General features: G+C 43.6%; 10 protein-coding genes and 6 non-coding genes across 22 annotated transcripts; 12 read left to right on the top strand and 4 right to left on the bottom strand.

Moving 5' to 3' along the window:
* The first annotated feature begins 1,108 nt into the window (after window positions 1-1,108).
* Window positions 1,109-10,358, top strand: LOC112234086 (17-beta-hydroxysteroid dehydrogenase 14-like). The gene is made up of 9 exons (XM_024402075.2): window positions 1,109-1,486; window positions 1,591-1,629; window positions 2,148-2,245; window positions 7,659-7,725; window positions 9,047-9,138; window positions 9,282-9,386; window positions 9,491-9,558; window positions 9,724-9,820; window positions 10,003-10,358. Exons 1-9 carry the CDS (start codon window positions 1,396-1,398, stop codon window positions 10,144-10,146), a joined length of 801 nt encoding a protein of 266 aa, XP_024257843.1. The 5' UTR covers window positions 1,109-1,395; the 3' UTR covers window positions 10,147-10,358.
* A 23,894-nt stretch (window positions 10,359-34,252) lies between these two features.
* LOC112234087 (branched-chain-amino-acid aminotransferase, cytosolic-like) lies at window positions 34,253-44,391 on the top strand. Of its 2 annotated transcripts, XM_024402076.2 has the most exons (12): window positions 34,267-34,386; window positions 34,542-34,636; window positions 37,629-37,700; window positions 38,368-38,568; window positions 38,724-38,834; window positions 38,947-39,066; window positions 39,440-39,603; window positions 40,111-40,253; window positions 41,940-42,025; window positions 42,202-42,342; window positions 42,438-42,512; window positions 42,674-44,391. In XM_024402076.2, the coding sequence occupies exons 1-12, from the start codon at window positions 34,350-34,352 to the stop codon at window positions 42,713-42,715; spliced, it is 1,287 nt and encodes a 428-aa protein (XP_024257844.2). In that variant the 5' UTR covers window positions 34,267-34,349; the 3' UTR covers window positions 42,716-44,391. The 2 variants fall into 2 exon arrangements, with proteins under 2 accessions (XP_024257845.2, XP_024257844.2); XM_024402077.2 differs by lacking the exon at window positions 34,542-34,636 and having other exon boundaries at window positions 34,253-34,386.
* A 109-nt stretch (window positions 44,392-44,500) lies between these two features.
* On the bottom strand, window positions 44,501-50,163 carry LOC112234088 (interferon-induced 35 kDa protein homolog). Its single transcript, XM_024402078.2, has 10 exons — window positions 50,054-50,163; window positions 49,628-49,664; window positions 49,464-49,541; window positions 47,079-47,237; window positions 46,782-46,898; window positions 46,518-46,665; window positions 46,335-46,444; window positions 45,925-46,111; window positions 45,644-45,753; window positions 44,501-45,271 (listed from the first exon to the last, which is right to left on the bottom strand). Exons 2-10 carry the CDS (start codon window positions 49,637-49,639, stop codon window positions 45,062-45,064), a joined length of 1,131 nt encoding a protein of 376 aa, XP_024257846.2. The 5' UTR covers window positions 49,640-49,664; window positions 50,054-50,163; the 3' UTR covers window positions 44,501-45,061.
* Window positions 50,164-51,865: 1,702 nt separating this feature from the next.
* LOC112234090 (60S ribosomal protein L27) lies at window positions 51,866-53,988 on the bottom strand. The gene is made up of 5 exons (XM_024402080.2): window positions 53,898-53,988; window positions 53,089-53,171; window positions 52,773-52,942; window positions 52,175-52,285; window positions 51,866-52,003 (listed from the first exon to the last, which is right to left on the bottom strand). The coding sequence occupies exons 2-5, from the start codon at window positions 53,167-53,169 to the stop codon at window positions 51,955-51,957; spliced, it is 411 nt and encodes a 136-aa protein (XP_024257848.1). The 5' UTR covers window positions 53,170-53,171; window positions 53,898-53,988; the 3' UTR covers window positions 51,866-51,954.
* Window positions 53,989-57,982: 3,994 nt separating this feature from the next.
* On the bottom strand, window positions 57,983-63,476 carry LOC112234089 (RUN domain-containing protein 1-like). Of its 2 annotated transcripts, XM_042307348.1 has the most exons (6): window positions 62,523-63,476; window positions 61,690-61,698; window positions 61,359-61,517; window positions 61,043-61,241; window positions 60,814-60,909; window positions 57,983-60,725 (listed from the first exon to the last, which is right to left on the bottom strand). In XM_042307348.1, the coding sequence occupies exons 1-6, from the start codon at window positions 62,913-62,915 to the stop codon at window positions 59,863-59,865; spliced, it is 1,719 nt and encodes a 572-aa protein (XP_042163282.1). In that variant the 5' UTR covers window positions 62,916-63,476; the 3' UTR covers window positions 57,983-59,862. The 2 variants fall into 2 exon arrangements, with proteins under 2 accessions (XP_042163282.1, XP_042163283.1); XM_042307349.1 differs by lacking the exon at window positions 61,690-61,698 and having other exon boundaries at window positions 62,523-63,475.
* Window positions 63,477-66,339: 2,863 nt separating this feature from the next.
* On the bottom strand, window positions 66,340-76,596 carry LOC112234091. Its single transcript, XM_042307346.1, is given in 21 exon segments — window positions 66,340-66,874; window positions 67,088-67,333; window positions 67,603-67,845; window positions 69,039-69,368; window positions 69,731-69,973; window positions 70,113-70,204; window positions 70,326-70,536; window positions 70,948-71,100; window positions 71,103-71,189; window positions 71,329-71,420; window positions 71,541-71,751; window positions 72,168-72,410; window positions 72,550-72,641; window positions 72,744-72,848; window positions 72,958-73,108; window positions 73,334-73,440; window positions 73,527-73,611; window positions 73,781-73,909; window positions 74,909-75,046; window positions 75,318-75,458; window positions 76,467-76,596. Coding segments are annotated over 20 exon segments (3,243 nt in total). The 5' UTR covers window positions 76,467-76,596; the 3' UTR covers window positions 66,340-66,730.
* Window positions 76,597-76,748: 152 nt separating this feature from the next.
* On the top strand, window positions 76,749-96,605 carry LOC112258895 (solute carrier family 25 member 39-like). 5 transcript variants are annotated; one of them, XM_024433540.2, is made up of 13 exons: window positions 76,749-76,969; window positions 77,764-77,834; window positions 80,944-81,046; window positions 85,459-85,518; window positions 88,451-88,501; window positions 93,447-93,556; window positions 93,735-93,802; window positions 93,998-94,122; window positions 94,318-94,491; window positions 94,686-94,795; window positions 95,549-95,630; window positions 95,752-95,832; window positions 95,948-96,605. In XM_024433540.2, the coding sequence occupies exons 3-13, from the start codon at window positions 80,953-80,955 to the stop codon at window positions 96,064-96,066; spliced, it is 1,074 nt and encodes a 357-aa protein (XP_024289308.1). In that variant the 5' UTR covers window positions 76,749-76,969; window positions 77,764-77,834; window positions 80,944-80,952; the 3' UTR covers window positions 96,067-96,605. The 5 variants fall into 5 exon arrangements, with proteins under 5 accessions (XP_024289308.1, XP_024289307.1, XP_042163281.1 ...); XM_024433539.2 differs by lacking the exon at window positions 77,764-77,834; XM_042307347.1 differs by lacking the exon at window positions 76,749-76,969 and having other exon boundaries at window positions 77,665-77,834.
* A 706-nt stretch (window positions 96,606-97,311) lies between these two features.
* LOC112258894 (60S ribosomal protein L3) lies at window positions 97,312-101,909 on the top strand. The gene is made up of 8 exons (XM_042307407.1): window positions 97,312-97,357; window positions 97,997-98,189; window positions 98,468-98,636; window positions 99,049-99,184; window positions 99,449-99,635; window positions 100,658-101,016; window positions 101,316-101,435; window positions 101,782-101,909. Exons 1-8 carry the CDS (start codon window positions 97,355-97,357, stop codon window positions 101,824-101,826), a joined length of 1,212 nt encoding a protein of 403 aa, XP_042163341.1. The 5' UTR covers window positions 97,312-97,354; the 3' UTR covers window positions 101,827-101,909.
* LOC112259502 lies at window positions 99,248-99,341 on the top strand. The gene has a single exon (XR_002954854.1). It is a non-coding gene; the product is annotated as a small nucleolar RNA U83B (small nucleolar RNA).
* LOC112259503 lies at window positions 100,494-100,577 on the top strand. The gene has a single exon (XR_002954855.1). It is a non-coding gene; the product is annotated as a small nucleolar RNA U83B (small nucleolar RNA).
* On the top strand, window positions 101,565-101,695 carry LOC112259499. Its single transcript, XR_006080155.1, has one exon. It is a non-coding gene; the product is annotated as a small nucleolar RNA SNORA54 (small nucleolar RNA).
* A 32,338-nt stretch (window positions 101,910-134,247) lies between the features above and the next one.
* LOC121841093 (solute carrier family 25 member 39-like) lies at window positions 134,248-135,538 on the top strand. Its single transcript, XM_042307361.1, has 3 exons — window positions 134,248-134,334; window positions 134,456-134,536; window positions 134,652-135,538. The coding sequence occupies exons 1-3, from the start codon at window positions 134,265-134,267 to the stop codon at window positions 134,768-134,770; spliced, it is 270 nt and encodes an 89-aa protein (XP_042163295.1). The 5' UTR covers window positions 134,248-134,264; the 3' UTR covers window positions 134,771-135,538.
* Window positions 135,539-135,906: 368 nt separating this feature from the next.
* Window positions 135,907-140,602, top strand: LOC112234092 (60S ribosomal protein L3). The gene is given in 9 exon segments (XM_024402081.2): window positions 135,907-136,056; window positions 136,696-136,888; window positions 137,167-137,335; window positions 137,748-137,883; window positions 138,148-138,334; window positions 139,356-139,383; window positions 139,385-139,712; window positions 140,012-140,131; window positions 140,475-140,602. Coding segments are annotated over 9 exon segments (1,209 nt in total). The 5' UTR covers window positions 135,907-136,053; the 3' UTR covers window positions 140,520-140,602.
* Window positions 137,947-138,040, top strand: LOC112234131. The gene has a single exon (XR_002950855.1). It is a non-coding gene; the product is annotated as a small nucleolar RNA U83B (small nucleolar RNA).
* On the top strand, window positions 139,192-139,275 carry LOC121841143. Its single transcript, XR_006080156.1, has one exon. It is a non-coding gene; the product is annotated as a small nucleolar RNA U83B (small nucleolar RNA).
* Window positions 140,261-140,388, top strand: LOC112234130. The gene has a single exon (XR_006080154.1). It is a non-coding gene; the product is annotated as a small nucleolar RNA SNORA54 (small nucleolar RNA).
* Window positions 140,603-141,270: the final 668 nt, after the last annotated feature.

Here is a 141,270-nt window from a genome sequence, read left to right as displayed (position 1 = left end):
CCCCCACCCCTAATGTCAGCCCCCTGCCTCTCTCTTAAAGTCTTCAATTTCCCCTCTCTCCCTGTCATAAACAAACACACAAACACACAGACACCATCCTCAACACATGTACTGATGTCCTCACAAGACCCAAATGAACACCCATAAACTCCCAGTGAGAATGTATTTTGGAGTTTCATCCTGGCTTCAGTATTTATAATGCTCCTGACTAGGGCCCTGTGTTTTTCTGACCATGTCACCTTACCAGGACTCAGTGCCCTAAATGAGTTATGTAGCAGAGCCAATGCATTTCCTGGTGAGGTGTGGTCAGGACAAATGTAGGGCCCAAGTCACATTTACAAACATGTTAACACATGTTATGAGACCAAACAGTAAAACTGAAAGCCTACAACAAAAAGCCATGACACTCCTTTTCTGATCCTTTCGTAAGCCTTTATTCAGTTGGCTTAGTGTATGGTATAGTATAGGGTATGGTGCACACGTGTCAGGCAGGTAATGACTCACAGGTGTTGTGTCAACAAAAACGTAAGTGACATATAAGACCACTGTAAGATCAACAGCATTATTTCTGGGCCAGAAAAAGGTTACATGGGGCGGCACGTAGCCTAGCAGTTAAGAACGTTGAGCCAGTAACCGAGAGTTGGCTGGTTTGAATCCCGAGCCGACTAGGTAAAAAAAACTGTTGATGTGCCCTTGAGCAAGGCACTTAACCCTAATTGCTCTGTTAAATCGCTATGGATACGATTAAATGACTCAAATGTAAATGTAAAATAAGAATTGATGGTTGAGTTAACTATTTAGAGATGTGTGTCAGTTGGAAGGTGGGGAAAAAACATGTCAAATGTATAACAGTTATAACACTGATATGAGGTGGATTTTACAGGAAACTGAGCATTAAAGCATTTAAATATTTTTTTTTTAAATTATGCATTAGACAATTGCAAAAACCATCCCATGGGCTTCTTGGTTAATTGATGACTGTAATGGCTTATTTTTTCCATTTCAGAATATGCCTCATACATAGACTGAGAAACCGGTATGCATGTTGACACAGCAGGTTGCAGCACCAGGATGTGCGTTAGAACTCGCATGGAGTTTAAACTACAAGTTCCGCAAAGCCGCTCACCTGTCTTCACAGACGACAACAAACCCGTGATTTTTAAGGAACTTGGAAGAGAAAGTTGACGTAGAAATGTAAAAGACAAAAAGACAACGGGAGGGATGCAATTATATATTTTGCTGCATGGAAAGAAATAGAATAAAAAGTGTAGATTGGAAAGAGGGCAAGTCACTTTGTTTGCGGCATTCGACCAACACAGTCAACAGGTAGTGGCGGTTCTTTGCGAACGTATCATCACTGAAATCATCACCCGTGACGGGTTGGCTCTAGTGAACATGTCAGGCAGTACATTGCGTTACGGAGACAAAGTTGTCATTGTGACCGGCGGGTCCAAAGGGATTGGTAGAGGGATTGTCAAAGTATTCGGTAAGAATCAAAGTTGCTGATTTGAAGTAAGTTTGTTGAGATTTGAGCAGAGTGAGGTACTGGGGAAACAATAATAATGTGCTATTCTGTTGTTCTTTCCCCAGTGGAGAATGGAGCCAAAGTTGTATTCTGTGCAAGAGGGGGTGAGTGCAAGAGGGGGTGCTCAGATTAAAGTATACCATTGCAGGTGTGGGGGAACTGGTGGCTTCTACGGTTGTGGCTAGATGGAGTACAGCTACGTACCAAAGGTTGCATGTTCGAGTTGCGTCGGTGACAACTGTAGGATTGTAGCTAAGCCTAACCTTAAACCTTTTCGCCTAACTTGCTACATTAATTATCCTAACTTGCTACTTTAATTATTCTAACCTGCTACGTTAATTATTCTAACCTGCTACATTAATTCTCCTAACCTGCTGCATTAATTCTCCTAACCTGCTGCATTAGTTATCCTATCCATGTAGCCACAACCGTAGAAGCCATCAGTTACAAGAAAACATCAGAATCACCACACAAAAATGTGTCTCGGAATCTTCATTCATCAGTAATCCATTGTTGAAGACTTTATGAATCATTTAAAAAATCCCTCTCGACATCATCTTTACATTGCATATTCATAAGTTTACTGTATTCTTATTTTATATATTCTTATTATTTTTGACAGTGGCAGCAGGACAGGCTCTAGAGGCCGAGCTGAACAGGGCAGGGCCAGGGTCATGCAAATTTGTACCTTGTGACATCTCCAAAGAGGAGGACATCAAGGTAGGGCTTCTGGGCAATGACTTATTTTATAGCACAGTGAAATGAGAGTCAAATGATCACTCATATGCACAACATTTCAACAGAGTTTATATCCTCATTCCTCAATGGATCACATGACCTGTGGTTTATCAGAATGCTTACTATAACATTTTGTATTGTAATCTACACTCCACCTATCTTTAGTCTTTGTTGGATTTTCCCTGTCTGTGAAAGGACTCTTCTCGTCTGAGTTAGTTTACTCACAGCTCTAGCAAGCCCCTTGCTCCTCATTTGAAGGTCTGCTTATAAACTGCTTAGAAATCAGTGTTAAAGGCCCAGTCGGTCATTATTTGAAGCTCTCTGTGTTTCCTGTGCCCTGGTTTCCTGTTTTCTTCCCTTGTTTTTTTGTGCTTGCCTCCCAGACTGAGAGTTCGCTCAGGCATTGAGGTCCGTGCTGACATACATTTATTAATTTGTCAAATATATATATATATTAAACAGTTGAAGTTGAAAGTTTACATACACCTTAGCCAAATACATTTAAACTCAGTTTTTCCCAATTCCTGACATTTAGTCCTAGTAAATATTGGCTTTAAATTGTTTAACTTGGGTCAAATGTTTCGGGTAGCCTTCCACAAGCTTCCCACAGTAAGTTAGGTGAATTTAGCCCATTCCTCTTGACAGAGCTGGTGTAACTGAGTCAGGTTTGTAGGCCTCCTTACTCGCACACGCTTTTTCAGTTCTGCCCAAAAATGTTCGATAGGAGTGAGGTCAGGGCTTTGTGATGGCCACTCCAATACCTTGACTTTGTTGTCCTTAAGCCATTTTGCCACAACTTTGGAAGTATGCATGGGGTCATTGTCCATTTGGAAGACCCATTTGCGTCCAAGCTTTAACTTCCTGACTGATGTCTTGAGATGTTGCTTAAATATATCCACATAGTTTTCCATCCTCATGATGCCATTTATTTTGTGAAGTGCACCAGTCCCTCCTGCAGCAAAGCACCCCCACAACATGATGCTGCCATCCCTGTGCTTCGCGGTTGGGATGGTGTTCTTCGGCTTGCAGGCCTCCCCTTTTTCCTCCAAACAAAACAATGGTCATTATGGCCAAACAGTTATATTTTTGTTTCATCAGACCAGAGGACATTTATCCAAAATTCCGATCTTTGTCCCCATGTGCAGTTGCAAACCGTAGTCTGTCTTTTTTATGGTGGTTTTGGAGCAGTGGCTTCTTCCTTGCTGAGCAGTCTTTTAGGTTATGTTGATATAGGACTTGTTTTACTGTGGATATAAATACTTTTGTACCTGTTTCCTCCAGCGTCTTCACAAGGTCCATTGCTGTTGTTCTGGGATTGATTTGTACTTTTCACACCAACGTACATTCATCTCTAGGAGACAGAACGCTTCTCCTTCCTGAGCGGATTGACAGCTGCGTGGTCCCATGGTGTTTATACTTGCGTACTGTTGTTTGTACAGATGAACGTGGTACCTTCAGGCGTTTGGAAAATGCTCCCAAGGATGAACCAGACTTGTGGACGTCTACAATTTATTTTCTGAGGTCTTGGCTGATTTCTTTTGATTTTCCCATGATGTCAAGCAAAGAGGCACTGAATTTGAAAGTAGGCCTTGAAATACATCCACAGGTACACCTCCAATAGGCTAATTGACATCATTTGAGTCAATCAGAATCTTCTAAAGCCATAACATAATTTCCGGGAATTTTCCAAGTTGTTTAAATGTACAATCAACTTAGTGTATCTAAACTTCTGACCCACTGGAATTGTGATACAGTGAATTATAAGTGAAATAATCTGTCTGTAAACAATTGTTGTAAAAATGACTTGTGTCATGCACAAAGTAGATATACTTGCCAAAACTATAGTTTGTTAACAAGAAATGTGTGGAGTGGTTGAAAAACAAGTTTTAATGACCCCAACCTAAGTGTATGTAAACTAGTTTTAATGACCCCAACCTAAGTGTATGTAAACTAGTTTTAATGACCCCAACCTAAGTGTATGTAAACTAGTTTTAATGACCCCAACCTAAGTGTATGTAAACTAGTTTTAATGACTCCAACCTAAGTGGATGTAAACTAGTTTTAATGACTCCAACCTAAGTGTATGTAAACTAGTTTTAATGACTCCAACCTAAGTGGATGTAAACTAGTTTTAATGACTCCAACCTAAGTGGATGTAAACTAGTTTTAATGTGTATGTAAACTAGTTTTAATGACCCCAACCTAAGTGTATGTAAACTAGTTTTAATGACCCCAACCTAAGTGTATGTAAACTAGTTTTAATGACCCCAACCTAGTTTTAAGTGTATGTAAACTAGTTTTAATGACTCCAACCTAAGTGGATGTAAACTAGTTTTAATGACTCCAACCTAGTGTATGTAAACTGTTTTAATGACTCCAAAAGTGTATGTAAACTAGTTTTAATGACTCCAACCTAAGTGTATGTAAACTAGTTTTAATGACTCCAACCTAAGTGGATGTAAACTAGTTTTAATGACTCCAACCTAAGTGGATGTAAACTAGTTTTAATGACTCCAACCTAAGTGGATGTAAACTAGTTTTAATGACTCCAACCTAAGTGGATGTAAACTAGTTTTAATGACTCCAACCTAAGTGTATGTAAACTAGTTTTAATGACTCCAACCTAAGTGGATGTAAACTAGTTTTAATGACTCCAACCTAAGTGTATGTAAACTAGTTTTAATGACTCCAACCTAAGTGTATGTAAACTAGTTTTAATGACTCCAACCTAAGTGGATGTAAACTAGTTTTAATGACTCCAACCTAAGTGTATGTAAACTAGTTTTAATGACTCCAACCTAAGTGTATGTAAACTAGTTTTAATGACTCCAACCTAAGTGTATGTAAACTAGTTTTAATGACTCCAACCTAAGTGTATGTTAACTAGTTTTAATGACTCCAACCTAAGTGGATGTAAACTAGTTTTAATGACTCCAACCTAAGTGTATGTAAACTAGTTTTAATGACTCCAACCTAAGTGTATGTAAACTAGTTTTAATGACTCCAACCTAAGTGGATGTAAACTAGTTTTAATGACTCCAACCTAAGTGGATGTAAACTAGTTTTAATGACTCCAACCTAGTTTTAATGAGTGGATGTAAACTAGTTTTAATGACTCCAACCTAAGTGGATGTAAACTAGTTTAATGACTCCAACCTAAGTGGATGTAAACTAGTTTTAATGACTCCAACCTAAGTGTATGAAAACCTCCAACCTAAGTGGATGTAAACTAGTTTTAATGACTCCAACCTAAGTGTATGTAAACTAGTTTTAATGACTCCAACCTAAGTGGATGTAAACTAGTTTTAATGACTCCAACCTAAGTGGATGTAAACTAGTTTTAATGACTCCAACCTAAGTGGATGTAAACTAGTTTTAATGACTCCAACCTAAGTGTATGTAAACTAGTTTTAATGACTCCAACCTAAGTGTATGTAAACTAGTTTTTTAATGATGTAAACCAATGACTCCAAGTGTATGTAAACTAGTTTTAATGACTCCAACCTAAGTGTATGTAAACTAGTTTTAATGACTCCAACCTAAGTGGATGTAAACTAGTTTTAATGACTCCAACCTAAGTGGATGTAAACTAGTTTTAATGACTCCAACCTAAGTGGATGTAAACTAGTTTTAATGACTCCAACCTAAGTGTATGTAAACTAGTTTTAATGACTCCAACCTAAGTGTATGTAAACTAGTTTTAATGACTCCAACCTAAGTGGATGTAAACTAGTTTTAATGACTCCAACCTAAGTGGATGTAAACTAGTTTTAATGACTCCAACCTAAGTGGATGTAAACTAGTTTTAATGACTCCAACCTAAGTGGATGTAAACTAGTTTTAATGACTCCAACCTAAGTGTATGTAAACTAGTTTTAATGACTCCAACCTAAGTGTATGTAAACTAGTTTTAATGACTCCAACCTAAGTGGATGTAAACTAGTTTTAATGACTCCAACCTAAGTGGATGTAAACTAGTTTTAATGACTCCAACCTAAGTGTATGTAAACTAGTTTTAATGACTCCAACCTAAGTGTATGTAAACTAGTTTTAATGACTCCAACCTTTGTAAAAGTTTTAATGACTCCAACCTAAGTGGATGTAAACTAGTTTTAATGACTCCAACCTAAGTGTATGTAAACTAGTTTTAATGACTCCAACCTAATGTGTATGTAAACTAGTTTTAATGACTCCAACCTAAGGATGTAAACTAGTTTTAATGACTCCAATGTAAACTAGTTTTAATGACTCCAACCTAAGTGGATGTAAACTAGTTTTAATGACTCCAACCTAAGTGGATGTAAACTAGTTTTAATGACTCCAACCTAAGTGGATGTAAACTAGTTTTAATGACTCCAACCTAAGTGGATGTAAACTAGTTTTAATGACTCCAACCTAAGTGGATGTAAACTAGTTTTAATGACTCCAACCTAAAAGTTTTAATGTGGATGTAAACTAGTTTTAATGACTCCAACCTAAGTGGATGTAAACTAGTTTTAATGACTCCAACCTAAGTGGATGTAAACTAGTTTTAATGACTCCAACCTAAGTGGATGTAAACTAGTTTTAATGACTCCAACCTAAGTGGATGTAAACTAGTTTTAATGACTCCAACCTAAGTGGATGTAAACTAGTTTTAATGACTCCAACCTAAGTGGATGTAAACTAGTTTTAATGACTCCAACCTAAGTGTATGTAAACTAGTTTTAATGACTCCAACCTAAGTGTATGTAAACTAGTTTTAATGACTCCAACCTAAGTGTATGTAAACTAGTTTTAATGACTCCAACCTAAGTGTATGTAAACTAGTTTTAATGACTCCAACCTAAGTGTATGTAAACTAGTTTTAATGACTCCAACCTAAGTGGATGTAAACTAGTTTTAATGACTCCAACCTAAGTGTATGTAAACTAGTTTTAATGACTCCAACCTAAGTGGATGTAAACTTCTGACTTCAACTGTAGTGGACAGATAGATGAAGCCTCATCAGACAATTCAAATGTATTAGTGGTCAGACTAACACTGCAAGACGGAAGCTTTCCATAATGTTTTACATTTAGGTCATTTAGCAGATGTTCTCATCCAGAGCGGCTTCTTTTTTTTCTACACATCCAATCATCATTCAGTGTCCAGACCCTGGTGCTTGTGAACAGTAGTGACATTGCTATAACCTGTTTTGTGTGTTTGACTGAGGGATGTGTGTATGTTTCTATGTTATTTTAGTGGTGCGTCTAGCTGGTTTTTCAGCTTAGGCTCTATGTAGCAAGTTAGGTAGGTACATAGGTAATGGGATCATAGGTCCACATACCTGGAGAGAGTAATTATACACATCTAACACAGTGTGGTGGTCAATGACAGAGTGCAGTCAACTCAACGTATGGTATTCTCTCTGCAGAGGTTGATTTCAGTGACAGTGGAGCATTATGGTCAAATAGACTGTCTGGTCAACAATGCTGGGTGGCGTGAGTATCTGTTATCATTTTGTATGAGAATTGATGTTGTTAAGGAAAGAAAGAAAGGAAATGATATATCCACAAATCAGCTAGTTGGTATACCAATCCACGTCCAGGCACTTATTTTTATTATTATATATATATACTTTTTTTTACCCTCTTTTTCTCCCCAATTTTGTCATATCCAATTTGGTAGTTACAGTCTTGTCCCATTGTCCCGAAACACAACCCCGCCAAGCTGTACTGCTTCTTGACACAATGCGCGCTTAACCCGGAAGCCAGCTGCACCAATGTGTCGGAGGAAGCACCGAACAACTGTCAGTGTGCATGCACCGACAAGGACATCCCGGGCCGGCCAAACCCTCCCCTAACCCAGACGACGCTGGGCCAATTGTGCGTCGCCTCATGGGTCTCCCAGGCGCGACCGGCTGCGACACAGCCCGGTATATAACCAGGATCTGTAGTAACACAGCGATGCAGTGCCTTAGACCGCTGTGCTACTTGGGAGGCCCTGGCAAGCCATTATTTAAACAGGCATATTCAAGCATTAAAAACACATACACTGAGTGTACAAAACATTAAGAGCACCTTCCTAATATTGAGTTGCACCCCTCCTTTTGCCCCCAGAACAGCCTGGACTCTACAAGGTGTCGAAAGCGTTCCACAGGGATGCTGGCCCATGTTGACTCTAATGCTTCCCAGAGTTGGCTGGATGTCATTTGGGTGGTGGACCATACTTGATACAAACAGGAAACTATTTATGGTGAAAAACACAGCAGTGTTGCAGTTCTTGACAAACCGGTGCGCCTGGCACCTACTACCATACTCTGTTTAAAGGAAGTTAAATATGTTGTCTTGCCCATTCACCCTCTGCATGACACACAGACACAATCCATGTCTCAATTGTCTCAAGGCTTAAAAAGACTTCTTTAACCTGACTCCTCCCCTTCATCTACACTGATTGAAGTGACATCAATAAGGGATCATAGCTTTCACCTGTATTCACCCAGTCTGTCTAATGTGGAAAGAGCAGGTGTTCCTAATGTTTTGTACTTCGTGTACACGCTTTGCAGCTTGCACCATCAAACCGATCACCTGATCGTCACACCCTGACAAAGGTGCAAGTCGTAACGCGGATGTATTTTTAATGCTATACTGGTTTTCATCGTTTTTTAAAGATCTGCACACGTTTTTGTACCACTTAACACTTTTTTTTTGTGGATATGAAATGCATGTTTTTCCCCCTCTTCTACAATTCACATACTCCATAGACATTTGGTTAGTGTTTATGCTGTATTCATTGAGTTCCCTCACTTTCATCCCCTTTCAGACCCACCTCATAAACCCACAGATGAGACTACTGCAGATGAGTTCAGAGATCTTTTGAATCTTAACCTCATCAGTTACTTCCTGGCCTCCAAAGTAAATAATTCACTCATTATATTTACTTTACTGAAAGCCTTCAGGTATGATGCTTTATTACTTGTTATAAGCATGTATGAGCCTTAATAATGGGTTATTATATACCTTATGTGTTACGTCATCACGGGATCTCCCCTCCTCAGTATGCCCTGCCCCACCTGCGACAGCGCCAGGGGAACATCATTAACTTGTCCAGTCTGGTGGGCTCCATTGGTCAGAAAAATGCAGCACCATATGTAGCCACTAAGGTGAACTAAAAATCTAGATAACAGTATGCATCAGTACTTTATTCCACTGTTTGAGGCTTGGAGAAGTAGGCCTAACAGGGGTGATGTCTCTTTTCCTCCACAAGGGGGCGATCATTGCCATGACAAAAGCCATGGCTGTAGATGAGAGTCGATACCAAGTGAGAGTCAACTGGTGAGTATAACTGGCATCTGTCTCCATTTACAAACTTTTAGGATTTTCTACTTTTTTCTCTTGCCCTTTTGTCTGTCCTGTTTTAAAAATACTTTTGTATTTTTCCACTTTTTCCTCTTATCTCTAGCTCTGTTTGCTGCAGTCTAAATGTGTATTATCTTGTAGCATCTCCCCTGGTAATGTGATGACACCTCTGTGGGAGGAGCTGGCTGGACAGACTGCAGATACCTTAGCTACCATTAAAGAAGGAGAGAACGCTCAGGCAAGTGCTCACTGGACAGGAGCCCATACAAGATATACGATGAAATATAAGATCTGTTACAATGACATATTTCAGAATGCATTGAAAAGGGAGGGTTGGTAGAGACTTCCTAATTTCACTTGCATCTCTCGTCTTGATGAACCTGATGCCTCATCTTTAACATTCTTCCTCATTTCCAACAGCTGCTTGGTCGAATGGGGACAGAAGCTGAGAGTGGGTTGGCTGCTCTGTACCTGGCTGCTGATGCTACGTTCTGCACTGGGATAGACCTGCTGCTTAGTGGAGGGGCAGAACTCAACTACGGCTACAAGAGCCAGGTCCCATGAGCAGGCCTGTCACTCCGGGCCTTGTGCCTACCTGACCAATAACAGGACCTGTTATGTTCTATTGCTATCCTGCTTGTGATTATTGAACCAATCACCCTGTCTTATCCATTGCCACGGGATGTAGAGGTGCTGGAGATGGTACAGCACCCCTGGTGGTGAGATGGTAAAGCTGCAATAATTTGTGTTGTTGCAATAAAAACGATTAAACTATTTTTTCCGTTGCATTGTTGATATAAATGATAATGGGATTGGGGTAGGGGAGAGAGGAAAAAACATGGGATATGTATATATGGGACCTATTTTGCATGGAGAGCACTCAGCTCTGTTTTGTAAACTGCACTCATGATATGCTCCTATCTATTCAGTGTGGTTGGTTTGGAGTTGGACACGCTCTGCTGTACGATAGACCGTTTAAGTTAAATCGGGTCTGACCCTCTCCACCCTCCATATTCTATTCTTTCCCCTTTGTGGTGGATATCAAGTGATCTGGAGCAGTTTTCGCAATAGTTTTCCACTTACATTTTCTATTAGTTTACAATTCTAAACTTGGCGTAAAGGGAATGGGAACAAAATCAAATTGCGTTCTCTCGCACTTGTCTCGCAGACCTGCTGCTGCCCATGTCAAACACGTAGCGGTACTAGTCAACTAGTCTAGCAAGCAACACAGTGCTGGGTGTTTTATTTAACCTTTGTACACCTTCAAGTTTGTGAAATTAAAGTTTGGAGAAGCTTACAATTTATCCTACCATTTCTACCGATCTTCATACCAGTTATGATATGCACATTCTCGTGGAACAGTTTCATTTCAAGTGTAACGTTTTCGTTTCTCAAAATCATTGGCACGTGGCTAATAATACAAATCAGGATTCAAATGATTAAAACCCAAAAAGTTCCAATTCCACTAATGGGAGAGCACCAGCCTCTGCCATGTGAACACACTGATTCACACTGGCGGCTAAATAAATGAGCACATGGAACTATGAGATAGCCTATAGGACAATGTAGCAGTAGGACTATATTTTACACTGTCACAAGTCAATTACATAAAGCTGACAAATAAAAACTGAAAATGTCCTGATTAAAATGCAAGATTCTTTCAATTTCATCTATCTTCCCACCGCCTGTCTGCCTCCCTTTCTATCTGTCTTGATTTGAGCTACCACTAGTGAAGCAAACATTGCATCAAATCAATAAACTAGGTCTGGCCCAATGAAGGTCTGGCCCAATGCTGTCACTGGCTACAGTGAATCAACTAGCCTTTTCTGGGCCATCACAGTTTCCGCTCCAGTGAGCTCAGGACAGACACAGTTGTTTTTGGGAAAAGGTCTTCAGGTATTTTATGGCGTTTCCACTGGGTATATGGGATGCTCAGAGCATGACATTTTGCTCTTTCACACCAAGGTGATTATCTAGGGGGAGAGTGTTGGAAAGCTTTTTCAAATACTGTGAGGAACTATTATCATTCACAATGGATGTAAAACAATATATATATAGACTTAATTGACTTGCTGAAGAAAGAAATTGCTGAGAAACTGTCACAAGAATTTTCAATCCCAATGATAATAATAATCAATAGCTCTGACCAATCCGAGGTTTATAAGACCATGGGTATAATAATAATTAGTCAAAGACTCAGTTTATGCAAAAGGTTAGTACAGTTTATTCAGAGAACGTTCTAAAGTCAAGAATACAAAGACATCCATTTTATAGCTGCGCACATACTTCCACACAAACAGTAAGTATCCTACGCACATACTGTCCTGCTACCCAGCCGACAAAGATTAGGGGAGGCCGTGAGAATCACCCCGTCCTCTCTCAAGATAGGGAGACCCTGGGAAGTATTCTCAGTGGCCCCTAGCCAAGGTCGGCACTGAATCTTGCTCAGACAGTCTGTTTTTAAGATACTATAATAGAAATATTGTACAGATATACAGTATTGTTATACCCTAATTCTGACTAAAAACTACACTCACAGATATATAATTCTACTGACTAAAACCACACACAATATTAGAATAATCTCATGATTCTAATCAATTTCATACAATCATATGGTTTCAGGGTGGAATATTCTAATCATTAATTTAAACATATAAATCCCATTAACAGAAACTCAGCTTATTAGTGGTGGTGAGTTAAGACAATCAGAAAAAACAGACATCCCAAAACAGGCAACCAGACACATTAGTCCATTGATGACATAGTCCCAAAGTGTCTGACCCAAGATGGCGTAGCAGTAGGACGTGTGTGTTTGTCTTTGTCTTATCCAGTGTCTTATCCAGTGTAAATAGCCAGTCTTTTTCGTATATATATATATATATATATAATATATATATATATATATATATATATATATATATATATATATATATATATATATATATATATATTAATCTCACTTTCTATCTACGAACTAAATATACTTTCCTGCAACCTGCCTCACCCATTGTGGTACGGATCTTCTATTTTTATTCCTTATAACTGGAACTCCATCAGGAGCTAGCCAGCTAACTAGCTACTAGTCTTTGTTAGCCACGGCTAGCGGTCTTCACCTTTTTCTCGGTCACCAGCCAGCCTTAGCTCGGACAATACCTGCCAGTCTCCACAGCACGATATCGACCCAGAGCATATCGGACTGCTTCTCTCTACCACATCACCGGATTCCTGCCGCTCTGAATCATTACACCGGACCATCGCAGCTAGCTAGCTGCAAACGAGTGGCTACTGTTAGCTAACGCCTCTGCCCCGAAGAAAGCACCAGCTAGCGTTGAGCTAGCCTCGAGGTAGGCCCATATACCAGCTAATTTTAGGTCTATAATACCTTCTTTGCCAATTGGCCTGGAACCATTATTGTCGGGACGGAGCCCCACCGATCCATCACGACTGGACTGCAGACGTGATCGCCTGATGTGGTCCGACAAAACAATAAACAATACAAAACAAACCGTGAAGCTTAAGGCTATGTGCCATCAAACAAAGTTAACTTCCCACAAACACAGGTGGGAAAAAGGGTACCTAATTATGGTTCCCAATCAGAGACAACAATAGACAGCTGTCCCTTATTGAGAACCATACCCGGCCAAAACATAGAAATAGAAAATCATAGAAACACAAAACATAGAATGCCCACCCAAACTCACGCCCTGGCCAAACCAAAATACAGACATAAAAAGGATCTCTAAGGTCAGGGCGTGACAGTACCTAAACCTATAGGGGTGGATCTGGGTGGGCATCTATCCGCTGGGTCGGCGGCGAGGGTCCCCGCACCAAGTGGGGTGAGCCAGCAGAGCCTCCTGCGGTGGTGAGCCAGCCAGCGGAGCCAGCGGTGGAGCGGGGTCTGGGGGGGGTACTGTCACGCCCTGACCTTAGAGATCCTTTTTATGTCAGTATTTTGGTTTGGCCAGGGCGGGCCCCAGACTGGGGGCCGTCGTCGCAGGAGGCTCCGGACTGGCGGCCATCGTCGCTGGAGGCTCCGGACTGGAGGCCGGCATCTCTGGAAGCTCCAGGCTGGGAGCCGGCACAGTACTCACCAGGTTGGGGAGACATACAGTAGGCCTTTTCCTTAGCCGAGGCACCGGATACACTGTTGTCTTAGCTCTCCTGATCAACACCTGTGATTTCTTTATGCCTCTCTCTAATGTCAATATGCCTTGTCTACTCCTGTCTTGGCTAGTTCTTATTGTTTTATTTCACTGTAGAGCCCTCAGTCCCGCTCAACATGCCTTAGATCAGTGGTTCTTAACCTGGGTTCGATCGAACCCCAGGGGTTCGGTGAGTCAGTCTCAGGGGTTCGGCGGAGGTCAAGACACACATCGGACTCATATGATTCGTGATGACACGCCCCGCTTGGCCATCATTGGCTGCAGGTGATCACGCTACATCGCTTGGCCTATCTGTGCTGCAGGGAATTTGGTGCTCTCAGTAGTCGACTTATGACTGTCGTGATGGTACGTCTTGTGATTTCTTTATTAATATTTGAATCCCTTCATACTTACTATGTCGAGCAAAAAAAGAAAGTGGTTAAGTTATCCCAAATTCCTCTTTCAAATGACACCATCAGCGACAGAATAGAGGACATGAGCTAAGACATCTTGGCTCAAGTAGTTGCAGATCTGATTTCAAGCCCGGCAAAATTCAGCCTTCAACTCGATGAGACCACAGACGTTTCCAATCTAAGCCAGCTTGCTGTATTCGTGCGCTATGTGAAAGACAACGTGATAAAGGAAGATTTTTTATTTTGTAAGCCTCTTACAACAACAACTAAGGCAGCCGATGTGAAGAAACTTGTGGATGACTTCTTCAAAGACAACAATCTTTCGTGGGATATGGTTTCTGCAGTTTGTTCGGACGGAGCTCCAGTCATGCTGGGCAGAAAGTTTGGTTTTGGTGCGCTAGTGAAAGCCGATGCACCACACATCATTGTTACGCATTGTATTCTGCACAGGCATGCGTTGGCAACAAAAACCTTGCCTCCAAAACTGGCAGAAGTATTAAAAATTGTAGTAGAATGCGTGAACTATGTGCGAACTAGTGCTCTGAGGCACCGCATCTTCAGTGAGCTGTGTAAAGAAATGGGCTCTGAATTCGAGGTACTTCTGTACCATTCTAACGTCCGGTGGTTATCCCGGGGACAGGTGCTGAATCGTGTTTTTGCCGTGCGTGTGTAATTAGCCCTGTTTCTGCAAGAGCACCAACATTGTCATGCAGATTGCTACAAAAATTCTGAGTTCATTCTCATTTTAGCGTACATGGCTGATATCTTCGCAGCTCTCAATCAAAAGATGCAGGGCGGTGGAGTCAACATCATCGAAGCGGAGGAAAACCTGAAGGCTTTTCAAAAAAAGCTACTGTTATGGAAACGACGAACAGAGAACGATAACTTCGCAAACTTTCCCCTGCTGGACGACTGTGTAAGTAAGATCGAAGATGTATCTGGAATCGGAGACATTTCTGTACCCGCGGAACTGAAGCAAGCAATTGCCACGCACTTAGATGAGCTTGCAAAGTCTCTCGACGGATACTTCCCTACAAGAGAGTCATATCCAGCATGGGTGAGACAGCCGTTCACGTTTAGTGTTGAGACAACAGATGTCAATGATGAATACCTCGATGAAATCATTGAAATTCAGCAGAGCCAGGTTCAACAGCAGGTCTTCAGAACAACAACTCTTTCAACGTTTTGGTGTCAACAAATGGTAACGTACCCTGTTATTGCTAAGAAAGCTCTGGAGATTTTTATACCGTTTGTTACAACATATCTTTGCGAGCAAATCCTTTTGGAGGCTGGACATAAAAACCAAGAAAAGTAACAGACTTTGTTGCGAAAATGACATGAGAGGCATGACATCATGAGACATGAGAGTGGCACTTGGCAAGGTGAAGCCGCACATTTCTGAACTGGTCTCTGAAAGGCAACAGCAGAAGTCACACTGATTTGCAGTAAATATTCATTATTATGTTTTTGTGTGAAAATCATGTTTTGATTATTTTGTTCTTTGAACACAGTGATGTTGATGCACGGTTCATTTTGTGCACCAGTAAAATATATACCTATGTTTTGAATTTGAAAAAATCATATTTTATTTTTCCAATTAAGAAGGGTTCGGTGAATGCGCATATCAAATCAAATCAAATCAAATCAAATTTTATTTGTCACATACACATGGTTAGCAGATGTTAATGCGAGTGTAGCGAAATGCTTGTGCTTCTAGTTCCGACAATGCAGTAATAACGAACAAGTAATCTAACTAACAATTCCACAAAAAAAAAACTGCTGTCTTATACACAGTGTAAGGGGATAAAGAATATGTACATAAGGATATATGAATGAGTGATGGTACAGAGCAGCATAGGCAAGATACAGTAGATGATATCGAGTACAGTATATACATATGAGATGAGTATGTAAACCAAGTGGCATAGTTAAAGTGGCTAGTGATACATGTATTACATAAGGATGCAGTCGATGATATAGAGTACAGTATCTACGTATGCATATGAGATGAATAATGTAGGGTAAGTAACATTATATAAGGTGGCATTGTTTAAAGTGGCTAGTGATATATTTACATCATTTCCCATCAATTCCCATTATTAAAGTGGCTGGAGTAGAGTCAGTGTCATTGACAGTGTGTTGGCAGTAGCCACTCAATGTTAGTGGTGGCTGTTTAACAGTCTGATGGCCTTGAGATAGAAGCTGTTTTTCAGTCTCTCGGTCCCAGCTTTGATGCACCTGTACTGACCTCGCCTTCTGGATGACAGCGGGGTGAACAGGCAGTGGCTCGGGTGGTTGATGTCCTTGATGATCTTTATGGCCTTCCTGTAGCATCGGGTGGTGTAGGTGTCCTGGAGGGCAGGTAGCTTGCCCCCGGTGATGCGTTGTGCAGACCCCACCACCCTCTGGAGAGCCTTACGGTTGAGGGCGGTGCAGTTGCCATACCAGGCGATGATACAGCCCGCCAGGATGCTCTCGATTGTGCATCTGTAGAAGTTTGTGAGTGCTTTTGGTGACAAGCCGAATTTCTTCAGCCTCCTGAGGTTGAAGAGGCGCTGCTGCGCCTTCCTCACGATGCTGTCTGTGTGAGTGGACCAATTCAGTTTGTCTGTGATGTGTATGCCGAGGAACTTAAAACTTGCTACCCTCTCCACTACTGTTCCATCGATGTGGATGGGGGTGTTCCCTCTGCTGTTTCCTGAAGTCCACAATCATCTCCTTAGTTTTGTTGACGTTGAGTGTGAGGTTATTTTCCTGACACCACACTCCGAGGGCCCTCACCTCCTCCCTGTAGGCCGTCTCGTCGTTGTTGGTAATCAAGCCTACCACTGTTGTGTCGTCCGCAAACTTGATGATTGAGTTGGAGGCGTGCATGGCCACGCAGTCGTGGGTGAACAGGGAGTACAGGAGAGGGCTCAGAACGCACCCTTGTGGGGCCCCAGTGTTGAGGATCAGCGGGGAGGAGATGTTGTTGCCTACCCTCACCACCTGGGGGCGGCCCGTCAGGAAGTCCAGAACCCAGTTGCACAGGGCGGGGTCGAGACCCAGGGTCTCGAGCTTGTTGACGAGCTTGGAGGGTACTATGGTGTTGAATGCCGAGCTGTAGTCGATGAACAGCATTCTCACATAGGTATTCCTCTTGTCCAGATGGGTTAGGGCAGTGTGCAGTGTGGTTGAGATTGCATCGTCTGTGGACCTATTTGGGCGGTAAGCAAATTGGAGTGGGTCTAGGGTGTCAGGTAGGGTGGAGGTGATATGGTCCTTGACTAGTCTCTCAAAGCACTTCATGATGACGGATGTGAGTGCTACGGGCGGTAGTCGTTTAGCTCAGTTACCTTAGCTTTCTTGGGAACAGGAACAATGGTGGCCCTCTTGAAGCACGTGGGAACAGCAGACTGGTATAGGGATTGATTGAATATGTCCGTAAACACACCGGCCAGCTGGTCTGCACATGCTCTGAGGGCGCGGCTGGGGATGCCGTCTGGGCCTGCAGCCTTGCGAGGGTTAACACGTTTAAATGTCTTACTCACTTCGGCTGCAGTGAAGGAGAGACCGCATGTTTTCGTTGCAGGCCGTGTCAGTGGCACTGTATTGTCCTCAAAGCGGGCAAAAAAGTTATTTAGTCTGCCTGGGAGCAAGACATCCTGGTCCGTGACTGGGCTGGGTTTCTTCCTGTAGTCCGTGATTGACTGTAGACCCTGCCACATGCCTCTTGTGTCTGAGCCGTTGAATTGAGATTCTACTTTGTCTCTGTACTGGCGCTTAGCTTGTTTGATAGCCTTGCGGAGGGAATAGCTGCACTGTTTGTATTCAGCCATGTTACCAGACACCTTGCCCTGATTAAAAGCAGTGGTTCGTGCCTTCAGTTTCACACGAATGCTGCCATCAATCCAAGGTTTCTGGTTAGGGAATGTTTTAATCGTTGCTATGGGAACGACATCTTCAACGCACGTTCTAATGAACTCGCACACCGAATCAGCGTATTCGTCAATGTTGTTGTCTGACGCAATACGAAACATCTCCCAGTCCACGTGATGGAAGCAGTCTTGGAGTGTGGAGTCAGCTTGGTCGGACCAGCGTTGGACAGACCTCAGCGTGGGAGCTTCTTGTTTTAGTTTCTGTCTGTAGGCAGGGATCAACAAAATGGAGTCGTGGTCAGCTTTTCCGAAAGGGGGCGGGGCAGGGCCTTATATGCGTCGCGGAAGTTAGAGTAACAATGATCCAGGGTCTTTCCACCCCTGGTTGCGCAATCGATATGCTGATAAAATTTAGGGAGTCTTGTTTTCAGATTAGCCTTGTTAAAATCCCCAGCTACAATGAATGCAGCCTCCGGATAAATCGTTTCCAGTTTGCAGAGAGTTAAATAAAGTTCGTTCAGAGCCATCGATGTGTCTGCTTGGGGGATATATACGGCTGTGATTATAATCGAAGAGAATTCTCTTGGTAGATAATGCGGTCTACATTTGATTGTGAGGAATTCTAAATCAGGTGAACAGAAGGATTTGAGTTCCTGTATGTTTCTGTCATCACACCATGTCACGTTAGTCATAAGGCATACGCCCCCGCCCCTCTTCTTACCAGAAAGATGTTTGTTTCTGTCGGCGCGATGCGTGGAGAAACCCGCTGGCTGCACCGCTTCGGATAGCGTCTCTCCAGTTAGCCATGTTTCCGTGAAGCAGAGAACGTTGCAGTCTCTGATGTCCCTCTGGAATGCTACCCTTGCTCGGATTTCATCAACCTTGTTGTCAAGAGACTGGACATTGGCGAGAAGAATGCTAGGGAGTGGTGCACGATGTGCCCGTCTCCGGAGTCTGACCAGAAGACCGCTTCGTTTCCCTCTTTTTCTGAGTCGTTTTTCCGGGTCGCTGCATGTAATCCACTCCGTTACACTGGTTGTAAGGCAGAACACAGGATCCGCATCGCGAAAAACATATTCTTGGTCGTACTGATGGTGAGTTGACGCTGATCTTATATTCAGTAGTTCCTCTCGGCTGTATGTAATGAAACCTAAGATGACCTGGGGTACTAGTGTAAGAAATAACACGTAAAAAAAACAAAAAACTGCATAGTTTCCTAGGAACGCGAAGCGAGGCGGCCATCTCTGTCGGCGCCGGAAGCATATGAAACTGGTGGGGTTCAGTACCTCCAACAAGGTTAAGAACCACTGCCTTAGATAGCTCTTTTGTCCCCTCTGGTGCCTCCAGAGACGAAACCTCTCTCATCGTCACTCAATGCCTAGGTTTACCTCCACTATACTCACATCCTACCATACCATTGTCTGTACATTGTGACGACCCTCCCACTCTGTCTGCCGAATTCTTTCTCTTTGCTCTTGTTTTCCTTAGTAGGATGTCGGTGGGCGGAGCCGGGAGGATCGTCAGAGAAATGGGACACACCTGGACTCCCAGGATAAATACCTGGTGTGTCCCAGGATAAATACACCACTTCCCCATTCATGGAATAAATACACCACTTCCCCATTCATGGAGGAGACTCTCTCCATGCAGACACCTTTATAGAGTTTGTTGTGGTATTTCTGTGACCTTTGGTTGTTTGCTTTGGCACCTTTCAACACCCCTCATTATCACATTAATGCATGCAAAACACTCACTTACTGTCACGTATTACTAAGGTGGGTGGAATCAGGCGCAGAGAGCAGGTTTCAGTTATTAGACAGTTTATTCTCCGGTGCACAAAACAACGTCAACCCAACACACAGGGTGAATAATCCAACACAGGACCAAAATAGTCCGGAGAATAAAACCACCAAATAACAGGAATACAAAAACAATCCCGCACAAAACAAGGGCGGGACAACCTACTAAATATAAGGACGCTAATTAAACTAAAGTACACACAGGTGAAACTAATAAGACAAAACCAACAGACAAATGAAAAAGGGATCGGTAGTGGCTAGTAGGACGGTGACGACGACCGCCAAGCACCGCCCGAACAGGCAGGGGAGCCAACTTCGGCGGAAGTCGTGACACTTACACTACTGATTACACACACCATTGTTAATTGTACTTATTTTACTTTATTTAATAAATATATTTTGTTATTCCTTGTCTCCACGTTGTCTCCCTTTTGTTACGAACTTTGAGCTGGGTTTCGTGACAAGTGGGAGCTCATCTGGGATCTTGAAGGTATTGTGTTTGGGAGTAAACGTGGAGTTAATGTTAAACTTTGTAGATGCTTTGTTTGCATTTTTTGTTACAGCTTTTTTGATTTTTGTCATGTTTGGTGCCCAGTATTGGTTGCCTTTTGGTTGGGAAACTTGCCACTGCGGTGGATAGTTGTGTGCTGCGTTGAAGAGACTACATTGGTTATTTTCCAGGCCTCTTGCTCTACTCACTGTTGGGACATCGGCCTGAAGTGAGTACAATCGGCTGTGTACCTCAGTGGGAGATTTAGATAGGGTAGTGTTACTTGCTACCTGGAGCTATAGCCTTTTTCCCCTGTTAGGCTTAGCAACGTGTTTCATTTTGGAATACGTTGGACATGGTTATTTTTGTGGTGTCTGTGGATTGAGCAGTTGTCTTGGGGACACATCCGTGGCTTGGGGGAATCTGCCAGCGTGCTGGGTGGTTTATTTGCTTGCCAGCGGGTTAGTGCGTAATTACTCACCGCAAATCTGCACGAAGACTAGGGTTGAGTTACTGTAGGTTTTGGAAGCTCCATATATATCCCATCTCTCTTCTGTGGTGCCCAGTGTGATTGTCATTTCTCTGGTTGTGGTCTGGTGTGCTCAGCAGAGGGGAAGAGCGAGATTTTTTTTTCTTGTGACTATGGTGCCTTATGTAGACAAGTTCATTCGCTTTCCATCAGAGGAACTGTTAGAATGATGTACTGAAGAACAGCTGAAGGTTGCTGAACACTACAAGGTTGAAATTTGTGATAAATGTCTAAAATTATATTAGTTTAATGTTGAAGGCCAATCTGATGGGGAGTGATATTCTTGAAGTTACCACTGGGTAACTTATTCGGAGTGAGTGGGGGCTTTCAGAGAGATTTGGGCCTTGCTCACTTTGGCTGACTTTGGTCAAGAGGATCACTACTGTCAAGGTTCAGGTCATTGGAAAAACTAATGTCCGGTTCTCAGGGCAAAGGGTAAATTCAGTACGTGGGCTTACGTTAAATCTAAGCCTACAGCGTTAGCGGCACCTGTTCCACATCAGTTCACTCCTGACACATTGTCTCAGGCCCAGGGGCATGTGAAAGTCCATATTGACCCAGACTATTTACCTTTCATTACAGAGGGTTTTGTGTCTGTTGGGAAGTAAGGACCTAGTGCCAGTGAAGATCCTGAGACACTGGTGCCTCTGAATTGTTTGTGTTGGAGTCTGTTACCCTTCTCTGTTGAGGCTGCTTCGGGGAATAGTGTTCTAATTAGGGGAATAGGTTTGAACACTCTGTCAGTCCCATTGCATAAACTGATGTTGGATTGTGGACTGGTGCAAGGTGGGGGTGCGCCCTTCGTTGCCCATTGAGTGTATCAATGTTATCCTTGGGAATAACTTGGCTGGTGAGCGTATATGGCCTGTCGTGTTTCCATCTCTAGTGGTTTCCACTAAGCCGTTATTTGCAGGGATTCCTGATGAGTGTGCAGAGTTTCCCAGAGGTGTTCTCTACATGTGCAGTGATGCGTTCTATGAGCCGTGGTGAACTGGTCACTGTGCCAACTAGCGAGAATACCACAAAGAAGTCTGTCACTGCTTTCCCTGTTATCCCGTTATCTGTAACCCGCTCAGATCTAATCAATGCGCAACGGACTGACCCCACATTGGAAGAGTTGCGGGACCAAATTGTGCCCGTGGAACAGTTGGTAGACATCTCCCATGGTTATTTTCTCCTAGAGGATGTCCTGATGAGAAAGTGGGTGTCTCATGGTAGTTTTCTGGGGGAGGTGATTAGTCAGGTTGTTGTACCAGTTAAGCTTCGTGAGTTGGTTTTGACAACTTCCCACAACGACGTTGCTGGACATATGGCTGTGAGGAAAACCTACAATCGCATATTAAGACATTTCTTTTGGCCTAGGTTAAAGAGGGATGTTTCTGAGTTCATCAAAACTTGTCACGCCTGTCAATTAACTGGTAAACCTAATTAAGCTGGTACCACTGTTTCCTATTCCTGTACTCAGCCAACCTTTTGAGTATCTGATTATTGACTGTTGGTCCTCTGCCTCGTTATAAAAAGGGTAGTAGTTACCTGTTCACTGTGTCAGACCACTAGGTTTACTGCTGCCTATCCTCTCCGGTCTAAGATGACTAAGTCTGTGTTAAAAGCTTAGACTCAGTTTCTCACTGTTTGGAATCCCTAAGGTCATTCAGAGTGATCAGGGATCTAATTTCACCACTAATCTATTTGGTCAGGTTCTCCAACAGCTCCATATTAAACACAATTTGTTGAGCGCCTATCACGCGCAAAGTTAAGGAGCACTGGAATGTTTCCATCAAACAGTTAAGTCTTTGTTGAGAGCTTATTGTACTGAGCTGGATAAGGATTGGGAGGAGGGGTTGCCTTGGTTACATTTAGCCGCTAGGGAGGTTTCACAGGAGAGCACGGGTTTCAGTCCAAATGACCTTGTTTGGACATAAGGTGCGTAGACTTCTCTGTTCTCCAGGATGACTGGAAGTCTTCCGAGCCCCCTCAGTCCCTGTTATGGTACGTGTGATTTCCGGCGACGCCTGTTTGCCTCTGGTGATCTGGCTAAATGTGAGTTTGCTCAAGCGACCGTTACATACCTTCGAAAGGTGGTTGGGCAGGGTGAAGTGCGTCCTGTTCAGGCTAAGGTAGAAGCTATTGATACTTTTCCACCACCAACAACTAAAAAGGAACTAATGTGTTTCTTGAATGTTATTTTGTGTTTGGTATTGTCCTGTTCTGTCGCTCCTGTCAGTTCCCTTCTGGTCTTGTCTTCTTCTTCCTCTTAAAGGTTGCTTCCTCTTCACTGAGGTCTGGGGAGGATGAGGTTGGCTAGGGCAAATGGACGCAAAGACTGGGTCAACTTGTATTTGTGACTGGTATGGTGTTTCGGGGTCCTTGTTGGTATCCGGTTTTATGGTGGGGGGGGGGCGGGGGACGACCCTCCCACTCTGCCTGACAAATTATTTCGCTTTGCTCTTGTTTTCCTAAATAGAATGTCGGTGGGCGGAGCCGGGAGGGTTGTCAGAGAAATGGGACACACGTGGACTCTCCCCATTCATGGAGGAGACTCTCTCCATGCAGACACCTTTATAGATTTTGTTGTGGTATTTTTGTGGCCTTTGGTTGTTTTGCTTTGGCACCTTTCAACACCCCGCATTATCACATTAATGCATGCAAAACACTCACTTGCACTACTGATTACACACACCATTGTTAATTGTACTTGTTTTACTTTATTTAATAAATATATTTTGTTATTCCTGGTCTCCACGTTGTCTCCTTTTTGTTACGAACTTTGAGCCGGTTCGTGACAACATTATGCCCTGAATCCATTCTACTACGCCTAGAAATCTGCTCCTTTTATTCTGTCCCCAACGCACTAGACGACCAGTTCTTATAGCCTTTAGCCATACCCTTATTTTGATACTGTCGCAAAGCTAACTAAAAAGCAGCATTCCCCAAGAGAGGATGGTTTCCACTTCAGCAGTGATAAATTCATGAACTTCTTTGAGGAAAAGATCATGATTATTAGAAAGCAAATCACGGACTCCTCTTTAAATCTGAAAACAAGACTCCCTAAATTGTATCAGCATGTCGATTGCGCAACCAGGTCTGGTAAAACTTGGATCATTGCTATTCTAACTTCTGCGATGCATATAAGGCCCTGCCTACAGACAGAAGCTAAAACAAGAAGCTCCCACGCTGAGGTCTGTTCAACGCTGGTCCGACCAATCTAATTCCACGCTCCAAGACTGCTTCCATCACGTGGACTGGGATATGTTTCGTATTGCGTCAAACAACAACATTGACGAATACGCTGATTCGGTGAGCGAGTTCATTAGAACGTGCGTTGAAGATGTCGTTCCCATAGCAACGATTAAAACATTCCCGAACCAGAAACCGTGGATTGATGGCAGCATTCGCGTGAAACTGAAAGTGCGAACCACTGCTTTTAATCAGGGCAAGGTGACCGGAAACATGACCGAATACAAACAGTGTAGCTATTCCCTCCGCAAGGCAATCAAACAAGCTAAGCGTCAGTATAGAGACAAAGTAGAATCGCAATTCAACGGCTCAGACACAAGAGCTTTGTGGCAGCGTCTACAGTCAATCACGGATTACAAAAAGAAAACCAGCCCAGTCACGGACCAGGATGCCTTGCTCCCAGGCAGACTAAATAACGTTTTTGCCCGCTTTGAGGACAATACAGTGCCACTGACACGGCCCGCAACCAAAACATGCGGACTCTCCTTCACTGCAGCCGAGGTGAGTAAAACATTTAAACGTGTTAACCCTCGCAAGGCTGCAGGCCCAGACGGCATCCCCAGCCGCGCCCTCAGAGCATGCGCAGACCAGCTGGCTGGTGTGTTTACGGACATATTCAATCAATCCCTATCCCAGTCTGCTGTTCCCACATGCTTCAAGAGGGCCACCATTGTTCCTGTTCCCAAGAAAGCTAAGGTAACTGAGCTAAACGACTACCGCCCGTAGCACTCACATCCGTCATCATGAAGTGCTTTGAGAGACTAGTCAAGGACCATATCACCTCCACCCTACCTGACACCCTAGACCCACTCCAATTTGCTTACCGCCCAAATAGGTCCACAGACGATGCAATCTCAACCACACTGCACACTGCCCTAACCCATCTGGACAAGAGGAATACCTATGTGAGACTGCTGTTCATCGACTACAGCTCAGCATTTAACACAATAGTACCCTCCAAACTCGTCATCAAGCTCGAGACCCTGGGTCTCGACCCCGCCCTGTGAAACTGGGTACTGGACTTCCTGACGGGCCGCCCCCAGGTGGTGAGGGTAGGTAACAACATCTCCACCCCGCTGATCCTCAACACTGGGGCTCCACAAGGGTGCGTTCTGAGCCCTCTCCTGTACTCCCTGTTCACCCACGACTGCATGGCCACGCACGCCTCCAACTCAATCATCAAGTTTGCGGACGACACTACAGTGGTAGGCTTGATTACCAACAACGACGAGACGGCCTACAGGGAGGAGGTGAGGGCCCTCGGTGTGTGGTGTCAGGAAAATAACCTCACACTCAACGTCAACAAAACTAAGGAGATGATTGTGGACTTCAGGAAACAGCAGAGGGAACACCCCCTATCCACATCGATGGAACAGTAGTGGAGAGGGTAGTAAGTTTTAAGTTCCTCTGCGTACACATCACAGACAAACTGAATTGGTCCACCCACACAGACAGCATCGTGAAGAAGGCGCAGCAGCGCCTCTTCAACCCCCGGATGGCTGAAGAAATTCGGCTTGTCACCAAAAGCACTCACAAACTTCTACAGATGCACAATCGAGAGCATCCTGTCGGGCAGTATCACCGCCTGGTACAGCAACTGCTCCGCCCACAACCGTAAGGCTCTCCAGAGGGTAGTGAGGTCTGCACAACGCATCACCGGGGGCAAACTACCTGCCCTCCAGGACACCTACACCACCCGATGTCACAGGAAGGCCATAAAGATCATCAAGGGCAACAACCACCCGAGCCACTGCCTGTTCACCCCGCTATCATCCAGAAGGCGAGGTCAGTACAGGTGCATCAAAGCTGGGACCGAGAGACTGAAAAACAGCTTCTATCTCAAGGCCATCAGACTGTTAAACAGCCACCACTAACATTGAGTGGCTGCTGCCAACACACTGACTCAACTCCAGCCACTTTAATAATGGGAATTGATGGGAATTGATGTAAAATATATCACTAGCCACTTTAAACAATATTACTTCATGTAATGTTTACATACCCTACATTATTTATCTCATATGTAAACGTATATACTGTACTCTATATCATCTACTGCATCTTTATGTAATACATGTATCACTAGCCACTTTAAACTATGCCACATTGTTTACATACTCATCTCATATGTATATACTGTACTCGATACCATCTACTGCATCTTGCCTATGCCGCTCTGTACCATCACTCATTCATATATCTTTATGTACATATTCTTTATCCCTTTACACTTGTATGTATAAGGTAGTAGTTTTGGAATTGTTAGCTAGATTACTCGTTGGTTATTACTGCATTGTCGGAACTAGAAGCACAAGCATTTCGCTACACTCGCATTAACATCTGCTAACCATGTGTATGTGACAAATAAAATTTGATTTGATTTGATCTGCGTATTCTTTCAATGTTCAGTTGTCCTGAGTCTGCACAACTCTGCCAGGACCTAGGATCAAGAGAGACGCTCAAGTGTGTTAGTACTATATCTCTTGACACAATGATGAAAATAATCATGGCCTCTAAACCTTCAAGCTGCATACTGGACCCTATTCCAACTAAACTACTGAAAGAGCTGCTTCCTGTGCTTGGCCCTCCTATGTTGGACATAATAAACGGCTCTCTATCCACCGGATGTGTACCAAACTCACTAAAAGTGGCAGTAATAAAGCCTCTCTTGAAAAAGCCAAACCTTGACCCAGAAAATATAAAAAACTATCGGCCTATATCGAATCTTCCATTCCTCTCAACATTTTTAGAAAAGGCTGTTGCGCAGCAACTCACTGCCTTCCTGAAGACAAACCATGTATACGAAATGCTTCAGTCTGGTTTTAGACCCCATCATAGCACTGAGACTGCGCTTGTGAAGGTGGTAAATGACCTTTTAATGGCATCAGACAGAGGCTCTGCATCTGTCCTTGTGCTGCTAGACCTTAGTGCTGCTTTTGATACCATCGACCACCACATTCTTGTGGAGAGATTGGAAACCCAAATTGGTCTACACGGACAAGTTCTGGCCTGGTTTAGATCGTATCTGTTGGAAAGATATCAGTTTGTCTCTGTGAATGGTTTGTCCTCTGACAAATCAACTGTAAATTTCCGTGTTCCTCAAGGTTCCGTTTTAGGACCACTATTGTTTTCACTATATATTTTACCTCTTGGGGATGTCATTCGAAAACATAATGTTAACTTTCACTACTATGTGGATGACACACAGCTGTACATTTCAATGAAACATGGTGAAGCCCCAAAATTGCCCTCGCTAGAAGCATGTGTTTCAGACATAAGGAAGTGGATGGCTGCAAACTTTCTACTTTTAAACTCGGACAAAACAGAGATGCTTGTTCTAGGTCCCAAGAAACAAAGACATCTTCTGTTGAATCTGACAATTAATCTTAATGGTTGTACAGTCGTCTCAAATAAAACTGTGAAGGACCTCGGTGTTACTCTGGACCCTGATCTCTCTTTTGAAGAACATATCAAGACCATTTCAAGGACAGCTTTTTTCCATCTACGTAACATTGCAAAAATCAGACACTTTCTGTCCAAAAATGATGCAGAAAAATGAATCCATGCTTTTGTCACTTCTAGGTTAGACTACTGCAATGCTCTACTTTCCGGCTACCTGGATAAAGCACTAAATAAACTTCAGTTAGTGCTAAATACGGCTGCTAGAATCCTGATTAGAGCCAAAAAAATTGATCATATCACTCCAGTGCTAGCCTCCCTACACTGGCTTCCTGTCAAGGCAAGGGCTGATTTCAAGGTTTTACTGCTAACCTACAAAGCATTACATGGGCTTGCTCCTACCTATCTCTCTGATTTGGTCCTGCCGTACATACCTACACGTACGCTACGGTCACAAGACGCAGGCCTCCTAATTGTCCCTAGAATTTCTAAGCAAACAGCTGGAGGCAGGGCTTTCTCCTATAGAGCTCCATTTTTATGGAATGGCCTGCCTACCCATGTAAGAGACGCAAACTCGGTCTCAACCTTTAAGTCTTTACTGAAGACTCATCTCTTCAGTGGGTCATATGATTGAGTGTAGTCTGGCCCAGGAGTGGGAAGATGAACGGAAAGGCTCTGGAGCAACGAACCGCCCTTGCTGTCTCTGCTTGTCCGGTTCCCCTCTTTCCACTGGGATTCTCTGCCTCTAACCCTATTACAGGGGCTGAGTCACTGGCTTACTGGGGCTCTTTCATACCGTCCCTAGGAGGGGTGCGTCACTTGAGTGGGTTGAGTCACTGATGTGATCTTCCTGTCTGGGTTGGCGCCCCCCCCCCTTGGGTTGTGCCGTGGCGGAGATCTTTGTGGGCTATACTCGGCCTTGTCTCAGGATGGTAAGTTGGTGGTTAAAGATATCCTTCTAGTGGTGTGGGGGCTGTGCTTTGACAAAGTGGGTGGGGTTATATCCTTCCTGTTTGGCCCTGTCCGGGGGTGTCCTCGGATGGGGCCACAGTGTCTCCTGACCCCTCCTGTCTCAGCCTCCAGTATTTATGCTGCAGTAGTTTATGTGTCGGAGGGCTAGGGTCAGTTTGTTATATCTGGAGTACTTCTCCTGGTTTCCGAGCTGGTCATAGTTGCACCTCAGCCACGCTCAAGGTCTTAAATGACATAACTGCCATCGAACTAATTGCAAAAATCACTGAAGCTGGAGTCTTAAATCTCCCTCACTAACTTTAACCATCAGCTGTCAGAGCAGCTTACCAATCATTGCACCTGTACACAGCCCATCTGTAAATAGCAGAGGTGTGGACTCGAGTCACATGACTTGGACTCGAGTTAGACTCGAGTCACAAATATGACTTGCAACTCGACTTTGACTAACAAGCTGTTATGGCTGCAACCCTTTGTTCTAAATTTCCGCCTGAAGACATACCCAAATCTAACTGCCTGTAGCTCAGCCCCAGAGGCAAGGATGTGCATATTCTTGGTATCATTTGAATGGAAACATTCTGAAGTTTGTGGAAATGTTAATTGAATGTAGGAGAATATAACACAGATCTGGTAGAAGAAAAGAGAAAGAGCATACGTTTTCTGTTTTTTATTGTTGTAGCATCATCTTTCACATGTACTAGAACAGCCACACAGTCAGATAGGATGCTGGAGATAATTTTGATGGATAACACAAGAGGGCAACTGTAGGTGTGCAAAGTTTGAGACTGATAACTTCAGGAATGGGTGAGCTACATGACATTTAGCAAGAAGTCACCCAGGTGTCCCACACAAGTTGCCCAAATGTACCCAAGTGGCCGAATTGGTGAAATGACCTATAACTATATACAGCAGTGCAAATAACTATATACAACATATAAAAAAGCAATTCTAACACACACACACACAAATCTTTTTTTTTAAATATTAGAAAATAAATATTTTTAAAAAACAAAACAGTACACACCCCTTGGAAGTCCTCGTCATAATATTTTGCTACCTGTGCCATGTCCCATTGCCTCTGCTTTACATCAGAAAGAGACTGCTAACTCAACAAGTGGTGCATTTCATGCGACACAGAACACAACGACGCCTCCATGCTGTGCCCTTTTGGCTCTGAGGCACAGTCATGCCTGCAGTAATGAACTGTGGCATATGAACACCACTGGGGGCACAGGTAGAGCGGGCAGCTTGGCACCGGGGCCTCCCAGTCAGAGTCGCTATCACTGTGAAAGAAAACATTTAAAAAATATTTGTATTGTATGAGCCTTTTATCATCACATAAAATAAACAGATATGTATTGATTGTATAGAGCAGAGGGAACAGTCACTAAGGTGTTCCATTCAACTCCGGCCATTGTTATATATATATATATATATATATATATATACATACATACATACATACATACATACATACATACATACATACATACACACACACCCAAACAAACCAACACACACACACACACAAAAACAAACTACACAATTTCATTGCAAAAAAAAAAATATATATATATTTTTTTATATTTCATAAAACTGCATTAGCACTTACCCGTCCAGAAGTATGTCCTGTCCTTGCAGAAACAGCTCCTCAGTTCGTTTGAATCATAACACTCCAAGATTCCTCAAACTAAAAATCTGTCTCACTTTCACTTTTACTTTAGAGTTTGACTTCGCTTTACATGAAGTATTCGCCAGGATATCTTCAATGAAATCGTTGAAACTACAACTTTCCGAAATACAGCTGTGTATAAAAAGCCTTACAGCAACCCCTCTGATCGTCAAGGCGAGAATGGAGTTCCCTGCGCGTGCGATTACAACCAAGGAATTGTGGTCCAACCCCAAACCATTACATACTGGCGTTTACCTCAGCTCATTGGCTATCTACCCAGCTAGATTTCAAGAAGAACAGTGGTCATTGGGCAGAAACATAGTCAATCAATGAAGCTTCGCTAAAATTATTGGTGCGTCAGGTAGTCATTTATCGTTGTCTTCAAATCAGCTCACTTTGGTCAATTCTCCCCGCAAAAAAAGCAATGATGTTTGACTGTGTTGCCAACATCCAGAGGAATGCACTGAAACCCACCATGACTATATAAGCGATTGTTTACATGGGCGAATCACGCCGAATGCTCCTGGAATTCCCGGCACAAATAGTTTACAAAATGTTTAGATTTAGGCTATTAAAAATGGATTTTATCAATGAAAACGGCACTTCATTTGATCAATGGGATACTCAGGAAGAGAAATAAGAACAAGATATCAGAATGTAAAGTCATAATTTTTACCTTCAGTTGTGAAAGTCTAAAAACTGTCATGGCGGAAAATGTTTCTGTTCTTGATTGCTCTTCTCAAACAAAAGCATGGGATTTGTTCTCTGTAATAGCTATTTTAAATTGGAAAATGTAGTTTGATTACCAAGATTCTAATCTTTTGAAGGGTGTAAGACACTTGCATTTTCAAGAATGTTTAATGTTACGAAATTGTATTTTTAGTTGTCACTCTGAAATTTCCCCTGATGTTGGTCCCTGTACGGGGACAGCAGCCATAATGACTGGTGACTTGACTTGGACTTGAGCCTTATAACTCGACCTGATACCCTCCCCAAGCCCAAATATTAAAAATGATGCTATTAAAAAACGTGTGCAGTGCATCAACTCTTCATTTACCTGCTTACAGTTTGAATTGGACAGCAGCCAAGCAAATTGTGCCAGCTGAGAAAAAGTTGTGCGTGGCAGTGCAGAGGAAGGTCGGCGGGTGAATTCAGATGGAGCCCTTGGAAAGATGATACCCCAAATTATTATTTTCAGATATAAAGACGACGCTGTGTCAACAAAAAAACGGATTGCAACTTGCAAAACATGCGGGAAGAAAATTACAAACGGAGGCGCAAAAATGTCCAACTTTGTTTGACATTTGAAGCTGCACATAGAATGTTAAGTCATGGCTAATATAGCCGACAGCTATATATTTTATTACTTTACTGGTGCATCATGTAGGCTAACGTAACGTTAAATCAATGAGCCTCCACACAGTCAGTCAGTGCGGGAACGTGATCATCGCACCCAAGATAGCCTAAATCCTGCCTGATGTTACTGCTGTTCCTAAAACCATTGACATACGTTAGTCTACTGTAACCACACAGAGAGAGAGTGTGTGTGTGTGTGTTAAGTTTGGGCGATTGTGTACAAGCCTACATAGCCCGATTTCGCCCCATAGCAATCCTCGATAGTCGATCACTATTGGGTGGGTGTGTCTTTCTCATGGCTACTCATGTATTTCTATGGAAATATAACGGTTTATTTGGAAAGTAATAAATATATAGATATTTTTTAAAAGCATTCATGATTTGCGTAAATATCATATACTATTAATCTTGTTAAACATATGAAATGGTATTACATTTGGTGAAGAGCACATTATGACTTGTTTAGGACTCGAAACTCAAAGTTTAGGACTTGATACTTGACTCGGACTTGCCTGTCTTGACTTGGGACTTGAGTGCTAAGACTTGAGACTTACTCTGGCAAATAGCCCACCCAACTAGCTCATATTGTTTTTTGTTTTTTTTGCTATTTTGCACCCCAGTATCTCTATTTGCACATTCATCTTCTGCACATCTACCATTCCAGTGTTAATTGCTAAATTGTAATTATTTTGCCACTATGGCCTATTTATTGCCTTACTTTCCTAATCTTACTACATTTGCACACACTGTATATAGATTTTTCTATTGTGTTATTGACTGTATGTTTGTTTATCCCACGTGTAACTCTGTGTTGTTGGTATCGCACTGATTAGATTTATCTTGGCCAGGTCGCAGTTATAAATGAGAACTTGTTCTCAACTGGCCTACCTGGTTAAATAAAGGTGAAATAAAAAAATACATTTAAAAAATGTTTTGCATGTCAGAAATCAAGTTTTCATGATATGTTACTTTCCAAATACAGAAATCATCCCCACATGATGCACTTTGCTGTAAAATTACATGTCTTGAAAACTTGAGTGCTGACAAGCAAAACATTTGGGGATTATGTAATCAATGGACTAATTAAACAAATACCAAAATATTGTTTTGGGGTGGAATTGTCCTTTAATCCATGCATTAACCGAATTGAATGTAACCAAATGATGCAGATTAACAGTAAATGTACTACTGGTGACATACGTAAAGATGAGTTTATAAAAAAGAACACTCAACAGTCAAACAACTAATACAAACAAGGAATGTGCAAGAACTGGCGGGAGACAGCTAATCACATTCTGGAGAGCTGAGCGCATTCTGCACATTATCTTCACACATATTTTAGATGCATTGCTTTTCACTGACAGGCGCATCTCAATAATTAGCTAGGCCTATTGCTACATGCGCTGCCCAAATTGAAATGCTTCCCAACTAGACATATAGGCCTACATGCTTGTGATTTTAAACAATCCACTGCTATTTTTTTAAAATAAGCTAATGATCCTCTGTGGCTAAGTCATGCTTTCTGGTGAAGTATTTTGAATGATTTTAATGTTCTTCACAATGCTCCAAACTCCAGAGCAAAAATCTCAGGGACATGGATTTGTCATTTGTTTTGCTACAGGGTAGAACAAATCCCCAGAGTAGGCCTAATTCAACATGAAATGAAACTAGACCAACAAGTGATGCAGGCTCCACAAAACACAGATGCCCACATTGATTAAACTTAGGTTACTTGGAATAGATTATGCAACCTCACTTATGCCAATATTTTTTATTTACAATACACACATTTTGAATACAGTAAAATACATTTGATTAGACATATATTAGACTAAATATTTTGCAACCCTCCCATAGGATAGCATCCACTTGCATGTAAGGTAAATTCATTATTTTCAGTCAGTAGGCTTAGCTACATAGGTTATGTGAGTGTGATAGCCAGAGTGCCTAGTATTTAATATACTGTATATCTCAGTGGTGCACTAGAAGAAGTTGTGAAACCCAAAGATCATAAAATGTGTGCAACCGGGAAATGCTTCCTGAGAGTTGCATCAGCTTTCAATATGCACACCAGAGAGGAAAATGTGAAGCAAGATGTTTTACTCAGCTGTAAAACATTTTGAGGATCTGGGGACCCATGCCAAATCTTTTCATTCTCCTGAGGGGGAAAAGGTGTTGTCGTGCCCTCATGACAACTGTTTTGATGTGTTTGAACTATGATAGTTTGTTAGTGATGTGGACACCATGGAACTTGAAACTCTTGACCCGCTTCACTTCAGTCCTGTCGATATTAATGGGGGCCTGTTCGGCCCTCCTTTTCCTCATTGGCTAGAATGGTCCCACCTGATCTCGCCTCCTCCCGTCTATCTTCCATCTTTGGGGACATGCATTTCTATTTTTAGAGCTGCCACTTGACTATCTTGTTAATATAATAGACAATCTTTGTGGACACGGTATTGGACAATGCAAGTGTGCTGAATGCTGATGGACAACATTGGCATGTAAAGAAAACGACAGGGTTCAACATATTATTATTACAAAGATTTATACAATATTACAGGAGAAATTATGCATTATATAACAAATACACATCCAAATGATGGTTACGTTGTAGTATTTAAATGCCCATCCCACCGAAAGCACGACGTCCAATCAAATAACAAGATTGCTACAACTCCCCGTTCGTAGACCAATCGTGGCCATCTCCACTCTTGGTCGTTTGAACTGGATTAACCTCGTTTATTCGAACCAATCTAACCGTGTCTGTTTTGTCCAATCAGATGGCAGGGATTCGTCACGCCCATGTCATCTTCAACAACACACTGCTGTGCTGACTATTATCATCTTCCATTATAATTTGCTGTATATTTTATTAACAATGAATTCAGTATTCATACCAGCATGTCTTCAGATGACGTCTTTATTATTTCGTGTAAAGGTAAAATAGCCTACTTGAAATTCAATGGAATTTGCAAACCTATTCTTGCACAATTTACAAATGACATATATAAGAAATATATATCAGATACGAATTTGGACATGGTTGGTGTTCTATTATTTTAATCTCAAGAACATTGTTGTCATTATGCCAAGGTCCAATACGGAACGCACTGCTTATAGAATTTGCTCCCACACGGACACATATACCATTCATTAGCTACGTAGCGGCGATGGCAGCTCTGAGGACGGTGAGTCCAAAGATCACTCTCTTATATCGCTATTGTCTGTTTATCTCGATCGTCTCTGTAAATAGTTAACAATGCGGGGCTAATGTGTTGAACAAGTAAGAGTTAATGGACCTCTACTATTTACTTGTTTAACTGATGTGCTACTTGTCCCGCGCTGCTTTACCTTCAGTCTATCAGCTACACAGGCGCAGCTACTGCTTTTGGTGACGTTATTCATGTTGGTAGTGTGGACATAAAGCGTGCAGTCACATATGAATAGGCCTAGGGGTGTCTTTGCGCCAGCATTCGGAGCGGGGGTGATAAATAAATGTGTGGCGTAAAAATAGCATCTTTAAACAGATTTTCATTGTTATGCAAAATAACAATGCAGTAATGAATATTTAGGGTGGATTACATTATTCTGAATCTTTAACCAGTCAGAATCTACAAATGTAAGCTTTAAAATGTGAAGGGTGTTTTTTTTACGATAAAAGCGAAATCTCAATGCATGGAAATAGTGTCAAATTACATTTCATTGTAAAAGAGGTGGTTTTCCCTAGAAATGGCATGCCTGCTATGAGGTGTTGGCTATGTCTCCAACACACAGACACGCTCTCTCTCTCTCCGCATACCTTCACAAGACAGGCCAAAACATACAGTACCAGTCAAAAGTTTGGACACCTACTCATTCAAAGGTTTTAATTTATTTGTACTATTGTAGATTGTCTACATTGTAGATTACTAGTGAAGACGTCAACTATGAAATAACACACGTTATGGAATCATGTCGTAACCTAAATAGTGTTAAACAGATCAAAATATATTTGAGATTTTTCAAAGTAGCCTCCCTTTGCCATGATGACAGCTTTGCAAATTCTTGGCATTCTCTCAACCAGCTTCATGAGGTAGTTACCTGGAATGCATTTCAACTAACAGATGTGCCTTGTTAAAAGTGAATTTGTGGAATTTCTTTCCTTAATGTGTTTGAGCCAATCAGTTGTTGTGACAAGGTAGGGGTGGTATACAGAAGATAGCCCTATTTGGTAAAAGACGAAGTCCATATTATGGCAAGAACAGCTCAAATAAGAAAAGAGAAACAACAGTCCATCATTACTTCAGGACATGAAGGTCAGTCAATGCGGAAAATTTAAAGAACTTTGAAAGTTTCTTCAAGTGCAGTCGCAAAAACCATCAAGCGCTATGATGAAACTGGTTCTCATGAGGACCGCCACAGGAAAGAAAGACCCAGTGTTACCTCTGCTGCAGAGGATAAGTTCATTAGACTTAACTGCACCTCCGATTGCAGCCCAAATAGATGCTTCAGAGTTCAAGCAACAGACACATCTCAACATCAACTGTTGTTCATGGTGGAATCAACTGGCGTTCATGGTGGAATTGCTGCAATAAACCAACTACTAAAGGACATCAATAATAAGAAGATACCAAATTTTCGATTTTTGGTTCCAACCGCTGTGTATTTGTGAGACGCAGAGTAGGTGAATGGATGATCTCTGCGTGTGTGGTTCCCACCGTGAAGCATGTAGGAGTTGTGGGGGTGCTTTGCTGGTGACACTGTCTGTGATTTATTTAGAATTCAAGGCATACTTAACCAGCATGGCTACCACAGCATTATGCAGCGATACGCCATCCCATCTGGTTTGGGCTTAGTCCCACTATCATTTGTTTTTCAACAGGACAATAACCCAAAACAAACCTCCAGGTTGTGTAAGGACTTCCAATTAATCCCAAAGTTGTATGATGGGGTTGAGTTCAGGGCTCTGTGCAGGCCAGTCAAGTTCTTCCACACCCATCTCAACAAACCAGTTCTGTATGGATCACATTTTGTCATGCTGAAACAGGAAAAGGCCTTCCCCAAACTGTTGCCACAAAGTTGGAAGCACATAATCGTCTACAATGTCATTGTAGGCTGTAGCATTAAGATTTCCCTTCACTGGAACCATGAAAAAAGCCCCAGACCATTATTTCTCCTCCGCCGAACTTTACAGTTGTTACTATGTATTGGGGCAGGTAGCGTTCTCCTGGCATTGGCCAAACACAGATTTGTCCGTCGGACTGCCAGATGGTGAAGCGTGATTCATCACACCAGAGAACGCGTTTCCACTGCTCCAGAGTCCAATGGCGGCGAGCTTTACACCACTCCAGCCGACGCTTGGCATTGCGCATGGTGATTTTAGGCTTGTGTGCGGCTGCTCGGCCATGGAAACCCATTTCATGAAGCTCCCGACGAACAGTTATTGTGCTGTCGTTGCTTCCAATGGCAGGTTGGAACTCGGTAGTGAGTTTTGCAATTGAGGACAGACGATTTTTACGCGCTTCAGCACTCAGCGGTCCCGTTCTGTGAGCTTGTGTGGTCTACCACTTCGCAGCTGAGACGTTGTTGCTCTTAGATGTTTCTACTTCACAATAAGAGCACTTACAGTTGACCGGGGAAGCTCTAGCAGGGCAGGAATTTGACGAACTGACTTGTTGGGAAGGGTGCATCCTATGACGGAGCCACGTTGAAAGTCACTGAGTCCTTCAGTAAGTCCATTCTACTACCAATGTTTGTCTATGGAGGTTGCATGGCTGTGTGCTCGATTTTATACACGTGTCAGCAACGGGTGTGGCTGAAATAGCCAAATCCACTAGTTTTGAAGGGGTGTCCACATACCTTTTTGTGTGTGTGTGTATATATAATATATATATATTAGTGTATTTACAGCCTACTGCTTTGCTCCAGCTGTCCCTTACACAGACACAGTGCAGGTACTGAACACAATATATATATATATATATAAAATGTCATGCCAGACACGTGGTGCTTTACTGGTTTACATCTATCTAGAAGAGGGACAACATTGTCACCTTGGTTGAGAAGGCAAGTTTCCAATGTGGGAGTAGATTGTATTACAAGGTTCTTAGTAGGTTATTTGTCATAATGTGAATTATGATAGCCTATGTTCTTTTAACTTTACCGAGATTATTAAATGTAATGTTTTCTCTTGTTTATTAGGCACTTCATGGACGGTTCATTCAAGCCATCCCCTACTCTTTGGGGTCGTTGCGGTTTGCCAGCTCATTCAAGGTAATATATAAAGGAGAAGTAATGACCAGACACCGGAGACAGTTTCCTGAGTCATTGTATTACTCTCTATTGTCTGAGTCATCACAACCCCCAACACAGGAGGTTTTTAGGAGCTTGGCATGACTCTGAGGCACGGCTGTTTATTAACAGAGGCCGGCTGAAGCTTGTTTACAGGTAGAAGTGTCATTTGGCACGTGTTCAGTAGGTAGAAGTGTCATTTGGCACGTGTTCAGTAGGTAGAAGTGTCATTTGGCACGTGTTCAGTAGGTAGAAGTGTCATTTGGCACGTGTTCAGTAGGTAGAAGTGTCATTTGGCACGTGTTCAGTAGGTAGAAGTGTCATTTGGCACGTGTTCAGTAGGTAGAAGTGTCATTTGGCACGTGTTCAGTAGCCTACCAGTCAGCCCGGGGGTCTATTGATCAAATGTTTTCTTAGTCCACCACGTGACTCTGTACCCTTTCTTCCTTCTCTCACTTCCTTGTGCTTTGATTATTTAATTCAGTTTAATTGAAGTGCTTAATTGGCTCCCAAGCCACCATTAATTTCCACTCCAAGCCCTTTCATTACAATAAAGAAAATCACTGGGTTCGGCCCTCGTTCTGTTCCTTTCCCCTCCTCGTCTGTCTGTCCGTCTGTCTCTTCTGCTCCGCCCCGCTTCCTCTCTCAGGCCGCAGACCTCACAATCGAGCGCAACACTGCGGGGAAGCCCAAGCCAGACCCCGCCTCACTGGTGTTTGGCAAGCAGTTTTCAGACCACATGCTGACCATCTATTGGTCAGAGAAAGAGGGCTGGAAGGTTCCCCAGATCAAGCCCTTTCAGAACCTGTCGCTGCACCCTGCCACCTCTGCCCTGCACTACTCCATAGAGGTGAGAGAAGGAGCCATAGTGCAGACATAGTGCCTGACGAGGCTAGCCCTGTCTTACTGAGACCTCGGTCCTTGATACAAGTCACCTAGCTTATTCTTTCAGAGATGGTTCATTCTGCCAGATGTATGAACAGTATGTCTGTGTCTGTCTCTCAGCTGTTTGAGGGCATGAAGGCGTTCAGAGGGGTGGACAACCACATCCGTCTGTTCAGACCCAACCTGAACATGGAGAGGATGCACCGCACTGCTGACCGCAGCTGTCTCCCTGTGAGTCTCTCTCAGACCTGGTCCTGAAGAACCCCATGGAAGCGCTGGTTTTCCACTCAATTGAACTGAACCAAGTAGTTACAGGTCCTCTGTCCCTCCCATCTCTGTGTAGTTGTTTGATAAGGTGGAGCTGTTGGAGTGCATCAGGAAGCTGGTGGAGGTGGACCAGGACTGGGTCCCCTACTCCCTAGACGCCAGCCTCTACATCAGACCCACCTACATTGGGATTGAGGTGAGCACTGCTCCCCCTCTCACAGACACAGGAGACAGTCTCCATGGTTTCACATTTCACATTGGGGGTGGGGGCAGGTAGCCTAGTGGTTAGAGCGTTGGGCCAGTAACTGAAAGGTTGCTAGATCGAATCCCTGAGCTGACAAGGTAAAAATCTATCGTTCTGCCCCTGAGCAAGGCAGTTAACCCACTGTTCCTTGGCCATCATTGTAAATAAGAACTGGTTCTTAACTGACTTGCCTAGTTAAAGAAAAATAATGATCACATCTATTTTTTAACCATCTACACTTAGCCCTAGGTAGTGACATAGCGCTGTCACTGTTTCCTCCAGTAACACCCCTCTCCTTCCTCCCCTCTCCCCCTCCTGGCCTTAGCCTTCCCTGGGTGTGTCGAGGGCCAGCCAAGCCCTACTATTTTGCATCGTGGGTCCTGTAGGGCCCTACTTTACCACAGGGGCCTTCAGCCCAGTCTCTCTGCTGGCAGACCCAAGCTATGTCAGAGCCTGGAGAGGGGGGGTCGGAGCCTACAAGATGGGGGGGTGAGTATCACACTAACACACACACTTCCAAGTAGAAGTGACTCAACAATTTGCGACAGCAACAATGGGTTGCTTTGTTGCGTTGGAATTTTTGAAAAATAAGTGGTTTCTTAATAGCTTATTAGCTATATAACAACTCTTGTATAACGTCATGGAATTATGAAGATATGGTCTGACTCTGGGGCCCCAAGTTTACTTCTGAATAGAGACAGTTTGAGGCTTATAATGTAATTGTTTAGCTATTTTAACCATGCACATTCCTCTAGACAACATGTTGGCTGCATGTTAGCTGAACATGAACTTAATGTCCTGTCTGTCCTCTGGTAGCCATGTTGTTTGACCTCTCTCACAAGGTCAGCCCCCCCAGCAGGAGGAGCTGTTTATGAGGGTTGTGTGTTTCCAAGGGAGCTGCCTTCTGAAATGAAATATTCCATCACCCCTCCTCTCTCCCATGTCTGTTCCTCCCTTTCACTCTCATACTTTCTGTCTCTCTCCCCTCTCTGTCAGTAACTATGGGCCTACTATAGCAGTGCAGAATGAGGCTATAAAGCAGGGCTGTCAGCAGGTCCTGTGGCTTTATGGAGAGCAGGAGGAGATCACAGAGGTCGGCACCATGAACCTCTTCATCTACTGGATGAATGAGGGAGGAGGTCTGTTTCACTGTCTATCGTCTGTACGGCGCCTTCAGAATGTATTCACAACCCTTGACTTTTTCCAAATGTTGTTACAACCTGAATTTAAAATGGATTAAATTTAGATTTTATCACTGGCCTACACACAATAGGCCAGAGATAATGTCAAATTAAAATCCAAAATGTCTTGAGTCAATAAGTATTCAATCCCTGGCAAGCCTAAATAAGTTCAAGTCACATATGTTGCATGGACTCACTCTGTGTGCAATAATAGTAACATGATTTATTAATGATTACCTCATACACCACACATACAATTATCTGTAAGGTCCTTCAGTTGAGCAGTGAATTTCAAACACAGAATCAACCACAAAGACCAGGGAGGTTTTCCAATGCCTCACAAAGAAGGGCACCTATTGGTAAATGTGTTAAAAAAAATAAAAAAATTAAAGGCAGACACTGAATATCCCTTTGCGCATGGTAAAGTTAGTAATTACACTTTGGATGGTGTATCAATACACCCAGTCAAACAATGATGCAGGCGTCCCTTCTAACTCAGTTGCCGGAGAGGAAGGAAACCGCTTCGGGATTTCAACACAAGGCCAATGGTGACTTTTAAACAGTTACAGAGTTTAATGACTGTAATTAGGAGACCACTGAGGATGAATCTACAACTATGTAGTTACTCCACAATACTAACCTAAATGACAGAGTGGGGAAAAAGGAAGCCTGTACGAATAAAAATATTCTAAAACATTCATCCTGTTTGCAACAAGGCACTTAAGTAATACAGCAAAATATGTGGCAAAGCAATTACCTTTTTGTCCTGAATACAAAGTGTTGTGTTTAGGGCAAATCCAATACAACACATTACTGAGTACCACTCCATATTTTCAAGCATAGTGATGGCTGTATCATGTTATGGGTATGCTTGTAATTGTTAAGGACTGGGGAGGTTTTCAGGATAGAAAATAAATGGAGCTAAGCGCAGGTAAAATCCTAGAGGAAAACCTGGTTGTCTGCTTTCCACCAGACACTGGGAGATGAATTCACCTTACAGCGGGACAATAACCTACAACACAAGGCCAACTCTACTTCAAAATAAGAATCAATGTTTCTGAGTAGCCGAGTTACAGTTTTGACTTACATCTACTTGAAAATCTATGGCAGGACCTGAAAGTGGTTGTCTAGCAATGATCAATTTGACAGAGCTTGAAGAATTTTGGAAATAATAATGGGCAAATGTTGTACAATCCAGGTGGGGAAAGCTCATAGAGATTTACACAGACTCACAGGTGTAATAACTGCCGAAGGTGCTTCGACAAAGTGTTGACTCGGGTATGTACACGTAAATGAGATTTCTGTATTTCATTTTCAATAAATGTGCAAAAATGTGCTTTTCACTTTGTCATTGTGGGGTATTGTGTGTAGATTGAGAGATTTTAGAAAAATATTTAATCAATTTTGAATTCAGGCTGTAACACAGAAATGCAGACTAGGTGAAGGGGTATGAATACTTTCTGAAGGTACCGTATGTCTGTTTGACTGTCTCTAGTCTGTATGTCTGTTTGTTTGCTTAGTGTCTGCCTGGACTGTCAAAATAGGCTGTGTCAGTGCTTCCCCCTGTTGGATGTGAATTCTGTTCAACTCCAAACAACGGTGTACAGCTTATGTATGTGAGTAAGAGTACCTGTTTGTATGCAGAGAGAGAGTTGCTGACTCCTCCTCTAGATGGCATCATTCTCCCAGGAGTCACCAGACAGTCTCTGCTAGACCTGGCCAGAGAATGGGTAAGTAGGGGAGGAAGAGGGAGGTTATAATGGGAAAAGATCAAAGTTATTTGAGAACAGAGAGGATTTAAGACCAGTGTAATCCATTGACATAGAAGACAGAAGATGGTTAGCAGAATTATTTTATTGGAATTCTAGTGATGCACAGTCATAAGGACTTGTTTTGTTTCCTTCAGGGAGAGTTCAAAGTGACAGAGCGCACCATGGGCATGAAGGAGCTGCTCGGTGCTCTGGACTCAGGCAGGATTACGGAGGTGTTTGGTGCCGGGACGGCGTGTGTGGTCTGTCCCGTCGGCAGCCTGCTCTACAAAGGGAAGGTAACCACAAGCCTTGGTGTATTTACATTTTTCTGAAACCCTTTTGTTTTGCCCTCAAACAAAATGCAGATTATATTCTCTCTCCCCTCCCTCAGACCTACCAAATTCCTACAATGCAGAATGGTCCAGACCTGGCCAAGCGATTCCACAAAGAGCTGACAGACATGCAGGTAAGCAGGTCTGCCCTAATGCTTGCTTTGACCCTTTAAACAGAGTACTTCCCTCTGATATTAATTAGAACTAAATACATTTTGCTCTAAGCAACAAAGTAAAGATGATTCTCTTTTTTTGTTTCCACTCTTCACTTCTCCTGGCGCCATCCACTCCTCAGTATGGCCGGAAACAGAGTGAATGGGCACCACTGGTCGTTTAATTGGCAGTTTGCACATGTCAATCATATCGCGACCAGTCCCCCGCTCCATCTTCAAGACCAGCAGCTTCAGCACAACCCATAATGCACTCCTTCTGATAGGCCGGCAGAGATGAACAGGTCACGTCTGTTACTCTTGGTGTTTCTGCGGGGACTTGTAAAGGGATAGGGTTATTCTGTCATTCAAATGTTGCAACTTGCATGGAATACCGACAGTTACACAATACTGTATAAGTAATGCTGTGAAATGGCTGCAGCCTCGGTTCAACCAACCTAGTCTAGTCTGTATTAGGAACAAAGTCAGTCTTCTTCCTATTCAGTCCTTTATCATACTGTAGCACAGGTTACAGAAGAAATCGTCCTCCAAGCTTTTTAATAAACACTACCTGAGATGGTCTATAGGGTTGTCCATGCTATTGGACACAAACTGATATATTGTTGTAATAGTTTAAATATGCAATACGCACAACTATTGTAGGGGATTACTGGTAAGTTATTGGTCATTTGCAATATGGGAATAACTTTTTACAGGTACTTAATAGGAACAATTGAGTCTGTTAGACATTTTCACTGGCTGACATAAGGAATGTGTTGACTGTAGGAACGGATCAGATCAAAACCACGTCACAGGATTTGTTACTTTCTAAACTTTCTATCACTATATAACCTGAGGAAGTAGAATATGATTTAAAATACTTTTTGTTGTTGTAGAACCTATGTATATCAGGCCAGGAATACAAATGGTTATACATACCATATTGACACCAGAGGTGCTTTTCAACAATCTCCTAGAAATGAGTTTACACTGACCTTAGTTTGATTTAAGTTAAGTGTGCATGTGTGTGACTGAGCAGAAGAAAGTCAGTCAAGTGATCGCGTGTCTTTCTGGATTGGAAAGATGCCACTAAGAAAGTGATGTTGAAAAGATTGAGATTAAAATGGAGAGGTCAAAGTGAACTCAAGCATACACAGAGGTTAGCTATAGCTACATGATATACTTAAGCAATAAGGCCCGAGGTATATGGCCAATATACCATGGCTAAGGGCTGTTCATATGCGCAACGCGGAGTGTCTGGACTCAACCCTAAGCCGTGGTATAATGGCCATAAACCACAAACCTGAGGTGCCGTATTGCTATTATAAACTGGTTACCAACTTAATTAGAGCAGTAAAAATACATGTTTTGTCATATCCGTGGTATACGGTCTGATAAACCACGGCTGTCAGCCAACCAGTTTATAATGTAGACTTCAGAGTACGAGAGAGACCATGTTCAATAGATGCTATAGACTGTCTGACTTCTGCACTAGGTTGTGTGTAATCATTATGTAAACTTAAGGTAACAATGAGTAGTTATTTTTTGTCTGTGGGTTTTTCTTGTCAATTGGAACAACCGTCTTCCCAATGATTAACTGTATATCCAGGTTTATGTCCTCACCCTGCTGCTTTCCTTTCTATTAATGTATGCCTCTTTCATATCGCTTGGTTTTCTTCATTCCTCCCTAAGTGCCTGACTGGGTGTGTGGACTGTCGTTGTCCTGTGGATCTAACTTGTTTTTAGTTGTTGCACTAGGCTATCCTGCTGGATCTTTGTGGTTTTGTTGTGGGACATTGTTACTAGATTTTTACAATAAACTCCATCTGTGTTCCATTGTCTGACTGGACATGGTTTTGCTAAACTATTTGTACTGCTTTGATGCTTATGCACTTTACGCGATTAAAACTTAAATCTCACATTGTCAGTGTAGTCCCTTCTCAGTAATAATGAACGAACCACACACACCATCATAATGTCTGACTTGGTCCATTGGACAGACTTTATTACAATCACTGATTCTACCGTACAGGATTGCTCATTCAATTCTAATGACAGAAAACAATAGAATGCCACGATTATAGAACACTAAATATTGACATCTTTAGAGAGCTGTAGAATACACATTCCTTCTAAATGTTAACTTGAAGATATCTAAATTAGTCTTGTCAAGCATAATTTACATTTCTTTGGCAACTTTTGTTCTGAATATTTTTTCTTCACTAAAAACGTTTCACCCAAAATGATCTGCATACATAATCAGAAATTCTATATAAATAGATGGTTCTACCAAATTATGTTTTGAAACAGGAAAAGACAACCTCAGACAAAAGCTTTGGCACAGTGCCAACCCCTAACATTAGCATTTGATTGAAAGATGAGATCATACCTCTATCAGAACATGCTGATAGCAGGCCAGGATTAGATCCCCAGGCTGGATTTAACTGACCCTGTACTGAGATGGGATAGATGAGCAGCAATAGAAAGGTGTCTGTTGAGCTCACTGGGGGGAGGACTATCAGTGCCTGGCCCTCTCACTGGCTCTGGTCTTCAGTGGGACAGTCCTCCTCGAACAGGGCCAGGGTGTGCTGCCCCAGGGGGTTGTAGAGGAAGGCGTCCACCTCTCCCCCACCGTTATTGGTCTTCTGGAAGTGGATCTCCAGCAGGTCCTGCAGGTTCTCCTGCTCCATGACTGCAGGGATGCCAGTCAGCAGCACAGTACGCCCACACGCTGACAGCCGTGTCTGGTAGAGGGGTCAGATTGGAGGATATTGCTTTACTGCAGACAGCTTCTAGACACTAATGGTTAGACTAGCTTGTCTGTAAGTCCCAAACAATGAGTTGAGCACCTATTATCTTGTGTATAGGGCCTTGAGTTTCCTAATGGAATAACAATCCCATTGTAGTTGTAACTTGTAACCAAATTTTAATGGGCGCAGAACCACAGGCTGATACTGTGTATGGTTTATAACATTACTCTCAGAATTGATTTCACTAGGCATAAAGGTATTTCTGCTGATAGTGTAGTTGGCCTATGATAAATTGCTTATTTTATAGTCTGGTTGTCATGGAGTTAAAGGGATAAACTCATGGCCATGAACATGAAATCTGCTTACCTGGAAACTTGTGATCTCTCCGTTCAGAAATGGAGTCACCTTCACACTGTGCTTCCTCCCTTTGTCAAACTCCACATCGTGGTACAGCTTGCCAGTCAGGCCTTTGGCAACTGTGGTAAACAATGCACAGTACGCTCAGATAATCAAAAGTTGTACATTTCTCATTATATAAAGTCAGAAGGAATGGACAGAAACAACAGTATGATGAAAATTCATTTAGTCTGAGCTTTTTCCCTTTATGAAGAAAACTACATTTTCTGACAGGAACTTGACTTGCGTACTATTGTTTTCTATAAAAGTGATGACGACGTTGCCAGAATCATGCAGCATGTCAGACTCTTCCACCTCCCCCCCTCCATTCTTGCTCTTGGCAAAGTGGATCTCCAGTTTGTCGAGCAAGCGGTCCTCCCCGGCCTTCTTGGGCAGGTTGGAAACCAGGATACGGCGGGAACATACCTCAGTGTCCATCTGAGGTAGAGAGACCGGTGCACACACAGACACTGGTTAACACAAAGGAATGCAATGACATACATACAAATGAAATAAACTAACTGGATGTAATCCAAGTTATTCTGCACATGACACTCTTCATAACAGAGCCACAGTTGTTCAGGCCCTTGTATTGCACTCATTTCATCATCTTCCTGACACCTAAACACTAGTGAATGGAGATGGGTCTCTGTGGTTGTACCTCTACTTGACAGGGCACCAGCAGCTGTACGAGCTTGGCCTCCAGAGTGATGGCACAATCCCCACCCAGATCCACCTTATGCTCCCTCAGGCTCAGGATCTTCTGGGCCACTGTGGAGGAAAGGCGGTATAATAACCACAGAAATAAAATAGGTGCTAGACAGAGTAAAGGTTTCGGTCTTACCTTCCTCATCCTCAAAAGTGATCAGTGCAGTGCCCTCCTCCATTGGATACACTATATGTGGCTTCACATTAAAATTGAGTGTGTTTGCACCATCACCCGTTTCTCCAGTGAACACAACCTTCTTTTCAGGCACTGCAGCAGTAGACACCTAAAAACCAAGAAAGACCATCTTCAATAGTCAACTAAATCGCAACACACCTACTACAGTACACAGCCACACTAAGACTAATAATACAGCTCCTGAGTTTTGGGGTGTGGCCCTACATCAGTCTGCTGCTTGAGGTTGTGGGCGCTCTCCTCCTCAAGCTGCAGTTCTTCCTCTGCTCTCTGGATCTCCCTCTTCAGTCTGCTCTCCTCATCATGCAGGGCAGCTATCTTCTTCTGCAGAGAAACATTACTCCTATCAGTCATTCAGGCATAATCCAAAACCTCTATCAAGACCTCTCTCAACCCCGCAAAAAGCCACTAAGTATAGGAAAAGCGAAATATAGTGATATCCTAAGACAAATGTTAATTCTAGTGTTGATCTTCGGTTTAGTGGTCTGCGAGAGGTTGTCATACCCTTTCAGAGTCTACATCCCTGGCTTGGTTGTTGTCATCCTCTTCCAGAGATATCCTCAGTTTGACTACGCGCTGTCTGAACTGTTTAGCAAGGTCCTCCTGGTCATCCCTGGCTCTGGACAGGTCCTGCTGCTCCTTCAGCAACTGATTGTGTTGAACCTGAGAACACAGATTCTATGAGGCCCTTGAGCCATAGGCTACACTCACAAACCAAGGAGATTAATGCATTAATTATTATACAGTAGACAAAGCCTCTCTTTCTCTAACTCTCTCTATATATCTATATATACACACACAGTGGCTTGCAAAAGTATTCACCCCCTTGGCATTTTTTCTATTTTGTTGCCTTACAACCTGGAATTAAAATATATTTTTTGGGGGGGTTGTATCATTTGATTTACACAACATGCCTACCACTTTGAAAACAAACAAGAAATAAGACAAAAAAAATAGAAAACTTAAGCGTGCATAACTATTCACCCCCCCAAAGTCAATACTTTGTAGAGCCACCTTTTGCAGCAATTACAGCTGCAATTCTCTTGGGGTACATCTAGCCACTGGGATTTTTGCCCATTCTTCAAGGTAAAACTGCTCCAGCTCCTTCAAGTTGGATAGGTTCCGCTGGTGTACAGCAATCTTTAAGTCATACCACAGATTCTAAGTTGGATTGAGGTCTGGGCTTTGACTAGGCCATTCCAAGACATTTAAATGTTTCCCCTTAAACCGCTCAAGTGTTGCTTTAGCAGTATGCTAGGGTCATTGTCCTGCTGGAAGGTGAACCTCCATCTCGGTCTCAAATCTCTGGAAGACTGAATATCCCTGTATTTAGCGCCATCCATCATTCCTTCAATTCTGACCAGCTTCCCAATCCCTACCGATGAAAAACACCACAGCATGATGCTGCCACCACCATGCTTCACTGTGGGTGTGGTGTACTCGGGGTGATGAGAGGTGTTGGGTTTGCGCCAGATTTAGTTTTCCTTGATGGCCAAAAAATGACATTTTAGTCTCATCTGACCAGAGTACCTTCTTCCATATTTTTGGGGATTCTCCCACATGCCGTTCGGCGAACACCAAACGTGTTTGCTTATTTTTTTCTTTAAGCAATGGATAATTTTCTGGACACTTCCGTAAAGCCCAGCTCTGTTGAGTGTACGGCTTAAAGTGGTCCTATGGACAGACACTCCAATCTCCGCTGTGGAGCTTTGCAGCTCCTTCAGGGTTATCTTTGGTCTCTTTGTTGCCTCTCTGCTTAATGCCTGTGAGTTTTGGTGGGCGGCCCTCTCTTGGCAGGTTTGTTGTGGTGCCATATTCTTTACATTTTTAAATAATGGATTTAATGGTGCTCCGTGGGACGTTCAAAATGTCTGATATTTTTTTTTATAATCCAACACTGAGCTTTGCTTCTCCACAACTTTGTCCCTGAACTGTTTGGAGAGCTCCTTGGTCTCCATGGTGCCACTTGCTTGGTGGTGCCACTTTCTTGGCAGTGTTGCAGCCTTTCAGAACAGTTATATATATATATATATATATATATATATACACACACATACACACATACACACACACACACTTAGATCGCACACATGTGGACTTTATTTAATGAATTATGTGGCTTCTGAAGGTAATTGGTTACACCAGATCTTATTTAGGGGCTTCTTAGCAAAGGGGGTGAATACATATACACGATCCACCTTTCCATTTGTATGGTTCTTTTTCCCATTTCACTTCACCAATTTGGACTATTTTGTGTATGTCCATTACATGAAATCCAAATAAAAACCATTTTTTACAGGTTGTATTGCAACAAAATAGGAGAAATGGGAAAAATGCTAAGGGGGATGAATACTTTTGCAAGGCACTGTATATATATATATATATATATATATATATATATATATATATATATAACATTTATTTTGCAATTCAAACTTTGTCACATGCGCCGAATACAACAGATGTAGGTAGACCTTACCGTGAAATGCTTACTTAACCAACAATGAGAGAGTTAAGAAAATATTTACCAATTATAAAAAGTAACAATAAAATAACAATAAGGAGGCATTATACAGGGGGTACCGGGTCAATGTGCAGGTGTACAGGTTAGTCGAGGAAATGTGTACATGTAGGTAGGGGTAAAGTGACTATGCATAGATAAACAGCGAGTAGCAGCTGTGTAAAAACAAATGTAAATTGTCCTGGTGGCCATTTCATTGTCTTCTGTCTTGGGGGTAGAAGCAGTTAAGGAGCCTTTTGGTCCTAGACTTGGTGCTCTGGTACCGCTTGCCATGCGATAGCAGAAAGATCAGTCTATGACTTGTGTGACTGGAGTCAGACAAGTTTTGGGGCTTTCCCAATCAATATCCTTTCTTTGGTCAAATATACCTTGCATTTGCTGATAGCATGTAGGATTCCATCCAAGGTGTTATGTGATCCCTGGGTGTCTGTCATTAAGGGAAAATCCTGAAAAACAATTCCATTCAATTCCATTAGGACAGCCGCCTGTTTATAAAAATTATAGGACTCACTGAAGATGGGGTCCCCCTTACCTCATCACACATGACTGTCGGAGAAATTGACGCTAATCTGCAAAGAGTATAAAATGTCGTGGAAAATGTGTTAATAATGAAAAAGAGCTGTGATAGATCAATTAGTGGAAGAATATCAGAATTGGGCTGGCTGTCTAAACGTAGCCAACGTCTCCACTGACGAGTGTAGGCTACACTTCATAAAATGATAAGTAGTTTGAAACGATCTAGTTTAAAGCTTTCGGTATTCATATAGGCTAACGTTACACATTCCTTTTTGATTCGGCCCAACTATCAACGCGTCCAAGTACCCTTGACCGTTCATTTTAAATCTTTAATTTAAAAAAGTATGACTCTTAACACATATCCAATCCATTTGAAATTAAAATTAGTTTAAAATCATTTAGTTACGATTTTATAGAAGACAAAGCTGAGTAAACCACTTACCTGTTGTGTAATGGTACGTCTTTTTCTTTCAGTTTCAGTTTCTTCAATCCGACACGGCAGATTTCGACAAGAGGTAGGCGCTTGGGTAGCCCTTACGCGCACTCATTAAATCCTTGATTATGCTCCAGCACAGCACTCAATACATCAGCTTTTACTCAATATATATATATAAACGCAGCAAAAAAGTAACGTCCTCTCACTGTCAACTGCGTTTATTTTCAGCAAACCTAACATGTGTAAATATGTGTATGAATATAACAAGATTCAACAACAGAGACATAAACTGAACAAGTTCCACACATGTGACTAACAGAAATGGAATGTGTCCCTGAACAAGGGGGGGTCAAATCAAAAGTAACAGTCAGTATCTGGTGTGGCCACCAGCTGCATTAAGTACTGCAGTGCATCTCCTCATGGACTGCACCAGATTTGGCAGTGATTGCTGTGAGATGTTACCTCACTCTTCCACCAAGGCACCTGCAAGTTCCAGGACATTTCTGGGGGGGAATGGCCCTGGCCCTCACCCTCACATCCAACAGGTCCCAGGGGTACTTAATGCGATTGAGATCCGGGCTCTTCGCTGGTCATGGCAGAACATTGACATTCCTGTCTTGCAGGAAATCACGCACAGAACGAGCAGTATGGCTGGTGGCATTGTCATGCCGGAGGGTCATGTCAGGATGAGCCTGTAGGAAGGGTACCACATGAGGGAGGAGGATGTCATCCCTGTTACGCACAGCGTTGAGATTGCCTGCAATGAGGACAAGCTCAGTCCGATGATGCAGTGACACACCGCCCCAGACCATGACGGACCCTCCACCTCCAAATCGATCCAATGCCAGAGTACAGGCCTCAGTGTAACACTCATTCCTTCGAAGATAAACGTGAATCCGACCATCACACAAAACTGTGACTTGTCAGTGTAGAGCACTTTTTACCAGTCCTCTGGTCCAGCGACAGTGGGTTGGCGCCCATAGACGATGTTGTTGCCGATTATGTCTGGTGAGGACCTGCCTTACAACATGCCTACAAGCCCTCAGTCCAGCCTCTCAGCTTATTGCGGACAGTCTGAGCACTGATGGAGAGATTGTGCGTTCCTGGTGTAACTCGGGCAGTTGACATCCTGTACCTGTCCCGCAGGTGTGATGTTCCAATCCTGTGCAGGTGTTGTTGCACGTTCTGTCACTGCTCTCCGTCCTGTCTCCCTGTAGCGCTGTCTTAGGCATCTCACAATACGGACATTGCAATTTATTGCCCTGGCCACATCTGCAGTCCTCATGCCTCCTTGCAGCATGCCTAAAACAAATTCACAGATGAGCAGGGACCACAGGCATCTTTCTTTGTGTTTGTCAGTAGAAAGGCCTCTTTAGTGTCCGAAGTTTTCATAACTGTGACCTTAGTGTCCTAACAACCATTCCACAGGTACATGTTCATGGTTCATTGAACAAGCATGGGAAAGTGTTTAAACCCTTTACAATGATCTGTGAAGTTTTTGGATTTTTACAAATTATCCCTTGAAAGACAGGGTCCTGAAAAATCGACTTTTTTTTTGCTGACTTTTACAAAATTACCTTGAATAGATTTCTCAGGTGTGCTAGTGGCTGGAAAACATGCATCCAGTAGCTTGGTGACCACTGTGCAATACTGATACCATTAGACCAATTTGATAGTGTGGAAATGGACATGAGCTAAATGTAAAAGGACAAGATTGTACTTTACAGCGTTTCCACTTGTCTATGCCATGTTCACACAAGTCTGGTTGGGCCAATAAGTTAATTCATGACATTATCATTAACAAGCAGCTTTTGTAAACACCTTTCTACTGCTTTTTATGATAAAACCACAAATGAAAACACCAGTCAAGATTTTTTTATACATTTATTAGTGAAACCAATGAACGCCTAGAATCTAAGCTTCTGGAAGAACCATTTGTTCTTCCCTGTCTTGTATCTGTGGATAGAAAAAAACATTTTAGAAAAGGTTTACAATGGAGATGAAAAAGCCTGCTATTTTATTATCCTATAGTAGTTAAGCTACTTGTATCATGTGTCAGATATTATCAGGACAAAGAACCTGTGCATTTCTCACAAGTCCTGGTTCCTGGTGTGGGAAAAGACTCACCTCTCCTCAAACTTAATCTTGGCCTCCCGTCTGGCTTTGCGTTTCAGGGCAGGGTCTCTGAAGACATCCTTGTTGACGACAGTTTTGTCCAGGGGAATGTCCACGGAGTATCTGAGCACAAGGAAAAACACAGCAAGAGACTTAGTAAGACACCCATGTCAAATTCCTATAAAAAAGGACAGACGCGAGTGGATAACACTTCTCCATCAACTACTCTGAACATTCCAAGAATCAAGAATGAAAATCAAACCATCTATCAAGTTTACTAATGCATGCAGAGATGAAATGTGTTGAGAAGTCAGACTTCACTAGCGTGCTGACCCAAACCATACTTTGGGTCAGCTCAGTACAACATGGCTTAGGAGTGTGAAAGGGTAGTTCACCACATCAAACAGAAAAGTGTCCAGTCTGTACACCATCTATACATTCCTTGACAATTGCATCCTACTTAATAGATCCCTGTCAGTTTGGCCACTGCTAGAATTCCATAAAAATGTAGACATGGATGCAATACTGCTAGTCACCTACAGTTTAGTCTCACATGTCAGCAGGTAGCCACCTAAACAAACCATTACTCCCATGTCCACCTGGCACTGACCTGGTTGGCATGAGGTGATTGTAGTTGTACACCTTTACGAAAGCCTTGATCTTGGACCTCTTGGCAACCTTCTTCTTGCCCATGGTTGTGGTCACTTTGCGGGGGTAGCGGTCAATGCCCGAGACCAGTGCATGGCTATAAGGGCGGTCTGAGGTGCCATCATCAATGTTCTGTAGGAAGAGAATCCATATAGTTAGCTGTTCAGTTACCAGTGTTTATGGACCACATTTCAAGAGGATTATCCAAGCAAATAGTAACTAATCAAACTGGGAGTGAAATATGCACATTTTTAGCAATAGCTCAGGATCAAACTTACCTTGACTATAACAGCTTTACGACCAGCGTAGCGCCCAGCAAGGACCATCACCACCTTCCCAGGTTTCATGAACTTGCCCATCTCTGGGTGACAAGAGGAGTTATAAAAGAAAAGCACTATTAGTAACACAAGACGCCATGGAATGGTCAATGTGAGACAATATTCACTGCTTCTAGATATCAGTAATATCTTTGTCATCTACGGTATACCGGTATGCTATTACCTAAACTAGCTACGTCAGCTTGGACGTCAGATGACCAATGACTGAACGCGATTGCAGGAGCAACAACGACGTAAATGAGCAAAGTCATGTAATGAAAAACAGTATTTCATGAAAAGTTAAATTACATGTCTTAACCAACGTTCTTTTGCGGTTTTTCAGCCTTGGGTAAATTTTGACTCGTTCTATTGCCCAGCCCAGCTAGACAGCCATCGCTGTTTATTTACCTAGCTAGCTTATTAACGTTACCATTCAGGTGAGATGTTGTATACATTCATGCGATTACATTTAAATAGGCAACCGAGCACATTGTGGTTATCCGATTATATAAATTACATAACCGAAGTGGTTGGTTTTGAATCGACATGAACCCTCATCAAGCAAGCTGCCATGTTGAAACGCTAGCTATATGGATAGCGGACACTATATAAAAGTACACCTTTTTCCAATATAAATTTAAAATTTAGGGAAATTATCCCCAAACCCGGATCTTAAACGTATACTTTAGGGTAAAAAACAATTAAAAAGTATGTAAGCGTCAGGATTTATCAAGATGGTTGAAGATTATTGCGTTGAGAAATTCACTCACTGGTGCTATTCTGTGGCCACCGCTAGCAGGAAAGGAAGTTGAGAAGATTTTCGTGACCTTTCACATCAAATCAACGATGCGTCATTTCCGCCGAGCGGAACACCTCTTTGCTCAGAACTGGTAAAGGTGGCATGAAAATCTTTACAGGTCTCAATTTTAGGAAGATGGTTGTGAAAGCTACATTTGCCACATTCAGAATTAGGTCCCTGTAATTGAGGATGATTTCCACTCAGTTTGCGATTCACCTGTGTCAACTGAAGAAATTAGAGAGGCTCTGAATTCAATGAAAAAAGGCAAATCACCTGGCCCAATGGCCTGTCAGTTGAATTCTATAGACAGTTTTGGGAGTTACTACAAGAAAACGATTTTCAATATGTTTCAAGATTGCATTAAAAATGGGAAAATGGTCTCCACTATGAAACAGGGCCTTATTTCATTGATTCCGAAGCCCGATAAAGACCCTTCTCTCATTGACAATTGGAGACCAATTACTTTTTTAAATGTTGATTATAAATGGATTGCTCTGGTTTATGCCAAAAGATTAAAGAAAGGAATAGATACCATTATAAATTAGACTCAAACAGGATTTATGAAGGGCCGCCACATAAGCCCTAACATTCATTTAGTCTTGGACCTTATAGATTATTCAGATGCAATTGACTCAGATGCGGTTGTCCTATTTCTGGACTTCTGTAAAGCCTTTGACATAATTGAACATGAATTTCTCTTTAGGTCTCTTAAACTTTTTGGATTTGGTGAAAATGTGATTAAAGTAATTTGCATGTTTTACAAAGATATAAGTAGTTCTGTGCTACTAAACCTTAATACTTCCAAAATATTTAGTATCAACAGAAGTGTACGACAGCGATGCCCAATTTCGCAATTTTTATTCATTTTGGTTGTGGAACTTCTGTCTCTAGATATTCTGAATAATGCCAATTTGTATGGCTTAACCATTTTTAACAAAGAAATCAACATTTCCCAAATGGCTGATAATACTACTCTTTTCTTAAGAGACAAAGACCAGGTCGCCCATGCCCTTAATGCTATAACTGCATTGTCTATTGCATCAGGATTAAAACGGAATGTTTCTAAATGTGAAATCTTATGTTTATTTGACTCTGATGATAAAGAAATAGAAAATATTCCTGTAAAGGACTGTGTTAAATATTTAGGAATACATCTGTCAAAAAACCACTTAGTCAGACAACATTTGAATTTCTCTACTAAAATTAAGAGAACTAAAAATATATTTAATAATTGGTTACTAAGAGATCTTTCTATACTTGGGAGTGTACTTCTGTCCAAGGCAGAGGGACTGCCTCGTTCTGTGTACCCCTCATTATCATTATGTGTAAATTCAGCTACTTGTAAAGAGATCAATAAGACCTTTCTTGACTTCATCTGGAAAAATAAGTCTCACAAACGGAAAAAGATCTGTCCTTTCTAACAAAAGAGCTGAAGGTGGTCTAGAAGTGTTGGACTTTGTTGACATAAATAACACTTTCAAAATAAACTGGTTGAAAAAATGTTTGATCAATACTGATTCAATATGGTATTTCATTCCAAATAATGTGTTTAATAAATTGGGAGGTCTTAAATTTTTACTGAAATGTAATTATATTCTTGAAAGATTACCTGCTAAATTGGCTAGGTTTCACCAACAAGCTTTAATGACCTGGAAAATATGTTTCCTGCACAATTTTTCCCCTCATAAAGCTCTTTTGTGGAATAATTCAGACATAACTGTAAGGAATAAGTCATTGTTCTACCCCAGCTGGCATGAGAGGAATATTGACTTTGTTCTTCATGTTTTCGACAACAAGTGTAATATTCTCACATATGAACAATTTATAACATTGAAAGAGTTTCCAATACCTTTCAGAGAGTTTATTTCTGTGATCAAAGCCGTTCCCAGTGGTCTAACTACACTAATGAAAACTCATCTTAGCTTTGGTAATGATCACAAAGTTTATCCAGAACTCAGATTGGAAGGTGTGGGCTTACTTGAGAGATCTTGTTGTAATAAATATATAAGACAAATTCTTCATTCACAAAACCAACTTACACCGAGAGGAACATTTTTCTGACACTGTCTGGAAACATGCATGGTTAAGGCCTTACAAATACTGCACATACCAAACAAAGTTAAGGAAGTGCACTTCAACATTTTACAGAAGATATATCCATGTAATTCTATGATATCCAAATTTGTTCCTATTGATGATATCTGCGTTTTCTGTGAAAAAGAAGGTGAGAATCTCTCACTTGTTCTTTGAATGTAAATGTGTGTCAGAATTTTAGGAAAACCTTGCAAAATACTTATTTACCATTATGAACACTACCCATGTTTTTGACATGAAAGATATATGTTACTATTGCAATGATAACAAGACCACTGAAATGATTGTTCATTTTTTAAATTCTTGTTGGCAAATTCTTCATACACAAACAAAAATTCCAAAATTCTATACCAAAATTACACATTTTTCTGATTGAATTTAATTATCTTATTAAAACATTAACCCTAGTGAATAACATCTTCCTGAATCATTATAATATTTTTTCAGGGTGAATACAATTGCACTAAAATTGTTTATTTTTTGTATTATTTTATTGATATTTTTTGTATGTTCGAGTATTTTCTTGTTAATACCGACCTGTGTTTTGTTTTGTTTGACATGTTTGATGTAGCAATGTAAGCTGATTTTTTTGTATTATGTTTAATAAAAATAATAATAAAAAATGCTCAGAACTGGTCCTGGAACAGTTCCTTTATTTTGGAACATCATATATATTTTTTAAAAGTCAGTTAAGGACAAATTCTTATTTACAATGACGGCCTATCCTAACCCGGACGACCCTGGGCCAATTGTGGGACTCCCAATCACAGCCAATTGTGATATAGCCCAGGATTGAACCAGGGTCTGCAGTGATGCCTCTAGCACGGAAATGCAGTGCCTTAGACCGCTGCGCCACTCAGGAGCCATTTATGTCAAGCTTATAAAAGGCAACCTAGAGTCAGCCCTATATTTTTATTTTTATTTTTTATTTCACCTTTATTTAACCAGGTAGGCTAGTTGAGAACAAGTTCTCATTTACAACTGCGACCTGGCCAAGATAAAGCATAGCAGTGTGAGCAGACAACACAGAGTTACACATGGAATAAACAAATTAACAAGTCAATAACACAGTAGAAAACAAAGGGGGAGTCTATATACAATGTACAATGTGTGCAAAAGGCATGAGGAGGTAGACGAATAGTTACAATTTTGCAGATTAACACTGGAGTGATATATGATCAGATGGTCATGTACAAGTAGAGATATTGGTGTGCAAAAGAGCAGAAAAGTAAATAAATAAAAACAGTATGGGGATGAGGTAGGTGAAAATGGGTGGGCTATTTACCAATAGACTATGTACAGCTGCAGCGATCGGTTAGCTGCTCAGATAGCTGATGTTTGAAGTTGGTGAGGGAGATAAAAGTCTCCAACTTCAGCGATTTTTGCAATTTGTTCCAGTCACAGGCAGCAGAGTACTGGAACGAAAGGCGGCCAAATGAGGTGTTGGCTTTAGGGATGATCAGTGAGATACACCTGCTGGAGCGCGTGCTACGGATGGGTGTTGCCATCGTGACCAGTGAACTGAGATAAGGCGGAGCTTTACCTAGCATGGACTTGTAGATGACCTGGAGCCAGTGGGTCTGGCGACGAATATGTAGCGAGGGCCAGCCGACTAGAGCATACAAGTCGCAGTGGTGGGTGGTATAAGGTGCTTTAGTGACAAAACGGATGGCACTGTGATATACTGCATCCAGTTTGCTGAGTAGAGTGTTGGAAGCCATTTTGTAGATGACATCGCCGAATTGAGTTTCTCTGTGACATGTGGTAATCAAGGTGTCCTATTCAGTTGATGGCACAGTTGCCAGTGTTCTCTGATGCTGCTATGCAAAGTGAAGGCCTGCAACCTGACTAAAGACAAGTGTCAGGCATCATTGTTACCCCTGTATTTTATATGACTTATTGTGCATTGACAACAAGTGTGTTGAAAGCAATGAATGGATACAAATTGTGCATGGGCTGAAATAGGTTTTTGAAATAGTTTATTTGCTCACATTCATAGTTATTGAACAAAAACAATAAACAGCTGTATAACTTTTTCTCAATCTGACCAGTAGGGTATACACAGAAAAGCAAAAACAAATCAGAGACAGTAACTAAGTCTCATTTTTCATACAGAAATGTACATTGCTTAGTAGTATTGTGATGTGTGCGTCTATGTTTGCGTTAACAGTAGTTTTGACATGAGCACAGTGCATTTGAAAAGTGAAAAGTAAGAATGCAGGCAAAATGAAGGGGGTATTGATATTCACACTAGCACATCAGAAGTACGCAAACCAAAGTATCCCTTTCGATGTAGGACAACCTGTCCTCCCATACACTACATGTAGATGCACACCAGTAAAGCACAGACCAGATCCAAGCATAGTCTGGTCGTGGTCCGGCTGAGGCATTTGCAATTTACTATACAACAACATATAAATAGATCTCAATACAATACCATAGACCATAAGAGAATAGAACAGAAAGTCTGGGAGCAGCACTTAACCAGTAACAAAGTATGTAACACCTTAATATGAGGGTTGGAAAAACCATACCAAGGATGATAACAGTTTTCACTCATGTGGAAATGAACAGTATCTATGGTTTGTACATTCAGCTTTTCAGGATACACCCCATGTGATTCACATGTAATAGGAAGATTTCACTTCAAGTGGTTTTCATTCACCATTCAAAAAACAAATAGAAACAGAGAAAACAATCACATCCCACAATCATCTTAAATATTGGACGATTAAATATATAATTACATATAAGCTAAATAGTTAAATCGTATATATTTGTGTAATTTTTTAAATCACTTCCATTTGGACCAGTAAAGCAGCAGTTAATACAGGGTCTCTATGTTATCCACCTTCTTTAAGACACGTTAGGCAGGTTCTGCTTATTTCTCAACGGAGAGACACTACATGCTGCATGAGTGATCATTTTGATTTTCAGAACACTTGTGACATCTTTAGAATTTTGACCTCTCTTGTACATTCATTGGTGAGAGCATACACTGTTGCCATGTTCATTTGACCTGAGTGCATTGAATGGTGCGCGTCTTCTGTGAACGCAACAGTGGAGCTTTGTGTAACCACAGACAGAGAGCAATGCTCTGTGAATGTGAACTGTAGTAACCCATATTATTCTCTTCCGTAGAGAACACAAATTGTACAGTTTAGTGACAGTGCAGGATACTGGTCTGTTTTTGCCCATACTAGAGTATGGGGAGGGAATGACTATACATTTGGTCACATTGATGATCACCCATTCTATAGGTAATCATTATACAGTAGTGAATTACTATAAAAGGCCAACCTCACAATATTATCTGCATAGGTCTGAGCTACTGTATCTCATCTCCATAGGGACAAGTCAAACAACATCACAGAAAGGAAGTGTTTCCTAAGGGGAGGCAACAAGCTCCATATAATGCAATGTAGAAGTCATTAAGATCTTGATATGCTCCCTTTGTGTGGTTATGGGGGGGGCATTGATAAATTAAATGTTAGTTACAGATTTGCTATATAAAAATCAGATTTGCTATATAATGCATCTCAACATTGCACACTTGATTTTTGTTGAACAGCTTTGCACGGAATTCATGCCATGTTTTAGACAGGATGCTAACAAAAATGTTTTGACCCAACGACCCAAGATACATTTAAAGTTAAACGGATAAAGCAACATTAGCACAATTCTTTTATGCCAATTATAATTTCCACACTTGAGGAAGACCCAAACCATGCCTCCCCCGGTCCTCAAAGGCCAGTTGATTGTATTATTTTTTACCCTTAAATCAGGCCTGGTAACCATGTGAGCTGAAAGCATGGTTTTGGGTGTCTCTCGACAATCCCTTCTCAGAAGGCATCCTTGATGTTCTTGAGCTGCCTCACAGCCAGGTCCACCGGCAGGTTAAACTTGAGGTGGCTGATACGTCCCAGGATGCGCAGGGCTCCCTCAAAGCCTGTCTGGGCCATGTAGCTCCAGTGCTGGTAGTGCGGGTGCACCAAGGCCCCTGACTTGCACAGCAGGTTAAGCCATGACACTAGCCTCTGCTCATTCAGAGCCATGCATACCAGAGCCTTGAACTCTGAGTCTGCTCCTCGCTTGTAGCGATCGTGCTCCAGCAACACTGAGTGAATGGCCCAGAGCAGAGACTGCTTGGGTGTGACAGTGACCGGATTGCCCGCAACAGGTAGGCTGAAGGACTGCGAGAGTTGGCGGGCAGGCGACTCCACGAAGGCCTTGCCATTTTTGGAGTGGTAGTACTTGACAAAGAGCTCCCAGGGGTGGATGGTCGATGGGCCAGGTCTGTAGGGCAACAGGCAGGAGATGGGGGCCAGCACCAGGCTCATGCCCTGGGAGGGGGAGTAGAGACCGTGGGCTAGCAGGTCTCTCAGAGCCATGGCCAGCTCCTTCCTCACTGAGGCAGTGAGCTCATCACGGGACCCCAGGGCCAAGCTGCTGTTGTAGCTGACCACGTGATCTACTGAGGGCTGTCTGCATGAGGCCTGCACTCGAACCCGGTCTACAGCCCCCTCCAGACGCTGCAGCAGAGGGCCGTAGTCCTGGCCCACTTCCCCCTGCGACCACATGCTCTGGGGAACGTGGCCAGCCGCACAGCCAAACTGGCTCACTGCAAAGATCTGCAGCACAGCCAGGGCCCGCTGGATCAGCTGCAAGCCTGTCTGCCTCATCTTCTGGGCCTGCTCTGGGTCCACTATGGGCAGGAGAAGAGAATCGTTAGAACAGATGTATTGTGAGTGATGTTGTAGAGCCTATGATAATAATGCTGGGTGATAACTGACTTTTCTTCCTCCCTCCAGGGACTCTGGTGTTGGGCCCTGCTGTCCTCGGCTGCTGGCTGGGTTCACCATCAGACAGAAGAGGGTTCCCTACCTCATCTGTTGGGTAAAGGGAAAATACAGTAGTAAGTCAGAATATTGGTGGAATATTTCAGTAACAAAGTGTGTATTACTGAGCTTCCAAGACACGTAACCACAGCCAACATGGCATCCCAGGCCCACTGCCATCTACCCTGGATGAAGTTGATGAACATCTCTAGGTCCCTGATCTGGGTCTTGAGCTGGTCCACCAGCTGCTCCTTGACCCTGGCTGGGTTGACTATTTGAGCGATGGCAGCGTCCACTCTCTGTCTTAGCTCCTCAGGCGTCAGGTTCCCTATGTCCTCATTGAAGTTCACATCCAGCTTCTTGATCAACTCGTCAATGATTACCTGGCAGTGGAAGAGTGGAACCGTCATGAGTATTATCAGGACATTACACATGGGGAGGAAACAACATTGTATCGAATAGACTGTTAGGAAACTTCTGGTACATGAACAGAGCCCTACCTTCTGTCTCTCCATAACCACAGACTGGGGCAGGGAGTCGTAGCTGCCCTCCTGGTAGGCATAGCGCTCCAGGTCATCCAACTGGGTCTTCAGCTGGACGATGAGCTCCTTCTGCTTCTCCCTCTGGACCTCCAGACGCTCCCTCTTCTCCCTCTCACTCTGTGTGGAGAAGAGAGTACACAGAATACACTGTCAGTGGAGGACTGGGGTGTACAAAGGGGACAGGGAGTGATGGGGAGGGTCTATACACAGCCCTTATTCATCGTGCATGTTTACTAAAAACAGACTAAACACATGCTGGAAAGGAACAGAGGGCTGTAGCCATACTCACCAGGTCCTCCTACAAGTAAAGCATGTAGACACAGAGGAAATCAGAAAAAGAAAACCTTTAATCAAAGACAGTATTACATAAGCAGGCCTTATGATGAAGGTAAATGGAGAGTTGCATGGAGTAAACAATGGGGTTTGGTTTAGTTGTGCATACAGAAGCTATGATTACAGAGGTCAGGTCTGATCTCTGTAATAATAGTGATAATGATCTTCTGGAAGCATGTTAACTGAGCCTGTGAGTCACTTATTGTGTTGATGAGAAACCACCATTTTCTATCTTCCTCTGGAGATAACAGATCTCAGGGAACAGAACAGAGAGCACAGCCTTGATGTTTTGATGCAAACCAAAGCCTTAATCAAAAGCCAGGTAGCCGCAGGATAATTTCATTTCCTGTGAGATGTTTGACAAGACGGTGGCTGCTACTGCCTGTGTGTGCGTGTGTGTACGATCGCATGTTTCCGAGTGTTGCATCCCAGAGTGTGTCTGAGTCTATATGTGTCCAGTGGTCATCCTCACAGCTATCCTACTGACACTGAATGATGACCAGCCTACGGGCAGCAACTAATGTGACCACCACACTCACTCCCATCCCCTCACCAGCTATTACTGGTGGAACACTGTGTACTGACGTCGGTCTGTGGTCTGTTTTGTGGGGGACTAACATAACCTATTTTTCTACACATAATGGATGGCTTATAGCTTGCATAATCACACAACCTCAAGCAATTGAGTGTTTGTGTTGACATCATTTTTCCACTTACTGAAGAGGAACCATTGTTTACATTCTTAGATCTACCAAGTCTGACCAGCCGTGGGCTAGATGGACTACTTACCGCGTTTTCGAGCTGTTGAGTATCCTGTGGCCTGCATCCCACAACGTGAGGACAGCCTTTGAAGGCAAACTCCTCGAGTTCTACCAGCATCCTCTCCTTCTCATCGGTCGGAGCGTGAACTATCTGCTTCAAGCGGAACTGCACTTGTGCAAAATGAGATGTCAAAGCGAGGAGCGAGGAATTCAGCAGGCCCTGTTCGTCCTCCAATTTCCTCAATCTTGCGGCCATCTCCGTTTCACCAGACGCAGCTGAGCCTTTCCTCCTCGGCTCGACCGCGTTTCCCTTCCCGCTCTCATCCTCCGGACTGGCTACAGCGCCGACGGGCGCCCATCGCTCGCCTGCCCCAGCAAAGGCAGCTTCGCTGTCCGAGGTTGACAGTTCCTCTGTCGACATGTTTGAAAGGTAATAAAGACAACGTTGTCCTCCGATATTAAAGTTATTGTCAACTGGAAACGACGCTTTGTTTTATCGTTTATGTACACCGTTTTTTACCACCGATGAAGCAGGTGCATCGCCATCTTGAAAGATTCATACGTCAAAGGGAGAGGCGGGCTTCCAAACGTCATAAACAGTGCACGTCATCGTAAAAGCACTGATCTGGTGTGCATATGAACTGCCTGCAAGAAACAGCAATATGCAATTTGAACCTATCCGTAGCATAACTTCCCAGTGGGGCACACTGACGAGAATAGTAGGAGTATGGTTTGTTGGTGTTTAATCCGGTGGTTGAGTAGAGTACCAATCTTGAAGAAACCATTTGAGTTATCCAAACTGGTGGAGAGAGTACTGGGTAAAGTGAAGGTTGTGAGGATCACGAGAGGCGGGCTCATCAGAAGGAACGTGCCTTAATCGATTTTCTAAATTGCTAGCCCATACTGCATTTATGTATTTATCTTGCTCCTTTGCACCCGGGTATCTCTATGTTACGGAGTCTAGTTGATAGGCAATCGACTAGCCGGACTGTTCCCCGGACTCCAGTTGTAGCCATTCGTACAAGGCACAAACAAGGCTATTGAACCTGACATTGGTGTCTGTCGTTATTCCTTTATCTAACATATCATACTGAAACATGGTATCAGAAGTGGCTCGGGAAAACACACGTTTGTTATTTTTGTAGCTAAGTACAGTATAGGCGCAGTTACGTTCCATATGCGAACACACACCGTTTCCTACTCACAACACGGATCAACTCGTTAGCTGGCTAGCATCACTACCTACGTCGATGACTGAAGGCAAAGAAATCTCATTCCATTGCTATGGCAGCGAACATTCCGCCACCAAATCCCATGGTTCTCACAAGGGACTGTTAACTTGCCCTCGGTTAATTAAAATCTATATTTGTTCTTAAATAATTAAATTGAAATTAAAAAAGGAAGATGACAACTGAAGTAAAAAAGAAAATGTAATGCTTTTTCTATTGTTATGACCTGACTGTTAAGAATTTAATGTTATGCCTTTAGGTTTGCACTTTCTATTGAAAAGGATGATGTTACGGAGTCTAGTTGATAGGCAATCGACTAGCCGGACTGTTCCCCGGACTCCAGTTGTAGCCATTCGTACAAGGCACAAACAAGGCTATTGAACCTGACATTGGTGTCTGTCGTTATTCCTTTATCTAACATATCATACTGAAACACTCTACTTGCACATTTATCTTCTGCACATCCAATCACTCCCGTGTTTAATTTGTATATTGTAATTACTTCGCCACCATGGCCTATTTATTGCCTTACCTCCCTTATCTCACCTCAATTGCACACACTGTATATAGATTTGTTCTACTGTATTATTGGCTATGTTTGTTTATTCCATGTGTAACTCTGTTGTTGTATGTGTCAAACTGCTTTGCTTTATTCTTGACCAGGTCGCAGTTGTAAATGAGAACTTGTTCTCAGCTAGCCTACCTGGTTAAATAAAGGTGAAATAAAATAAAGTTTAAAGTGTCTTGTGTGTCTCTTCGGAACAGGGCACCCCTCAAGGGGGGTACATCAGGCCACCGCAGGCGTCTCGTGGGAAGTTGATTTTGAAGAGATTAAAAATATTCCTGGAGTAATTGAAGCACGTTGGATGAATCGTGTGATGAATGGTGAAAAAATGAAGTCTATTTGTTCTTTTGATGTGGAGTCTCCCTACTCATGTGCAGTTAGGGCATATTAACTACAGAGTCAGAGCATTTATCCCAAGACCAATGCAGTGTGATCATTGTGAAGCTTTTGGTCATGTAGCAAGTGTTTGCAGAAGGGAGAAGCCGAGATGTCCAAGTGGAAGGGACTATATGTTTATAAAAGTGATGAATATGTGACATGTTGCAATTGCGGTGGGAACAATGAAGCCAAGTCTTCCGAATGCCCCACAAGGGTGTAAGAGAATGAGGTGGCTTAGTCAGGGTTGCACAGAGTATTTCATTTGCAGCAGCTATGAAAAGGTTTGAATGGTGCTCCAGAAGAATCCAAGGTAGTGGATAGGCCTAGGCTGCAGGAGTTGCCTTTCAACAGCAGGATCCTGACATTTTAAAAGTTAAGAAGGTGGACTTTGTGGCATTTATAGCTGTGGTAATTATTGGCACTGCCAAGGTGGGGAGAAGGTTCAGGAAGATGGAAATCATAGTGATTACGGCGGAGCGGTTCCTGGGGCAGAAAGATTTCACAGCAAAGGAGTTAAGGAAGCCGTACCACCGTCTCAGGTCCTAGAACCTAAGGGAGATATGGGTATCTAAAATACGAAGTTGGATTTTGTTTTGTCTATATACTATTTTTTATTAGGGTGGATTAAGTTAGTATCATTATTACGTATGGATTTATTCATATTTGATTGGTTTCCAACCATCGAGTTGGTGGCGCCAATACACCTTTTGGGGTGTAGTCCGCCATAAAACGTATCAGACGTTGAATGTGGTTTTTCTCCAACTATAGTCCACTCAGTACTCACCTTTATCACCTCTTGAGTTTTTACTTGCAAGGCCTACTATAGTTACATCCTGGACACAGATTTGAGTGAACACTGATCACAACCCAACACATGCATAGTGTACAATTGGTTTGGCAATTACTTTAATTTTTTTAATCACATTTTACAGCAAGTTAATTCCCTTTGGTAGCAACAGCCAGAATCATTACGGACTATTAAAAAATGGCATAACGTCTAAAACACAAGGAAGTGGGATAATCCATCCCTTACTTAAAATGTGGTAGCAACAAGACAGAGGGCATATGGGGCGGCAGGTAGCCTAGTGGCTAGAGAGTTGGAGGGCATATGGGGCGGCAGGTAGCTTAGTGGCTAGAGCGTTGGAGGGTATGTGGGGTGGCAGGTAGCCTAGTGGCTAGAGCGTATGTGGGGTTCCAGGTAGCTTAGTGGTTAGAGCGTTGGACTAGTAACCGAAAGGTTGCAAGACCGAATCCCTGAGTTGACAAGGTAAAAATCTCTCGTTCTGCCCCTGGACAAGGCAGTAAACCCACTGTTCCTAGGCCGTCATTGAAAATAAGAATTTGTTTTTAACTGACTTTCCTAGTTATATATTTTTAACCTTTATTTATATATATATATATATATATATATATATGTAGACAGTATCAGTTCAGCCACAGGGTGGCATATTTATTTTATTTAACCTTTATTTAACTAGACAAATCAGTTAAGAACAAATTCTTATTTACAATGATGGCCTACATATGGCAGACTAATGTAAAAGGCATTTCAAAAGTATACCTGAAACTATGAGGCACAATGCACTTCACATGATCAACCAAAAAACACAACACTTTTCCTGTTTAAAAGGTAACAAACATTGTAAAACAGTACTAAGTTCTTGTCATTTATATGCTCCTCTGTGTCAATCTTGATAGTATCTTACAACTAGTTTTATCACATTCCAATCCTTCCCTGAGCCACAACCCTAAAAGATTGTTCAACATTGGTATCTAATTTTTGGAGTGATTTCAAATCCTTGATAGTTTCTGTTCATGAGCAAGCATGGGTATCTCTTGAAGTAAATGTAGTAACATTCCAAGCACCTACCAATGGCGCAAAATGTTACTTATTTTCACTTCCCTTTCCTATATATACACACACAATTTTTCCTTTGTAAAAAACACAATTTGATATACTGTAACAGTGATATTAAGCTCCTGCGTCCCTTCATTAGTGCAATGCGTCTAGTGGTGGAGTGTGGGCCTACCAACGGTTGGAGTGATGGGTCTAGCCCAATGTTGTCACACACGCAGGGCTCTCTTCTTGTTGGAGAAGAACACCTGCCAGTGGTCCCATTTGAAGCCAGTGGACTGGGTGCAGGACCCTCCCTCACCACAGGTGTAGCCTGTAGTGCAGCAGTGCTTCATGTCACTGCAGCACACCGCCTAGGAGGACAGGTGGAGGAGGACAGGGATAAGGTGGAAGGGAGAGTAAAAAAAGAGATCGAGGAAGCAATGAGAGAAACCATATAGGAATTTGACTATTCAATAGAAGGAGAGTAGATGCCTTAGTCTTGAACTCCACTAACATTAGTATGACATTTTCATTACTAGAAGTGTTTGTGGTGTCTGGTGAGAGGGCGGAGGTGTATATCATACATTTGGAACGGGACAGCAGGCCCATGTAGTGGCGGAGACCTTGCAGCATGTCTCCTCATTATTGCAGACAAACGGCCCCCCACAGTGGATTTCCTTCTCCTGTGGGGTCGGGGGCTCAGGCGCAGACACCCGAGTTAGGGGTACCGTCTGGAACTGAAGAAACATGAGCTTTTGGCAAGTCCCTGAGCCCATGTTACAGCTGTAGCCCTGTGGACAGCAGTGCTCCTCATCTGCACAGCACACAGCCTATACAGGGAGACAAGACAGAGAAATTATTTGTATTTAATTTAACTAGGCAAGTCAGTAAAGAACAAATTCTTATATACAATGACAGCCTACCCTGGCCAAACCTGGACAAATGCTGGGCCAATTGTGCGCTGCCCTATGGGACTCCCAATCACAGCCAGATGTGGTACAGACATGAAAGTTTCCCCATGTGAGATAGCAGAGCAAAACTGTTTCTAGGGTTCTCTATACGCATGTGCATACTAACACACACCCTCGCTCACACACACCTTGCGCAGGGGGCAGCAGCCCCACTGTCCTGTGGAAAGTTGGCAGCAGCTGGAGCCTTCAGGGCATCTGTTCTGGGTGTCACACTTCACAGAGAGGGGGGCAGTGAGGGCACTGTCATCTGGCTCAGCTGCCAGCTTGTTGTACCATGGGATCACCACGCCACCCTTAGAGCAGGAAGTCTTGCTCATATCACATATGTAGTCTTTGGGACAGCAGTGCTCTCCATCAGCACAGCACACTGCCTGGGGAAGAGGGAACAGCAAGTAGTGAGGGAAAGGGCTTTCATTCCCTAAAATCCTTCCTTAATGGGAACACCATTAATAGTGCTGAGTGATTAACCAAAATTTTGGTTATCAAGCAACTAATTGACCGATGTCAGTTCAATTATTTTAATTCCATTTCGTTCAGTTTTTTTTTATGAGCTCAATGCGCACGTTGCAGTTTCTTTAGAGATAAATCAGATCCAGCCTGAACTGTGAGATGTTGTAGGGAGTTGTTTCCAACAGGCCAATATTCTACATAGTTTAGCACATAAAACATTGTAATTAACTACAATGACTATAATCCATTGCGCATAGACTTGTCCGGTCTGTGTTTCTTTTATGCCTGCTACAGAAGGGATATAGAGAGGCTTGAGAAGCAGACCAGGCTGGGGTTTGAAAAGTCAGTGGGACAAGTAAAAAAAGTGTCCTTACATTTTTTTCCCTCAAATCTAAAAGGTACAATCTAGATTTGAGCCAACGTCTTAAGTAGTTGAACAAGTTATTACTCCAACCTCATGAAAGTGACAATCTTACACGTTTTAATTTTAATAAAAAATTACTATATTGAAGAAGTGCCTTTGATTTGGTGGCATGAACATGCGCAGTTCGGCACGTGATGCCCGTTAGACCCAATGGCGTTTCTGCACATGAGCTTAGATAGCCAACGTCGCCATGACATGATTGGATATTTCTATTGTAGAAGCAGTTTCTGCCTATCTTCATACTGTACTGTCTTTGGAGCAGCTGTTGCTTCACCAGGTATCTCTACCTGAAAATACATGATCAAAGTGATTGATAGTTGATATTCAGCAGTCATAAAAGTATGCCTTATTTATGTTGAAGAACTACAAAATAGTTATTTTGTCAGACAGCATAGGCAGCAGCTCTATAGAGATTAAATGATGAATTGGAATGAAATAACAAAGTTATAAATTAAAACAAATGTAATACACACAAAACCTAATATTGTATTAAAGTAAAGCAATGTGATAAGCAGTAATGGCCAGTCACTTCCATCATGGGACTTTTATTGTTTTATTCTGTGCTGTTACAGCATTCAACCCAAATAATCGAAACCGAAATCCGTTATTATTTTTTTAATAATCGAACCGAAACCGAACAGACCTCAAAAGCACCAATTGCTCAGCACTAACCATTACTGTAACACTCACCTGTGGCAGTGGGCAGCAGCCCCATTTCTGGGTGGACTTCATAAAGCAGCAGGTGGCGGCCTTTGGGCAGCTGGTGTGGGCGTCACACTGTGTCCTGTGCAACTCCTCGTCTTCGTCACTGTCATCATCCTCTGTAGGCAGCTCCATGTCGTCCATCTGCACCCCCTGGTGGTCTGCGGGTGCCTCCTCATGATCAGGTGCCTGGGTTGTGAGGGCGGGCACCTTCACCACCATGGGCTCTGGCCCTGAGGGACCATCACAGGTGAGGGTAGCCAGGTCACAGGTGCTGCCATGGGGGCAACAGTGCTCATGGTCCTCACAGCAAACAGCCTTAAGGAAGGGAAAGGAAGGGAAAGGACACACAACAAGCCTTTATAGAAATGATGTAGAAGTATTGAGAAAAGTTGTGACTCCCTATATTACCCAGTTTCCCAGTTCTACTTTTCAATGCTATAAAAACAACAAGTGGTTCAAGCTCCAAAACCCCTTAACAAGGCAGAAGAAAGGTTAAGATCAGAAGCAGCAGCAAGCTGACAGGAGTAAAGAATGAGGATGTGATACTGGGATGTCGTAAAGACCAAGTGCCTCTTTGTTAGTCATACAGAATCTCTCACCGCATCGCAGTCAAGTTAAGAGGCCATTCATTAATTTGCCTATCCACAGCAGTAGTAGCCACATCTCTCTGTCCCTACCTCAGGCAAGGGGCAGCAGGCCCAGCCTCCTGACGCTGTCTTGCAGCAGGTGGTGTTGTCGGGACACACATGGGTGGGGTCACAGGTAACATCTCCTGGCAATTTACCCTCCAGAGGCACGGCAGGAACCTTCTTCAGCCAGGGTTCAGAGGGGGAGCCTGAGGGGTCGTCACACGTCTGGGCAGCCAGGTTGCACTTCTTACCATGTGGGCAGCAGTGGACGAAGTCACTGCAGCAAACTGCCTGGAAGAGAGAAGAACCCAAACTAAAAGGGGAAGCTGTCACAGGAGAAGCAAAAGACATGCAATCAGGTTGATCTATCTTGAAGAAATTGATTAGCTAAGAGAGTGAATGGGCCCCTACAGTATGAGGCATAGTATACCTGTGGCAGAGGACAGCATGCCCATCCTCCTTCCTGTGTTTTACAACATGTGGTTCCATCCAAACAGGCCGTTGTCTCATCACAGGGAACGTCTGGAGAGACAGCAGGGTGTTAGTGATCAACACAACTGGACGAGCTGACAAAATATTTAATAAAGCAGCAGGTGGTGTGGGCGTCTATACTGTGTCCTGGGCCCCTCCTCATCTTCATCACCTTTGTCATCCTCTGTAGGCAGCTCCATGTCATCCACCTGCACCCCTTGCTGGTCTGTGGCTGCCTCTTCATGATCAGATGCCAGGGTTGTGAGAGCTGGCACCTTCCCCACTATGGGCTCCGACCCTGAAGGACCATCACAGGTGAGGCCAGCCAGGTCACAGGTCGTGCCATGGGGACAGCAGTGCTCATGGTCCTCACAGCAAACAGCCTGGAGGGAGGAAGGGATAGACACACAACAAACATTTTCTGCCATTTAAGACTCACAAGCCTTTATAGGAATTATGTAGAGGTATTGCTGGTAGCAGAAGAGATTATGCAAGTTAGAGAAAAGTTGTGACTCCCTATATTACCCAGATTCCCAGTTCTACTTTTCAATGCTATAAAAACAACAAGTGGTTCAAGCTCCAAAACCCCTTAACAAGGCAGAAGAAAGGTTAAGATCACAAGCAGCAGCAAGCTGACAGGAGTAAAGAATGAGGATGTGATACTGGGATGTCGTAAAGACCAAGTGCCTCTTTGTTAGTCATACAGAATCTCTCACCGCATCGCAGTCAAGTTAAGAGGCCATTCATTAATTTGCCTATCCACAGCAGTAGTAGCCACATCTCTCTGTCCCTACCTCAGGCAAGGGGCAGCAGGCCCAGCCTCCTGACGCTGTCTTGCAGCAGGTGGTGTTGTCGGGACACACATGGGTGGGGTCACAGGTAACATCTCCTGGCAATTTACCCTCCAGAGGCACGGCAGGAACCTTCTTCAGCCAGGGTTCAGAGGGGAGCCTGAGGGGTCGTCACACGTCTGGGCAGCCAGGTTGCACTTCTTACCATGTGGGCAGCAGTGGACGAAGTCACTGCAGCAAACTGCCTGGAAGAGAGAAGAACCCAAACTAAAAGGGGAAGCTGTCACAGGAGAAGCAAAAGACATGCAATCAGGTTGATCTATCTTGAAGAAATTGATTAGCTAAGAGAGTGAATGGGCCCCTACAGTATGAGGCATAGTATACCTGTGGCAGAGGACAGCATGCCCATCCTCCTTCCTGTGTTTTACAACATGTGGTTCCATCCAAACAGGCCGTTGTCTCATCACAGGGAACGTCTGGAGAGACAGCAGGGTGTTAGTGATCAACACAACTGGACGAGCTGACAAAATATTTAATAAAGCAGCAGGTGGTGTGGGCGTCATACTGTGTCCTGGGCCCCTCCTCATCTTCATCACCTTTGTCATCCTCTGTAGGCAGCTCCATGTCATCCACCTGCACCCCTTGCTGGTCTGTGGCTGCCTCTTCATGATCAGATGCCAGGGTTGTGAGAGCTGGCACCTTCCCCACTATGGGCTCCGACCCTGAAGGACCATCACAGGTGAGGCCAGCCAGGTCACAGGTCGTGCCATGGGGACAGCAGTGCTCATGGTCCTCACAGCAAACAGCCTGGAGGGAGGAAGGGATAGACACACAACAAACATTTTCTGCCATTTAAGACTCACAAGCCTTTATAGGAATTATGTAGAGGTATTGCTGGTAGCAGAAGAGATTATGCAAGTTAGAGAAAAGTTGTGACTCCCTATATTACCCAGATTCCCAGTTCTACTTTTCAATGCTATAAAAACAACAAGTGGTTCAAGCTCCAAAACCCCTTAACAAGGCAGAAGAAAGGTTAAGATCACAAGCAGCAGCAAGCTGACAGGAGTAAAGAATGAGGATGTGATACTGGGATGTCGTAAAGACCAAGTGCCTCTTTGTTAGTCATACAGAATCTCTCACCGCATCGCAGAGCAGTCAAGTTAAGAGGCCATTCATTAATTTGCCTATCCACAGCAGTAGTAGCCACATCTCTCTGTCCCTACCTCAGGCAAGGGGCAGCAGGCCCAGCCTCCTGACGCTGTCTTGCAGCAGGTGGTGTTGTCGGGACACACATGGGTGGGGTCACAGGTAACATCTCCTGGCAATTTACCCTCCAGAGGCACGGCAGGAACCTTCTTCAGCCAGGGCTCAGAGGGGGAGCCTGAGGGGTCGTCACACGTCTGGGCAGCCTGGTTGCACTTCTTACCATGTGGGCAGCAGTGGATGAAGTCACTGCAGCAAACTGCCTGGAAGAGAGAAGAACCCAAACTAAAAGGGGAAGCTGTCACAGGAGAAGCAAAAGACATGCAATCAGGTTGATCTATCTTGAAGAAATTGATTAGCTAAGAGAGTGAATGGGCCCCTACAGTATGAGGCATAGTATACCTGTGGCAGAGGACAGCATGCCCATCCTCCTTCCTGTGTTTTACAACATGTGGTTCCATCCAAACAGGCCGTTGACTCATCACAGGGAACGTCTGGAGAGACAGCAGGGTGTTAGTGATCAACACAACTGGACGAGCTAACAAAATATTCCACAGCACTATTGTATTGTTCTAAGAAGAAGTGTAATGTCATACCTCCTGTCCTAATGAAGGGTGGAGAAGTACCCTCCCAAAGAGAAGCAGGACTCCTATTGGCTGAGGTGGTAGTGACTGGAATAGGTGTCGTCACTTGGGCAAATTCTGAAAGCACGTACAGCAAAATAATCATATACACATTAACATCCAGACAGTGATTGGTACAAAAATAGATCAGGAAAATATGCCTTTTTTTGGGGAAGATGAAACCTACCATTCTGGTTTTCCCACTCTGCCCTCTTGCGGGCACTGAACTTAGCCCACATGGGCATTTCCTTGTTGGTAGTGGAAATACACTTGGATTGCTTGATGTCACAGGTGCTGCCCTCAGGACAACAGTGAATCTTATCCTCACAGCACACGGCCTGGTCAGTGCACATAGACACACAGAGAATCACCTTATGAGATGACCATATATAAACAAAGGGTTAGCACATAGGCCATGCAAATCCTTGATTAGACATCTCTCCATTGAGTGATTACAGACACTGGAGAGTGTACATGTCACACATTCAAAGGACCAATATTATTCCTGACTCGCAAATCCATGATAATAACCCCCTAGCCCCCTCCATATAGCCCCCCTGTACCTTGGACATGGGGCAGCACCCCCAACTCCCATCTGGAGTCTCACAGCATGTGGTTCCCACTGGGCACTCAGATTCTCTGTCACTGCACATCACTGCAACAACAGGCTCTACCGGGGTGGAAGAAGGCAGAGGGGTTAGTGATGACGTTGCAACAGAAGCATAAGATGGCAACATGTGACTCCACAAGTCTAACCTGTCTGTTTGATGCAGGAGCTGCAGTCTGTGCTGCACTGGTGGCCTTCAGGACAGCAATGTTTCCCATCAGAGCAAGGCACAGCCTGTGTGTACATTAGATCAATTTACTATTAACTCAGGCCTGTATCCTAACTTGATATCTGTGCACATAACTCCAGTTTTTCCATTGACACCAATGCATGTTTATGTGAACGGTATAACAGTATGAATCTGGCGCAAAAGGCTAGATTGCAGCAGTGGTTAGGTTATTACATGAGCAACAGGACAGCAACCATAGCCTGTAGTGGCCTTCAGACAGGAGAACTCTTCAGGGCAGTGGGACTTGTCAGGGCAGATGTTATCATCCTCATCCCCGGCATATGCACTGATCATTCTGAAAGACTAGAGGGGTAGAAAAAAATACATTTGACTTTTTCAATGACAAAAAACATGACTGATCATAGTATTTTTGATTTCCTTACGTTCATCTAGGTTAATTACGTTGTTGGGGAAAAATGGTTTTGTTACTAGGACCATGCCCCAGGACTACCTGACATGATGACTCCTTGCTGTCCCCAGTCCATCTGACCGTGCTGCTGCTTCAGTTTCAACTGTTCTGCCTTATTATTATACGACCATGCTGGTCATTTATGAACATTTGAACATCTTGGCCATGTTCTGTTATAATCTCCACCCGGCACAGCCAGAAGAGGACTGGCCACCCCACATAGCCTGGTTCCTCTCTAGGTTTCTTCCTAGGTTTTGGCCTTTCTAGGGAGTTTTTCCTAGCCACCGTGCTTCTACACCTGCATTGCTTGCTGTTTGGGGTTTTAGGCTGGGTTTCTGTACAGCACTTTGAGATATCAGCTGATGTACGAAGGGCTATATAAATAAATTTGATTTGATTTGATTTGGTTACAGTCTAATACTATGTAAATGCTTGAGTTGAATAGTACTGTATGTACTTTTCACTGTCAATTTTCAGTACCCTCTTCACACACCTCACACAGGGTTGATTTGTTTTTGTCTCCTTATCTCTAGGCCACTAAAGGCCTAACCAGGCTGAATTCTAGTTCTGTCTATTTAGGCTCTAAAGATCTTATCACTCCCCTATCGTAGGCTGTGAGAACTGGTTAGAACCGATTCTTGATTGTATAAAGCTTTGAGAGAGGGGTAAGCAGTTCTTTGTGTAGTGATCATCCCTGCAGTTGCTTGAATGAACTCTTATTGCTGATAAATGAGTTCTGCCTGATTCCTCCAACGAGTTTTCCTCAACAATGTGAATGATTGAAAACAGGGACACATATTGCCATGAAAGTCAACTGGTGTCATTGTTACAGTGCATTTCAACATTGTTAATGGTCATCTAAACTTTCTTCCTGGATTCACTGACATTCTTACTTTAGGATATATGGACTGTTTAGCAGAGACTCTCTCCACCCATGGTAGGGAGACAGTTCCATTCACACACATGGACTCATTCACAACGCAGAGTGTTCCCTCAGGGCAGCAGTGGATATGATCCTCACAGCACTCAGCCTGAGATAAATGGTAAGAGAGTAGTTTGATTAACAAAGTGTGTTAGAATCTCACATCTTACAGACCAAACAGATACTATGAGAGAATGCTAGCACAAGGGTGCAATTAAAGAGGTATCTATTTCAGGGTAAGAGACAATGACACCATAGTCTACCTATTTGGTTTGTACACTTCTAGTAGATATAATTCAGTGTACATGGGTTCGGGAACTCGGGTTCAGGCTGCAAATAAAGCTAAGGGCTAAGCTCTGCAGGCACCACCCCATACATACCTGATACATTGGGCAACATTCATAGCCATCGGAGGGGCCCTTGCAGCAGGTGTTGCCCTCCTCACACACCTCTCCACCTGGGCAGTCATCAGCAGAGACCTGGGCCAGCAGGGCCATACAAAGCACCAGATACCTCTGCATCTGGAGAGAAAGAGAGATGGAAATAACGTGTAACACAAACTATATATTATATGCATTTATTGTACAATCAATAACTGACAAATGTTAGAAAGCTCTTTTGTACAGAAATGCATAAATTCTCAACAATGAAGTCATCAGAACTAAATCTAGACAGCACTCTCACTTTCCTCTTAACTAGGTAGTGCTGTAGCCTACTAAAGTATATCAAAATTCCCCAAGCTATTTCCATAGGTTCACTTCCTCTTTTATGTTCCATGGGGTGAGCTTCAGAAAGTTAACAGTTCCACATTCTTACCATGACAAAGCCCTCCTCATATGCAACCACATTTAAATAATAAATCTGATGCAGAAAATGGGATATGATTATACTGTTACTAAGTGCTGAGCTTCATATGGGAGATCATTAAAGCAGTCTACCATTGCTTCAGTGTTGTTTAGGCTACTAGACACAAAAAGGATGCAGAATACAGCATTTCTACTTTCAGTTGACCTGTTTTTATGAAAGGAAAATTCCCCTTAATCTGAGCCAAGTGCCTCCCATAAGAGATACTTTCCTTCATTGTGGTATCAAGAGCAATAGGGAACACAGGTGTATTAACCACAGACAATATTCACCTGACAATCAGTACTGTTCACTTACTGTATTTTGTGACAAGGTGGTTTCAAAAGGAGACGAAAATGATCTTTAACAGTTACAGAAGAACTGTGGACCCTGACATATCATCATGCTTCTTTTTCTATTGGCACACACTCAACCATGTTGGTCAGAAAGTGCATTTAGAATTTTAAAAGATGGACCCACCCACCTAGGTCCATATTAAATTATTTGTAATTGTTATCACAAAAGACAATGAACAATGACAACAATTTAAAAGCAATGACAAGGATAGCATAAACAATATATGCAATTTAATTTGAAGTAGAACATTTGGTACAAGAAGTTTAGAATTTCATATATTTGTCATTGAGATCTTGCCACTATCTACATTTAAAAAAAGTTGACCTTACCTCTATTTCAGTGACTTTACAGGTGTCAGCGCTCCTTGACAATGTAGCCGACTCCTGAACGCGCTGAAGTTTCTCAACAACAAAATATCAAGTGCAGGAAATATGTTCACGCCCCTAAATGTCTTCCTAGCTATTCGACATTCTGAATGGTTTACATAGGTGTCAATCTACCACACACGCGCCACTGACAGGTACTAGAAAAGCTTCTCCGCTAGAAGGCAGTAGTTCAAAGGACAAATATAAATACTGTCATTGGGACAAACCAATAATAACAGATAGGATGGAGGAGAAACAAGCAAGGGCAAGATAATGTAGTGGGGCGTTTCGGGCCTCACCAGTGGCTGCGCTACAGGTGTAGATGGGGGATATGCCATTGTAGATTAGGAGACAGCAGTTGGCAATTCATTATTGGGTCAACCTACAGGGACATGGGGTGTCGCATCCTGCAAAGGGATTTTACAGGCATGCTGGGAACATGAGCGAAGACAGAACACAAGCTTTAGGTGGGTAATAGCCAGGCGAAGGAGATGGGACTGTAATGAAGGGAGCTCAGTCTGACCGTAGCTATTCCTGTAAATCCACAATGGCTACTCCGGCCTCCAGTAGTTGATCTAGAAGTGCTGATGAGACTACAGAAAGATAGGGAGGGTGTTGATCCATCTGATTTGTTTAAGAGATGTCTGGATACTGTGTATCAGGATTATATGGCCGTTTACACAGATGGTTCAGGACGTACTGGGTCAGCGTTTGCGGTGCAGGAATGTGGGGTGGCAGTCAGGAAACGTATTACAGATTATCTGGCTATATATAAGGCAGAGTTGATAGCCATACTGTTGGCCTTGCAGTGGGTGGAGAAAGTCAAGCCAGACAGAGTAGTTATTTGCTCTGATTCATGTGCAGTGTTGATGAGTCTCCAGTCCTTTAGGTCACGTAGCAGACAATGCCATGTTTAATGAGGGTCTACAAACCCATGGCAAGATTAGACAGATGGGTATACAGATAAGATTTACTTGGGTCCCAGCCCATGTGGGGGTGGAGGGGAACGAGGCAGTTGATGTACTGGCTAAACAAGCACTTAGTAGTGGGGAGCAAGGCAGAGGCAACACGCCTGATATGGACAGTGATGGTGCAGAGATGGCAGGAACAGTGTAATAGAGATACGAAGGGGAGGCATTTATTTCAAGTAAAGAGGCAAGTCAGGGAGGGGAGGACGCACATTTATAATTCTAACAGCTTTTTTGTTGGCAGAGTATTTAAATGTCTTAAAATATAGTTCAATTTCTTTTTGCAAGGGAAGAAGAAGAATAACCAAGCAAGAACCGTGGTCAGACTAATGGAAGGCGTGTCTTGTCACGGCAGACGAATCGGGTTGGTTTACTTGTTCCTAGCTCGATAGCTTTGTCAAGTTAGCTAACAGCAGCTCACGGCTGTGGACAGCATGTCCATTCAACACTTAGGGAAACAGGCAACATGCCATGAAATCCCATCAAATTCACAACGCAGATAGATACCCGTTATAGCTACGCTATAAACTGGAGGTTAGTATCAAGCTTTGACATGTTTTATCTTCTGTTTTGCGATATTTAGTCAGCTAGCTAGTGTCTGTTAGCCAGCTAGCTAGTGTCTGTTAGCCAGCTAGCTAGCCTTAGCTATCAAGCATCTTGAATTGGGGAGGGCTGGCATGTGTTCCTGTTTTGCCATTAGATTAGCTACTCTACTGTACATGCATGGTCGCTCATGTAACGTTAGCTACCTAGGTATGTTCCACAACAAATGTTTTGTGAGCTTTTTATAATTGAGAAAGGAGCACGACAACATGTTTTTGTTTTTTTTCGTTTTTTTTTAGCACGACAACATGTCCGTGTGTTAGTCCTTCATCATCATTATATCACCACGCCAACAAGGCTACAAAGTCAGATTTGCTGACTGGGTGGAGATGTATCTTTGTGGGTGTAGTGCAAACATGAGATGCAGTACAGTGCAATATTACAGTTACTTAGCTTTCAGAAAAACATGTTGATCAAACTCAGGCACTTACAATTTTTGAGGTGCATTTTCCAATCTGTTATGTGCATAATCCCAACAGGGTGGACATGTAAAAACTAAATTAGCCATTTCTCTGTGAGTGAGAGATTGAACTAGCACAGTGGTTCCCAAACTTTTTATAGTCCCGTCCCCTTCAAACATTCAACCTCCAGCTGTACCCCCTCTAGCACCAGGGTCAGTGCACTCTACAATGTTTTTTTTTTTGCCATCATTGTAAGACTGCCACACACACACTATACGATAGATTTATTAAACATAAGAATGAGTGTGAGTTTTTGTCACAACCTGGCTTGTGGGAAGTGACAAAGAGCTCTTATAGGACCAAAGCACAAATAATAATATATATCTCTTTATTTAACCATCTTACATATAAAACCTTATTTGTTAATTGAAAATTGTGACTAACTCATCACAGGTTAATGAGAAGGTTGTGCTTGAAAGGATGCACATAATTCTGCAATGTTGGGCTGTATTGGAGAGTCTGTCTTAAATAATTTTCCACACACAGTCTGTGCCTGTATTTAGTTTTCATGCTGGTGAGGGCTGAGAATCCACTCTCACATTCTCAAGTACGTGGTTGCAAAGGGAATCAGTGTTTTTAACAGCGCAATTTGCCAAAGTAGGATACTCTGAGCACAGCTCAATCCAGAAATTTTGATGAGGCTCTCTTGTTCAGATATTGGTAAGTGGACTGGAGGCTGGCATGAAAGGGATAACGAATTCAGTTGTTTGTATCATCTGTTTTGGGAAAGTACCTGCATAATTGCGCACCCAACTCACTCAGGTGCTTCACTATATTCCATTTGACATTGTCCGTAAGCTTGAGTTAATTTGCACACAAAAAAATCATACAATGGTGGAAAGACCTGTGTGTTGTCCTTGTTAATCGAGACAGAGAAGAGCTCCAACTTCTTAATCATAGCATCAATTTTGTCCTGCATATTGAATATAGTTGCAGAGTCCCTGTAATCCTAGATTCAGATCATTCAGGCGAGAAAAAACATCACCCAGATGGGCCAGTCGTGTGAGAAACTCATCATCATGCAAGCGGTCAGATAAGTGAAAATTATGCTCAGTGAAGAACTTTAAGCTTATCTCTCAATTTAAAAAGAATTGTCAATACTTTGCCCCTTGATAACCAGCGCACTTCTGTATGTTATAAAAGCGCTACGTTATAAAAGCGTTACGTGGTCTCTGCCCAAGTCATTGCATATTGCAGAAAATACATGAGTTCAGGGGCCTTGCTTTAACAAAGTTAACCATTTTCACTGTAGTGTCCAAAATGTCTTTCAAGCTGTCAGGCATTCCTAGTGGTTAGACCATTGGACTAGTAACCAAAAGGTTGAAAGATCAAATCCCCAAGCTGACAAGGTAAAAATCTGTCGTTCTGCCCCTGAACAAGGCAGTTAACCCACTGTTCCTAGGCTGTCATTGAAAATAAGAATTTGTTCTTAACTGACTTGTCTAGTTAAATAAAGATAAAATAAAAAAATTCCCTTGGCAGCAAGAGCCTCTCAGCAACACATTTGATCATATGCTTGAGATGGCTCCCTCTGATCAAGAACTGGGCTAGAAATGTTTATAAATCTCCTCTAGAAACAATTAGCCCTATGTTAGTGGTACTGTAAAGAGAGAGGTAGATGTTCTCTCTTGTTGCTTTCTAGACTCTTTCATTCATAATCTGCCAATTATTAATGCATCTTCGTATACACGTTTGATATCACCCATTTCAATTTGCCATTTGTTATCACCCATTTTCAATTCGTCAGGTTCTAATCCCCCCCGCTGTCTGTATTGAATGTGGGCTTAGTCAATCTTCTGTGGATAGTAGTTTTTAAGTTACCAGACGTGCTATTGTATCGGTGAGGTGTTGTGGGAGTGTGTGGGGTTTGAAAACTGGGTGTAGTAGCTAGGAGAGGGGAGACGTGCACACAACAGATACCTTATCTTAGTGTGTCAAGCGCTCTATTATAACCCCTCCTATCCCACATGAACGAGGCTACTGTACGTCTAGTCACTATCACTTAGAAATAGACTCCTGAATAACAAGATGTTTGTCATTTGGACTAGTAGTGGCTGTTGGCTATTCAAGGACCACTAAGACACACTTTTGGATAATATGCAGGAGCCTAGGATTAGGCTAAGCTTAAGCTTTACAATAGTCATGCTGTTGTCCAGGCAGTGACCAGGCTGGCTGTCTTGCCCTGAGGACATTCTGTATTTTGTCTCAGTAATCAGGCACAGTTTGACAGAGTATAGCCTATCTCAAAGCAGAGGCACTCCCCAACAGCCTTGTTTATTTCACATATAATGGAATCTGTCAAGCACTAACTAGCCTCTCATTAAAAGAGAGAACTAAAGTAACACTATGACAATGACATTTGAATAGTGTGGTTAAAGTTGATGTTTTCTGTCTCCCTGTCTGTCTCAGGTGGTCAGGATGGGGGAAGGGCCTGTTACCCCCTCAGCTGGGATCACTCCAGTGCAGCAGATGCTGGCCTCTGGCACTGGGGCGCTGCTCACATCAGTGTTCGGTAAGATCAATGTCCAATAGAGGGGCACAACAACAAACATGTCCTCTCTGCCAATAAATAAATAAACCTATCTAGGGAAATTTAGGGGAACCAGTAAAAGCACAGATTGCAAACAACAAGATGGTGGACTGAACACAGCTATGTAGACTACCTCAAGATAAAAACATAATATTCAAAATCAGTAAGTTAGACTAAATATTAGCACCTTCAATCTGGATAACAACACAAAACAAATCATAAGACTAGAGAAATGTATCAACAAATATGATGAAAACAAGCAACACCCAAACATGGCAGAGAGTAAGACAGGGGAACCTACTTCAAAACGAAAACGTGACTCTTCTACAGACACAGACAATTTAATATTTTCACCACCGGGAATGGTAAAGGACAAAACCGATCTGTTAAAATCAATAAATGACAAACTGGGTATACTTGAACTAGTCGGTGTTGGTCAATTTCTTCAACAGATGATCAGGTCTATATAATTATCAAACTTTTATATATATATATATATCAGTTGATGTCGGAAGTTTACATACACCTTAGCCAAATACATTTAAACTCAGTTTTTCACAATTCCTGACATTTAATCCTAGTAAAAATTCCCCGTCTTAGGTCAGTTAGGATCACAACTTTATTTTAAGAATGTGAAGTGTCAGAATAATAGTCGTGATTTATTTCAGATTGTATTTCTTTCATCACATTGCCAGTGTGTCAGAAGGTTTACATACACTCAATTAGTATTTGGTAGCATTGCCTTTAAATTGTTTTAACTTGGGTCAATTGTTTTGGGTAGCCTTCCACAAGCTTCCCACAATAAGTTGGGTGAATTTTGGCCCATTCTTCCTGACAGAGCTGGTGTAACTGTCAGGTTTGTAGGCTTCCTTGCTCGCACACACTTTTTCCTGTTCTGCCCACACATTTTCTATAGGATTCAGGTCAGGGCTTTGTGATGGCCACTCCAATACCTTGAATTTGTTGTCCTTAGGCCATTTTGCCACAACTTTGGAAGTATGCATGGGGTCATTGTCCATTTGGAAGACCCATTTGCGACCAAGTTTTAACTTCCTGACTGATGTCTTAAGATGTTGCTTCAATATATCCACATAATTTTCCATCCTCATGATGCCATCTATTTTGAAGTGCACCAGTCCCTCCTACAGCAAAGCACCCCCACAACATGATGCTGCCACTCCCGTGCTTCACAGTTGGGATGGTGTTCTTCAACTTGCAAGCCTCCCCATTTTTCCTCCAAACATAACGATGGTCATTATGGTCAAACAGTTCTATTTTTGTTTCATCAGACCAGAGGACATTTCTCCAAAAAGTACGATCTTTGTCCCTATGTGTAAACAATTGTACACTAAGTTGACTGTGCTTTTAAACAGCTTGGAAAATTCCCAGAAATTATGTAATGGCTTTTGAAGCTTCTGATAGGCTAATGGACATAATTTGAGTCAATTGAAGGTGTACTTGTAGATGTATTTCAAGGCCTACCTTCAAACTCAATGCCTCTTTGCTTGATATTATGGGAAAATCTAAAGAAATCAGTCAAGACCTCAGAAAAAAATGTAGACCTCCACAAGTCTGGTTCATCCTTGGGAGCAATTTCCAAATGCCTGAAGGTACCACGTTCATCTGTTTAAACAACAGTACGCCAGTATAAACACCATGGGACCACGCAGCAGTCATACCGCTCAGGAAGGAGACGTGTTCTGTCTCCTAGAGATGAACGTACTTTGGTGCAAAAAGTGCAAATCAATCCCAGAACAACAGCAAAGGACATTGTGAAGATGCTGGAGGAAACAGGTACAAAAGTATCTATATCCTCAGTAAAACGACTCCTATATTGATATAACCTGAAAGGCCGCTTAGCAAGAAATAAGCCACTGCTCCAAAACCACCATAAAAAGCCAGACTACGGTTTGCAACTGCACATGGGGACAAAGATTGTACTTTTTGGAGAAATGTCCTCTGGTCTGATAAAACAAAAATAGAACAGGACAACAAAGTCAAGGTATTTTAGTCGTCATCACAAAGCCCTGACCTCAATCCCATAGAACATTTGTGGAACTGAAAAAGCGTGTGTGAGCAAGGATGTCTACAAACCTGACTCAGTTACACCAGCTCTGTCAGGAGGAATGGGCCATAATTCGCCCAACGTATTGTAGGAAGCTTGTGGAAGGCTACCTGAAAAGTTTGACCCAAGTTAAACAATTTAAAGTCAATGCTAACAAATACTAATTGAGTGCATGTAAACTTCTGACCCACTGGGAATGTGATGAAAGAAATAAAAGCTGAAATAAGTCATTCTTTCTAATATTATTCTGACATTTCACATTCTTAAAATAGGAGAATTTTTACTAGGATTAAATGTCAGCAATTGTGAAACTGAGTTTGAATATGTATCTCAGCAAACAAAACGAAACGTCCCTTTTTCAGGACCCTGTCTTTCAAAGATAATTCGTAAAAATCCCAAACTTCACAGATCTTCATTCTAAAAGGTTTAAACACTGTTTCCCAATCTTGTTAAATGAACCATAAACAATTAATGAACATGCACCTCTGGAACGGTCGTTAAGACACTAACAGCTTTCAGACGGTAGGCAATTAATAAGGTCACAGTTATGAAAACTTAGGACACTAAAGAGGCCTTTCTACTGACTCTGGAAAAACACCAAAAGAAAGATGCCCAGGGTCCCTGCTCATCTGCGTGAACGTGTCTTAGGCACAGAAGCCTCACAAGTCCTCAACTGGCCGCTTCATTAAATAGTGCCTGTAAAACACCAGTCTCAATGTCAACAGTGATGAGGCGACTCCAGGATGCTGGCCTTCATGAATGTCTCGTATGCTGTGTGATGGCACGAACAAATTAATGATTGATTGATGCAGTAGCCTATATAACTATAGAAATATAGGCCTAAGAAAGTTACAGTACACAGGATGTGGTCTTAGGCCTACAGCTCGATGGTGGTTATACAAGGCTGCTATTCTAAGCCTATGTCATTATTTATTATTATAATGATGATCATAATAATAGTAATGATAACAATAAGGAGATCCAGAAATAGGAGTGTTATTAATATTATTTTTCGGACAATTTTGAACAGTGTAAACACTAAATAATACCAGAGAAGTCTGATTTAATCAACAATAGTCAGTGTAAAAATGGGTAAAGGTACAAGGCTATGTACATATCTGGCTGTGTTGGCAAAATCACTACATATCCCATCGCACCTAGCGAGGAGAGGCTGCCTGTTGTCACAGTTCCAAGACCAGTCGGAAATGTCCAGCTAACCCTATGCCAATGACGCCGGTGAATCTGAAAACTGATGTTGGGTCCATTTTAAGTAGCAATGATATCCTTCTCCACCATCTTACGACAGATTTCACAAAACAGTCATGACTGTTCAAAAAACAAAAAAAACTTTTCTTTCCAGCAAATTATAACTATTGTAGCAAAGGAGTTTTGAAGTTAAGGGTGCAATATTTCTGAAGTTTGGCAATGAGGACAAAAACTAGCATAGTTCATTAGCCAGCTAGTTTAGCCAGGGAAAATGAGCTCGGACCTAGTGTGCATGTGTGCATGTGCCCCAGGCAAATTCAGGAGACATATTATAGATTTTATGCCCTGATATCAGGAGCTGGTGGCGAAAAGTGAGATTAAACAATTCAGAGACTGAAACAAATAAATCAGATGACAAATATTTAAGGAGAGTGAATCGATATACCGTACTGAAATCAATTGTAACAAAGCTATATTAGATACTGTCTCTACAGAATTAGCTAACTTGTTGACCACGCTGATTTTCATCAGGTTACGGGCTGTATTACGATTCATGATATCAAGACTTGATCTGCACTCTTTTAGCTGTTGAAAAATGAAATATTTGTTTTTTAAAAAAAAGAAAGTATTTGTATAAAAACGATTAAATGTTATTAAATATGTACAGAATTTACATGAGCTCTCTGCCTAGCCTGCCACTAGGTGCCATGGCAACTGTAGAACTAGGATGAAATGTTCCATGTTCATGGGTGACCGAAGCCTCCACTATACTACAACACAGGAGTTTGCCACAACTGCATCAGAGGCTGTCACTGGTTCACTTTGTGTGTCCATCTGAGCTCCACTCCAGTCTGGTTGTACAGGTTGAGATCTGGCTAGTTTGACCAGACTCCAAAGCCTGCGGAACAAGTGTCCAAGCCTTGTGTGTAGGGACAGCCCCCCCCACACAGACTTTTTCAGAGAAGACACCGTTCTTGTAGAACACTATTCCATTTTCCCAGATCCACACACACTGCACCTCACACAAACATACGCTCACACTCATGTATGCAGATGTTCCAATGACGAGACCCACGATGGGTGTTAATAGATCAGTATAATTGAATCTGTCTCTCTTTCACAGTCACACCACTGGACGTGGTGAAGATAAGGCTGCAGGCCCAGCAAACACCATTCTATCAAGGTAGAACACTAACAGATAACATTCACTGCTTATACGATGAGTCTGCTTATTGCTTCTTACCATTGCGGGGATAGTCTAAGTCAGTGGTTCTTAACCTTGTTGGAGGTACTGAACCCCACCAGTTTCATATGCGCATTCACCGAACCCTTCTTAATTGGAAAAATAAAATATGATTTTTTCAAATTCAAAACATAGGTATATATTTTACTGGTGCACAAAATGAACCGTGCATCAACATCACTGTGTTCAAAGAACAAAATAATCAAAACATGATTTTCACACAAAAACATAATAATGAATATTTACTGCAAATCAGTGTGACTTCTGCTGTTGCCTTTCAGAGACCAGTTCAGAAATGTGCGGCTTCACCTTGGCAAGTGCCACTCTCATGTCTCATGATGTCATGCCTCTCATGTCATTTTCGCAACGAAGTCTGTTACTTTTCTTGGTTTTTATGTCCAGCTTCCAAAAGGATTTGCTCGCAAAGATATGTTGTAACAAACGGTATAAAAATCTCCAGGGCTTTCTTAGCAATAACAGGGTACGTTACCATTTGTTGACACCAAAAGGTTGAAAGCGTTGTTGTTCTGAAGAGCTGCTGTTGAACCTGGCTCTGCTGAATTTCAATGATCTCATCGAGGTATTCATCATTGACATCTGTTGTCTCAACACTAAACGTGAACGGCTGTCTCACCCATGCTGGATATGACTCTCTTGTAGGGAAGTATCCGTCGAGAGACTTTGCAAGCTCATCTAAGTGCGTGGCAATTGCTTGCTTCAGTTCCGCGGGTACAGAAATGTCTCCGATTCCAGATACATCTTCGATCTTACTTACACAGTCGTCCAGCAGGGGAAAGTTTGCGAAGTTATCGTTCTCTGTTCGTCGTTTCCATAACAGTAGCTTTTTTGAAAAGCCTTCAGGTTTTCCTCCGCTTCGATGATGTTGACTCCACCGCCCTGCATCTTTTTTGAGATGATTGAGAGCTGCGAAGATATCAGCCATGTACGCTAAAATGAGAATGAACTCAGAATTTTTGTAGCAATCTGCATGACAATGTTGGTGCTCTTGCAGAAACAGGGCTAATTCCACACGCACGGCAAAAACACGATTCAGCACCTGTCCCCGGGATAACCACCGGACGTTAGAATGGTACAGAAGTACGTCGAATTCAGAGCCCATTTCTTTACACAGCTCACTGAAGATGCGGTGCCTCAGAGCACTAGTTCGCACATAGTTCACGCATTCCACTACAATTTTTAATACTTCTGCCAGTTTTGGAGGCAAGGTTTTTGTTGCCAACGCATGCCTGTGCAGAATACAATGCGTAACAATGATGTGTGGTGCATCGGCTTTCACTAGCGCACCAAAACCAAACTTTCTGCCCAGCATGACTGGAGCTCCGTCCGAACAAACTGCAGAAACCATATCCCACGAAAGATTGTTGTCTTTGAAGAAGTCATCCACAAGTTTCTTCACATCGGCTGCCTTAGTTGTTGTTGTAAGAGGCTTACAAAATAAAAAATCTTCCTTTATCACGTTGTCTTTCACATAGCGCACGAATACAGCAAGCTGGCTTAGATTGGAAACGTCTGTGGTCTCATCGAGTTGAAGGCTGAATTTTGCCGGGCTTGAAATCAGATCTGCAACTACTTGAGCCAAGATGTCTTAGCTCATGTCCTCTATTCTGTCGCTGATGGTGTCATTTGAAAGAGGAATTTGGGATAACTTAACTTCAGCCTCTTTTCCCAGCATGATATTCGCCATCTTCAACACAGCTGGTTTTATGAGTGTTTCACCAATGGTGTGTGGTTTGCCCTGCTTTGCGATCAGGTAAGCAACTTCGTACAATGCTGTGAGGATCAGTTTGTTGATAGGTACAAAGCCGAGAACAGACAGAGTAGCCTTTTCATCGAATCTGGCTCTCTTCACCTTGAATTCAGCGAGCGTTGTGTTCTTGTATTTTCCATCTCCATGCAGCTTAAGGAAGTGTTCTCTTAGTTTTGCCGGTGCTAGACTAGAATTGCTCAACTTGGCATTGCAAATCATGCAGTTAGGACGCTGACTCCCATCACGTTCCGTTATACATGTGAATCCATATTGTACATATTCGTCTGACCCCTTTCTTTTTTTGCTCGACATAGTAAGTATGAAGGGATTCAAATATTAATAAAGAAATCACAAGACGTACCATCACGACAGTCATAAGTCGACTACTGAGAGCACCAAATTCCCTGCAGCACAGATGGGCCAAGCGATGTAGCGTGATCACCTGCAGCCAATGATGGCCAAGCGGGGCATGTCATCACAAATCATATGAGTCCGATGTGTGTCTTGACCTCCGCCGAACCCCTGAGACTGACTCACCGAACCCCTGGGGTTCGATCGAACCCAGGTTAAGAACCACTGGTCTAAGTATTAGATGTTTATGTCCCCACCCCTGAAAACTGGGGCGGCAGGTAGCCTAGTGGTTAGCGCATTGGGCCAGTAACCGAAAGGTTGCTAGATTGAATCCCCGAGCTGACGTGGTATAAATCTGTTGTTCTGCCCCTGAACAAGGCAGTTAACCCACTGTTCATAGGCCGTCATTGTAAATAAGAATTTGTTCTTCACTGACTTTTCTAGTTAAATAAAAAAATAAAAATTAAATAAATAAACTCAACTGCACTGTCATCACTTTCCCTGTGAGAGACTACATTCAGCCTCTTGCCCATCTGCTCCCTAAGGCTAAATAATAGAAGAGGGGTTGAAGTAAAGGGGGTTTAGAAGTCCTTATGTCGGCAATGTTGACCTTCGGCAGCCATGTCGGGCTACATTTAGTGGAATGTGAGACATGCTTTAGCTTTTCTCTGCTCAAATGCTTATTTTGTGTGTCTTGTGCTCTTTCATTCTCTCCATCTCTGTTTCTATCTCTCTCTTTGCTTTGTTTCATAGCTTTAGCTGCTGACTCTGCTTCATGGAGTGGTGTAATCCGCCCCTCCAAATGTGAGTAAACCCGCCGGCGCCGCTCACTGCATGCCCAGACTTTGCCCAGTCTGACTGACTACATGTGCCTATCTGGCACTGCTCTGCCAATATGACCTACTAACAAACTAGGTTTCCTGGGAAAACAAAACAAATGCGCTTTAACCATAGTCTGAGCAAATTGATTTTGAAATCTTTGGCAATTATATGTACCCTCTATTAGAGGTTGACCGATTATGATTTTTCAACGCCGATACCGATTATTGGAGGGCCGAAACCGCAGATGGCGATTAATCGGCCGATTAAAAAAAATATATATATGTGTGTGTTTTTTATTTGTAATAATGACAATTACAACAATACTGAATTAACACTTATTTTAACTTAATATAAAACATCAATAAAATCAATTTAGCCTCAAATAAATAATGAAACATGTTCAATTTGGTTTAAATAATGCAAAAACAAAGTGTTGGAGAAGAAAGTAATATGTGCCATGTAAAAAAGCTAACGTTTAAGTTCCTTGCTCAGAACATGAGAACATATGAAAGTTGGTGGTTCCTTTTAACACGAGACTTCAATATTCCAAGGTAAGAGGTTTTAGGTTGTAGTTAATATAGTATTTATAGGACTATCTCTCTATACCATTTGTATTTCATATACCTTTGACTATTGGATGTTCTTATAGGCACTATAGTATTGCCAGTGTAACAGTATAGCTTCCGTCCCCCTCCTCGCCCCTACCTGGGCTCGAACCAGGAACACATCGACAACAGCCACACTCGAAGCATCGTTACCCATCGCTCCACAAAAGCCGCGGCCCTTGCAGCGCAAAGGGAATAACTACTCCAAATCTAAAAGCGAGTGACGTTTGAAACAGTATTAGCGCACACCCAGCTAACTAGCTAGCCATTTCGCATTGGTTACACCAGCCATTAGGCTGATAGGCTTGAAGTCATAAACAGCGCTGTGCTTGCGAAGAGCTGCTGGCAAAACACACGAAAGTGCTGTTTGAATGAATGATTACGGGCCTGCTGCTGCTCAGTCAGACTGCTCTATAAATCAGACTTAATTATAACATAATAACACACAGATATACGAGCCTTTGGTCATTAATATGATCGAATCCGGAAACTATCATTTCGAAAACAAAACGTTTATTATTTCAGTGAAATACGGAACCGTTACTTACGTAAAATTCTGGCAAATTCGTTCGCAATGAGCCAGGCGGCCCAAACTGTTGCATATACCCTGACTCTGCGTGCAATGAACGCAAGAGAAATGACACAATTTCACCTGGTTAAAATTGCCTGCTAAACTGGATTAGTAGTTATAACTAGTGATTATGATTGATTGTTTTTATAAGTTTAATGCTAGCTAGCAATTTACCTTGGCTTCTACTGCATTCGCTTACCTTGGCTTCTACTGCATTCGCGTAACAGGCAGGCTACTCGTGGAGTGCAATTGTTAGAGCGTTGGACAAGTTAACTGTGCGGTTGCAAGATTGGAACCCCTGAGCTGACAAGGTAATAATCTGTTGTTCTGCCCCTGAACAAGGCAGTTAACCCACAGTTCCTAGGCAGTCATTGAAAATAAGAACGTGTTCTTAACTGACTTGCCTAGTTAAATAAAAGGTATCAAAAAATTTAAAAAATTACAATTGGAAATCGGCGCCCAAAAATACAGTTTTTCCGATTGTTATAAAAACTTGAAATCGCCCGCAATTAATCGGCCATTCCGATTAATCGGTCGACCTCTACCCTCTATGTCTATTAGAGGTTGGCGGATTAATCGGAATGGCCGATTTTAATTACGGCCGATTTTCAAGTTTTCATAACAATCGGAAATCGATGCAATGCTGGGGGCTGTATAATCGATGCAATGCTGGGGGCTGTATAATCGATGCACCGCTGGGGGATGTATAATCGGCGCGCCGTTGGAGGATGTATAATCGGCGCACCGCTGGGGGATGTATAATCGGCATACCGCTGGGGGATGTATAATCGGTGCACCGCTGGGGGATGTATAATCGATGCACCGCTGGGGGATGTATAATCGGCGCACCGCTGGGGGATGTATAATCGGCGCACCGCTGGGGATGTATAATCGGCGCACCGCTGGGGGATGTATAATCGGCGCACCGCTGGGGATGTATAATCGATGCACCGCTGGGGGATGTATAATCGGCGCACCGCTGGGGGATGTATAATCGGCGCACCGCTGGGGGATGGGATGCTGGGGATGTAATCGGCGCACCGCTGGGGATGTATAATCGGCGCACCGCTGGGGATGTATAATCGGCGCACCGCTGGGGATGTATAATCGGCGCACCGCTGGGGGATGTATAATTGGCGCAACGCTGGGGGATGTATAATCGGCGCACCGCTGGGGGATGATTTAACAAAAGGACATTTGCGAAAAAAGCACAATCGTTGCACGACTGTACCTAACCATAAACATCAATGCCTTTCTTAAAATCAATACATAGAAGTATATATTTTTAAACCTGCATATTTAGCTAAAAGAAATCCAAGTTAGCAGGCAATATTAACCAGGTGAAATTGTGTCACTTCTCTTGCGTTCATTGCACGCAGAGTCAGGGTATATGCAACAGTTTGGGCAGCCTGGCTCATTGCGAACTAATTTGCCAGAATTTTACGTAATTATGACATAACATTGAAGGCTGTACAATGTAACAAGAATATTTAGACTTTGGGATGCCACCCGTTAGATAAAATACCAAATGGTTCCGTATTTCACTGAAATAATAAACGTTTTGTTTTCAAAATGATAGTTTCCAGATTCTACCATATTAATGACCAAAGGCTCATATTTCTGTGTGTTATTATGTTATAATTAAGTCTATGATTTGATATTTGATATTTGAGCAGTCTGACTGAGCGACGGTAGGCAGCAGCAGGCTCGTAAACATTCATTCAAACAGCACTTTCGTGCGCTCTTCGCAAGCACAGCGCTGTTTATGACTTCAAGCTTATCAGCCTAATGGCTGGTGTAACCGATGTGAGCGGGGTGCGAGTTAATAGTGTTTCAAACGTCACTCGCTCTGAGACTTGGAGTAGTTATTCCCCTTGCTCTGCAAGGGCTGCGGCTTTTGTGGAGCGATGGGTAACGCTACTTCGAGGGTGGCTGTTGTCGATGTGTTCCTGGTTCGAGCCCAGGTAGGGGCTGTTAAGTTCATGTTTTAAGTATCCCAATATTTCTGTTATTACGGGGCTATCACTCAGTCAAGAGTGAGCATGCGCAGGAAGTCTGGTAGTTGATGGACCTAGCCTTGAGTGTAATGGCGACCTTTGAGGGTGTTCATACAGTATAGTAAACTTTGTTAAACTGGAACCTTGTCGTTGTGTCATTTCGAGTTAACAGGGGCGAGGAGAGGGACGATGAAAAACGATGAAAATAAAACCTAATATAACTCAAACGGAAAGCATTTGCATTTTTGCGTAGTCCAGGCAGTGCTGAGAGGGATCTGGTGAAGATAATGTTGTGTAATAACAGTATAATGTGGAACATAAACTGATGGAACATTTTAATACAGTTACACTGGCAATACTAAAGTGCCTATAAGAACATCCAATAGTCAAAGGTATATGAAATACAAATGGTATAGAGAGAAATAGTCCTATAAATACTATATTAACTACAACCTAAAACCTCTTACCTTGGAATATTGAAGTCTCATGTTAAAAGGAACCACCAACTTTCATATGTTCTCATGTTCTGAGCAAGGAACTCAAACGTTAGCTTTTTTACATGGCACATATTGCACTTTTACTTCTCTAACACTTTGTTTTTGCATTATTTAAACCAAATTGAACGTTTTATTTATTTGAGGCTAAATGGATTTTTATTGATGTATTATATAAAGTTAAATTAAGTGTTCATTCAGTATTGTTGTAATTGTCAGTATTACAAATACATTTTTTTTTAAACTGGCCGATTAATCGGTATCGGCTTTTTGGGGTCCTCCAATCGGTAACGGCGTTGAAAAATCATAATCGGTCGACCTCTAATGTGTATATATATATGTGTGTGTGTGTGTAACTTCATACTCTTCCTCAGTGCACCCTCATACTCTCATCTGAATGATTATATGGGCTACAGCCTTGGCGCTCTCTCTATCTCTCCACTCAGCTACACCATAACTCACTCTGAACATTTTATAAAGAAAACTAAGGGAAATTTGCCCAGATATTGTAACCAGCTAGTTAGTATTAGCATATTGAACTTCACAAGGAAATGATGTGGTAACAATGAGTGCTTTCTGGTACTTGAAAGATTTCAACATGATTCATAGCTACTGAGTATCAAATTGTGCCTTGTGGTACTTGTGTTTATGAATCTCAAAGAAACAAACAAGTAGTTCATAGGTTATACTGTATAACACTTATTTTACTATGTAATTTTCTATTACTAGAGGAGCTTGTTTGTTTGTTTATAGATTTCTCCTCAAATACTTTGCCTTGGATTGACCATTTGCCAATACCTAAAATAAGGCAAACACTAGTAGTCCAGAGCAGGCCTTGGCTAGAGCAGCCTTGGTGTTATCACCCCCAGTGTCTGTCTGACCGGTCATTGCCATAACCTCTGTTATTAATAGCTTATCTAACCTCTGTCATGGACACCCTCACATCAATATAAGTTCAACTATTGACTGAAAAACAAACTGTTAAAGTATTTATTTTTTTACCAATGTCATTATTTTACAGAACTATTGAATATCCATTCATTTGACATAGAACTAGAAGCTATAGATGTATCAAACGGACATACTGTAATTACACATGAATGCGTGCCCTACAGAGACGCCAACGTTTGGCATTACTCCCAGTAGGTTCACATTTACCTATCTATAGTATAGATAGAAGTAGAGCATCATGTCTCATACAGTAACATATTAACCAGTATGGTTGTTTTGGTGACCCTGTTCTTGTGTTTTGTCTCTCAGGGAAGTGCTTCCTGTATTGTAATGGCCTGATGGATCACATCTATGTGTGTCAGTATGGGGCCAGCTGCACCAGCTGGTACAAAACACCAACCCACTTCAGTGGCACCCTGGTAAGAGACTCAGAACCCTCTTATTCGCTCCCACCAACACAGCACAACATCACCTGGTTTGACATCGTTAAAACACTGGATGGGGAACGACCTGTCTTTTGAAGTCCCAAATGTTTGTATTTTTTTGGAACTCCACAGTTCCCAAGGACAAACACGGTGTGGTGTTTGTTTTTTTCAGGATGCTTTTGTGAAGATCACGCGCAACGAGGGGGTCAGGTCTCTGTGGAGCGGGCTGCCTCCCACACTGTGAGTCACTGGAGTATTTCAAGTACATGTATTTGTAATAAAGAACGGTAACAAGAGCGATCAGTCCTTGATCGTATAAAAGAGAAACTCAGAACTATGACTTCATGGTTTCAATTTCAGTGTGTTGTTTTGCACCTAATCATGTAACAGCTTGCAGAGCTTTGAGATTGACAGACTCTTGCTGTTTGTGTACAGGGTGATGGCGGTGCCTGCCACGGTCATCTACTTCACCTGCTATGACCAGCTCAGAGACTTACTGCGCTACGGCATGGGGTTCCAAGGCAACTACATCCCCCTGGTGGCTGGGGGTCTCGCTAGACGTAAGTGGACTACATGGGACGGGGGTTCACAATGTCTTGAAGTTGATTAAGTCTTGATTATGATACAGTTCAGTTGTCACACACCACACTAAGAATGTAGATATATGATAATGCCATTATTACATTGTTCCCTTCTGTAATGTGTTTGTTGCTGCCCCTCTTCCGTTGACTCCCCTGTGTCTGTGTGTTCTCCAGTGGGAGCAGTGAGTGTGATCAGCCCATTAGAGCTGGTGCGTACCAAGATGCAGTCCCGGAAGCTGACCTACAGCGAGCTGAGGGTGTGTATCCGCTCTAGTGTTGCCCAGGATGGCTGGCTGTCCCTGTGGAGGGGCTGGGGACCCACCGTCCTACGAGACGTCCCCTTCTCAGGTGAGACTTCACCTCCATGGACGTTATGTCACTAACCATTTATCTGTAACTGCTAGAGCTTAGTTGGACTGGTTGATAGTAGTTGGCGGGTTACATAATGAAGACCGCCTGTTTGGGTGAATAATAAATATTATCTTCGGTGTGATAATGTTTCTCAGTGACTTTTCAACCTGACTGTTTTTCTGTGTGTGCAGCCCTTTACTGGTTCAACTATGAGCTGGTAAAGGCCCAGCTGTGTGATCAGTACAATGTGTCTCAGGCCACCTTCTCCATCAGCTTCACAGCAGGGGCCATCTCTGGAGCTGTGAGTATCTCATTAATACCACTACTGGGATTTTACAATGCATGTTAAGCAGATGTCTTCTATTAGATTTCATGAAGAAGATGATGGATGCTTTGTACATTGCAAGGTGTATACAGCTAAATAGTTTAAATTATTATTTTAATAATATTATAATATTATTATTATTTCCCCCGCTCCTATTCTTTTCAGTTTACTGTAAGTGAGGCAGAGGTGTGTTTTATTATAGGTAGATCATTGACAAATATGGAGAAGAGTTGAGTGTGCTATCTCTCACCAGGACAGGAAAGCCAGTTGTAACACAGATGTTATTTGTATTTATGACAGAAAGAGGCCATGATAAATCAAATAAAATGCCTCTCCCTGCTGAAAACAGGCCTATGTTTGTTTAGAGAGATTCTCTCGTGTGAGAGAAGTGGACACACTTACTTAGCCTAGATCTGTAGTAAAACAGGAAGTTCCCTGTGTCAAATCATGGCAGTTCGACAGTCCTCTCATGAGTTATTATAAGGGTTGAGTTGACACCAGAAAAAAATAGAGAATTGCTGTGTCATTGTGACAACCATTAGACTGTTGATAATTGATAACAGGTGGACCCCCTGGTTAAAGGCTGTTTTTAGTGTTTCACCTGTCTAGTTACATAACGTACTGCTGATCAATAGATCAGGGGGTAAGTTATGTTGATTTCGCTGGGTATTGCTCTTGATTTCACTGGGTATTGCTTATAGAGAGTGTGTCTATTGTCTTCTGTCCCAGGTGGCTGCCATCATGACTCTACCTTTTGACGTGGTGAAGACACGAAGACAGATCCAACTGGGAGAGATGGAGACACTGGGAGGTGTGTAATTACAGGGTCTTATGTACTCATATGGCCATTCACGTCTGAAATCGTATTTTATCATCTCTGATAGAACATAGGATTGCCCACTAAATCTCTGTCTTTCTCCCCTTCCTCCTAGTCCCTGTGAAGAATCACACATCCACATGGCATATCATGAGGGGAATTTGGGCTGAATCGGGATACAGGGGGCTCTTTGCAGGTAAGTCCAAAGGATATATAAAAGGTATATATTTGCAATGCCTGAAGTGCTGGCATAGTAAGCAGTCTGAATGGATGACTAAATCAGGTAAATTGTGTCTCTTTATCCCCCTCAGGTTTCCTACCCAGGGTGATCAAAGTTGCCCCAGCCTGTGCTGTCATGATCAGCACCTATGAGTTTGGGAAAATCTTCTTCCAGAAGATAAACCTTGACCGGGAGCAACAGGCCTGCTGAGGGGCTGTGTGTGTGGAGAAGCAGGGTTGGCTACCTTCTTCTGGGGCAGAATGGGAAGAGACTATTAGCAGCAGCCAATGCACAGGCTTTTTTGTCTGTTTTCTAGCCCTTTCTATTGGCCCACAGGGAGGCTACTCCTACAACTGTGAATACTGTCATAAGTGTATCCATGAATGTGTCCATTAGTTAAATTCAGAACTGTGGGGGAACGGCCCTGTGACCTGGCTTATTCAGACTTTAGCATGCTTTCCTTGCACGCTAAAAGGTGTTCATATTTGCTAGTACAGCCCCCTGCTGTTCATACCTGGGAGAACACTTCTAACAACAACCCTAAAAAAACTGCATGCAAAGTAATCCATTCAATCAAGACCTTCCCTTCAACTAGTAGCCCAGACCAAATGCATGGCTGAGCTGAGATGAGTGGATATTCTTAATGTAGCATTCTCTCATATTGATTTGTCATCTGACCAATGGTAGCCTACTATTCAATGTCCATTTTTGTGATGGGAACAAATACCAGGTGGGTTACCATGGCTCATTCCCCCTAGGATGAGAACTGGGTTTTATGAGTTAATTTGGTACATGTTATTCAATCAACTGAAATACTTCAGACAAAACAGCTGGCAAATTGACTGTGCTATCTAAAAGGGGTTGACATACTTTTTATTTATATTTTTACATGATTGAATGTGTGCAGGTTTTCTGTTGATCCATTTCAGACCTGGGCTGAGTCAATATAGTTTTTTGAAGAACGTTCATTAGATTTTTTTTTTCAGCATTTCAGAAAGATCTGGAGTTCTACTAACTAGGCTACTGGACTGAACTGAGTTGTTGCCTTGATCTTCAATTTGTGTGTTTATTATTTCTTGTGTACCTTACATGGATGTATAGACTGTTTTATATGCTGTGACTGGTTTTACTGTTGTTGTTTTTTATTCAGTCAGAGGGATATAGATCATCTAACAGAATGCCTAATTGGATTCAAAGAAATGTTAATTATTTTTTATTTCACCTTTATTTAACCAGGTAGGCTAGTTGAGAACAAGTTGAGATGGACAGTTGTAAAATAAAAAAGGTGTTGCACCAATCACAAGAGCTTTTGCCTTATCTATTAGCTGATGCATTTGTGGTACAGTGGAATTGTAGATTTTGAAGCAAGCGTTTGTACAGCAGGAAGGCGGAGCCATGATGCTGGTTGGCGACGTTAATCACGTGATGGGTCACGTCTTTGTATAAATACCAAACATCCCCTTACATAGGCCTCTTTTTCAAACGGCTCTGAGACAAAATGGTGAGTTCGTCTTTCTTATTTGAGACTTGCGGTTTCAATCCGTTTTGCATCTTCTTAAACCTTATGTTCCCCCTCTAAGTCAATAGGTAAGATGTGTCTAGCTGTAATTAATACAGTTGTATGATGTTAGACCTTACCATAATAACATGGTCTTAGATTATTACAGAATGACTGTATGAAGTAATCGTTGGCATACTGGTAGTTTAAAATGGCTGATCCACTGAGGCCTAGCATGCTTCGTTACTCAAATACATGTTAAATAGATATTTTGTAACGTTAGTTCACAATCAAACTGGTTTAAAACTGACAACGTGCTAGTTAAATTTCTACTGTTTTATAACGGGCTTTACCTTATGAGGCCTGACCCATTAGCCCGCCCAACAGTAGCTAGTCAAGGTCCTCCGAACCTCTAACGACTACCGTTACATGTTTATTCCAAGACTCTGTTTACATCCTTCAGTTGGGATTTATTTAGTGAGGTTGCATTGAATATGGGTGACGAGTCCCTCGACGGGCGGACAGAATGGTTGGCCTCGTGCTGTTCCTGTTCAATGTCGAGTTCTGACATACTGACTCCAGTGCGTTCATATAGTTTTGTATGCCTCATGGACAATGTGCTGAATTGCGTTGTCTTTACAGTCCCACCGTAAATTTTCGGCTCCCCGCCACGGATCCTTGGGTTTCCTGCCCCGTAAGAGGAGCAGACGTCACCGTGGTAAGGTGAAGAGTTTCCCCAAGGATGACCCCAGCAAGCCAGTCCACTTGACTGCCTTCCTTGGCTACAAGGCTGGCATGACTCACATCGTGCGTGAAGTCGACAGACCTGGCTCAAGTGAGTATTTGGCTTCATTCTGTTTTGTTTAATTGACTGGGTGAATATTGCTGTGGGATTTATGAATACATAACCAAGCCATATTAGTTTCGGTCTTGCATTAGTGTTTGTCGTTTTTTTCTGCCTGTGATGATCCCCTCGACGGGCGGACATATTGGGTCTAACCCTTGATGAATGTCGAGCACTGAGCGCAGTCGTTGAGCATTGACATTATGCAATATAAGTCTACCGTGGAACTCCTGTATTACTAACCTTCATACCTGACTATTTTCCTACAGAGGTGAACAAGAAGGAAGTGGTTGAGGCTGTGACCATTGTGGAGACTCCTCCCATGGTTGTAGTCGGTGTTGTGGGTTATGTCGAGACCCCCCGTGGCCTGCGTTCCTTCAAGACCATCTTCGCTGAGCACATCAGTGATGAGTGCAAGCGTCGCTTCTACAGGAACTGGTGAGTCATTATACACATGAAAAAGAATAGATATTTAAACAAACATTTTGACTATTGGTTGGATAGTGTATAATTACGTTTAAATATGAGCTTTGAAGCATGTTGCTCGACATATAAAACATGTGGTGTTTCAGTGAGTCTTAACATCTGGTGCCCCCCTGGTGGCAGCTCCGCTCGGGTGCCTCGTGACCTGATGAGCTCCCGGCTCCTCTGGCCGGTGGAAAGCGCTTCTTAGAAACCGCGCCATGAGCCGAAAACCCTTCTGAAGCTGTAACTGCCCCCTTCGCCCCTGTGAAGGCTGGGCGAGCAGCTGAGTACAGTGTTCTTCCGCTGGCCCCTGGGGTTATGAAGGACCTGTGCCAACCCGTGTGCCTCTTCTCCCCTACCCTCCGGTCACGCTGCATGCTCTCAGGTACAAGTCCAAGAAGAAGGCCTTCACAAAGTACTGCAAGAAGTGGCAGGATGACGATGGCAAGAAGCAGCTGGAGAAGGACTTCGCCTCCATGAAGAAGTACTGCCAGGTCGTCCGTATCATCGCCCACACGCAGGTGAGTCTGAGCAGGATAGAATACGCTCCCTGCAATGCCACAGTTTAAATGAATCAGATCTCCCTTTGTCTGTGACGAGACCACGGAACACAGCGTCAGGCATGACGTCCGACACGCATGAGGATACATTCCATGCTGCCTTCCTTCTGAGACCCTGGATCACGTTTAACCCAATTTTGGGTTGAACACATGGTGTTTGTACTAGCTATACTGGTCCTTGTCCCAGGACTAGAAGGCTCAACTGCCTCTCTCCTCCCCCTCCAGATGAGGCTGCTGCCCCTGAGGCAGAAGAAGTCCCACTTGATGGAGGTGCAGCTCAATGGAGGCTCCATCTCTGACAAGGTGGACTGGGCCCGTGAGAAGCTGGAGCAGTCTATCCCCATCACCAATGTCTTCACCCAGGATGAGATGATCGACGTCATCGGTGTCACAAAGGGTCACGGATACAAAGGTATGTGTCTTAACCTCTAGTGACTCCCCATCCCGCATGAATGGGCTTAATCATCCACTGACACTAATTAGCATAACGCAGTGGACATAAATATTCCTATTCATGAAAGGTGAAATATATTGAGACCCAGCTTAGCCTTTTAATCACCCTGTCATCTCAGATTTTCAAAATATGTTCTATAGCCAAAGCTAGACAAGCATTTGTAAGTTTATCGATAGCATAGCATTTTGTCCAGCTAGCAGCAGGTGACTTTGTCACGGAAATCAGAAAAGCAATCAAATTAAGTTTGATTTTGAGCTTCGGATGTTTTCACTCACGACACTCTGTTAGATAGCCAATGTTCCTTTAATCCAAAAATATTATTTTTGTAGGTGAAATAGCTTCGTTTCAACCGGGACTGGTGGCTTCTTAGTAGGATAGAGAGAAACAATGGCCTTATTTGTCCTTTACGCACCAAACACTGAGAGAGACTTCAGCTGACCACTGACGCAATGTTGACGTTCAGGCCCATTTTTCAAAATAAAAGCCAGAAACAATGTATTGTGACACTAGACACATTAGGGAAGCCATAGAAAAAGTAACCTGGTTGATAGCCCATTCACTGCTCAATAGGAACGCAGAGCCTTCTAAATAAGAGTCCCTTCCTGTTTGGATTTTTCTCAGGCTTTCGCCTACAACATCAATTCTGTTATAATCTCAGACAATCTTTTTACAGTTTAGGAAACAGAACTCCAATCTTAGGCTGTCAATTATATGCATATTCTAGCATCTTGTCCTGACAAAATATCCCGTTTACTACGGGAACGTTATTTTTCCAAAAATGAAAATACTTCCCTCTAGTCAGAAGGTTAAGGGCTTTGTGTGTGAGACCACGGAACACTGCGTCAGGTATGGCGTCTGACACGCATGAGGATGCATTCCATGTTGCCTTCTGAGACCACAACCCACTAATGACTAGTTAACCAAGCTTCAGTTATTCATGCCAAGTCCTCAGGTACTAAACATTGAAATTTCCCCATTAGGTGTCACCAGCCGTTGGCACACAAAGAAGCTCCCCCGTAAGACTCATCGTGGTCTGCGTAAGGTGGCCTGTATCGGTGCCTGGCATCCCTCCCGTGTGGCCTTCTCCGTGGCCCGCGCTGGTCAGAAGGGCTACCACCACCGCACAGAGATCAACAAGAAGATCTACAAGATCGGCCAGGGTTACCACACCAAGGACGGCAAGCTGGTGAAGAACAACGCCGCCACCGAGTACGATCTGTCCAACAAGAGCATCACCCCTTTGGGTGGCTTCGTCCACTACGGAGAGGTGACCAATGACTTTGTCATGCTGAAGGGCTGCACAATTGGAGTCAAGAAGAGGGTGCTAACCCTGCGTAAGGTGAGGAAAGAGAATTCCATCTTATGCATGCTTATTCCAATGCATTGTCAGTTGGCATTTAGGTACTTATAGGTTGGCTGAACTGAATAGGTACATATTAAATACGGGTAGTTCCCTCCATGGGCCGATGAAACTAATGGCCGTGTGCTGGCCCTGTTGCATGTAGAGTTCTGGCGTGTATTGACTTTAGGGCATTTGTTTCATACCAGATGGACAATGCGCTAAATGTTGTTCTGTCTGGCCCGTTAAAGGAATGCATCACTAATCTGTATATTTAAAATATTTGCTGCTTTTTTCAGTCTCTGTTGGTGCAGTCCAGCCGTCGTGCCACGGAGAAGATCGACCTGAAGTTCATCGACACCACCTCCAAGTTTGGCCACGGCCGCTTCCAGACAGTGGAGGAAAAGAAGGCTTTCATGGTGCGTTCAATTTCCATGACATTTACTTTTCTCTTGTCTTCACTCTGTTTCACAAGTCCCCTGGATCAATGTAGTGGACCCACTAGTTCACATACAAGCGGCATTGCAGCTCAGTCCCCTATGCCCATAGTGCACTTATCGTAACCTGGTTCACTCTTGGTATGAATTTGGGTTCCATTCAGGTGCTAGATCAAACTTCAGTGAGGCAGGGGAGCGGCATCCTTTTTTTGCTGTTCCCTGTTCACTCTCTGGGAACATCACCCCTGGAGCCACAGATGGTGTAGAGGCTGCTTATTAAACTCTGTTTATGCATTGTCACTGACCACTTGTCCTTTTTTGTCTACAGGGACCACTCAAGAAGGACCGCATTGCCAAGGAAGAGACTGCTTAAATGTTGTCCTCTAGCTCTGTCTGGTGGTATGAGTCCTCATGCTGCACTGCGGAGTTGTTGAATAATAAAACAAGTGAAAAGCCCTTTCTCGTTTCTTATGATATGCATAATCTCACTCTTTAATCTGAGGCTGTGGCCTATGTGGGCCCAGCAAATTGAGTTCTTGTATTTGAGTCAATGCATGAATTTGTTCAACAAAAAATGACTTGCTTATTTGCTAAATGTGGCTTGATCAATTTGAGTCTTGATAAGTAGGACAGTTGACAGCCAAGCGGCCTTCAGGGAAATTTGACTAGATTATTTTTTACGTCAGTTGTGTAGCAACTGTTTGTACCACCTATTGTCTGACACTGGTGTACAGAGACTAGAACTGAACAGATGCACAGAACTGACCTACCCCTTAAGAGTTGCTTTTGAGTGCCTCTAACTCACATTTCTGTGACTTTAGTCACGTTGCTATAAAGTTAAATAAAATTTGATTTGAAATAATGCAGTCTAAAATAGGCAATTGTTGACTATTTTTATACGGCCCACTTTGGCTGTGTGTACTGCCTGTTGACTATCGGCCCTCAAACTTGTCAAGGTCAACATGGCTCATGAAATAAGCTGACTTTAAAAGCACTGCTTGCCTGTAGTTCAGTGTAGTGGTTGCCTACCTTGCGGGAGCTGAGGGATGTTGATGCATTTGGGCAGTACTGGTGGTCTTGTACAGCTGCCTGTCAGCATATTGGGAAGCTGCAGATGACAGCTCGGTGAATAATGAAAACAGCAGCTGTGGTTAATTAGTGCAGTTCAAGGCTAATAGATGGGTTGTGAATCTCATGACTGCATAGTTACACTGCAAGATGTATCTATTGTATAAATGCTCTGCTAAAATCTTTTTGTGCGTAAAGGGAATTTGGTCAGGGTAACATCCTGGCACTTATTCCATCAACACTGAGAAAGTGACTGGACTATTGTGATATGGCCTGCTGCTGCAGGCTGTCTGGGCTTTCAAGGGAAAGAACACTGCAGTCCAGAGCGCACTAATCAGGATGATGGTATGTCAAGATAAATTCCTTGTCCAATTTAGACCATTGCTTTGCATGAATGTGAAAGTATACAGCCACATCTTTCTAAATGCAAGTAATTTTCCATTCAGCCAACTGGCTATACAAAGTGTACAGAACATTAACACCTATTGAGTTGCACACCCTTTTGCCCTCAATAGCCTCAATTTGTTGGGTCGGGAATGTTTTCGCTTGTGGCAACTTTGGCACAATGTCACTGGCGGAACGGGTGGAGGATGAGTAGATACCTCGGATAGGGGGGAGTGAGGCCTAAGACTGTTTTATAAGTAAGCATCAATCAGTGGGTCTTGTGACAGGTATACAGAGATGACCCGTTTACAGAGAGTGTCCTATAAGGAGCATTGTTGGCAATTCTGATGGCCGAATGGTAAACATCTAGCCGTCCGAGAGCACCCTTACCTGCCGATCTATCAATGACGTCTCTGTAATCTAGCTGGGGTAGGATGGTCATCCCAGTCGGTTAGTTTGACAGCTGAGGTGAAAGAGTGATTACGATAAAGGAAACCAAGTCTAGATTTAACCTACATACACCTGCAGCTTTGGTATGTGCTGAGAGAAGGACAGTGCACCGTCCTTGGGGTACTTCTTTGGTGACAGGCAGTGGCTGAGACAGCAAATATTCTGACTTTATACACTGCACTCTTTGAGAGAGGTAGTTAGCAAACCAGGCCAAAGACCCTCAGAGACACCAATAGTCCTTAGCCGGCCCACAAGAATGGAATGGTCTACCGTATCAAAAGCTGTGGCCAAGTCAATAAAAATAGCAGCACAATGTTGCTTAGAATCAAGGGCAATGGTGACACACCCATAACCTGAGCGGAAGCCAGATTGCATACTTGAGAGAATACTATAAACATCAAGAAAGCCAGTCAGTTGATTATTGACAGGTTTATCCAACAGTTGGCTGGAAGTCCATTGGGTGGTAGACCATTCTTGATACACACAGGAAACTGTTGAACATGTAAAAACCCAGCAGCATTGCAGTTCTTGACACAAATTGGTGCGCCTGGCACATACTACCATACCCTGTTCAAAGGCACTTAAATATTTTGTCGTGCCCGTTCACTATCTGAATGGCACACATACACAATTTTTGTCTCAATTGTCTCAAGGCTTAAAAATAATTATTTAACCCGTCTCCTACCCTTCATCTACACCGATTGAAGTGGATTTCACAAGTTACATCAATAAGGGAGCATAGCTTTCACCTGGTCAGTCTGTCATGGTAAGAGCAGGTGTTCCTAATGTTTTGTACACTCTGTGTATGTCCATGTGTTCTACCCATATTTGGCTTCAGTACAGAGCTCACCTAGCTCTATTCAGCAATTAAGCCTTCCACTCAAAAGTGCTTTCACCTCCACTTCAGCAGGTAATGAGGAGGACCCTGAGGGCCTTGCACTCCATTTAGACGTCCCTCACGTCTCCCGCTATACATCTCTGCATAATACAGTATTCTGCACCCTTTGCAAAAAAATTGATTTTCAAAAGGATTTTCAAGGTCCTTATTTCCTATTAATTAAAGATGTCCTCCAGTGATTTTAAACTTTTCCTGTGAAGGTGATATCCCAAGTATAAAGACAGTAAAGTACACACAGTAAAGGGTAAACAAATATGTTTTGATTAAAATAGTGTTTTTTAGACACAACTGCAAACTACCAGGAGGAGGGCATTCAAGGAGTTGGTTTGATGGGAAGTCCATTGGCTCGAGGAACAATAGAAGAGCAATAGAGAACACCCCCACTTGTGCCGTGTCAGACATACCTGGACCACCTATTGAGATGTGCCTTTTGTTAAATAAATCAGGTGTTCTATGAGGTGAGAATGAGACTGGAGTGTTACTTTAAGTCTTTGGAGCATTGTTCACACAATAGCACATTTCAGTTTTTCAAATCTTTCCCCAACGGAAGCCTTTCTTGTCGTTGAGGTCCAAGGAGGGGAAACAAAGAATGTGATATGAACATGATGCATCCACTGAAAGAAGTGATACAGTGTCTGGAGGGAGAGTCATGGACATGGCCTGTGTTGTGTAATAATTGTAGTATGATCTAAAATAAAGACGCGCGACAATGAGGTTCTAGCTCCAGCCTGTTTATTAACCTAACCCTCGCATGTCCTACATAGGTACGGATACCCCCAAGGGACATCCTACTACATCTTCCCCTCTCCCATGAACAAGAACTCAACATGCATAACCACTGAAGCATAACTGAAATGCAATTTGGAAACCAGTATTATTCTCTAACATGCTACTTCCCATCCTGAAACAGTATGAAAGCATTAAATCACACAGTATGAACATTAACTTAGGTACAGTCTCTTTTTGCCGGGTAACACGTAAGTAGTCTTTCAGCCACTCTGGTGGCTTCACATCCCCTTTTGGGTGCGCTTGTGGCTCTGTGAGCATTCTCTCTCCTTCACCCTCTTTTTGTGCATTTTCTGTGGCCTCAGTCTGTGTGGCTGGTAGATCTGGAAGAGCTCTGAGGTGTGTTTTGTTCCTTCGTACCTCTTCTAAGCCAGTGTCCACCACATAGGAGCGTGGGGCATCCGCTTTCCTCAGCACTATTGCTGGTGTCTTTGAGTTTGTAATCCACACTTGGTTATCCCCATGTGTCCATCATGCACTCTGTCTAGCATTTCTGATTGTAGAGTCTCTGGGATAACTATCTGTTGTCCTTTCATGAGAAGGTCTCCATTACAGTGGAAGTCACTTTGGTGCACCCAATAGGGCTTTAGCAGCTGAGACCGTTCCTCCTGCCTGGGCCATCCCTTTTGCACTGCTACACTATCTGTTGGCAGATGTGGTCTCGTTGTTGCTCCTCTGCAATCTGCTGCAGTTTGGTCTGAGATGCAGGTAGACTGTCCCTTATTGCATTAATGAACACCTGCACCTCACCCTCTAGACATGGCTCCTCCTCTGATAATGGATGTTTAATTGGGGCCCTGGAGAGGGCATCTGCTGTGATCAGTGCCTTCCCTGGCACATACACCATCTTGTAGGTGAACCTCAGTAATCTGAGGCGGAAGCGCAGAACTCTGGGAGGCAATCTGAGGCGGAAGCGCAGAACTCTGGGAGGCAAGTCGTCCAGTGCTTTTGTCCCTAACAGAGCCAACAGTGGTTTGTGGTCAGTCTCTGCTGTAAACTGCAGGCCAATAAGGTATTGGCTGAGCCTTTCACATGCCCATGTGATAGCCAATGCCTCCTTCTCTACTTGAGCATATCTTTGCTCTGTGTCGGATAAGCTTCGGGAGATGTATGCTATTGGACGCCACTCCATGTTCTCCTGCATCTGTGTGAGGACCACCCCTAGCCCAAAAGATGATGCATCTGCTGATACTTTTGTCTTAGCGTGGGGACGGTACTGGGCCAGCACTCTCTGTGAGGCCAGATCTCCTTTGATTTTGTCAAACGCTACCTGTTGCATGTGACCCCATGACCAGTCATTCTCTTTGGCTAGTAAGTCTCTCAGAGGTTTGGTTGTATCTGAGAACTGTGGGAGGAACTTACCCACATATGTGGCCATGCCTAAGAAGTTCCTGACTTCAGCCACATTCTGGGGTCTGGGCATATCTGTGATGGCGCTGATCTTCTCTGGGTCCGGCTCTATTCCAGCTGCACTGATTTTGTGTCCCAAGAACAAGACCTCTGATTGTGCAAAAGTGCATTTTTCATTGAGTGTCAGGCCAGTCTCCTGGAGTCGGGTCAGAACTGCTGTGAGCCTTACATCATGTTCTGCTCTGTCCCTTCCACACATGAGCACATCGTCCGCGTGGACTATGACGCCACTCAGCCCATTCAACAGCTGGGACATGCGTCTTTAGAAATGCTCAGGACCGGAAACGATTCCAAATGGCAAAACATTAAAACAGTAACGGCCAAACGGTGTTATAAACATTGTGAGTGCCATACTCTCTGATGACAGCGGTATCTGCCAGAAACCTGAGCGGGCATCCAGCTTTGTGAAGACTTGTGAGCCATCCAACTGAGCCAGTGACTGCTCCACTGATGGTAAGATGTGTCTCTCTCTGCAGAGTGCCTCATTCAATTTAGTCATGTCCACACAGATCCTTATTTCCCCATTGGCTTTTGGGACCACCACCATCCCTGCACACCAGTCTGTGGGACTCTCTATTTTAGACACTGCCCCAATGTCTTCCATCCTCCCCAAGTCTTCCTTTACTCTGGCCAATAAAGGGATAGGCACCCGGCGGGGGGGGTGGTAAGGGCATAAGGGGCAGCATCCTCTTTCAGGCGGATTTTATAGTCACCTTCTATCCTTCCTAGACCAGAAAACACTTTTGCAAATTTCTTTTTGAAAACCTCACCTGGGTCCTCCAGTTCGCTCACTCTCTCAATGAGTTGCAATGCTTCAATTGCTGGCAGCCCCAGCAACTGTCAGGCTAGAGAGTCAATGACAAAGACAGGCTGGATGGCACTTTTGTCTTTACTCTCCAGTTTAATCACCAAGTGCCCTACCACTGGTAAAATGTTACTACTGGGCCCGTACAGTTTTTTGTTTGTAGAGAGCAAAGGGCCATCTCTGCTATAGCTATACAGCCTAGTTGGGATAGCTGTCACTGCTGCCCCAGTGTCTAGTTTAAATGATAACCTCCCCATTGAGTTTAATGTCTGAATGCCAGCCAGTATTGTTTCCCTTTACTTCTCCCAGAAGGATGCTGTCCTGCTGTACCTCCTCTGAAACCTCATGCATTTGCTTTAATTGACAGACAGCTGAAAAGTGTCCTCTGCTGTGACATTTCCTGCATTCCGCATCCTTTGCTGGGCAATCTTTCCCACATTTGAACTAGCTACTGGTGCTGTCTGTGATTGTTTTCTCCACGTCTGTCTCTGTTCTGTGTTCCCCTCCGTTTTATTTTAGCTCTGTATGAAAATGCATGTATTTCCTCACTCTCTTGGTTCTGCAAGGAGCTGCTGTCACGCAGTATCATCTGCTGTCTTTTTACTGTCTCACTCTGCCTAACCTGGTTTACAGCTTTGGACAAGGTAAGCTGGGAATCCAACTGTAACTTTTCAGAAAGTCATATATTTCTTATTCCGACTACAATCCGATCTCGGATCAGCTCTTCCCTGAGCGCGCCAAACTGACAATGTTCTGCTAGTTTGTGAACAGCTGTGATAAAACTGTCAGTGGTTTCACCCTGCTCCTGTTTGCGCATATTAAACCTAGCTCTCTCAAAAATAATGTTGTGTCTCCCTACAAAATGCGTTTCAAAACAGTCTTTAACGGCACTGTAGTTAAGTTTCTCTTCCTCGGTCAACGTTGAAGCATTTAATATATCCTCGGCTTCATCACCCATAGAGTAGATCAGTGTATTAACTTGAAATGCCTCATTTTTCACGTTTAAGCCTGATGCTACCCTCTACCTTTCAAAGCTCCTGATCCATTCCGGCCAGTTTTGAATGTACATACAAACAAAATTATCAGGGGGACCAATGCGAAATCTGTCAGCAGTAGCCACTGGCCTGTCCGTGTTTGCGCCAGAGCCCGTGTTTGCGCCAGAGCCCGTGTTTGCGCCAGAGCCCGTGTTTGCGCCAGAGCCCGTGTTTGAGACAGAGCCCGTGTTTGAGCCAGAGCCCGTGTTTGTGCCAGAGCCCGTGTTTGTGCCAGAGCCCGTGTTTGTGCCAGAGCCCGTGTTTGTGCCAGAGCCCGTGTTTGTGCCAGAGCCCGTGTTTGCGCCAGAGCCCGTGTTTGCGCCAGAGCCCGTGTTTGAGCCAGAGCCCGTGTTTGTGCCAGAGCCCGTGTTTGCGCCAGAGCCCATGTTTGCGCCAGAGCCCGTGTTTGCGCCAGAGCCCGTGTTTGCGCCAGAGCCCGTGTTTGCGCCAGAGCCCGTGTTTGAGCCAGAGCCCGTGTTTGAGCCAGAGCCCGTGTTTGTGCCAGAGCCCGTGTTTGAGCCAGAGCCCGTGTTTGCGCCAGAGCCCGTGTTTGAGCCAGAGCCCGTGTTTGAGCCAGAGCCCGTGTTTGCGCCAGAGCCCGTGTTTGAGCCAGAGCCCGTGTTTGTGCCAGAGCCCGTGTTTGTGCCAGAGCCCGTGTTTGAGCCAGAGCCCGTGTTTGTGAAAACACTTTGCAGCCAGCCCGTGTTTGTGCCAGAGCCCGTGTTTGTGCCAGAGCCCGTGTTTGAGCCAGAGCCCGTGTTTGTGCCAGAGCCCGTGTTTGAGCCAGAGCCCGTGTTTGAGCCAGAGCCCGTGTTTGTGCCAGAGCCCGTGTTTGAGCCAGAGCCCGTGTTTGCGCCAGAGCCCGTGTTTGAGCCAGAGCCCGTGTTTGCGCCAGAGCCCGTGTTTGAGCCAGAGCCCGTGTTTGAGCCAGAGCCCGTGTTTGTGCCAGAGCCCGTGTTTGAGCCAGAGCCCGTGTTTGTGCCAGAGCCCGTGTTTGCGCCAGAGCCCGTGTTTGAGCCAGAGCCCGTGTTTGAGCCAGAGCCCGTGTTTGCGCCAGAGCCCGTGTTTGAGCCAGAGCCCGTGTTTGAGCCAGAGCCCGTGTTTGCGCCAGAGCCCGTGTTTGAGCCAGAGCCCGTGTTTGAGCCAGAGCCCGTGTTTGTGCCAGAGCCCGTGTTTGTGCCAGAGCCCGTGTTTGTGCCAGAGCCCGTGTTTGTGCCAGAGCCCGTGTTTGTGCCAGAGCCTGTGTTTGAGCCAGAGCCCGTGTTTGCGCCAGAGCCCGTGTTTGTGCCAGAGCCCGTGTTTGAGCCAGAGCCCGTGTTTGTGCCAGAGCCCGTTGAACTTGGAGTCTCAGACCCTGAAATCCCGCCAGCTTCTTCCTCTTGCAACATGTTGCTTAGCAGTAACTATGAGGATTCTGTGTTATGCACTATAGCCCGTTACCATATATGTGATTGAATATTATCTGCTGTTGGCTTGTGTGGATGTATGTATGTGTTTTGCAACATAGCTGACTTGAAACATTGTTAACAGTTTCAGGGCCATGGGCCTTTCTCATGATGGAGAAATACAGAATAACATGAAGACAGGAACTGTGCAATGAGTTGGGGGCACATTCAGAAAGTAGTGTTGCGGGAACAAACAGTCTTTTGTTAGATAACAGGAGCCAGGTGCGCATAGATATTCTTCACAGCAACAGTTACATCTGTCAACTGAAGCGCTTAGGGGCTGGGACCAGCCTCTGTGCCAACAATCAATGATAGGCTGGGTGAGTCTAAACCACGCCCAGTCTCTACTCTGACAGGCCGGCTCGGAAGCAGGAACTATTTCTGTCAGGGTATATTTATAATATCTTTGTCAAGAACAAGTCAGTTCTCTGTTTGCCCTGCGAGGTGGGACAGAGAGCCCATATATACGAAAATTGCATTTACCACTTATTGCTTAGCTAATAAAAGTCCTTGCTCATTAGCTAGCAAAATAATGATATGCGCTGTTTTATCTCCAACACTGTGCCCTCCCTGCTTTGAAACAGCCTGAATGTATGATTTACTTGGTACCTCTTTCACGTTTATGTGAATTTTAAAACTGTTTGTGCCAGAGCCCGTGTTTGCGCCAGAGCCCGTGTTTGCGCCAGAGCCCGTGTTTGCGCCAGAGCCCGTGTTTGAGCCAGAGCCCGTGTTTGAGCCAGAGCCCGTGTTTGTGCCAGAGCCCGTGTTTGAGCCAGAGCCCGTGTTTGCGCCAGAGCCCGTGTTTGAGCCAGAGCCCGTGTTTGAGCCAGAGCCCGTGTTTGCGCCAGAGCCCGTGTTTGAGCCAGAGCCCGTGTTTGTGCCAGAGCCCGTGTTTGTGCCAGAGCCCGTGTTTGAGCCAGAGCCCGTGTTTGTGCCAGAGCCCGTGTTTGTGCCAGAGCCCGTGTTTGTGCCAGAGCCCGTGTTTGAGCCAGAGCCCGTGTTTGTGCCAGAGCCCGTGTTTGAGCCAGAGCCCGTGTTTGAGCCAGAGCCCGTGTTTGTGCCAGAGCCCGTGTTTGAGCCAGAGCCCGTGTTTGCGCCAGAGCCCGTGTTTGAGCCAGAGCCCGTGTTTGCGCCAGAGCCCGTGTTTGAGCCAGAGCCCGTGTTTGAGCCAGAGCCCGTGTTTGTGCCAGAGCCCGTGTTTGAGCCAGAGCCCGTGTTTGTGCCAGAGCCCGTGTTTGCGCCAGAGCCCGTGTTTGAGCCAGAGCCCGTGTTTGAGCCAGAGCCCGTGTTTGCGCCAGAGCCCGTGTTTGAGCCAGAGCCCGTGTTTGAGCCAGAGCCCGTGTTTGTGCCAGAGCCCGTGTTTGTGCCAGAGCCCGTGTTTGAGCCAGAGCCCGTGTTTGAGCCAGAGCCCGTGTTTGTGCCAGAGCCCGTGTTTGTGCCAGAGCCCGTGTTTGAGCCAGAGCCCGTGTTTGCGCCAGAGCCCGTGTTTGAGCCAGAGCCCGTGTTTGTGCCAGAGCCCGTGTTTGCGCCAGAGCCCGTGTTTGAGCCAGAGCCCGTGTTTGTGCCAGAGCCCGTGTTTGTGCCAGAGCCCGTGTTTGAGCCAGAGCCCGTGTTTGTGCCAGAGCCCGTGTTTGTGCCAGAGCCCGTGTTTGAGCCAGAGCCCGTGTTTGCGCCAGAGCCCGTGTTTGAGCCAGAGCCCGTGTTTGTGCCAGAGCCCGTGTTTGCGCCAGAGCCCGTGTTTGAGCCAGAGCCCGTGTTTGTGCCAGAGCCCGTGTTTGTGCCAGAGCCCGTGTTTGTGCCAGAGCCCGTGTTTGTGCCAGAGCCCGTGTTTGTGCCAGAGCCTGTGTTTGAGCCAGAGCCCGTGTTTGCGCCAGAGCCCGTGTTTGTGCCAGAGCCCGTGTTTGAGCCAGAGCCCGTGTTTGTGCCAGAGCCCGTTGAACTTGGAGTCTCAGACCCTGAAATCCCGCCAGCTTCTTCCTCTTGCAACATGTTGCTTAGCAGTAACTATGAGGATTCTGTGTTATGCACTATAGCCAGTTACCATATATGTGATTGAATATTATCTGCTGTTGGCTTGTGTGGATGTATGTATGCGTTTTGCAACATAGCTGACTTGAAACATTGTTAACAGTTTCAGGGCCATGGGCCTTTCTCAAGATGGAAAAATACAGAATAACATGAAGACAGGAACTGTGCAATGAGTTGGGGGGCACATTCAGAAAGTAGTGTTGCGGGAACAAACAGTCTTTTGTTAGATAACAGGAGCCAGGTGCGCATAGATATTCTTCACAGCAACAGTTACATCTGTCAACTGAAGCGCTTAGGGGCTGGGACCAGCCTCTGTGCCAACAATCAATGATAGGCTGGGTGAGTCTAAACCACGCCCAGTCTCTACTCTGACAGGCCGGCTCGGAAGCAGGAACTATTTCTGTCAGGGTATATTTATAATATCTTTGTCAAGAACAAGTCAGTTCTCTGTTTGCCCTGCGAGGTGGGACAGAGAGCCCATATATACGAAAATTGCATTTACCACTTATTGCTTAGCTAATAAAAGTCCTTGCTCATTAGCTAGCAAAATAATGATATGCGCTGTTTTATCTCCAACACTGTGCCCTCCCTGCTTTGAAACAGCCTGAATGTATGATTTACTTGGTACCTCTTTCACGTTTATGTGAATTTTAAAACCACTTCTGACACCATGTAGTATGATCTAAAATAAAGACGCGCGACAATGAGGTTCTAGCTCCAGCCTGTTTATTAACCTAACCCTCGCATGTCCTATATAGGTACAGATACCCCCAAGGGACATCCTACTACAATAATAACCTCCAGAGGCACTGACCCTCACTGCAGCTCAAGCACAGATACGTCCAGTCCCAACACCTACAGCACTCTTATACACAATATCACTTCTTTCTCCAAATCTGTCAGTAACACTGTAAAACACAGAACTAATTACTCCCTGCCTTTCTAATGGAGGTGAGGTCAACTGTTCAGGTAATGGCCTCTTTCTGGAAGAATCTCTCCATCTGCTCTGAAGTACCTTCTAAAGGCTTTATCAAATATGAAACAGCATATTTCTGCCTCTGCTATTATTATTTTTTTACCCCTTTTTCTACCCAATTTCATGGTATCCAATTGGTACAGTGGCGTGTGAAATTATTCACCCCCTTAGCATTTTTCCTATTTTGTTGCCTTAAAACATGGAATTAAAATTGATTTTTTTGTGGGTTTATATCATTTGATTTACACAACATGCCTACCACTTTGTAAGATGCAAAGTATTTTTTATTGTGAAACAAACAAGAAATAAGACAAAAAACAGAAATCTTGAGCAGGCATAACTATTCACCCCACCAAAGGCAATACTTTGTAGAGCCACCTTTTGCAGCAATTACAGCTGCAAGTCTCTTGGGGTATGCCTCTATCAACTTGGCACATCTAGCCATTGGGATTTTTGCCCATTCTTCAAGGTAAAACTGCTCCAGCTCCTTCAAGTTCGGATGGGTTCCGCTGGTGTACAGCATTCTTTAAGTCAAACCACAGATTCTCAATTGGATTGAGGTCTGGGCTTTGACTAGGCCATTCCAAGGCATTTACATGTTTCCCCTTAAACCACTGAAGTGTTGCATTAGCAGTATGCTTAGGGTCATTGTCCTGCTGGAAGGTGAACCTCCGTCCCAATCTCAATTCTCTGGAAGACTGAAACCAGAATGCCATGAATGTCCCTGTATTTAGCACCATCCATCATTCCTTCAATTCGGACCAGTTCCCCAGTCCCTGCCGATGAAAAACATCTCCACAACATGATGCTGCCACCACCAGGCTTCACTGTGGGGATGGTATTCTTGGGGTGATGAGAGGTGTTGGGTTTGCGCCAGACATAGCATTTTCCTTGATGGCCAAAAAGCTAAATGTTAGTCTCATCTGACCAGAGTACCTTCTTCCATATGTTTGGGGAGTCTCCACATGTCTTTTGGCAAACACCAAACATGTTTGCATATTTCTTTCTTTAAGCAATGGATTTTTCTGGCCACTCTTCCGTAAACTCTGTGGAGTTTACAGGTTAAAGTGGCCCTATGGACAGATACTCCACTCTAGACTGAGTTTTGCAGCTCCTTCAGGGTTATCTTTGGTCTCTTTGTTGCCTCTCTGATTAATACCCTCCTTGCCTTGGCAGGTTTGTTGTGGTGCCATATTATTTAAATTTCTTAATAATGGATTTAATGGCGCTCCGTGGGATGTTCAAAGTTTCTGATATTTTTTTATAACCCAACCCTGATCTGTACCTCTCCAGAACTTTGTCCCTGGCCTGTTTGGAGAGGTCCTTGGTCTTCATGGTGCCGCTTCCTTGGTGGTGCCCCTCGCTAAGTGGTGTTGCAGATTCTGGGGCCTTTCAGAACAGTTGTATAAATTTACTGAGATAATGTGACGCTTAGATTGCACACAGGTGGACTTTATTTAACTAATTATGTAACTTCTGAAGGTAATTGGTTGCACCGGATCTTATTTAGGGGCTTCATAGCAAAGGGGATGAATACATATACACGCACCACTTTTCCGTTTGACATTTTTTAGAATTTTATGAAACAAGTAATTTTTTCATTTCACTTCACCAATTTTGAGTATTTTGTGTATGTCCATTACATGAAATCCAGATAAAAATCCAGGTTGTAATGCAACAAAATAGGAAAAACACCAAGGGGGATGAATACTTTTGCAAGGCACTGGATGTTGTCTCATTGTTGCAACTCCTGTACGGACTCGGGAGAGGCGAAGGTCGAGAGCTGTGTGTCCTCTGAAACACAAACCAACCAAACCACACTGCTTCTTGACACAATGCCCACTTAACCCAGAAGCCAGCCACACCAATGTGTCAGAAGAAACACCGCATGTGCACCTGGTGACCGTGTCAGCGTGCACTGCACCCAGCCCACCAGTGTGTGAAGGGACAAGGACATCCCTGCCAGCCAAACCCTCCCCTAACCCGGACGACGCTGGGCCAATTGTGTGCCGCCCCATGGGTCTCCCAGTCGCGGCTGGCTGCGACAGAACCTGGACTCAAACCCAAAATCTCTAGTGGCACAGCTAGCACTGATGCAGTGCCTTAGACCACTGTGCCACTCGGGAGGCCCTGGAGAAGATCCACCTTAAGTTCATTGACACCACCTCCAAGTTTGGCCACGGCCGTTACCAGTGGAGGAAAAGAAGGAGTTCATGGTGCATTTTAGTCTAATGTCTCTTTACTTTCAACATTTAGAGGCAGTGGGTCACAATCATACAATCCCTTATGGGGACCAGAAGGACTGACTGGGGACTTTGACAAGCTTAGTGACAACCGCAATGTGGACATGATGAGAGACTATTTCACTGCTGCTATTTGATCAATGTTGTATTATTATCTTTAAGATATTCACAATCAAATAATAGTGACAGGGGGTACCTTGTAAGCCCAGTTTTGACAAAAAGGGAAGATTTTACCAGGCAAGTCAGTTAAGAACAAATTCTTCATTTCAATGACGGCCTAGGAACAGTGGGTTAACTGCCTTGTTCAGAGGCAGAATGACAGATTTGTACCTTGTAAGCTCAGGGGTTTGAACTTGCAACCTTCCGGTTATTAGTCCAACACTTTAACCAATAGGCTACCCTGCCACCCGTATGATGATGGCCTTCAGAGGACAGCTGTAATGAGAATACCTAAGGCCTTAGCCTGAGCTTGCCAGAATAGACTGCAGCTCCAATGCACCCATGCACTGTGGCATCAGTATTCCAAGCCCGTTCCCATGGACACAGCTTTCCTTTCTTCCCCAAGCTTATAGGAGCAGGAGTGCCCTTCCTCCCTGCATGAAGTACTGCCTCTCACCACCAGAGTGCAGGATGTGTAGGATATCATGGCCCATTTCCTCCACTGCCTTAAAAAGAAATCCCTGTCATGCTGTCTAGTGGTTCTACTGTTTCTTTATGAGGAACCTGTTTCTTTTCTGCTACTGTTTCTTTATGAGGAACCTGTTTCTTTATGAGGAATCTGTTTCTTTTCTACTACTGTTTCAAATGTTTTTGGGAAAGTACATGTCTTGTAGAGGAGCCATGCCTAGCTATCTGTAGCCTCACCTCCCCCTGACCCCAAAATAACCTAGGTGAGCGCAGTCAGCATCTCTCTCTCTCTCTCTCTCTCTCTCTCTCTCTCTCTCACAGCTAACCTACTTCCAGCCGTGCTCAACCGAGCCCTTCTATTGCGGTGGCCTTTTCGTTGGGGATAAGAGGCGAGTCTTCAGGTGACATGCCTGACGGTCCCATGGGGTGCTCTGTCCCAGAACACTGGCTGCTAAAGTCAGACAAAGGTCATTGTTGATTTGATGCGAGGTTATGTAACCTTGGAGACTGCTGTACTTAGACACAAAGACAGCCCAGAGAAGATTATGGTCTCTTAATATTCCCAGCCAGAAGGAGACAGTATGTTCCTCCGGCCTCACCCCCACTCCCCCACACACACTTCCCTGATCACACAGCACTGGGAGGGAGTGAGGGAGAGAGAGAGAGATAAGGGAATGGAGGGATAGAGGGAGACACTCTCAGAGTGAGAGGCTAATTTCTTGCATGCTAAAATGCAGATATTGACAAACAGTACGAGAGGGGAGAAACAGCGAAAGGGAGGGTAGAGAGAGTGAATCACACACACAATTAGAGTGTGAGAAATCTCTCCCTCCTCTGGCTCCATTTCAGATATGACACTTTGTAACCTTCAGCGACAGAGCATAGGAAACCCAGCCTATGATGCGAACCGTGTAGCCGGAGCCTTGCTCTCCTCTCACTGCGGTGGGCGCGGAGAGTTAACCCTCCATGACGTCCCCATGGAATGTCCAACTCTGTTAGCCTGCCAAGAAAGGACTTGACTCTTCAAGGGCACGTCTAGCCACTCCAGACTTGAACTCTCCACTGTCAGGATGGGGAGACGGGATGTTGAAGCCACAGAGAATCCAGTGGTAAGGAGCTCATTAGGAGTGTGGCCCACAAATGCATCTTCCCCGCAGTGAGATGGGACTCTTGTATGGACGGACACCATCACCACACTGTCAATTAGATTTCAGTGATGTCAACAGCACTTCCCTCCTTTCATCACATATCCTGCATTCTAAGACAGAGAGAGAGAGAGAGATAAATAGAGAGGGAGGGATGAGGAGGGAAGGAGAGAAAGAGGGAGAGAGATGTTCTACATTCATGAGAGAGCAAGCTAAAACAACAGAAGAGACAGAGAACATAGAGAGACAGACAGAGAGAGAGCGAGAAGAAGAGGAAAGAGATGAGAAAGTAGAGGAGAGGGGCATATAAGCAAGAAGAGGCATGGTGATAGCAAGAACAAAACAAAGTGTAAGTCAATGGGGGAAGATGGGTTGGAGAAGGGAGGAGATAGTATGTGAGTGTGTAAGTCACAGAGGGATAGAGAATGAGAGATTGTGCAGGAGAGGCAAATTAAGGACAAGCATGTTAGCCAGACAAGATGGAGGAATTGGGAGAGGGAGGGACAGAGACAGAGATGAAAGAGAGAGGGAGAACGTCCATTCCCAAAACATAAAAACTGACGTGTGTGTGTGTGGCTAGTAGGATTCAATGTGTCTTCATGGTAATGTCAGAATCTCCTCTCCTCCATTTAGGATTTTATGTAATCCAGCCTTGTAAAATGGCTGCTCTTTATGAATTCTAAATAAAAATGCCTATGCTGTACATAAAAAAGCCTTATTCATTCAGAGTGCTTCGTGGACACATCCTTAGACAAATTTATGGAGAGAAGCTTTTGTCAGTGAACTCAGATAATACAGTGAATCAAGATCTCAGCACTTTGTCTAATAGAAACAGTTTGGGTCTTTTTCTTTTCCCCATGAACCTGCTGAACCTTTAATTTGAATAGATTTGGAGCCCAAAAAGATTGCAGATGGCTCATTGCTCCCACACTGCCCAGACATCACAAAGTTAGTGCTAGTAGTAAAATACAATAATTAAAAGGGATTCTGCTGTCCGAGCATCAGGGGGAAACTGGTTCCACCATTGGAGTAATGGGACAGAGAAGGGCTTTGACTGGCCTGTGCAGGAGCTGATCCCACACTCTTCATTGGCTCTCCTGGAGACCCATTTCATGAGCCATGCTGGACAGAGACCACTATATTACTCCCTCTTCATGAGCCATGCTGGACAGAGACCACTATATTACTCCCTCTTCATGAGCCATGCTGGACAGAGAGACCACTATATTACTCCCTCTTCATGAGCCATGCTGGACAGAGACCACTATATTACTCCCTCTTCATGAGCCATGCTGGACAGAGACCACTATATTACTCCCTCTTCATGAGCCATGCTGGATAGAGAGACCACTATATTACTCCCATTTCATGAGTCATGCTGGACAGAGAGACCACTATATTATTCCCTCTTCATGAGCCATGCTGGACAGAGACCACTATATTACTCCCTCTTCATGAGCCATGCTGGATAGAAACCACTATATTACTCCCTCTTCATGAGCCATGCTGGACAGAGACCACTATATTACTCCATCTTCATGAGACATGCTGGATAAAGAGACCACTATATTTGTCACGTTCTGACCTTAGTTCTGTTGTTGTCTTTGTTTTGTTTTTTTGTAACAGTATTTTTATTGGAATTTCACAATTTTCACCCATATTAAGAGATACAACAACAGAGACAAAGCACACAGAACAAAAACAAGAAAAACAGCACCCACTTACACATATCTACGTGCATATATATACACATTCATACATACATACACATACATACACACACATACATATACCCATGCATATACACACACATACATACACACACATACATATACCCATGCATATACACACTGTGGCAAAGAAGGGGTCGAGTGATAAGTGGCAGATATGCGAGAGCAGAACTAATAAACGGGCTCTGCCCAATCACTAAAATGGCCACCCCTGTCAGAACTACAGATCACAAAATGGCCGACCGCCAAAACTACAAGTCCCAGAAGCAAGGGGAACCCTCAGAAGGTGGAGCCGACCCACAGATAAAGGGTCAAGAAAAACCAGGAAAAGGGAGAGAGAGTGCTGGAAGGAGCTATGAACAATAGAGAAAGAGACTATAGAGATTGGCTGGATTTACTGTGTATGAGCTGGATTGTTTTGGACTTACCTGTTGGCGTTTGGACCTGGACCTACCGAGAACCCGATTTGTGTACCGAACCCTGCTATCCTTGACCTCGCCTACGGCCTGGGTGGACCAGGACGGAGAAACAAACACACAGGTACTGTCCTGTTCGAAAGAACTCTCATTCTTGGGTGATTTGGTGACAGTTTACCACTTAGTTTGTGACAAACGCTCCTAACCTTGAAGAGGTTTGCCACACATGGTGGAGAATGCGGGCATGGACTAACCATACCACTGGTTAGGTAGAATAAAAAAATAAAAATTCAGTTAGCACTCCAAAGGGGAGTCAGGTTTTTTTGTGGCTTTGTTTGGTTAGGACAGTTTCTCAGGAAAATGAGTATGGAGGGAGCCATACAGGCCCTGTTACAAGCGGCGGCCGCCCAACAAGAGGCAACTAGAGATCAACAAATAGCTCATCAGGATGCAATGCAAATGTATCAGGACACGTTACAGGTCCAGCACCGCACCAACCAGCTGCTCAGAGAAGAGCAAGAGAGAAACACCCGGGAGTTAAGAGAAGGCCTAAAGGGGCTAGCGGACCAAATTGGGGCTCAATTACCAGCTGCAAATACCCAGAGGAGGGCCAATCATTTTCTTCAAAAAATGACAGCGCAGGATGATGTGGAAGCATATCTTACCACCTTCGAAAGGACGGCAGAGAGGGAGAAGTGGCCGAAAGAAGTATGGGCAGGGCTTCTGGCACCATACCTGGCAGGGGACGCTCAAAAAGCGTATTTCGACCTGGAGTTGAAAGATGCACAGGATTACGATAAACTAAAGGGAGAGATCCTGACTAGACTGGGAGTGACCGATACCGTGAGGGCACACCGCTTCCACCAGTGGTCCTACCGACCGGGACAACCCCCACGAACACAGATGTTCGACTTGATTCACCTGGCACGGAAATGGTTGCGACCAGAGACCCGGTTATCCGCCGAGATCGTCGAGACCATCGTACTCAACCAGTTTCAGCGAGGTCTACCCCAAGAAGTGAGACGATGGGTTGGCCAGAACGAGGTACTTTCCGCCGACCATCTCGTGGGCCTGGTTGAACGGTATTGTACGGCAGGAACAGCTGAGCAGGCACAGGAGGAAAGATTCCCGTTCCCCAGGCATGGGTGAACCAGCGGACAGGGTAAGGCTCTCCCAAAATATGGAGGGGGAAGAGAGCAGCGTGGGGCCATGAGGAAAGAATCAGAATCAGGCCGAGACACTAAGGGAAAAAACGGAAACCGGGACTGGGTGTCGAGGGGTCTCCCCTCCAAACCCCTATTATCTGTTACAATTGTAATCAACCAGGACATATTGCAGCCTACTGCCCTATTAAAGAAGAGCCAATGCAATGTAACCTTGGTGAAAATGAAGATGATATACGGTATGCATGTCCTGTTGTAACCAATGTACTTGAAAGATCAAGAAACAAACAGGGTGAAGGTTGAAGGGAAATAGGTTGAAGCACTGCTGGATTCCGGCAGTATGCTAACCCTGGTCGTTGCAGGCCTAGTGCCGACTCATAAACTGGATACAAGACAGGATATCAGTGTTACATGCATTCATGGGGATACCCGTCTGTACCCCACGGCCTTAGTGAGCATACAAACAGAGGACGGTCTGCTGGATTATGAGGTCGGCGTGGTCCCAAAGATGCCATATGATGTAATATTGGGTAGAGACTTTCCTAACTTTGCGAAGTTAGGCCACAAGAATGGCATATTTTGAAGCCAACAACCCCGACCAAGCAGGAAGAAGCATGGGGCCTTCAACCAAAGCCAAGAAAAGAGGTCTCCCAGGGGACAACATCACAGGTGCTAGTAGGGGAGGAGGAGGATGAAGTGACAAACCTCGCTGATAACGAACAGCCCGGTACTAGTGGGGCTGGGGTCGATCTGAATCCAGAGGACGACGATCTAGAACCAGCAGACCTGGCAGGGTCCTTGACTAATTTTGGGACTGCCCAAAACCAGGATCCAACCCTGCAGCAAGCCAGAGCAGATGTGCAGGTCGTAGATGGTACTCCCATAAATGTTGGGATGATGCCTAATAGTTTTCCCCACTTCATCATGAAAAAGGGTTTGGTGTACAGAGTCTCGAAAATAGGGGTTGATGTGGTGGAACAGTTGTTGGTTCCCACTCGGTACCGGAGGACAGTACTGGATCTAGCTCATGGGCACATTCTGGGTGGACACATTGTTATCGATAAAACCCGAGACCGGATTGTAAGGAGGTTTTACTGGCCAGGAATTCAAGCTGAAGTGGCTCGGCATTGTGGAGAGTGCCAGTTAACAGCTCCCCAGCTTTTAGAAGCCCGTTAGTGCCACTCCCCATAATCGAAACACCATTTGAGAGGATAGTGATGGATTTAGTGGGCCCACTACCCAAATGCACCAGAGGGCACCAATACATTCTGGTCATTCTAGATTATGCCACTCGCTACCCAGAAGCCATTCCCCTTCGGACGATGACTTCCAAAAATATCGCAAAGGAATTAGTGCTCTTGTTCACCAGGGTAGGGGTTCCAAAGGAGATCCTTACCGACCAGGGGACCCCCTTTATGTCCCGCCTTATGGCGGACCTTTGTAAACTGTGGCAGGTGAAACAGTTGAGGACATCGGTTTTACCATCCTCAGACGGACGGGCTGGTTGAGAGATTCAACCGAACCCTGAAGTCAATGCTCAGGAAGGTAATCGAAAAGGATGGGAAAAACTGGGATTGCATGTTGCCGTATCTGATGTTTGCCATTAGAGAGGTTCCTCAAGCCTCGCTGGGGTTTTCTCCCTTTGAGCTGGTATATGGGAGGCATCCCCGGGGAATCTTAGACATCGCCAGGGAAACCTGGGAGCACCAATCCACCCCGTATACTAGTGTCATAGAGCACGTCACGGCAATGCAAGACAGGATAGCCACAGTCATGCCCATCGTCAGAGAGCACATGCGACAAACACAAGAACACCAGCGGCACACTTATAACCGGCAGGCTACCCTGAGGGAATTTCTACCGGGAGATAAGGTGTTAGTGCTGATCCCCACGGTAGAGTGTAAACTACTAGCCACATGGAAAGGACCATATGAAGTACTGGAGAGAATAGGAGAAGTCAATTATCGGATCCGACAGCCAGGTCGACGGCCCCAGGAACAGATTTATCACATAAACCTGTTAAAAGCATGGAGAGAGAGAGAAACACTAATGGCCACATACCCCACACACATTCAGGAGACAGCCGAAGTAAATATTTCACCCACTCTGTCCCCAGCGCAAGTACAGGAAGTAAAGACCCTGATCCAGAAAAACAGAGATGTGTTTTCAGAGGTACCTGGCCGAACTGAGGTTACGGCTCATGATATCGTTTCCCTACCAGGGAGAAAAGTGAGTATGAGGCCATATCGGGTACCCGAGGCTCGACGGGCCGCGATTAGAGCAGATACTGAGAAAATGTTGACAGCTGGAGTGGTCGAAGAGTCACATAGTGAGTGGTCTAGCCCAATTGTGATGGTCTCCAAGCCCGATGGGTCTTTGCGGTTCTGTAACGACTTTCGGAAGGTAAATGAAATCTCCAAGTTTGATGCCTATTCCATGCCCCGAGTAGATGAACTACTGGAGAAAATTGGTAATGCTCGGTACATTACGACCCTTGATCTGACAAAAGGGTACTGGCAAATTCCTCTGACCCCCAGGGCCAAAGAAAGAACAGCCTTTGCAACACCTGACGGTTTGTTTCAATACACCGTCATGCCATTCGGCTTACACGGGGCCCCAGCCACCTTTCAACGGCTCATGGACAAAGTCCTAAAACCGCACAGAGCATATGCCGCATCTTATTTAGATGACGTGGGGATCTACAGCCCAGATTGGTAATCCCACTTACCCCGGGTACAGGCAGTGTTAGACGCCCTTAGAAAGGCAGGGCTCACGGCAAACCCTGCCAAGTGTTATGTGGGGTTAGAGGAAACAGAGTATCTGGGGTACACTGTGGGAAGAGGGTTAATCAAACCCCAACGTAAGAAGTTGAAGGCAATTAGAGAATGGCCGAAACCAGTAATAAGAAGCAGGTTCGAGCCTTCCTAGGGCTGACCGGTTACTACCGGAAGTTCATCCCAAGTTATGCCACAGTGGCCGCCCCACTTACCGACATGACTAGAGCCAGAGGGCCAAACATGGTCAAATGGGATGAAAGGGCCACCAAAGCATTTAGGACATTACAGGAGGCTCTCTGCTGTAACCCAGTGCTGGTGGTACCAGACTTTGAGAAAGAGTTTGTGGTTCAGACGGATGCCTCAGAGGTCGGCTTGGGAGCAGTGCTATCCCAAGAGGTAGAAGGGGTGGAACACCCCATCCTGTTTTTAAGCAGGAAGCTGGAACCACGGGAAACCAACTACTCAGTCGTTGAGAAAGAGGCGCTGGCAGTAAAGTGGGCTCTAGAAAGTCTGAAGTACTACCTGCTGGGGCGCCACTTCACCCTCATCAGTGACCATGCCCCACTCACCTGGATGCATAGGGCTAAAGAGAAGAACGCTCGGGTGATGCAGTGGTTTTTGAGTCTCCAACCGTTTCATTTTGACTTGAAACACAGAGCAGGGAAGGAAATGGGAAACGTGGATGGGTTGTCCCGCATGCATGCATATTTTGCTGCGGTAGCCCGACCTAGGGGGTCGGATCTAGGGGAGAGATATGTGGCAAAGAAGGGGTCGAGTGATAAGTGGCAGATATGTGAGAGCAGAACTAATAAACGGTCTCTGCCCGATCACTAAAATGGCCACCCCTGTCAGAACTATAGATCACAAAATGGCCGACCGCCAAAACTACAAGTCCCAGAAGCAAGGGGAACCCTCAGAAGGTGGAGCCGACCCACCGATAAAGGGTCAAGAAAAACCAGGAAGAGGGAGAGAGAGTGCTGGAAGGAGCTATGAACAATAGAGAAAGAGACTATAGAGATTGGCTGGATTTACTGTGTATGAGCTGGATTGTTTTGGACTTACCTGTTGGCGTTTGGACCTGGACCTACCGAGAACCCGATTCGTGTACCGAACCCTGCTATCCTTGACCTCGCCTACGGCCTGGGTGGACCAGGACGGAGAAACAAACACACAGGTACTGTCCTGTTCGAAAGAACTCTCATTCTTGGGTGATTTGGTGACAGTTTACCACTTAGTTTGTGACAAACGCTCCTAACCTTGAAGAGGTTTGCCATAACACACATACGCATACATACACGCACGCACACACACACCCATACATACGTACACCATTTTCCTCTTCCCGCTCGGTGCTTCTCTCACTCCATCACCATCATTGTGTCTCTCAATACATACATTTTAAACAAACTTACAAACAGAAATTAAACAAAAAAGCTCAGTTTAAACCAAGAGGTTAGGTTCCACACATGGAACGTACAGTGTAGTTCTGAAATACATAGATTCCCGCCATTCTAAGAGAATCCTTGCAGCATAATAGCTGATACCTCAGGTTCTAGGTAATTTAGATAAGGTTCCCATACTTTGTAGAACTGGTCTGTTTTAGAATGCAATGTACATGTCAGATATTCCAGAGGCACCCATTCAAATAGTATCTTATGCCAATCTTTAATAGAAGGAACCTTATCACTAATCCACTGTAAAATAATGTTTTTCCTCGCTGCGAAGGTAAGGATGTTGTAAAGCCTCCTTTTACCGACAGAAGTAACATGCCTACTAGGGAGACCTAACAGTAAAGAAACTGGGTCCAATTCTAGATCAACCCCTAGGATCTTTTCAATTTCTTGCAGAACACCAGACCAGTATCTTTGTATTTTGGTACATGACCATAAACAATGTGTTAGGGTGCCTGTATCAGTTTTGCATTTAAGACACTGAGGGGAAGAGGAAGTGGGGCTAAAAGCATGTCTGCGATTTGGGGATATATGCAATCTGTGTATTATTCTTAATTGGATTGCTCTAGTACGATTACATATAGATATTGTTTTTGCATATCTCCAAATGTCCTCCCACATCTCTTCGTCAATAGTAACAGACAATTCTTTCTCCCACACTTGTTTCACCCTCTGTGTGTTGACAGCAGAAAAGGACCTTAAAGTATCATAAAACAGACTTACAGACATTTTCCCTTGTGGGAAAAAAAAAGCATTCTTTCAATGACAGACACATCAGGGTTACCAATTAAGGTGGTGCTCTTCAGAATATAATGTCTTACTTGTAGGAGGCGGAAAAAGTCCTGCTTTGGTCGATATTTCTCGACCATCTGCTCAAATGACAACAAAATCTTATCAGCAAATAAGTCATTTAGCCTGCGTATGCCCTTATTAAGCCATAAGTTAAAGCCAGCATCCAGCAATCCTGGACTGAAATCTGGGTTGTTAAGAATTGGGGTAAGAGCAGAGGTTAGTTTGGACCTTCCCAGGAAGCGTTGAACTGACCTCCATACTTTGAGTGTGTTAAGTGTAACGGGATTATTGCAGTGATCTTCTACAGACTTGAAACTTCTGAAAAATAAAAGATCCTGTAAGGGGTATTTTGAAAGAGAAGTCTCAATGTCTAACCAAATAGAGGAGTCATCATTTGTGATCCAGTCAGAAATATAACAAAGGTGGGCACACCATTGATAGAACCTGATATTGGGCAGGTCCAAGCCGCCCATAGAACTTGGCAGCTGCAATATTGCCATCTTAAGTCTTGGCTTGCGTTTACTCCATATAAAGGAACTTAGCCATCCATTTACATCCTTTATTACCTTATTGGAGAGTAATACTGGGATCATTTGGATTGGGTAAAGTAGTCTAGGTAAAATGTTCATTTTCAAGAGGGATATTCTACCCAACCAAGAAATCGGGAGAGAGTTCCAGCGCTCCAGATCCTGTCTTATTGTATCAAACAAGGGAACAAAATTGGCTTTGTACATTAGCTGGAATTTAGGAGTTACAAATATACCCAGATACATGAAACCTGAGGGAGACCATTTAAAAGGGAAGGGGGAGAAGTATTAGGTACAGAGTGTAGGCTACCAAGTGGCATAGCCTCTGACTTAGTAAGGTTAATCTTGTAGCCTGAGAATTCGCTGAATAATTCAATAATATTAATAAGAGATGTAATTGAAGTCTCGGGACTAGAGATGAATATCAGGACATCATCAGCATACAAGCTTATTTTATGGTGAACATCACCAATGAGCAGCCCCTGTATAGCAGGCGTTACCCTGATGGCCTCGGCCAGTGGTTCCATAACGAGTGCAAAGAGGAGGGGGATCAAGGACAGCCCTGTCTGGTACCTCTGTGTATAGAGAAGCTATTTGACCGTGGCCCATTAGTAAGGACAGCAGCCTGAGGATCATCACATAAAACTTTCACCCATTTTATAAAGTTGTCCCCCAGACCAAATTTATTTAGAGCAAATAATAGGTAAGACCACTCCACACGATCAAATGCTTTCTCAGCATCTAGGGAGAGCACAAGACCATCCACAGCACTTTGTTGGTAGGCTTGAATTACATTAAGAAGCTGCCTGACGTTGTTGCATGACTTACGGCCCCCAATGAAGCCAGTTTGGTCTCCTTTCACAATTAGTGGCAGTGAGTCCTCTAATCTTGTGGCTAGAATTTTAGAAAGCAATTTTCTATCCACATTCAGAAGGGAAATTGGTCTGTACGAGGAACAAGACTCTGGACATTTTCCCTTTTTGAGAATAAGTGAAATGTTGGCTTCTCTCAGCGTTTGAGGGAGTTGGTCATTTGAAAATGAGTGGTTAAACATATCATGCAATGGCTCAGGCCATGGAACTCTTTATAGAACTCACTACAAAACCCGTCTGGTCCTGGGGCCTTACCATTTTGCAGATTCTTAATTGGGAACATTATCTCTTCCTTGGTAATAGGGGCATTAAGGAGGGACCTCTGCTCTTCAGAGATAGTAGGGAGCTCAATCTTACAAAATAAGTTCTCCATTAATTTGGGTGCATCCTTTGGCAGTTCTGAGGCATAAAGGTTGGTATAAAATTTCTTAAATGAGTCACTTATCAATTTATTTTCATATAAATGATTACCATCAGAATCAGTAATAGTAGCAATTGACTGAGAGTCAGCCCTCTTTTTAGCTAGGTATGCCAAGTACTTTCCTGGCTTATCGCCATGTTCATATAGCTTTTGCCTGACAAATCTCATTTTATTTTCAGTGTCCTGTGTTAGGAGAGAGTCTAACGTTGATCTAATGACTGATATTTCCTTTAATAGGGCAGGAGTGGGCGTTTTAATGTAGTCCTTCTCTTTAGTTCCTAATTCACCCTCTAACATTTTTTGCTTTTCCCGCTTTTTCCGTCTCTTAGTAGCTGTGTATGACATAATCAGACCCCTGGCATACGCTTTACAGGTCTCCCAAAGGAGCGAGGGGTTATCTGTTGATTGAGAGTTAATAGAGAAAAATGCTTTAAACTCTGTTATAAAATATGATGTGAATGTATGGTCTTTAAGAATGGTTGTGTTCAACCTCCAATGTCTTGACCGATTGAATGCCCCGTTGAGTTTTATGTCCAGGATCACCTCAGCATGATCAGATATGACTATGCTTCCTATCCTAGCGGATAAAACAGACTGCAAAGACGTCTTGGGCATAAAAAAATAATCTATTCTAGTCTGACATCCATGAGGTGCAGAGAAAAAAGTGAACTCTCTGTTGGAGGGATGAAAAGCTCTCCAGACCTCCGCATACCCCAGATCATCACAAATAACTTTAAGTGACTTAGCTTGAGGAGAGAGTGAAGCTATACCACTGGGAAACTTATCAATAAGGGGGTTCAACAAGCAGTTAAAATCTCCTCCAACCACTGCAGTGTCTGAGTTTAATTCTGAAAAGTCTAGAAATGCCTTGGTGAGGAAATCAGGGGGTGAGCAGGGGGAAGTAAATATTCATTATGGAAATGTTCTGCCCTTGTAAAGTACCATTAATTATAACAAAGCGACCAAATTTATCTTTCACACAATTCAAGACCGTAAGTGGTAAGTTCTTTTTCACCAGAATTGCTACACCTCTACTTCTGGATGTAAATGATGAGAAAAACACTTGACCAAACGCTCCTTGTTGTAATTTCAGGTGCTCCTTATCATCCAAATGAGTTTCTTGCAACAGGGCAATATCAATATTTTCTTTTTCAAAAAAGACAGTACTTTCTTCCTTTTAATGGGGTTATGGCTCCCTCTAATGTTCCACGTACATACACGCAGTCTGTTATCTGCCATTGTATCTTGACCATTCAATATCCAGACTGGATCCTACTGTAAAAGTGGGGTGGTACCTTTTTCCATGTGTTGAACTCTCCTCTATCTCACTGAGCATAAACAAAAAATATGAACCCTGAACTCGAACTATACTAAACCCAAAAATTAAACATGTAAAGATCCAAAAGGGGTTTTCCCACTAGCTAACATGCAGGGGATTTCAACTCTCCAATGTAGACTCTTAAGTCCGCATTGCCGCTCAATAGCCTCATCCTTTATATATATGGAAAAGAAAATCAATAGAAGAAGATTGAGGCTCTTCCACCTAAAACCAAGCCTGGGCACCAATATGGATTCACACATATCTCAGCCTGAGCTATAGCGGCTATTACTTTAGCAAGAAAAATAATAAAGATACGAATATTACTGAGCCGGAGTACGTGAGGACTCCCACCACTGTTTCATGATCAGATTCAACCAAAAATAAACAAAGTTATTCAATGCTGTGGAGGTGCAGCTTAAAGTTATTTACCCAAGAGAGTCAATAAACGCAGCAGCCTCTTCAGGTGTGTAGAGCTTTTTAGGTGATCCGTTGACCATAATCTTCAATGTGGCTGGGTACAACAGTGCGTAGTCCATCTTCATTCTCCTGAGTCAAGCCTTCGCCTCATCAAACGCTTTGCGTCTTCGTACGACCGCTGTGGAATAATCATTGAAGAATGAGACCTTTGGACCTTTATGTTGACTACCATCAGAGCCGATGTTTCTAGCCGCATCCATGACGCGCTGCTTGTCGGTGAAGTTGTGGAACTTTATAACCACCGGCCGTGGGCGCTTATTGGGACCGGGTATCGGTGCTTGAGAGCGATGGGCTCTGTCCAGCTTCACACGACCAGCCTTAGTGTCCATTTGTAGGTAGCCAGGGATCCATTCCTCAAAGAATTTTACTGAACGTGTCCCTTCAGAATTTTCCGGGAGTCCCACAACACGAATATTGCATCTGCGTCCTCGATTATCCAAGTCGTCAATGTGCTCCGCCATTTCGCGCACCTGTTTCTCAAGTGCTTTTATCTTCGCGTCCAAATCAAATCAAATCAAATCAAATTTTATTTGTCACATACACATGGTTAGCAGATGTTAATGCGAGTGTAGCGAAATGCTTGTGCTTCTAGTTCCGACAATGCAGTAATAACCAACAAGTAATCTAACTAACAATTTCAAAACTACTGTCTTATACACAGTGTAAGGGGATAAAGAATATGTACATAAGGATATATGAATGAGTGATGGTACAGAGCAGCATAGGCAAGATACAGTAGATGGTATCGAGTACAGTATGAGTACATATGAGATATGAGATGAGTATGTAAACAAAGTGGCATAGTTAAAGTGGCTAGTGATACATGTATTACATAAGGATGCAGTCAATGATATAGAGTACAGTATATACGTATGCATATGAGATGAATAATGTAGGGTATGTAACATTATATTAGGTAGCATTGTTTAAAGTGGCTAGTGATATATTTTACATCATTTCCCATCAATTCCCATTATTAAAGTGGCTGGAGTTGAGTCAGTGTCAGTGTCAGTGTGTTGGCAGCAGCCACTCAATGTTAGTGGTGGCTGTTTAACAGTCTGATGGCCTTGAGATAGAAGCTGTTTTTCAGTCTCTCGGTCCCAGCTTTGATGCACCTGTACTGACCTCGCCTTCTGGATGATAGCGGGGTGAACAGGCAGTGGCTCGGGTGGTTGATGTCCTTGATGATCTTTATGGCCTTCCTGTAACATCAGGTGGTGTAGGTGTCCTGGAGGGCAGGTAGTTTGCCCCGGTGATGCGTTGTGCAGACCTCACTACCCTCTGGAGAGCCTTACGGTTGTGGGCGGAGCAGTTGCCGTACCAGGCAGTGATACAGCCCGCCAGGATGCTCTCCCGTCCATAGATGTAGATGAAGTTTCCACTGCAGCAATTCTTCCTTCCGCCTCAACAACACGTTTCACAACGCTCTGTATTTCAGCTGAATGGCCTGCTATTGCTTCCAAGACCGTTCTTATCTTAGCATCGATCACTTTAGTAATGTTATCAGTCATCTTTTGAATCATCAGGTCCATTGTGCCTGGATCCGCAATGGTGTTAGCTTCGCTAACGTTAGCTAGCTCCTCATGCACATCCACAGGGGTGGTGGTTTTGGTCGACTTCTTAGTAGTTCTATTGGGCATGTTGTCGGAGATTTTTGCGAAATAGTCGTCAAGACTCATTATATGGTAACTTATTTAGCCAATTTTACCACTTTTTCAAGCTAGGAGATTAATGTAAGAATATAAATTTACGAATGCCACGAGAGCTCGCTGAAACACCGTGTTCTCTCTACGGTGCCATTTTGTCCCCCATGTCTTTGTTTTAGTATGGTCAGGGTGTGAGTTGGGTGGATTGTCTATGTTCCTTTTTCTATGATTTGGGATTTCTGTGTTTGGCCTGGTATGGTTCTCAATCAGAGGCAGCTGTCATTCGTTGTCCCTGATTGAGAACCATACTTAGGTAGCCTGGTTTCACTTTTGAGTTGTGGGTGATTATTTCCCGTTTCAGTGTTTGCACCATTCAGGACTGTTTCGGTTTCTGTTTCGGGGGGTACTGTCACGTTCTGACCTTAGTTCTGTTGTTATGTCTTTGTTTTAGTATGGTCAGGACGTGAGTTGGGTGGGTTGTCTATGTTCCTTTTCTATGATTTGGGATTTCTGTGTTTGGCCTGGTATGGCTCTCAATCAGAGGCAGCTGTCATTCGTTGTCCCTGATTGAGAACCATACTTAGGAAGCCTGGTTTCATTTTTGAGTTGTGGGTGATTATTTTCCGATTCTTCCTACTGCTCCTCCTCAGAAGAGTAGGAAGAAAGCCGTGATAATATTACTCCCTCTTCATGAGCCATGCTGGATAGAGACCACTATATTACTCCCTCTTCATGAGCCATGCTGGATAGAGACCACTATATTACTCCCTCTTCATGAGCCATGCTGGATAGAGACCACTATATTACTCCCTCTTCATGAGCCATGCTGGACAGAGACCACTATATTACTCCCTCTTCATGAGCCATGCTGGACAGAGACCACTATATTACTCCCTCTTCATGAGCCATGCTGGACAGAGACCACTGTATTACTCCCTCTTCATGAGCCATGCTGGATAGAGACCACTATATTACTCCGTCTTCATGAGCCATGCTGGATAGAGACCACTATATTACTCTGTCTTCATGAGCCATGCTGGACAGAGACCACTATATTACTCTGTCTTCATGAGCCATGCTTGACAGAGAGATCACTATATTACTCCTCTTCATGAGCCATGCTTGACAGAGAGACCACTATATTACTCCCTCTTCATGAGCCATGATGGACAGAGACCACTATAATACTCCCTCTTCATGAGCAATGCTAGATAGAGAGACCACTATATTACTCTCTCTTCATGTTAAGGGAATTTTTATCTATAATGACTAATTATGTATACATTTCAATCAGGGTGTACTAATCAGAATACAATTATGGTACTGTATACGTACTAATTAAAATGCTAAATGTTACTGTATATGTATGATTTTTCTTATCTGATCCCAGTACTGAAGTGAATGTGGTCAAGAGTTTAGTAATAATGACAGTCAGCTCATTCATTTGTACAAAGGAACAATCTCCAGATGCCTGGGACGGACAATCTCCAGACTGTCTAGAATGTTGATTTACAGTGACTGACCTTGGCTTTAGGAGAGGAGGCTCGAGAACTATAGGGCCTCTCTACCGGTGTCATGAAGAGATAGAACATTTAGGAAACGCTGACATCATTTTCAGTTTATAACCTGTGAACAAATGTGTATGTGGGAGTACTCTCTTGAATTAAACGCTGTTACCTGACTTTTAAGACCGGGGCTCCGTCCATTCTTATAAAATATTGGGTCTTACAATCCCATAGAATGCATTGACAGAGTAATTAATTCTGATTGGGAAACAATACAAAGAAATGTAGATTCCTTTAACAATACATGCTGGACAGAGACCACTATATTACTCCCTCTTCATGAATGCTGGACAGAGACCACTATATTTCCCCTTTTAGACACTTCATGTCTTGAGCCATGCTGGACAGAGACCACTATATTACTATGTCTTCATGAGCCATGCTGGAGCCATGCTGGACAGAGACCACTATATTACTCCCTCTTCATGAGCCATGCTGGACAGAGACCACTATATTACTATGTCTTCATGAGCCATGCTGGACAGGACCACTATATTACTCCCTCTTCATGAGCCATGCTGGATAGAGACCACTATATTACTATGTCTTCATGAGCCATGCTGGACAGAGACCACTATATTACTCCCTCTTCATGAGCCATGCTGGATAGAGACCACTATATTACTATGTCTTCATGAGCCATGCTGGACAGAGACCACTATATTACTCCCTCTTCATGAGCCATGCTGGATAGAGACCACTATATTACTATGTCTTCATGAGCCATGCTGGACAGAGACCACTATATTACTCCCTCTTCTGAGCCATGCTCTTCATGAGCCATGCTGGACAGAGACCACTAGACCTCTTCATGAGCCATGCTGGATAGAGACCACTATATTACTCCCTCTTCATGAGCCATGCTGGACAGAGACCACTATATTACTCCCTCTTCATGAGCCATGCTAGAGACCACTATATTACTATGTCTTCATGAGCCATGCTGGACAGAGAGACCACTATATTACTGGACAGAGACCCCTCTTCATGAGCCATGCTGGACAGAGACCACTATATTACTCCCTCTTCATGAGCCATGCTGGACAGAGACCACTATATTACTCCCTCTTCATGAGCCATGCTGGATAGCATGAGACCACTATATTACTCCCTCTTCATGAGCCATGCTGGACAGAGACCACTATATTACTCCCTCTTCATGAGAGCTATATTACTATGTCTTCATGAGCCATGCTGGACAGAGACCACTATATTACTCCCTCTTCATGAGCCATGCTGGACAGAGACCACTATATTACTCCCTCTTCATGAGCCATGCTGGATAGAGACCACTATATTACTCCCTCTTCATGAGCCATGCTGGACAGAGACCACTATATTACTCCCTCTTCATGAGCCATGCTGGACAGAGACCATTATATTACTCCCTCTTCATGAGTCATGCTGGACAGAGACCACTATATTACTCCCTCTTTCATGCTGGACAGAGACCACTATATTACTCCCTCTTCATGAGCTGGACAGAGACCATTATATTACTCCCTCTTCATGAGCCATGCTGGACAGAGACCACTATATTACTCCCTCTTCATGAGCCATGCTGGATAGAGACCACTATATTACTATGTCTTCATGAGCCATGCTGGACAGAGACCACTATATTACTCCCTCTTCATGAGCCATGCTGGACAGAGACCACTATATTACTCCCTCTTCATGAGCCATGCTGGACAGAGACCACTATATTACTCCCTCTTCATGAGCCATGCTGGACAGAGACCACTATATTACTCCCTCTTCATGAGCTATGATGGACAGAGACCATTATATTACTCCCTCTTCATGAGTCATGCTGGATAGTGAGACCACTATATTACTCCCTCTTCATGAGCCATGCTGGACAGAGACCACTATATTACTCCCTCTTCATGAGCTATGATGGACAGAGACCATTATATTACTCCCTCTTCATGAGCCATGCTGGACAGAGACCACTATATTACTCCCTCTTCATGAGCCATGCTGGATAGAGAGACCAGTATACAGTATCAACAGTACCACCCCATACATACCTGATACATTGGGCAACATTCATAGCCATCTGAGGGGACCTTGCAGCAGGTGTTTCCCTCCTTACACACCTCTCCACCTGGGCAATCATCAGCAGAGACCTGGGCCAGCAGAGACCTAGGCCAGACTATTGATAATTGATAACAGGTGGACCCCTGGTTAAAGCCTGTTTTTAGTGTTTCACCTGTCTAGTTACATAACGTACTGCTGATCAATAGATCAGGGGTAAGTTATGTTGATTTCACTGGGTATTGCTCTTGATTTCACTGGGTATTGCTTATAGAGAGTGTGTCTATTGTTTTCTGTCCCAGGTGGCTGCCATCATGACTCTACCTTTTGACGTGGTGAAGACACGAAGACAGATCCAACTGGGAGAGATGGAGACACTGGGAGGTGTGTAATTACAGGGTCTTATGTACTCATATGGCCATTCACGTCTGAAATCGTATTTTATCCTCTCTGATAGAACATAGGATTGCCCACTAAATCTCTGTCTTTCTCCCCTTCCTCCTAGTCCCTGTGAAGAATCACACATCCACATGGCATATCATGAGGGGAATTTGGGCTGAATCGGGATACAGGGGGCTCTTTGCAGGTAAGTCCAAAGGATATATAAAAAGTATATATTTGCAATGCCTGAAGCGCTGTTATAGTAAGCAGTCTGAATGGAGGACTAAATCAGGTAAATTGTTTCTCTTTATCCCCCTCAGGTTTCCTACCCAGGGTGATCAAAGTTGTCCCAGCCTGTGCTGTCATGATCAGCACCTATGAGTTTGGGAAAATCTTCTTCCAGAAGATAAACCTTGACCGGGAGCAACAGGCCTGCTGAGGGGCTGTGTGTGGAGAAGCAGGGTTGGCTACCTTCTTCTGGGGCAGAATGGGAAGAGACTATTAGCAGCAGCCAATGCACAGGCTTTTTGTCTGTTTTCTAGCCCTTTCTATTGGCCCACAGGGAGGCTACTCCTACAACTGTGAATACTGTCATAAGTGTATCCATGAATGTGTCCATTAGTTAAATTCAGAACTGTGGGGGAACGGCCCTGTGACCTGGCTTATTCAGACTTTAGCATGCTTTCCTTGCACGCTAAAAGGTGTTCATATTTGCTAGTACAGCCCCCTGCTGTTCATACCTGGGAGAACACTTCTAACAACAACCCTAAAAAAACTGCATGCAAAGTAATCCATTCAATCAAGACCTTCCCTTCAACTAGTAGCCCAGACCAAATGCATGGCTGAGCTGAGATGAGTGGATATTCTTAATGTAGCATTCTCTCATATTGATTTGTCATCTGACCAATGGTAGCCTACTATTCAATGTCCATTTTTGTGATGGGAACAAATACCAGGTGGGTTACCATGGCTCATTCCCCTAGGATGAGAACTGGGTTTTATGAGTTAATTTGGTACATGTTATTCAATCAACTGAAATACTTCAGACAAAACAGCTGGCAAATTGACTGTGCTATCTAAAAGGGGTTGACATACTTTTTATTTATATTTTTACATGATTGAATGTGTGCAGGTTTTCTGTTGATCCATTTCAGACCTGGGCTGAGTCAATATAGTTTTTTGAAGAACGTTCATTAGATTTTTTTTTCAGCATTTCAGAAAGATCTGAGTTCTACTAACTAGGCTACTGGACTGAACTGAGTTGTTGCCTTGATCTTCAATTTGTGTGTTTATTATTTCTTGTGTACCTTACATGGATGTATAGACTGTTTTATATGCTGTGACTGGTTTTACTGTTGTTGTTTTTTATTCAGTCAGAGGGATATAGATCATCTAACAGAATGCCTAATTGGATTCAAAGAAATGTTAATTATTTTTTATTTCACCTTTATTTAACCAGGTAGGCTAGTTGAGAACAAGTTGAGATGGACAGTTGTAAAATAAAAAAGGTGTTGCACCAATCACAAGAGCTTTTGCCTTATCTATTAGCTGATGCATTTGTGGTACAGTGGAATTGTAGATTTTGAAGCAAGCGTTTGTACAGCAGGAAGGCGGAGCCATGATGCTGGTTGGCGACGTTAATCACGTGATGGGTCACGTCTTTGTATAAATACCAAACATCCCCCTTACATAGGCCTCTTTTTCAAACGGCTCTGAGACAAAATGGTGAGTTCGTCTTTCTTATTTGAGACTTGCGGTTTCAATCCGTTTTGCATCTTCTTAAACCTTATGTTCCCCCTCTAAGTCAATAGGTAAGATGTGTCTAGCTGTAATTAATACAGTTGTATGATGTTAGACCTTACCATAATAACATGGTCTTAGATTATTACAGAATGACTGTATGAAGTAATCGTTGGCATACTGGTAGTTTAAAATGGCTGATCCACTGAGGCCTAGCATGCTTCGTTACTCAAATACATGTTAAATAGATATTTTGTAACGTTAGTTCACAATCAAACTGGTTTAAAACTGACAACGTGCTAGTTAAATTTCTACTGTTTTATAACGGGCTTTACCTTATGAGGCCTGACCCATTAGCCCGCCCAACAGTAGCTAGTCAAGGTCCTCCGAACCTCTAACGACTACCGTTACATGTTTATTCCAAGACTCTGTTTACATCCTTCAGTTGGGATTTATTTAGTGAGGTTGCATTGAATATGGGTGACGAGTCCCTCGACGGGCGGACAGAATGGTTGGCCTCGTGCTGTTCCTGTTCAATGTCGAGTTCTGACATACTGACTCCAGTGCGTTCATATAGTTTTGTATGCCTCATGGACAATGTGCTGAATTGCGTTGTCTTTACAGTCCCACCGTAAATTTTCGGCTCCCCGCCACGGATCCTTGGGTTTCCTGCCCCGTAAGAGGAGCAGACGTCACCGTGGTAAGGTGAAGAGTTTCCCCAAGGATGACCCCAGCAAGCCAGTCCACTTGACTGCCTTCCTTGGCTACAAGGCTGGCATGACTCACATCGTGCGTGAAGTCGACAGACCTGGCTCAAGTGAGTATTTGGCTTCATTCTGTTTTGTTTAATTGACTGGGTGAATATTGCTGTGGGATTTATGAATACATAACCAAGCCATATTAGTTTCGGTCTTGCATTAGTGTTTGTCGTTTTTTTCTGCCTGTGATGATCCCCTCGACGGGCGGACATATTGGGTCTAACCCTTGATGAATGTCGAGCACTGAGCGCAGTCGTTGAGCATTGACATTATGCAATATCAGTCTACCGTGGAACTCCTGTATTACTAACCTTCATACCTGACTATTTTCCTACAGAGGTGAACAAGAAGGAAGTGGTTGAGGCTGTGACCATTGTGGAGACTCCTCCCATGGTTGTAGTCGGTGTTGTGGGTTATGTCGAGACCCCCCGTGGCCTGCGTTCCTTCAAGACCATCTTCGCTGAGCACATCAGTGATGAGTGCAAGCGTCGCTTCTACAGGAACTGGTGAGTCATTATACACATGAAAAAGAATAGATATTTAAACAAACATTTTGACTATTGGTTGGATAGTGTATAATTACGTTTAAATATGAGCTTTGAAGCATGTTGCTCGACATATAAAACATGTGGTGTTTCAGTGAGTCTTAACATCTGGTGCCCCCCTGGTGGCAGCTCCGCTCGGGTGCCTCGTGACCTGATGAGCTCCCGGCTCCTCTGGCCGGTGGAAAGCGCTTCTTAGAAACCGCGCCATGAGCCGAAAACCCTTCTGAAGCTGTAACTGCCCCCTTCGCCCCTGTGAAGGCTGGGCGAGCAGCTGAGTACAGTGTTCTTCCGCTGGCCCCTGGGGTTATGAAGGACCTGTGCCAACCCGTGTGCCTCTTCTCCCCTACCCTCCGGTCACGCTGCATGCTCTCAGGTACAAGTCCAAGAAGAAGGCCTTCACAAAGTACTGCAAGAAGTGGCAGGATGACGATGGCAAGAAGCAGCTGGAGAAGGACTTCGCCTCCATGAAGAAGTACTGCCAGGTCGTCCGTATCATCGCCCACACGCAGGTGAGTCTGAGCAGGATAGAATACGCTCCCTGCAATGCCACAGTTTAAATGAATCAGATCTCCCTTTGTCTGTGACGAGACCACGGAACACAGCGTCAGGCATGACGTCCGACACGCATGAGGATACATTCCATGCTGCCTTCCTTCTGAGACCCTGGATCACGTTTAACCCAATTTTGGGTTGAACACATGGTGTTTGTACTAGCTATACTGGTCCTTGTCCCAGGACTAGAAGGCTCAACTGCCTCTCTCCTCCCCCTCCAGATGAGGCTGCTGCCCCTGAGGCAGAAGAAGTCCCACTTGATGGAGGTGCAGCTCAATGGAGGCTCCATCTCTGACAAGGTGGACTGGGCCCGTGAGAAGCTGGAGCAGTCTATCCCCATCACCAATGTCTTCACCCAGGATGAGATGATCGACGTCATCGGTGTCACAAAGGGTCACGGATACAAAGGTATGTGTCTTAACCTCTAGTGACTCCCCATCCCGCATGAATGGGCTTAATCATCCACTGACACTAATTAGCATAACGCAGTGGACATAAATATTCCTATTCATGAAAGGTGAAATATATTGAGACCCAGCTTAGCCTTTTAATCACCCTGTCATCTCAGATTTTCAAAATATGTTCTATAGCCAAAGCTAGACAAGCATTTGTAAGTTTATCGATAGCATAGCATTTTGTCCAGCTAGCAGCAGGTGACTTTGTCACGGAAATCAGAAAAGCAATCAAATTAAGTCGTTTGATTTTGAGCTTTGGATGTTTTCACTCACGACACTCTGTTAGATAGCCAATGTTCCTTTAATCCAAAAATATTATTTTTGTAGGTGAAATATCTTCGTTTCAACCGGGACTGGTGGCTTCTTAGTAGGATAGAGAGAAACAATGGCCTTATTTGTCCTTTACGCACCAAACACTGAGAGACTTCAGCTGACCACTGACGCAATGTTGACGTTCAGGCCCATTTTTCAAAATAAAAGCCAGAAACAATGTATTGTGACACTAGACACATTAGGAAGCCATAGAAAAAGTAACCTGGTTGATAGCCCATTCACTGCTCAATAGGAACGCAGAGCCTTCTAAATAAGAGTCCCTTCCTGTTTGGATTTTTCTCAGGCTTTCGCCTACAACATCAATTCTGTTATAATCTCAGACAATCTTTTTACAGTTTAGGAAACAGAACTCCAATCTTAGGCTGTCAATTATATGCATATTCTAGCATCTTGTCCTGACAAAATATCCCGTTTACTACGGGAACGTTATTTTTCAAAAATGAAAATACTTCCCTCTAGTCAGAAGGTTAAGGGCTTTGTGTGTGAGACCACGGAACACTGCGTCAGGTATGGTGTCTGACACGCATGAGGATGCATTCCATGTTGCCTTCTGAGACCACAACCCACTAATGACTAGTTAACCAAGCTTCAGTTATTCATGCCAAGTCCTCAGGTACTAAACATTGAAATTTCCCCATTAGGTGTCACCAGCCGTTGGCACACAAAAAGCTCCCCGTAAGACTCATCGTGGTCTGCGTAAGGTGGCCTGTATCGGTGCCTGGCATCCCTCCCGTGTGGCCTTCTCCGTGGCCCGCGCTGGTCAGAAGGGCTACCACCACCGCACAGAGATCAACAAGAAGATCTACAAAATCGGCCAGGGCTACCACACCAAGGACGGCAAGCTGGTGAAGAACAACGCCGCCACCGAGTACGATCTGTCCAACAAGAGCATCACCCCTTTGGGTGGCTTCGTCCACTACGGAGAGGTGACCAATGACTTTGTCATGCTGAAGGGCTGCACAATTGGAGTCAAGAAGAGGGTGCTAACCCTGCGTAAGGTGAGGAAAGAGAATTCCATCTTATGCATGCTTATTCCAATGCATTGTCAGTTGGCATTTAGGTACTTATAGGTTGGCTGAACTGAATAGGTACATATTAAATACGGGTAGTTCCCTCCATGGGCCGATGAAACTAATGGCCGTGTGCTGGCCCTGTTGCATGTAGAGTTCTGGCGTGTATTGACTTTAGGGCATTTGTTTCATACCAGATGGACAATGCGCTAAATGTTGTCCTGTCTGGCCCGTTAAAGGAATGCATCACTAATCTGTATATTTAAAATATTTGCTGCTTTTTTCAGTCTCTGTTGGTGCAGTCCAGCCGTCGTGCCACGGAGAAGATCGACCTGAAGTTCATCGACACCACCTCCAAGTTTGGCCACGGCCGCTTCCAGACAGTGGAGGAAAAGAAGGCTTTCATGGTGCGTTCAATTTCCATGACATTTACTTTTCTCTTGTCTTCACTCTGTTTCACAAGTCCCCTGGATCAATGTAGTGGACCCACTAGTTCACATACAAGCGGCATTGCAGCTCAGTCCCCTATGCCCATAGTGCACTTATCGTAACCTGGTTCACTCTTGGTATGAATTTGGGTTCCATTCAGGTGCTAGATCAAACTTCAGTGAGGCAGGGAGCGGCATCCTTTTTGCTGTTCCCTGTTCACTCTCTGGGAACATCACCCCTGGAGCCACAGATGGTGTAGAGGCTGCTTATTAAACTCTGTTTATGCATTGTCACTGACCACTTGTCCTTTTTTGTCTACAGGGACCACTCAAGAAGGACCGCATTGCCAAGGAAGAGACTGCTTAAATGTTGTCCTCTAGCTCTGTCTGGTGGTATGAGTCCTCATGCTGCACTGCGGAGTTGTTGAATAATAAAACAAGTGAAAAGCCCTTTCTCGTTTCTTATGATATGCATAATCTCACTCTTTAATCTGAGGCTGTGGCCTATGTGGGCCCAGCAAATTGAGTTCTTGTATTTGAGTCAATGCATGAATTTGTTCAACAAAAAATGACTTGCTTATTTGCTAAATGTGGCTTGATCAATTTGAGTCTTGATAAGTAGGACAGTTGACAGCCAAGCGGCCTTCAGGGAAATTTGACTAGATTATTTTTGTCACAAAGTCATGTAGCTATTATTTGTACCACCTATTGTCTGACACAAAGACAACTGAACAGATGCACATAACTGACCTACCCCTTAAGACTTGCGTTCGACTGCCTTTAATTCACATTTCTGTGAATTTAGTCACGTTGACCACTAGGTTAAATAATGCAGTTCAAAATTGAGGCAATTCACTATTTTTATAGTCTATTTTGGCTGTGTACTGCCTGACGATCAGCCCTCGTGGGCAAGAATAGTTCCACACTTGTTCCAAACTTGTCAAGGTCTACGTGGCTCATGAAATAAGCTGCAGATGACAGCTCGATGAATAATGAAAACAGCAGCTGTGGTTGATTAGTACAGTTCAAGGCTATAGATGGGTTGTGAATCTCATGACTGCATGCGTAGTTACACTGCAAGATTGTAGAAATGCTCTGCTAAAATCATTTTTGTGCAA

Source organism: Oncorhynchus tshawytscha, linkage group LG27, assembly GCF_018296145.1.
Source record: "Oncorhynchus tshawytscha isolate Ot180627B linkage group LG27, Otsh_v2.0, whole genome shotgun sequence".
Taxonomy (NCBI): Eukaryota; Metazoa; Chordata; class Actinopteri; order Salmoniformes; family Salmonidae; genus Oncorhynchus; species Oncorhynchus tshawytscha.
The sequence above is the reverse complement of the archived record's forward strand: the minus strand, read 5'-3'. Positions and strand labels throughout refer to the sequence as shown.

Coding starts and splice junctions, on each gene's coding strand:
- LOC112234086 (XM_024402075.2), top strand. CDS start 1,396: ATGTCAGGCAGTACATTGCGTTACGGAGACAAAGTTGTCATTGTGACC. Junction 1,630..2,147: donor TGTATTCTGTGCAAGAGGGG/GTGAGTGCAAGA, acceptor TATTTTTGACAG/TGGCAGCAGGACAGGCTCTA. Junction 9,821..10,002: donor AAGAAGGAGAGAACGCTCAG/GCAAGTGCTCAC, acceptor CATTTCCAACAG/CTGCTTGGTCGAATGGGGAC.
- LOC112234087 (XM_024402076.2), top strand. CDS start 34,350: ATGTCTTCAGATGACGTCTTTATTATTTCGTGTAAAG. Junction 34,387..34,541: donor CTTTATTATTTCGTGTAAAG/GTAAAATAGCCT, acceptor CATTATGCCAAG/GTCCAATACGGAACGCACTG. Junction 39,067..39,439: donor CCACCTACATTGGGATTGAG/GTGAGCACTGCT, acceptor TCCTGGCCTTAG/CCTTCCCTGGGTGTGTCGAG.
- LOC112234088 (XM_024402078.2), bottom strand. Junction 47,238..49,463: donor ATGCTATCAGCAAATGCAAG/GTATATTTGACC, acceptor CTGTGTTCTCAG/GTTCAACACAATCAGTTGCT. Junction 46,112..46,334: donor TGGTGCCCTGTCAAGTAGAG/GTACAACCACAG, acceptor TCTCTACCTCAG/ATGGACACTGAGGTATGTTC.
- LOC112234090 (XM_024402080.2), bottom strand. CDS start 53,169: ATGGGCAAGTTCATGAAACCTGGGAAGGTGGTGATGGTCCTTGCTGGG. Junction 52,286..52,772: donor AATCACCTCATGCCAACCAG/GTCAGTGCCAGG, acceptor CCTTGTGCTCAG/ATACTCCGTGGACATTCCCC. Junction 52,004..52,174: donor AAGATTAAGTTTGAGGAGAG/GTGAGTCTTTTC, acceptor TTCTATCCACAG/ATACAAGACAGGGAAGAACA.
- LOC112234089 (XM_042307348.1), bottom strand. CDS start 62,915: ATGTCGACAGAGGAACTGTCAACCTCGGACAGCGAAGCTGCCTTTGCT. Junction 60,910..61,042: donor GTTCATCAACTTCATCCAGG/GTAGATGGCAGT, acceptor TTTACCCAACAG/ATGAGGTAGGGAACCCTCTT. Junction 60,726..60,813: donor CCCTGGAGGGAGGAAGAAAA/GTCAGTTATCAC, acceptor TCCTGCCCATAG/TGGACCCAGAGCAGGCCCAG.
- LOC112258895 (XM_024433539.2), top strand. CDS start 80,953: ATGGGGGAAGGGCCTGTTACCCCCTCAGCTGGGATCACTCCAGTGCAG. Junction 81,047..85,458: donor GCTGCTCACATCAGTGTTCG/GTAAGATCAATG, acceptor TCTCTTTCACAG/TCACACCACTGGACGTGGTG. Junction 95,833..95,947: donor ATACAGGGGGCTCTTTGCAG/GTAAGTCCAAAG, acceptor TATCCCCCTCAG/GTTTCCTACCCAGGGTGATC.
- LOC112258894 (XM_042307407.1), top strand. Junction 98,190..98,467: donor AGTCGACAGACCTGGCTCAA/GTGAGTATTTGG, acceptor ATTTTCCTACAG/AGGTGAACAAGAAGGAAGTG. Junction 101,017..101,315: donor GGGTGCTAACCCTGCGTAAG/GTGAGGAAAGAG, acceptor TGCTTTTTTCAG/TCTCTGTTGGTGCAGTCCAG.
- LOC121841093 (XM_042307361.1), top strand. CDS start 134,265: ATGACTCTACCTTTTGACGTGGTGAAGACACGAAGACAGATCCAACTG. Junction 134,335..134,455: donor AGAGATGGAGACACTGGGAG/GTGTGTAATTAC, acceptor CCTTCCTCCTAG/TCCCTGTGAAGAATCACACA. Junction 134,537..134,651: donor ATACAGGGGGCTCTTTGCAG/GTAAGTCCAAAG, acceptor TATCCCCCTCAG/GTTTCCTACCCAGGGTGATC.